Source organism: Lucilia sericata, unplaced genomic scaffold (assembly GCF_015586225.1).
Source record: "Lucilia sericata isolate MDLA Ls3-8-SP2 unplaced genomic scaffold, ASM1558622v1 Contig000014F_arrow, whole genome shotgun sequence".
Classification (NCBI taxonomy): Eukaryota; Metazoa; Arthropoda; class Insecta; order Diptera; family Calliphoridae; genus Lucilia; species Lucilia sericata.
The window spans coordinates 586,564-708,459 of NW_023994053.1; the positions used below are offsets into that span (position 1 = coordinate 586,564).

At 28.2% G+C, this 121,896-nt stretch overlaps 2 protein-coding genes across 2 annotated transcripts; one reads left to right on the forward strand and one right to left on the reverse strand.

The window, feature by feature from the left end:
* Positions 1 to 52,704: 52,704 nt before the first annotated feature.
* LOC119604727 lies at positions 52,705 to 111,397 on the reverse strand. Its single transcript, XM_037957535.1, has 2 exons — positions 111,215 to 111,397; positions 52,705 to 60,976 (listed from the first exon to the last, which is right to left on the reverse strand). Exon 2 carries the CDS (start codon positions 58,909 to 58,911, stop codon positions 56,326 to 56,328), a length of 2,586 nt encoding a protein of 861 aa, XP_037813463.1. The 5' UTR covers positions 58,912 to 60,976; positions 111,215 to 111,397; the 3' UTR covers positions 52,705 to 56,325.
* A 7,845-nt stretch (positions 111,398 to 119,242) lies between these two features.
* Positions 119,243 to 121,691, forward strand: LOC119605152 (protein HGH1 homolog). The gene is made up of 5 exons (XM_037958128.1): positions 119,243 to 119,466; positions 119,536 to 119,723; positions 119,791 to 120,294; positions 121,096 to 121,313; positions 121,385 to 121,691. The coding sequence occupies exons 1-5, from the start codon at positions 119,382 to 119,384 to the stop codon at positions 121,491 to 121,493; spliced, it is 1,104 nt and encodes a 367-aa protein (XP_037814056.1). The 5' UTR covers positions 119,243 to 119,381; the 3' UTR covers positions 121,494 to 121,691.
* The last annotated feature ends 205 nt before the right edge of the window (positions 121,692 to 121,896 follow it).

Here is a 121,896-nt window from a genome sequence, read left to right on the forward strand (position 1 = left end):
GGTTTAAACTTAAATTCGCGGGAAGAGGAAGTTGCGGTTAAAAGACTGATGCACGGTGAAATCTTTATTTCGGGATAAGTTCGGTGCTGTTGACGAATGACAACTGATACCCCACAGAGGAGTGACTGTGGAACTATGCGTTGGACATGAGTTGGTGTTAATTGTATATGATACAGGATAAATGTAGGGTTATACGGAACTCATCCGGCCGTATATCTGGAGTGAGTTTGTCGTGTGTTGTTCTCTTATGAGTGTGTCGGATAAATGAGAAATGTGCAGGGTGAATGGGGATGGATGAATGGTATATTATACAAGTGATACTATTGAATTTTCCTTCCTTGTCCAGGTATGTTGAGAGTAAACTCTTATTTGATTCATTCGTACTTTGGTCTACCGGTTACGTCTCTAGGTGCTGTTGTCGACTTAAAAGAGGTCATCCCATCGGCGTGATTGTAAACAGAAGTGATGTTTTTGCATCTCGGAAGTTAAGCAACGGGGCAGCAATGGTCAGAGATTAGATAGCTCTAGTATTTGAGCAAAGTGTGTGTATACTGGACCGGAAATTCCATATACGTAAATTGCTAGCTGGGTGTATGAAACACAATGGGGCAGTGGTGAGTCGTCACAAAAGCTCACCCAGTGGTTGGAAAAGACCACCGTGAAATAGGCCAACACGACACGTAAAGCACTCGACTTCAGCACCCTTCTCTCGAGGTGCTTCACTGTATTGAATAGTATAAAAATACTCTTCACTACACTCACTACGTTTGTATCTTGTATGAGTGGAAAGCTAATTTTTCCGTAAATCAAACTAAAGGGGTAAAATGGGTAAATATTTGAATTTGGGTACATTCTTGTATTTCTTAAATAATTATGAGGGCAAACCTAATACGCCTGCGTTATTTGCAAAATAGTTTAAATTCATAAAGCCACATTTTTGAAGTGGAATATTTATACTTTTTGATGTTGATGTAAATTTTATCAATAACTTATAAACTGAACAATCAGAAGTTCATAGTTGAAAACTAAAAAAATTAATAAAAATGCAGTTAATAATTTTGCCACTTAGGTTTAAATATATGCACATAAGTCTATGTTTGTATGCATTTTGATATAAATTCAATATATAAATATATTTTTAATTTAAAATTTATTTATTCGTTCATATGTAAGAAAGTTAAAAAATTAATTGTTTAAAACTTGTTACATTGATTTGTTATATAAGTTGTAAATTGTTATTGTTAATACTAAAATTTTATTTGTTATTTTAAGTACTATTGTTAACAAGTTTTGTAAAATGTTTGTTATAATATACAAAGTTTATCATTATATTTACAACATTCAACGATTAAGGTTTCAAAATAAATTAATTAAATAATGGTATTTATTTACCACAACATGATTAATTTGAGGCAAACAAATTTATTGATTTTTCAACACAAACTTTCAGACAAAATGAACACAATTGATAAATCTAATATGTAGCTTATCTAACAATTTGATGAGGTTAGTAACCTTTTAAAAATACTGAAAAAATAACATACATTATATATTGTATTAATTGAATATTTTATGTTTTTTTTTGCAAAAATTATATTGTATATATTTTTTTATAAAACTGAAGTCAGGCCTACCTACATGCGTGTTATTTGCTGTATAACTGGCAGTATTTTAATAACTACTTTTTTAAATTTATTTTTTTTTTTCAAACAAACAAAACAGTTTTTTGATATGACATCTACAATTATGGCAGTTTCGATGATTAATTAATTGCTTTCTCAACTATTGTCTGTTCAAATATGGCTTGAGTATAAATTGGCCATTAAGTTTAATTTTTGTTTGTTTGATACATAATACAATTAACTGATAAATACCAAAAAAATAACAATTTTGTAAACATTTTAAATAAACCAATCAAACAGACACTTAATGATTAATAACTATAGTACTTAATAAACATAAACAAATTAATGAATTATTTATTTGGTGTTTTATTTGATATCAATTGTCTTTTATTTAGCAACAGTTATTTAGCAATTTCATTAATTTTTTTTCAATTGTTGTGTATGTTTGAATGTTTAATAAGATGTTTTATAAGTTTTATGTTGAAAAGGTTCAATTTTATTTGGGAATTATTATTTATTAATCATACTGTCTGTAGTGTCACTTGAAATAATTGCATATTACTCATACGTTGACGGGTGAGATATGAATATCTTATATTGAGCTTGTTTTGTGTAGTTAGTTATTAGTTACTTCTAAGGCTTTTAATTATTATAAGATTTTCTTAACATATGTATATTCATAAGATGTTTGTACATAGAAACCAATAAATCTATAATTGTACTTATAAATTCTTATACATGTAATTTTGTTATTTTATTAATTAGAGTTTAGGTAAAGCTTACATCAAATAAATTCGACTGGATGTAATAATTTTCTCTATACGAATGTAAAACTAACAAGAACTACATAGATTATTGTCAATTTTGACAGTAGATTTATCAAGTTAGTTAGTTTGAAAGAAGGATATATATACAACAGGCCTCTACCCGACCTGTTGTGCACTCCTTCATCAGTGCCTCAGGTGGGAATCGAAAACACGACCATTCCCAATTTTGAGAAGGGTATGAAGTGGAGTGCTTTACGTGAAAACATGCCGTGTTGGACTATTTCACGGTGATCTTTTTCAACCACTAGGTGAGCTTTTGTGACAACTCACCACCCATTGTGTTTCTTACACGTAGGTATATGGAATTTGCTCAAGTACTTGAGCTATCTAATCTCTGACCATTACTTAACTTCCGAGATGCAAAAACATCACTTCCATTTACAACCACGCAGTTAGGATGGCCTCTGTTAAACTGTGGTAAATCTGATATGAACAGAGTTTACTCTGAACATACCTGGACAAGGAAGGAAAATTCAATAGTATCACCTGTATAAGATTTTAAGATTTATCCGACACACTCATAAGAGAACAACATACGACAGGCTCACTCTAAGTATACGGGCGGATGAGTTCCATATACCCCTACATTTATCCAGTATCATATACAATTAACACCAGCTCATTTCCAACGCTTAGTCCCACAGTCATTCCTCTGTGGGGTATCTGTTGTCATTAGGCAACAGCACCGAACTTATCCCGAAATATAGATTTCACCGTACATCAGTCTTTTAATCGCAGCTTACCCACGAATTTGGGTTTAAACCACAGCCACTACGTGGATTCCGAAGAAACCTCAGCCAACTGACCAGCCAGGACAAGTCCTGCGGGCAATTGGCCATCCGTAGTACCAGAATATGTGGTTCTCTGGTTCGACCCCATGTCAAATCATTCCAAGGACTAGACGAAGAGTGAAATGACATCACCAGTTTACAGTTCCGGCAGAATAGAAGTACTGGTAGCACCTCTTTACCCCGGGGTTGCAATACCCCAAGATCAGGGTCTTTCACCAAGGAAACATGCCCCGGGGGTGGTGAGTAGGGTATATATAAGCTTGTCTTTCCGTTTGTAATTTCAATAATATAATTTTCCGACCCTATAAACTATATAAATATATTCCCACACCTTATTGATAGCGGAGTCGATTAAGCTATGTTAATCTGTCTGTCCGTCTGTATGTTTGTTAAAAACAATTTTCTGAAGACATTCTGTCAAACATGCTTTCGAGAAGTTTCCTATTTAAAATCTGCAAAATCGGTAAATAAATAGCGTTGATATGAGCAAAAATCCGATACAACCTCTGAAAATTTCATCAAAAATTGAGAATTTTGGTGCAGGCTTAGACAAAAATAATTAACAAAGCGTCGTTTGAAAAATATTTGCAAAATATTTAAAAAACTAAAATTAAATTAACTTTCACTTTAGTTGGCAACATTGCCAATATTCATTAAAAGGCCTCCCTCTCATTACTAAAAATTCATCATTTACAAAAGAAAGATATAAAACTAGTAATAAAAATAAATACATTGTGTTTTTAAATTTATTTAGATTTAAACAAGCCAAAAAATATTAACCAATAAAATTTAATTGCCATCACACAAATTCTGCACATTAAAATAAGATCGTAAAGTTTTCCTTGAAAACGCTATATTGCCGCAAAAGTAGTGATTATTAATAACAGAATTCTTAGAATTCATTAAAGTAATTAAATAAAATATATAATCGATTTCAGATATTTTAATACAAAGTTTGCAAAGTTTAAAAACAAATATTTTACTTTTTCAAGCTAAAATTGGCCACAAAACAACAAATTGTTGCACTGACTTAATACTTAATTACCAAGAAAATCTTTATCTACCATTTACAATGGATAATGAATGAAATCAATTAATCTTTGAAATGTTATTCTGAGCTCATTTTTAAAACAATACCTTTAATTTTAATGACCTGTTAGATATTATTTTCATTGATTAAATTTGTTTGTATGTATATTTCGATGAATACCTACAAACACAATGCAGGTGTCATTTGATTGAGGGCGATACCAACAATTAAAGTATAAATTGTGCAAATAAACTCAACGAGCCGTGATATGCTATGATTTCATGTCGATAAATTTAAAGAAAATTTAAAAAGCTACTAAATCAACAATATTGAATCAACAACAACAAAATAATGAAATACAAATTAAACGAATTTTTGTCGTCTTAGCATTGGCCAGCCAGGTAGGTCACCTTCATTTTACAAGATAAATATTCATTTTAAAAGCTTTTCATGTAATTTTGCGCCAACACACAGCAGAATAGAGAAATAGAGCTTTGAACAGATGATCCTTGTTTGGCTGTAACAACCAGAAAATGCCGTTTACATTAAAAATTAAGTATAAATGTTTGTATAAAGATAGAATCATTTTAACAACCCAGGCAGGCAGCATTAATGATTTAAAATGCGTTGCTTTTCAATGTGGAAAAACATTGTAACAAAATCAGTGACACAGATATCCCTGAGCAAAAGGTTTTATTAAAATTAAACTCATACACTTAGTGGGTTATAAAAAACCCTGTCCGAAATGATTGAACTCGCCTTCGCTGCAATAATACCAGCAAACAACTTTATATATAAAAATAAAAAATCATTAGAAACACCAAGAAATTTATAGATAGACTAAAAGGACAACAACTTTATTCAAATGAAAATAAATTCATTTTTACATCACCAGCAAATGAAATGACAGCAACAACTTTTCACTTTTACTACCAAACGTACAAGCACACACACAATACACTAAATAATAATACGGAGCAAGGTTAACGATATTACGTTACGATAACCCAGCATAAGCAAGGAAAGAACATGTTAAACAATCATTTCTAAGAGCTAAAGGATGCCAACCTATCCCTTTCATACATACAACCCAACAATCGAGCAACGAACAACACTATCAACTAACAACCATCAGCAAAATAACCAACCAACCAGCCAACACCTACTCAAAGCATTTATGGTGTCACAAGTCTTAGGATATCATTTACAACCAAAGATGACAAGAACAACAGCAACAACAAAAACTAAAATGGCAACAAGTAAAAAAAATATCCACAAGATATTTTATTGACATTGTTTGTGGCGTGTGATTGTGTTACACCAACGTCACCACCACCATCTGTGTACAGGTTGGTATAAAAACATTTAATGTCAATTCAATCGATTCCTGGAAGTAACTGTCTTTTCTCTTCGGTTTTATTTCGGTAAATAGTTTTGTGTAAAACTTTGAATTCCCTACATACGAATACAAATACTTCAAACAAAAGAACCCATAAACACAGAGCAAGCAACACCTTCAATACTTTCTTGTTTAATTTTCTAACAATTTACTGACATCGCTCCCCACCATTCCACGCCACCAGGCAAATCTACTTGCTTTCTTAAAACTAACACGTCATCACCATCTTCAGCAAGCAACGAATAGCAAACAAATATCAATTGTTATAGCTTTATATTTCTTATCTTTAATTTTAAGAGGAAACAGTCACTCTTTTACACACATCCGTAGGAATTCATTTATTCATTCTTTCACATACAATGGAATATAAAGTAATTCCATAAATGCAATTGAAATAGTTGCACAGCAGGATATGTGTGAAATGAAAATTGTTTCTTATAAAATAACTAACTACTTAGAAACAACACAACTCGAACGCATAAACACTCGTACATAAAAACACCGACATACTGAAGAACAGACAGTGATTGTTTCTAGGCAGGAATTTCAAATGAACAAATATCCTTCCTAAAATATAAAAAGAACTCATGTATGCATGTTTATAACCACTTGAATAGTGAAATTGTGAAAATGTTACACTAAATTTTATAAATAGATCCAAGGACATATATAATTTTTCTTCTGAAATTAAACTGTTAAGAGGTGTCAAAATATGACCATTAGTGCCAATTAATAAAGAGTTCTCCTGTCGCACGCAGTACTACATAAGCATTTAAAACCATTGTAAAATATTTTCCAATTGGCCTTTGCAAACCAACAAAACCAACACATGTTTGTATGCCAAAGGCAATTATTGATGAACATTCTCAAAAAATGTACTTCAAGTTTCTGGTTGATTGAACACATGCCAGACTTATAAGGCAAAAGAAACTTTAAGACTGAACCCAAAATGATAAAAGATTTTTTTAATTAAAACCTAAGAAAGATTATATAGCAAAGACGAATTTGAAGCATGTTACTGGATGTTTTGAAACCAATATAAAATATGTAACATATGAAACAGAACAAGCTAGGGTATAGTCTAAAAAAATCTTTTTGAATTAGGTCTAAATGAGTCCAAACATTAAAAAAGTCTAGTCTATGACTATAGACTAGTCTATAGTCTAGTCTATAGTCTAGTCTATAGTCTAGTCTATAGTCTAGTCTATAGTCTAGTCTATAGTCTAGTCTATAGTCTAGTCTATAGTCTAGTCTATAGTCTAGTCTATAGTCTAGTCTATAGTCTAGTCTATAGTCTAGTCTATAGTCTAGTCTATAGTCTAGTCTATAGTCTAGTCTATAGTCTAGTCTATAGTCTAGTCTATAGTCTAGTCTATAGTCTAGTCTAGTCTAGTCTAGTCTATAGTCTAGTCTATAGTCTAGTCTATAGTCTAGTCTATAGTCTAGTCTATAGTCTAGTCTATAGTCTAGTCTATAGTCTAGTCTATAGTCTAGTCTATAGTCTAGTCTATAGTCTAGTCTATAGTCTAGTCTATAGTCTAGTCTATAGTCTAGTCTATAGTCTAGTCTATAGTCTAGTCTATAGTCTAGTCTATAGTCTAGTCTATAGTCTAGTCTATAGTCTAGTCTATAGTCTAGTCTATAGTCTAGTCTATAGTCTAGTCTATAGTCTAGTCTATAGTCTAGTCTATAGTCTAGTCTATAGTCTAGTCTATAGTCTAGTCTATAGTCTAGTCTATAGTCTAGTCTATAGTCTAGTCTATAGTCTAGTCTATAGTCTAGTCTATAGTCTAGTCTATAGTCTAGTCTATAGTCTAGTCTATAGTCTAGTCTATAGTCTAGTCTATAGTCTCTATAGTCTAGTCTATAGTCTAGTCTATAGTCTAGTCTATAGTCTAGTCTATAGTCTAGTCTATAGTCTAGTCTATAGTCTAGTCTATAGTCTAGTCTATAGTCTAGTCTATAGTCTAGTCTATAGTCTAGTCTATAGTCTAGTCTATAGTCTAGTCTATAGTCTAGTCTATAGTCTAGTCTATAGTCTAGTCTATAGTCTAGTCTATAGTCTAGTCTATAGTCTAGTCTATAGTCTAGTCTATAGTCTAGTCTATAGTCTAGTCTATAGTCTAGTCTATAGTCTAGTCTATAGTCTAGTCTATAGTCTAGTCTATAGTCTAGTCTATAGTCTAGTCTATAGTCTAGTCTATAGTCTAGTCTATAGTCTAGTCTATAGTCTAGTCTATAGTCTAGTCTATAGTCTAGTCTATAGTCTAGTCTATAGTCTAGTCTATAGTCTAGTCTATAGTCTAGTCTATAGTCTAGTCTATAGTCTAGTCTATAGTCTATAGTCTAGTCTATAGTCTAGTCTACAGTCCAGTCTATAGTCTAGTCTATAGTCTAGTCTAGTCTATAGTCTAGTCTAGTCTAGTCTAGTCTAGTCTAGTCTAGTCTAGTCTAGTCTAGTCTAGTCTAGTCTATAGTCTAGTCTAGTCTAGTCTAGTCTAGTCTAGTCTATAGTCTAGTCTAGTCTATAGTCTAGTCTAGTCTATAGTCTAGTCTAGTCTATAGTCTAGTCTATAGTCTAGTCTATAGTCTAGTCTATAGTCTAGTATAGTCTAGTCTATAGTCTAGTCTATAGTCTAGTCTATAGTCTAGTCTATAGTCTAGTCTATAGTCTAGTCTATAGTCTAGTCTATAGTCTAGTCTATAGTCTAGTCTATAGTCTAGTCTATAGTCTAGTCTATAGTCTAGTCTATAGTCTAGTCTATAGTCTAGTCTATAGTCTAGTCTATAGTCTAGTCTATAGTCTAGTCTATAGTCTAGTCTATAGTCTAGTCTATAGTCTAGTCTATAGTCTAGTCTATAGTCTAGTCTATAGTCTAGTCTATAGTCTAGTCTATAGTCTAGTCTATAGTCTAGTCTATAGTCTAGTTTATAGTCTAGTCTATAGTCTAGTCTATAGTCTAGTCTATAGTCTAGTCTATAGTCTAGTCTATAGTCTAGTCTATAGTCTAGTCTATAGTCTAGTCTATAGTCTAGTCTATAGTCTAGTCTATAGTCTAGTCTATAGTCTAGTCTATAGTCTAGTCTATAGTCTAGTCTATAGTCTAGTCTATAGTCTAGTCTATAGTCTAGTCTAGTCTATAGTCTAGTCTATAGTCTAGTCTATAGTCTAGTCTAGTCTATAGTCTAGTCTATAGTCTAGTCTAGTCTATAGTCTAGTCTATAGTCTAGTCTATAGTCTAGTCTATAGTCTAGTCTAGTCTATAGTCTAGTCTATAGTCTAGTCTAGTCTATAGTCTAGTCTATAGTCTAGTCTATAGTCTAGTCTATAGTCTAGTCTATAGTCTAGTCTATAGTCTAGTCTATAGTCTAGTCTATAGTCTAGTCTATAGTCTAGTCTATAGTCTAGTCTATAGTCTAGTCTATAGTCTAGTCTATAGTCTAGTCTATAGTCTAGTCTATAGTCTAGTCTATAGTCTAGTCTAGTCTATAGTCTAGTCTAGTCTATAGTCTAGTCTAGTCTATAGTCTAGTCTATAGTCTAGTCTAGTCTATAGTCTAGTCTATAGTCTAGTCTATAGTCTAGTCTATAGTCTAGTCTATAGTCTAGTCTATAGTCTAGTCTATAGTCTAGTCTATAGTCTAGTCTATAGTCTAGTCTATAGTCTAGTCTATAGTCTAGTCTATAGTCTAGTCTATAGTCTAGTCTATAGTCTAGTCTATAGTCTAGTCTATAGTCTAGTCTATAGTCTAGTCTATAGTCTAGTCTATAGTCTAGTCTATAGTCTAGTCTATAGTCTAGTCTATAGTCTAGTCTATAGTCTAGTCTATAGTCTAGTCTATAGTCTAGTCTATAGTCTAGTCTATAGTCTAGTCTATAGTCTAGTCTATAGTCTAGTCTATAGTCTAGTCTATAGTCTAGTCTATAGTCTAGTCTATAGTCTAGTCTATAGTCTAGTCTATAGTCTAGTCTATAGTCTAGTCTATAGTCTAGTCTATAGTCTAGTCTATAGTCTAGTCTATAGTCTAGTCTATAGTCTAGTCTATAGTCTAGTCTATAGTCTAGTCTATAGTCTAGTCTATAGTCTAGTCTATAGTCTAGTCTATAGTCTAGTCTATAGTCTAGTCTATAGTCTAGTCTATAGTCTAGTCTATAGTCTAGTCTATAGTCTAGTCTATAGTCTAGTCTATAGTCTAGTCTATAGTCTAGTCTATAGTCTAGTCTATAGTCTAGTCTATAGTCTAGTCTATAGTCTAGTCTATAGTCTAGTCTATAGTCTAGTCTATAGTCTAGTCTATAGTCTAGTCTATAGTCTAGTCTATAGTCTAGTCTATAGTCTAGTCTATAGTCTAGTCTATAGTCTAGTCTATAGTCTAGTCTATAGTCTAGTCTATAGTCTAGTCTATAGTCTAGTCTATAGTCTAGTCTATAGTCTAGTCTATAGTCTAGTCTATAGTCTAGTCTATAGTCTAGTCTATAGTCTAGTCTATAGTCTAGTCTATAGTCTAGTCTATAGTCTAGTCTATAGTCTAGTCTATAGTCTAGTCTATAGTCTAGTCTATAGTCTAGTCTATAGTCTAGTCTATAGTCTAGTCTATAGTCTAGTCTATAGTCTAGTCTATAGTCTAGTCTATAGTCTAGTCTACTAGTCTAGTCTATAGTCTAGTCTATAGTCTAGTCTATAGTCTAGTCTATACTCTAGTCTATAGTCTAGTCTATAGTCTAGTCTATAGTCTAGTCTATAGTCTAGTCTATAGTCTAGTCTATAGTCTAGTCTATAGTCTAGTCTATAGTCTAGTCTATAGTCTAGTCTATAGTCTAGTCTATAGTCTAGTCTATAGTCTAGTCTAGTATAGTCTATAGTCTAGTCTATAGTCTATAGTCTAGTCTATAGTCTAGTCTATAGTCTAGTCTATAGTCTAGTCTATAGTCTAGTCTATAATCTAGTCTATAGTCTAGTCTATAGTCTAGTCTATAGTCTAGTCTATAGTCTAGTCTATAGTCTAGTCTATAGTCTAGTCTATAGTCTAGTCTATAGTCTAGTCTATAGTCTAGTCTATAGTCTAGTCTATAGTCTAGTCTATAGTCTAGTCTATAGTCTAGTCTATAGTCTAGTCTATAGTCTAGTCTATAGTCTAGTCTATAGTCTAGTCTATAGTCTAGTCTATAGTCTAGTCTATAGTCTAGTCTATAGTCTAGTCTATAGTCTAGTCTATAGTCTAGTCTATAGTCTAGTCTATAGTCTAGTCTATAGTCTATAGTCTAGTCTAGTCTAGTCTTAGTCTAGTCTTAGTCTAGTCTTTCTTTGAACCAAGTATCTAGTAAATTTCACATAACCAAATGTAGCGCTCTGGCGTGTTTAAAAGATCTTGCTCAAACTATCCTTGTTTTTTCATTACCAAATTTTTTTTTCGTTTCTTTGAAAATATGAGTAATCTAAAATGTGAATACATTTTCTTATCACTTTTTTTAAATTCTCTATTAAAACATAACCTCACGTGCCCATTTACCTTAAGTCAAGTGCACATTATGAAAAGTAATTTTAAATGTGGCCACTTCTATTTGACACATGTTTGTGTCTATTTACGGATAACATACACTATCTCTGGCTCTTTTACCCTTTCTCTGTTTCTCTTAATTTCTGTATGCAAATTTACATGTATGGGATATGGGTGCATAATAAGGACCTTCCATATTTGCATCAAGATTGCAACAGCAACAAAGTCAACTACAACATCTATTAAGAAAAGCCTGTTGTTAGTGTGTACACAAATATACAACAAACACATAAAAAGATACAGGCTAAAGTAAAACAGAATAGACAGTGTAAATGACACGAATATTTAACAGCAGCAAACAACAACAAAACTATACTAAAGTGTCAAACTTTACGAGATGCATGTGAGGGTATGCAAATTTTATTTAAAACACGAAATGCCAGAAATGTGAGAAAAAAATAAATAAACAACAGAAACGAATAGTAAGAAGTGGCAGTGGCAAGCAGATGTTAACCCTTGTTATACCCACCATCAAAAAAGATGGGGGGTATATTGATTTTGTCATTCCGTTTGTAACACATCGAAATATTGGTCATAGACCCACAAAAGTATATATATTCTGGGTCCTCATTAAATTCTAAGACGATCTAGCCATGTCTGTCCGTTTGTCCGTCTGTCCGTCCGTCTGTCTGTCTGTCTGTTGAAAGCACGATAGAGTCCGAATGGAAAGATCTAGAGGGTTGAAATTTCACATAAATATTTCTTATATGTAAGGTTTGTTTGGTATTGAAAATGGGCAATATCGGTCCACGTTTTCGGATAGCCCCCATACAAGTGGCCCCTCGAAAAGCAGCTTTAACAGCCATAACTTGTTTAAAAATACGAATATAGCGATGAAATTCGACATAAGTAAGTTTCTTGTGATCCAAAATCACTATGCAAAATTTTATGAGGATCGGTCCATAATTGACCCTACCCCCCATATAAGGTCCCCTTCAGAAAATGACTTTAACGCTCATTACTGGCTTAAAAATACTAGTATATAGATGAAATTAGACATAAGTAAGTTTCATACGAGTCAAAATCTATCTAAAAAATTTTATGAGGATCGGTCCATGATTGACCCTACCCCCCATATAAGGTCCCCTTCAGAAAATGACTGCAACGCTCATTAATGGTTTAAAAATACGAGTGTAGCGATGAAATTCGACACAAATACATTTAATACGAACCAAATTCTGTCTACCAAATTTTATGAGGATCGACCCATAATTGACCCTACCCCCCTTTATAAGGTCCCCTTCAGAAAATTACTTTAACGCTTATAACTGACCTAAATATATGAGTATATAGATGAAATTCGACATAAGTAAGTTTCATTCGAGTCAAACGAGGTTTGATGGTGGGTATATAAGATTCGGCATAGCCGAATATAACTCTCTTACTTGTTTTATCTTTAAGATTTGTTTAAAGAAATTTTTAGACTATAGTTTTTAGAGACTTTAAACTATTGTTTTTGATTGGATTTGTTAAATAAAAAAAATTTCCTGCTAACAAATAAAATGTTTATTTTGTTTAACTTAATTTGTTGCAAATACAAATATTACTTTTGAAATAAGAGAATTTTTATTTCTGGGAAATGGATCGTGATTGAAATTTGAATATTAAATAAAGAAATAAAATTTTCAAATATCAATAACCCTAAAGGGTTAAAATGAAATTGAAAACAATGTGCAACAAAATGTCTTTCTATAATACATTATATTTAATTCAAAAATAAACTGACTGACAAACAACCAATGTTTCTTTGTAGTTATACAAACATTAAAGCTTTTAAAATAATATTTATAAATGATGTTTTTAGTCGGCTAAATTTAATAAACCTTGTCATTTAAATCTCTTTTTAATAGTCTAAATAAAACAAAAGCAACCAAACAGTTTTATTTTAAGAAAAAATGTTTTTATAAAAAAAAAATATTACATAACAATGAATAATATTTTTTTTTGTTACTTGAAATTAAAATTAATAATGTTTCATTTTTTTTGGGTACAATACATATCTTTTTTGTTTTTGTTCAAATTTGAAGCACTTGCGGGGAAAAACTACTTGACTTATTTTTAGAATAACCTTTGACATAAAAAAGACTTAAAACATTATATCTACATTTCGCCATTCATTCATTCATACATACTACATGTAAGAACAATTATTTTGTTCGTGGTTTTTTGGACATAAATTACATTAAGCTTGTTACAAGCTTTGGGAAATGTGTTGAGCACCTTTATCCTCTTCGCAATGGTAAATATTTAGTACAAGTTATTCGTTGTTCCAACTCATAACATTCCATTATAGCTTTATTCATATACATTATGGTTGTAAATTATCTTAAAGGGTTTTTCAACAAGAACCCTATTTTTCAATTGGTATGACTGTTAATCGTAAAAGTTTTGGCAATTGTTAAGATTAATTCTAATCTGTTCGGAAATCATTTTAAAATTATACAAATTCATCGCTTTTAACATATAAATGCATGTTCGCCAACATCGTTTAGGTGCATTCAGTTAGATAAAGTCTAAAGTTTCGAATTGATTACGAAAAAAACATAGTAAACCCACAAAATGGAATTAAAAATTTTGATCAAAATATTTTCATCTGTATATGATTTTTTCTTTTCCATTATAAAAATATATATATTTAATATAAATTTTATACAAAAATAAGTTCTTGTTAAAATACCCTTTTTAAAAATGTAACCAGGTATGAGTTTTGCGATGAAATATATAAAAAAGAAGCGGAAGAAAAAGAAATAAAGAAAAATAGTATAAAAAATATATAAAATATAAAACAAAAAACATTTTCAAATAAAAACACGGAAAAATGTAAGAAACCTCAACCACAAACAAGAACCACTAATATTACAAATGTATACAATGTCTTTAAATAAATACAGAGTGAGTAAAAATAATAAAAACAAATTTTATTTGGCAAGAAAAAACATGGTGTGATATGGTTATGACAACCATACTATATTCGTTCTGACAATATATTGTGTTATACCCACCATCAAAAAAGATGGGGGGTATATTGATTTTGTCATTCCGTTTGTAACACATCGAAATATTGGTCATAGACCCACAAAAGTATATATGTATATTCTGGGTCCTCATTAAATTCTAAGACGATCTAGCCATGTCTGTCCGTCCCTCTGTCTGTCTGTTGAAAGCACGATAGAGTCCGAATGAAAAGAGCTAGAGGGTTGAAATTTCACATAAATATTTCTTATAGGTAAGGTTTGTTTGGTATTGAAAATGGGCAATATCGGTCCACGTTTTCGGATAGCCCCCATACAAGTGGCCCCTCGAAAAGCAGCTTTAACAGTCATAACTTGTTTAAAAATACGAATATAGCGATGAAATTCGACTTAAGTAATTTTCGCCCATTAATGGCTTAAAAATACGAGTGTAGCGATGAAATTCGACACAAATAAATTTAATACGAACCAAATTTTGTCTAAAAAATTTTATGAGGATCGACCCATAATTAACCCTACCCCCCTACATAAGGTCCCCTTCAGAAATTTACTTTAACGCTTATAACTGGCCTAAAAAATACGAGTATATAGATGAAATTCGACATAAGTAAGTTTCATTCGAGTCAAACGAGGTTTGATGGTGGGTATAAAAGATTCGGCATAGCCGAATATAACACTCTTACTTGTTATAGATTGTTTGGGGTTATATTATGATTATCTTACATCTTATCTTACAGTTATATGATTGTAATATAAACTATTATGACTACAACCATAAATTTAATCATAATATCGGTCAAATATAGAACGACTTCAGATATTCGAAACTGAAATATATGTCTGATGAAAATACGATAGATTCTAAACAGGAGGAGCTAGAGGAAAGAAAATTAGCGAAATCGGTTCAGATTTAAGGCCGGCTTAATAGAATCTAACACTTTTATTTGTTTGTCCTCACCACAACCGATTCCACTGTTAACAGCTTATAACTTTAACGTAATAATAGTAAACCAAACATACCGGCAACTAAATCTAACATGAAAGAATTTTTTTTAGGGAAAACAAAAAAAAGGAAACAACAAAAATAAAACAAAAACCAACAAAATTCGGTAAAAAATCTCTTCAAGCAAAGTTTATTGTGTGTAAAAGAAAGTTTTTGCGGTCTGTGCACAAATAATCGATATCCGGTTTCACACATATACACACATACTTATATGTGCAAGTAAACAGAATACAATATGGCTAACAAAACCAATACCACCGAAATGACTGGAAAATAAACAAACAAAATTTAAGGTACAACAAAAAAAGAAAAAAATATCAAAATATGAACGTTGTTCTTATATGCCAACATCCATCCATACATGTGTGAATTTTTAAGTAAGTTTCACTCCCAAAGACACTGTATTTTGAGACTCTTAAGTTTATAACATGTCTACTGCAAAATAAAAGGAAAATAATACAATTCTACTTCTTTCTACTAGAGCTAAAGAATAGAAAAAATTGAAAATAATATAGAAGGAAAAAAAAGTAACAATATTTTTTCCGACAACTTTGCACTTTTCCCAAATTGTAGCTGCAGAGTGCAAGTTTATTGTTGGGTATGCTTTTATTTGTGTGAGATTGTATTTAACACATACATACATACATAGACACATATATACCCTGCAGTTCGACAAAGAGTCTATGCATCCGAAAAAGATAGCGATTTCCACTTACGTCTAACCACCTGGTTGGCTCTAATTCGCCTTTCGTCACGGATTTACTCTTTGTAAACGAGGGTGAAGATAATCGTCACTTTAGTGTACTCTTTAAGACGGGGGACAATTAAAAAACAAACTTAAGCCTTATGTCTGCCTCTTCGTAATCTATAGGGTGACGATTGACTTCCTCGTAGGACAAGCACATGTTAAAATAGCTAGCCACCTGAACAGTCTGTGGCTAGAAGTAACCCTAAGTGGTATGTTAACTAGGTAATTCGGGACTGTCCGACCGAACTGCTGGGTACATACAATACAAGTGTTATACCCGATATGTTCTTTCGTTCACTGCAAATACAACTACAGGAAAAATAATAAAAAAGGAAACTTTAAAAATGTTTATTGTACAACTCTCAGATGTCAAGGACACAGTGACTGCCTGCCTCTAAATCGATGCATTTGGAAGTTGAAAAAAGTGGGCAGCTGGGTGGCTTTGGTTTGGATGCGGTAAAAAGAAAATAACATTTAAGAGATCGAAATATTTATACACAAACAAACATACTTCTGGCATTCGCTTAAACATGTTCAACATTTATACATAAAATGTTCATTTTTCCTGTCATCCTTTTTTTATTTTCCCATTGCAAATAAAACGTTTGTGTTTTTTTCTTTAGCAAATGTTCTTAAACATAAAATAGTTTTGTTGCAGCCAGCTCAGTGACACATACATACATTTATACATACATAGGCACCGACACATGTGTTAAATATTGGACTATGTGAAAGTATGGATGGTTATATAATAGACTGATCCTGCTGCATGTTGTTATTGTTTTCATTGCATTTTGCAAATGACAAAAGTTCTAATTTTGACAACATTTTTATGCTGATTGGGAAATTTGCCATATATCCGTCTTTATAGACCAATTCCAATAGTAAACTTCTTCAAAGTATTCATATTGCAAATGACAATAGTTCCAATTTTTACAACATTTTTATCCTGATTCGGAATTTTGCCTATATCTCCGTTATTTATAAACCAATTCCAATAGTAAACATCTAGAAAGTATTCCTGATAGAATAATTAAAGATCTTCAAAAAATTGGTTTCAGCATACATATATGTATAAAGGGAGACAGACGGACGTCGCTAAATCGACTTCGCTATCTATAAGGATTCAGAATATATACATACTTATACATTGAAGTGCTACCCTTCAAATTAAATTGGATTACATCTGAATTACAAAATTATATATATATATATACTCATCTCACGAAGCTTAATGGTATAAAAATATCTAATCGATATAATTCATTAAATTTTTTTTGGTTCCGTTTACCGATATAATAACAAACCTTACTTAAAGTTATCATCATAGGGTCCAGCCTAATGGCATTAACTAAGAAATGGTCATATTTTTTATTAAATAAATAGACCACCATCTATTTACTAACACTATCTTAAGGGCTTCGAGTGTAGCATATATGTAGCAGTAATCCCCTGCAGTTCGGGATGGCTATCCCTAACAACGAATTGTATTTATCATTTTTATTATTAATTTTTTTTAATAATTATAGTCCTAGATGAAAGACTACAACAAAAGCAACCACTTTAAGAACGAACACAATGAAGAATTGACTCTATAATAGATTACATTTGAATGTATAAACAAATTTACTCTCAGCTTTACAGGGTTTATGTATGTACATATACGTGTCAAAATATATAAATTTGACCCAACCAACAAGCATTTAAATATTTTGGAATATTGGGTCTTCTTGCAAATGAGTAAATGTATGTATGTATATAGTTGTGTAGCATTTGTTTGTATTTGTAAGCCGCGTGGGAATTTAAAATTTTTCTGATGTTATTTTAGCCATCGCCACAATCGTTGTTTGACTTTCTGCCTGTCTTTTTTTCTTCTTTCGACTGTTTTATTTGTTGCCATTTCGCTGCATTGGACCAAGAGTAAACTATAAAAACACGTGCCAACTGCCACTAGTGCACATTGATATTTATGGCCACTGGGATTTAGTGATGAAATTTTAATGCAATTTTTATTTATTTATATTTTTCTTTCATTCTTTCATCGTTGCGCAGTATTTCGTTAGTAGTTGTTGTTGTTCTTCTTGATGTTTTTGTTAACAAATTACCAAATATTAGATTAGAATAATGGCAAATTGGAAAATGTAAATGTGTTTGATTCTGTTGTTTATGTTGCAAACTTTCAAATGCAATTTCTATTTTGTTGTTGATGATATAATTATAATTCAATTGATGATGATGTTGATGATAATTTAATGTGTTTATTTGATGTTTGTGTTGCTGTTGTTGCTTTAGATTTGAGATGGCAATTATTTTCTACAGTTCGGTTTGTTTAAAGAGCACATCAGAAAAGTGATACGAGTAGAATTAGAGAGGTATGTTTATACATACTACACACATAGGTATGCAATTTATTAAGGGCTATGATATCAGTCCAATTGGCAAAACTTAACAAGATATGATGAAAAATACAGCTATCACGATTTTTTGACATTTTATTTGTATACCCACCATCAAAAAAGATGGGGGGTATATTGATTTTGTCATTCCGTTTGTAACACATCGAAATATTGGTCATAGACCCACAAAAGTATATATATTCTGGGTCCTCATTAAATTCTAAGACGATCTAGCCATGTCTGTCCGTCTGTCCGTCCGTCTGTCTGTTGAAAGCATGATAGAGTCCCAATGGAAAGAGCTAGAGGGTTGAAATTTCACATAAATATTTCTTATAGGTAAGGTTTGTTTGGTATTGAAAAGTGGCCCCTCGAAAAGCAGCTTTAACAGCCATAACTTGTTTAAAAATACGAATATGGCGATGAAATTCGACATGAGTAAGTTCATTATGATACAAAATCACTATGCAAAATTTTATGAGGATCGGTCCATAATTGACCCTACCCCCCATATAAGGTCCCCTTCAGAAAATGACTTTGACGCTCATTACTGGCTTAAAAATACTAGTATATAGATGAAATTCGACATAAGTAAGTTTCATACGAGTCAAAATCTATCTAAAAAAAATTATCGGTCCATGATTGACCCTACCCCCCATATAAGGTCCCCTTCAGAAAATGACTGCAACGCTCATTAATGGTTTAAAAATACGAGTGTAGCGATGAAATTCGACACAAATAAGTTTAATACGAACCAAATTCTGTCTACCAAATTTATGAGGATCGACCCATAATTGATCCTACCCCCCTATATAAGGTCCCCTTCAAAAAGTTACTTTATATAAGATAAGGGTATATAAGATTCGGCATAGCCGAATATAACACTCTTACTTGTTTCTACTGTTTTTTTCATATTTTCAAATTATTATTTTTCTTCATTTTAATTGTTTTACATTTTATCTTACTTGACCCACAGTGCAAGCCTTGTTAACATTTTCCCAAGAAAATTATACAATATTTTTACGCCCAACAATTAAATATAAAAACATTTTGCTGCAACAAACGTGTTTAAAACTTGTTATTAGAAAACAATTATTGAGGTTAAGCACAACCGACCATATAGTACTCTACAAAAAGTACAATAATCCTCAAATCAAATAATCATAATAATTAAAGAGCTTTAAACAAGTTTAGATTTGTTCAAGATATTGAGTTTTGGGTTTAATTCTGTTCAGTTCGATTTAGTTATAAAAACCGGTTTCATTCGAACTCAATTACCGACTTTGCCTTCCTTGGAAGGTTTTGTGATCTTAGAAATGTTATAGTTTCAATGAGTAAAATACTATAAAAGACTTTTTTAATTTCTTATATACAAGCTTAACATGTAGAATGTTACCGATCGATCTTTTTTAGAACTTTGCCTAAACTATTTGTATTATACAAAATTTAACCGACAGTTCGACAGTATGATTACTGTTTTTAAAACAAACTTTTCTATTCAGTACGAATTATGTAATTTTTGTATTGATTATACCCTTCACCTTAGTGAGGAGAGTATACATAAGTTTGTCATTTCGTTTGTAATTTCATTAATACAATTTGTACATAAGTATACTCAGGATCCTTATAGATAGCGGAGATGATTACTTAAGCTATGTCCGTCCGTACATCATTTCGTCTGTCTGATTGATGAAATCAATTCTATTAGAAATGTTTTTAAAATCAGCTGGAGAAATGGGCAAAATTTCGAAACGACCTATGCAAATATTATCCAAAAATACGAGTTTTAATCATTATATAGCAAAACACAACATTCAAATTCAGTGGGTCATACATATGTTGTTTTTATATGTATTTAGTTCAGGTTAAAAAACAACATATTGCACATGTTTTTGTTGTTTATTATAGATAACGGTTAAAATCAAGGATGGAAAAAATTTATAAGTAAAATTTGGTCTTTTTTTTTTTTTGTATAATTAGAATTTAAAAAAATGACAAAATTTAAAATATAATTTGAGTTTTCAAATATTTTTTAAAAATACACTATGGTAAAGGGTGTATAATATTCGACACAGACATCGTGTATAATATTCGAATAGACTTGTTTCTATTTACTATTGTACATAGCTTTTATAATATTTTTCTAGCGTGTAGAGTACTCAATTACAATTGTGAGAAAATATTTTTTAAGGGAAATGGAATAATTTCGCAAACTTAAATTGTTTCAACAACTAAATGAAAATCAAATTTATTACATGTATACATGCATACATACTTATGTACATATATGGGCAATTTTGTTTCAAATGACCCAACTTTTAAAATCGTTGTCTTCCGATTTTGAATGAAATTTGCAGCAAGGTTAGTACTATTGGATAGTAGGCCAGATACAAACTTTCAGCTCGGTAAAGAACTGCCGGACGTAGAGGTAGACAAATTTGGACATTTTGGTCATACAGAGTTTTATTCCAGTGAGTGCAACTTTTCAACTATTGGTCCTAGCAAAAATTATCCTTAGGAGTTTGGATAGATATTTCTTCATTGTTTCCCAAAAAAATCAAATAATTTTTTTTAAATTTTTAAATTTTTTTAAAATTTTTAAATTTTTTTAAAATTTTTAAATTTTTTTAACAAAAATTAATTTTTTTTTGGAATTTGTGAATTGGATCACTTGACACGAAATCGCCCATATATGTACACATCGCTCATTTACTAATAATACTGTTATAAGTCAAAGAATTTTGTATCAAGGAATACTTTATAATATTTTACTATTTTTTTACAAAAAGCTTCTCAAAGTTTTCTTCTGAAATATGTATTTGTATCAGGCATGGGGGGTGTTGATTACACAAATTAATTCATTACATGGTCAATTACAATTACTTGTAATGTGTAATTGAGCAGTAGCCAATTACAATTACTTGTAATTGTAATGGAAATTTTTCCAATTACAATTACTTGTAATGTGTAATTGACCAATAACCAATTACAATTACTTGTAATTGTAATTGAAGTTTTGCCAATTACAATTACTTGTAATTGTAATTCAAATTTTCCAATTAAAATTACTTGTAATTATAATTGTAATTGAGGTATTACTAATTACAAATTACATGTAATTATAAGGAACAAAATTCACAATTACAAGTAATTGTAATTGGAAATTCTTCAATTACTATTACAAGTAATTGTAACTGGCAAAACTTCAATTACCATTACAAGTAATTGTAATTGTCAAAACTTCAATTACAATTACAAATAATTGTAATTGGCAAAACTTCAATTACAATTAAAAGTAATTGTAATTAGTAAAGCTTCTATTACAATTACTTCAAATGTAATTGTAATTGAAAATGTAGTCATTCCCCCCGAAGCCTGATTTGTATTTATATATAAATGGTTAATTTATCAAATGTATTCACTCCTTATAATAGTTAGTTTAAAGGCATGTTGTAGGCTCCTTCATCAGAGTTGCTAATGGGTATCGAACCCACGACCTCCGGACAGACAGACTAGAATACTACCAATTACTTAAAAAAATATCACAAATAATAAACACAAATTGGAGTTAATCGTTATAGCAAATGAGGCAGTGTTAGTATTTTAGTTTAATAATCATACTCGTGCGTTAGTTACATAATTATTTTAACAAAACAATTAGAAAGTAAAACTTAATGACAAATCTTGTATATACATATTTAGATATTTCTATTTTTTGCTGTATATTCGAAACTGTACACAAAACAAGCAAATTAAAAAAAAAGACAACAGACAAATATTTACCAATTTTTATTTTCGTCGTTGGAGCTTTAAACATATACATACTAAGTATGTAGCTGAAATTTAATAATGCTGGTACACGTAAGTATTTAGTATTACTATTAACTAATACAAAAATAAAAATACATTTGCGTTTATAAAAAAAATCGCAAACTAAATGACAGCTACTTAAATTAAAGAAACATTAAGACAAAACTATTTTTTTTTTGCTGGCAAAAATACACTAAAACAAAAATATTGATTTTACATGAAAAATCATTTTACCATTTTGTGTTCTATATAACCTTTTTAAAAAGAACTTAAAATGTATGCACAGAAATATTGTGATAAATTTTTATGTTGATTTTTGCAATGGCGTCATTCATATGTTGATTTTAGATAAAAATCTACCAAAACTGTTTTCGTTTGCCATGATTGACTTTATCTATGTTTTTATGCCAGTTTAATGGATTATGATTTACAAATGATGGTATACTGTTTTAAAAGAGACAAACAATTCTCGATTTTTTTACTTCTTATGGGTGCAGACAGTGTGTTAAACAGGTTGAATAGAAGCAACACAATATTTTTCACTTTAAAAACAAAACACAATTTGAGGTGAAACATATTTATTTATGACATTTGTGTGTGTGTGTGTGTCTGAGAGGAAAAGTAAATATTTTTTTCTTTGTAGAAAATATTTACAAAATTTTAACTGAAATGTTTGTTTAGAAAAAAACTAAGAAAACCTAATATAACTTTGATTTCTTTTCAGGCGAATTTAAATTTAGTAAGAACTTAGAGACTTTGAAGACTTTTTTATTGACTTTTTCCTCAGCGAAATTAAATGTTATTAAACTTTTAATAAATGTATGCAATTTTTTTTTTATAAAAGGTTATATTAGAAATTAAGAAAAAGGATTTTTTTTTTGAAGAAATAACGTAAACCAAAGACCATGTAAACCTTGTGCGTATGCTACAGGTCGCAATTTTCAAGATAATTTGATGAAATTTGGAACTTACTCTTCTTTTGGCCCAATGGTTGAAATCGTTCCATTATTTCGCCAAGCTCCCATACAACCGTACACCCCGAATAGGGCTTTTAAGCTAATAATAATGTTAAATATTGTACAATCTCTACAAAAATCGGCAAAATTTAGTTTTATTAAGTTGAAATGATACTGCCGATTTTTGTAATGATAGGGCCTCATTTGATATCCCCAATGACTTGAATCGTAAATCGGTCTACCAAAATTTATACGGATAGGACAATATTTACCTTTGCCCTCATATAATTCCTCTTTCAGAAAATCATTTTTTTTTTTGGTAACAAATTGTTAAAATATTTCGGAATTAAGTAAAAATGCTTTAACATATATTTAACATACTCACTGATGTAGGGTAACAATAGTCGGCCATGCCTGTGTATACATTCTTGTGATGAGTTACATACATACTTAGACTTAAAAGTAAGTACTTATATATTATATTATTTGTAAGTCATTACAAGACTCCTTAGAAAGTATAAGTTAGTACCATGTCTTTGCTGGGTAAGTAGCCACGAATCTTACTTTATATTACTAGTTACTAAATTGTCTTCAAATGGTTGGTTAAATTACTAGTTCAGGATAAAAGTCTAGTTGATATATATAATTTTAACTTAAAAATTATATAACATTACAAATTTATTTCTCTGAGTGTAACACTTCAATATTCAATTCTTATTATTTGATTTTTATTTAAATCATGATGACTGTGTGATGAATTTGCGTGCTGATTTTCTCGTGTTTTTTTTTTTCTATCTCATTTTTCTATTTAATTTCGTTCCCTACAAGTGAAAATTAATTTATGAATGAAATTGTTTCGAAAAGAGTTGCGTTTTTACGTCAGCATCTTTTTAAAATGCCTTCGAAATAAATTGATTGTTTTTGTACAAAATACTATGAAAAATACTAAAATATAATAATAGAATAGAAAATAAAATGTTTATTTACTATTTAAATAAAAAAATTAATACTTTTTACATAAACGTATTTAAACTAGCAATAATAAAAAGAATCATATAAATAGAACTTTGAATAGAAACGCATGCAAATGTTTATAAAAAAGAACAACAACAAATTAACAACATTAAAATAATTCTCAATGAATGTTTTACGGAAATAAGTATATTTCGTTTTCGACTGACTGACTAGTCTAGCGGTCTGCCCAGCCAATCCAACTACAATGTAGAATATGTACAAATAATGGGGTTTTTAAGTTGATGAAAATTAGATAGAAAGCAAAAACAAATAATAATAAAAACAAATCTTTTATATGGGAAAATTTTCTTTATGGATTCATAAATAAAACCATTTGTACGCGAGAGAATATTATTAAATAAATAATTTCATATTCGTGATGTACAAGTTAAAAGGAAAATTTTTTTCATTTTATTATTTTAATAACTGTGAGTGATTGGTTTTGCATTAAAAATTATTTAAAAAAATTTGACAGTTTTCAATGTAAATATGATATATAAGTGTCAAAATTTCTTAATTAATTTAAGATGTTTAAATGTTACAGCTAAATATTAAAATAATTATAATAATAATGGTAATGAGTGATGTAGACCATGATGATTGTCTTGTCATATTGTCATTAATAAGTTTTATTTTTGTAAATGCTTTAATTTTTTCTAATTATTGTTTTTGTTGTTTCACTAATTTCCTTATTTGTAAGAACAACAAAACGCCAACACCAAAATATACATATTTCTACTTTTTATGCAAAAGATTTCTAGAATTGAAATAAATAAATGATTCTTAAAGTTGATACTTTTGTTTTCTAAATATAACTTTTATTGTTAAGTAAACATTTTGTTTATATAAAATGTTTATATTGACAGAAAATGAGTAAATGATTTAATTTCTATAACACTTCAGACAGAAATTGCGTGATTTGTTTTGTTGGTAACATGACCTAGACAGTGTGTGTGTGTGTGTGCGTTAAAAAAAAGGTGTTTGACTTTTCATTTAAAAATAAAATAGAACAACTACAAGATTTATTTATTTATTTTTATCCATTGGATAAACTGTTATTAATTTAATTTTAATTAGTTGAGTTATCTTGTTCATGATTTGTTTTTTTAATATAAATCATTTTAATGATTTTTCATAATTTTCTTTAGAAATGTTTTTAGTTTCTTATCAAGGACTTACTGACTAATAATTTGCAGATAATATTTCTTTATATATATACTTCAGAAATTTTTATTGTCTCCTACACCTTAATTAAATGCTGGTGTGGTGGGTTTAATTCAGATAATCTGCTAAGAATCATAAATCATAATTAATTTTTAATAAAAAGACCGTTTGTTATTTAGGCAAAATGCTTCCTAATTGTTTTTGACAAATTCATGACAGCAAGACGTTTTCGAAAGTTCATTAAACGCCGAAGGACAGATCTGCCATTTTTATAGAACATTTCAAGCTTAAAATATGTACCTATGGTGTCGATAAAATAATATTTCGAACAATGGACCTTCTTTGAAATCTGCTTTCTAATAGAATACATAATCAATTCTGACCATTTTCACTCATTATTTTAACACGTTAATGGCATTGGAGGCAAGTACTTACCACGCTCGCTTACAAATAACTACTTAAATGAGTACTTATAAATAAGGCGTTTAAAAGTAGTTTTGTTTAAAAAACAAGAGAGTTGCTCACACAGAATATGAATCACAACTACACCAGTTAGTTAGTTAGTTAGTTAGTTAGTTAGTTAGTTAGTTAGTTAGTTAGTTAGTTAGTTAGTTAGTTAGTTAGTTAGTTAGTTAGTTAGTTAGTTAGTTAGTTAGTTAGTTAGTAGTTAGTTAGTTAGTTAGTTAGTTAGTTAGTTAGTTAGTAGTTAGTTAGTTAGTTAGTTGTTAGTTAGTTAGTTAGTTAGTTAGTTAGTTAGTTAGTTAGTTAGTTAGTTAGTTAGTTAGTTAGTTAGTTAGTAGTTAGTTAGTTAGTTAGTTAGTTAGTTAGTTAGTTAGTAGTTAGTTAGTTAGTTAGTTAGTTAGTAGTTAGTTAGTTAGTAGTAGTTAGTTAGTTAGTTAGTTAGTAGTAGTTAGTAGTTAGTTAGTAGTTAGTTAGTTAGTTAGTTAGTTAGTTAGTTAGTAGTTAGTTAGTTAGTTAGTTAGTTAGTTAGTTAGTAGTTAGTTAGTAGTAGTAGTAGTTAGTTAGTTAGTTAGTTAGTAGTTAGTTAGTTAGTAGTTAGTTAGTTAGTTAGTTAGTTAGTTAGTAGTAGTAGTTAGTTAGTTAGTTAGTTAGTTAGTTAGTTAGTTAGTAGTTAGTTAGTTAGTTAGTTAGTTAGTTAGTTAGTTAGTTAGTTAGTTAGTTAGTTAGTTAGTTAGTTAGTTAGTTAGTTAGTTAGTTAGTTAGTTAGTTAGTTAGTTAGTTAGTTAGTTAGTTAGTTAGTTAGTTAGTTAGTTAGTTAGTTAGTTAGTTAGTTAGTTAGTTAGTTAGTTAGTTAGTTAGTTAGTTAGTTAGTTAGTTAGTTAGTTAGTTAGTAGTTAGTTAGTTAGTTAGTTAGTTAGTTAGTTAGTTAGTTAGTTAGTTAGTTAGTTAGTTAGTTAGTTAGTTAGTTAGTTAGTTAGTTAGTTAGTTAGTTAGTTAGTTAGTTAGTAGTTAGTTAGTTAGTTAGTTAGTTAGTTAGTTAGTTAGTTAGTTAGTTAGTTAGTTAGTTAGTTAGTTAGTTAGTTAGTTAGTTAGTTAGTTAGTTAGTTAGTTAGTTAGTTAGTTGTTAGTTTTAGTTAGTAGTTAGTTAGTTAGTTAGTTAGTTAGTTCGTTAGTTAGTTAGTTAGTTAGTTAGTTAGTTAGTTAGTTAGTTAGTTAGTTAGTGCAGTTAGGTTAGTTAGTTAGTTAGTTAGTTATTGTTAGTTAGTTAGTTAGAGTTAGTTAGTTAGTTAGTTAGTTAGTTAGTGTTAGTTCGTTAGTTAGTAGTAGTAGTTAGTTAGTAGTTAGTTAGTTGTTAGTTAGTGCGTCAGTTAGTTAGTTAGTTAGTTAGTTAGGTGTAGTAGTTAGTTAGTTAGTTAGTTAGTGGTAGTTAGTTAGTTAGTTATTGTAGTTAGTTCGTTTAGTTAGTTAGTTAGTTAGTTAGTTAGTTCAAATAAATAGAAGCAAACACCCTCTACAGGCTTTCACTTCTGCACCTGATTTCAAAACCTTAACACAGCCAAATATTTACTACTATTAAAATTTATTTTACATATTTATTTCACATTTAATTGCCTTAAATATTTTTTCCACATGATTTATACACGTATATTCCGGGTTTTAACAAACTTCAACCCAAAGAACATTAAAAACGACACAGCAGCCCAACAACGAAAAATATCAATCACTTTTTTATACATTTATTTATATTTTTGTTTTTAGTATTTTTTAAAATTTTATTTTATTTATTTAGCACTTTTTGTTGTAGCGTTTAGGCAAGAACAAGAAACAAAAATCGTAAATTATATCACCTTTTTAACGACCAATTTCATTTTTGTAGAGGAGCAAATAAGTAAATAAAAGCAACATTAAATGTATTCCTTGAGTAGTTCTTTGTTGCCTGGCTGGCTGACATCTCCAACAGACAACACACAAAATATGTATGAGCCATTACCATTGGCTCCAGCGAGAAAAAAAAAAACGAGAAATATTATTAAACAGCTAATAACCCAGCAATATTATTTGTTTGACATACAAAAATTTCATCAAAAGCAATTAAAGTTCAATTTAATTAAATCAATTGCTTGAAACATTATAATAATAAACAAATAAAATAATTGAATTTAATTAACAAGTTTTTCTAACTATAAATTAAAAAAATATTCTAGAAATCTAACTTTTTATTCCCATCAGTATTTAGTATTAAAATTGAGAAAAATCTCGAAAGTTGGCAAAAACTGTTGCTGGTGTTTAAGTAGTCACTACAAAAAGGAAATTATTGTGAATATTGAACATAAAAGCCGGAATTTTATATTGAACTTTTCTTATATACATTTTTTTTACTCATTGAAAAGATTTCCATAATGCGTATTGTTGTTGTTTATTTGATTTAAATTTCTAAATAAAATATTTATTAGTAAATACATATTTTGTGTAAAGAAAAATGAAAAAAATAAGAAATTTAATTTCAAAACATTAAAACAACACCAATCTCAGAAAAAACATAAACAACATATAATTAAAGTCACAAAAGTAACATTATTGTGATAATTGCATAATAATACTGTTGTATTTGGATTCGTAATAACAAAAATTAAACAACATTTTTGAAAATAACAAAAATAATTCTCACTCACTTACGTGCTCCTCACCTGCCTTCATTTTTTTTACATTCTATATTTAACTTTACACGATGATTTTGAAAACAAAAATAATATCATTTGGTTCTTAATTTACAAAAAAATCATGTCTACTGGAAATGACAAAGTTGACACTGACTTTATTTTAGCTACTTGTTGCAAATTTGTTTTGTCAGGCGTTGATTTTTATAGAAATGAATTGTTATGGTCCTTCTATAAAATCATGAAATTCACTACAGAGTTCTTATAACACTTGTTTATTACGATTTTTTAAGATATTTTTCAAGGTTTGAAGTCTATGCCCAAGTGGAATTTTTACGGGGTCAGAGTCTAACATGACCCGGTGTTACAGTGTAATCTCGGCATACAGTGGAACGATATTTTCGATAATAAAATATATCAGTATAGAAGGGCGTCTCAGAATCTAATTAAATCTCTAGTAATATTTATGGAATACGATATGTATTTCACCATATAAGAAAGCCTCCGAAAATAATTCGAAATAATAACAATTTTAAAATAAGAAATTAGATAACTTTAATAATAATATATAACAAAAGTACAAGTGAAACCTGTAATGCAATTTTTCCATAGAAATCTATTAAGTTAAATATCTACCAAGAAATGTGTATAAAATTCGTCTTTATCCACAGTAGAATTTGCACTTATTATACATATTATTTTCATTTCTCCGCCCATGATCATCACCAACAGCAGCAGCAACATCATCCTCTGTGAGATCACGCTCGTAAATCACGTTTTAAACGGTGTGTTTTTTTAATGCAAACGGTTGGTTAAATAAATACTAAAGAAATGTATTTTAATATTTCATTTTTTTCACAATTCATTCAGTTATTCATTCATTGTACTTGTACTTTTTTTTTATATATAAAATCTGTTGGTTTTTTTAATATTGTTCAAAAAAATATAACACCGAGTCATAATGCTTCCATACCCACCCCTCAATTTAAGTGTAATAAAAATAATTATATTTAAGCTAAAATAAAGCGAGTTGTTCTAAGTTTGTTGTCTTAAATAAGTATTTATTTACACAAAAAAATAAGTTAAATAAAATAAATATGAGCAGGGTTGGGAGTATGGTTAGATTTAGTTATTTAAAATAATATCTTCTAAACAATAACATCTGGTACAAAGTTACAATTCGTTTAGATAAAGAAGTCGATTTAGGATCTCCATCTGTTGAAAGCAACTTCTTGAAGTTCTTAAAAATCTTACATATCAAAATCTTTAAACAAAATTTCGGAAATTTTTTTATTAAAAATTAGCAAAATGAGTTATATATATCTAATGTTTTATGATTAATTTGTTTATATAAAAACTAAATGTAAAATTTAATTTTCAAACATATTTTTTATCCCATTACTGAATATTTACATTGCACTAAAATGTAAATAATCACCTTAATAAAATAAACAGATAATAATTTTAGCAATGTACTAAAAAATATACAAAAAAATATTTTGTGCTACATTTTTAATGAAATGAATATTTATAAAAATTCACTCCCTTTAAGATTTCTCATTTCACTTTAAAAAATCGAGTTATGGCTAAAACTAATAGCCCTTCGTATTTGCACTTTCGATAAATTAAATCCCATTCACAATTTAAAACTTGCACAAAAAAAAAATTGCAAACATTTTGTTAAACATTTACTGAAGTATTTACATTTTAAACCACAGGTTGTTTAATTAATCAGAATAAAGCAGTGGAAAGGAAATTTTTTTTTTTAATAAATTAATAATTTATATGCAAATTAACTTTATTGTTTGCGCGAATACGGACAGTTTGTATTATCTAGTAATAATAATACAATTCATAATTTACAGTTGTTTTTGCATGTTTTTAATTTCTTGTTTGTTTTTTATTTAAAAAAGATAACATTATACGATTTTATGGAATTATTATTTGACAGCTACATGAATATTGTTGAGGATGGTTATAATTAATTTAATGAATATTATATAATAGTTTGTCGATTTTGGAAATATGTATTTTTGCTTGAAATTCCAAAGCATTGTATTTAAATGATACATTATTGAATAGAAATACGTATTGTGAAAAAGGTTTTAGGCAAAGGATCACGTATTTACTAAAGAGGCCTTTTAAAAACGAGTTTGTTCGGTAATCTAGTAACCAACTAACTAACTAACTAACTACTAACTAACTAACTAACTAACTAACGAACTAACCTAACTAACTAACTAACTAACTAACTAACTAACTACTAACTAACTACTAACTAACTAACTAACTAACTAACTAACTAACTAACTACTAACTAACTAACTAACTACTAACTAAAACTAACTAACTAACTACCTAACTAACTAACTAACTAACTAACTAACTAACTAACTAACTACTAACTAACTAACTAACTAACTAACTAACTAACTAACTAACTAACTAACTAACTAACTAACTAACTAACTACCTAACTAACTAACTACTAACTAACTACTAACTAACTAACTAACTAACTAACTAACTACTAACTACTAACAACTAACTAACTAACTAACTAACTAACTACTAACTAACTAAACTAACTACTAACTAACTAACTAACTACCTAACTAACTACTAACTAACTAACTAACTAACTAACTAACTACTAACTAACTAACTAACTAACTAACTACTAACTAACTAACTAACTAACTACTAACTACAACTAACTAACTAACTAACTAACTAACTAACTAACTAACTAACTAACTAACTAACTAACTACTAACTAACTAACTAACTAACTAAACTAACTAACTAACTAACTAACTAACTAACTAACTACTAACTACTAACTAACTAACTAACTACTAACTAACTACTAACTACTAACTAACTAACTAACTAACTAACTAACTAACTACTAACTAACTAACTAACTACTACTAACTAACTAGACTAACTACTAACTAACTAACTAACTACTAACTAACTAACTAACTAACTAACAACTAACTACTAACTAACTAACTAACTAATAACTAACTAACTAACTAACTAACTAACTAACTAACTACTAACTAACTAACTAACTAACTAACTAACTAACTAACTAACTAACTAACTAACGAACTAACTAACTAACTAACTAACTAACTAACTACTAACTAACTAACTAACTAACTAACTAACTAACTAACTAACTAACTAACTAACTAACTAACTAACTACTAACTACAACTAACTAACTAACTAACTAACTACTACTACTAACTAACTAACTAACTAACTAACTAACTAACTAACTAACTAACTACCTAACTAACTAACTAACTAACTACTAACTAACTAACTAACTAACTAACTAACTAACTAACTAACTAACTAAACTAACTACCTAACTAACTACTAACTAAACTAACTAAACTAACTAACTAACTAACTACTAACTAACTAACTAACTAACTAACTAACTAACTAACTAACTAACTAACTAACTAACTAACTAACTAACTAACTAACTTACTAACTTACTAACTAACTACCTAACGAACTGACTAACTTACCAACCCTTCCATTTGTAGTTTTAAAAATCTTTGTTATATCTAGTTTTCACTGTATTAAATTGTTCTAATGTTCACATCTACAATTAAAGTTTTTTATTATTTATTACTCATAATAAGTAAATAAAATAATTTAATTATTACTGTTCTTAATTTTATCGTGGTTTGTTGTGGTTTATTTCGATATTATTTATACCCAACAACATAAGAAAAACCTAGAAATTCAAACAGTTCTTATGACAAACTCTACTAGTAGGAAAAATTACTATATAAAATTAGAATAAGTATAAAATCCTCCTGAAAATAAAATGCTCTAAATATGTACGACAAACACCTTCTTTTCGTAAGTAGTCCTTAAAAGCAAAAATATGTTTCATTTGGTAATTATGTTCTTTTGAGCAGGAAAAAAATTTCATCAAAATTGCGACTTATTTGCACAAATATACGAAAGGTATTAACAATATCTTCCTACAATCATTAAATTCAGGACAAAAAAAAAAGATTTCTTTTATCTTTTGTTAAAAAAAAATAAATTCTAAAATATAAAATGTCAAATAGGACTTTAGAAGTTTTATTTATATTAATTGTAATGCCATTCCTAAAAAGATAATAATGTACATACATGATAGAGACGTAGATGGAAATCGAACTTAGTACATGTTTTCTGTGACATTGATATATTTCAATAATTATCATACTGTGATAAACCAATTGAGGGTTGCGAAGAAGTATTTTAGTGAAACTTAAAATCCTGTAAGTTTTGATTTGGACCAAACATTCTACTCTGTAAATCAGAAAACCTTATCCTATAAAAATTTAAAAATTGTTTGCTTTTAAGGCAAAAGTTTTTCTAAAACTTACATAAATACCCACACTAATATTCAATAACCAAATCGACCGGCCTTTAATACACACACATACATACATATAGTTTTAATTAGTTTTAATTTCAAATAGTATACTTGGCCATTTATTTCAATTATAACATATTTAAAGCTCTTGTGGCTTAATAATGTATTCCAGATACAAAGTTTTCCATTGTACAAGTATTTTGGTCATTATCATTGAAATAAAATATTTAAAACTATTTATTACAAAATATTGTCACATAAATTAAATTAAATAAATTATTAATTTTATATGTATGTTGGTGTGCAAGTATGTATGTGTGTTTGTAAATTTTCAGTGTAAATTTTGTATAAATAATAAAAGCAACAATAAAAATCTATGTGGTGGCAAATATTATTATTATAAATTTATATTTATTTTTTGGCCAATGTCCAATATTTTAAAAATCATTTTCAAATGCTCTAAAATACAACACAAGTATGTAGAATGTATTGCGATTTTTTTATTTATGTTTAAACATACATACATACATATGTATAAGTATACACATAAGTATATAAAATACCTGTCTTGTTTTGTTGTATATTAAAAATGTATAAAAATAATTTAAAATTCTGCTTTACAAGACCAAAATATTCGTGCGCCACAAAGCAGCCTCCCTCTCCTAATGTTTTAATACTTTTTAAATTTTTGTATGTAATGTCTTGAGGAAATAAATTATTATTTTTGTAAAACATTAAATAAAAATTATTATTTAGATCAAAGTAATTTTGGCATGATTTTTATTTCTTGCTCATTTCTTAAATAGGAAACACAATCAATAAATTGTGAGTAATAAATAGTAATTTAGGAAAAAAAAATATATATATATATATATATATATATATATATATATATAATATATATACTATATAAGATTATATAGATATATATAATATATATTATATATATAGATATAATATATATCTCTATATCTCATACTACGATATCTATATATATACTAGAGTCTATATATATATCATAGATATATATATATATATATCTTAATCTATATATCTATCTAGTCGGAGGATCTATATCTCTCTCTACATACATATGTATATAGGAAAATATTGAGCTTTATTTATATTTCTTTATTTATTTATGAATACCTTTAAAATTACACGGCACGTTTGTGTACAAAGAAAAAAACCAGGTTACACTGACAGTGAAAATTTCAAAATAAACATAACTAGAGCGGAACATTGGCATATTGATGTTGAGAAAATAAAATAAATAAGACAGGGGAAATTTTAGAATTTGTTCTAAATTAACTGGAGTGAACAGAATCACTGCAGATCTCTGAACAGTAAACCTTGGAACTAGTGATGTTGCCTTACTTTTGGAACCCGTTTTAAGAGACATTGATGTGATTCTAAAGATTTTTAAAAGAACTAGTTATTCAGTAGTACTACACATACTAGTTCCGAAACAACTTTTTGAATCCATTTGAAAAATGTTCAAAAAATTAATTAAATTTATTTTCATCGAAGTAGAAAGATGTATTAAAACATATATACTCACTAAGTAATTGAAGAACGAATTTACTGGAAGTTTTGAAAATTATAAATCGGCCGCTACATTCGTATATTTAAAAAATATTTTAGCAGAAAATAGTTGTCTCAGTCTTAAAAATTAAAAAAAAAAATCGCGTAAAAAGAACTAGTTCTTAAACTATTGCAAAGAAAGAAGTTTCCCTATTAATTCCAATAAATCAGAAAGGGTTTCAGAACCGTTCCAATGATTGTAAACTATCCATCTATCGATCTATCTATATATATATATATATATATATATATATATATCTATATATCTATCTATCTATATATATATATATATATATATATATATATATATATATCTATATATATCTATCTATCTATCTATATATATATATATATATATGCTTAATTTATATCGGAGGTACCGCGTCAATTTGAGAATCCATACGTCTATATGGTAATAGTTTCCTAGATATGCGAGTTTTTATTTAATTCACATGGAAAGTGCCAATCCCTCAATTGTTAATCCGCCTATTTTCTCTAATTTTCTGCTCGTACAACTAAATATTGTTGTCATTTATTTGTTGAAAAATCCGGTTCTGTTTTTAAATAAAGAGAAAGTCCTATTATTTCCCTCTTAAAGGGGGAAGAGATTTCCACTTGAACACAATTTTTTTATATTTTACATAATTTATAACTTTAATAGGCCGTTCATTCCCCTAGACAACAAAAGGGTTTTTTCTAAGAAATTAATTTCGATAAGGGGATTTAAATTTCATTTCAAAAGTTCTTCAATAGTTCTCCCTATCTATAAGAATTTCCCAATCAATTTAGATAAACTTGTGAAATTTTATAAATCATGTTGTATAATTTATATTTGAAACAGCAATTAAAAGTGCAAACGTTGTGCAAGTGTAAACGTTGTTTGATGAGTAATTTTGCTTTGTTATTTTTTTTGTTAATGTTAAAATTACAAACAGACACAGGTATTTGAAAAAAATATCTATATTGCATTATTATCTATCTGGTCAAACTCATAAAGTTTTTGTTCTCTTTCAAATGGTTGTTGTTTTAGTTTATATTTATTGTTTTCAATACATTTTCTTATTATTGTATTTATTTTCTTAAAATTGTTCTTCTACTTTCAAACAACTGAATAAAATACAAAACAGTTCATAAATATTGTTGACTAATTCACTGGTCAAAGAACTAGAAACAAACAAAAATAAAATGGAAACAAATGTTGAGTATTCCATCATTTTGAGTGGAATTAAGTTGAGTTGCCATTATAAATCATTATGAAAATTAGGAACAAATGCTTTAACAATACAACAACAACAAATTGAAACATCATTCATTTGTTAAATACCTCTGGGATTCTCCTTTGCACAGTCAGATAGACAATTCCCCGCATATCACAGTAAAAGAGCAAGAGTAGAACTTTTGTATTTTTGCCAACAAATTCTTTAGTATAATTCTTTAAACAGAGAAATTATTATTTCAAAAATATAAAAACAGTGTTTTACACAAAAAGAAAAAATTTTATAATAAATTATAAAAATAAAAACCAATTACCGATGCAAATTTTTATGGTGACAATATTAATTAACCGCGAATTTAAAATCTAAAGCAAATTTCTTTTGAAAATGTGACAAAAACTTTTATTAATATTTTCTTTAGAATATTAAATTTATAGATATGGAAAAATCACAGAAATAGTAATTTCTTATAATATTTATAGAATTTGAATATTTTTTGAAAAACTGATTTTAATATTGAACAAGAAATTTTGTTTAAATTTGCAATCTTTGAACTCGATTATTACTTTTTTTTTTTTTTTGTTATATTTTACAAAAACATCTTTTGTTATTGTCAAGCTTGCGAAAACCGTAAACAGCTAACAAAAACTTTATCATAGCAAATTGTTTGTCCAAAATTTCAAGATAATTTAATTTAAAAATGTTTAATATTTCATTTGTTAAGTCATCAGTAAAATTTCATTTACTTTTTTGAACGTGATTCTAATTTATAAAGACCTATAAATCGAAAAACAAATTCATTAGCTGTTGTCAACAATAGAGTAAATGAACAATTTTATGTTTTTAGGGAATGTATTTATTTGTTTAAAAGTGAATTGAAATCATTTAAAATTAATAGAAAGATCGGTTAAAGCAAACAATATTATTAGTATTTTTTTGGTAAGACACTACATATAAAGCAAGGATAAAAATATATATTAAAAGGAATATACGTTGCTTTATTTATAGAAATTTCTGTTAAAAATCATAAAAGATATTCTGATGAAATCTACTTCCTCTTCTGTTGTAGACATAATTAATTTTAAAAGCCACACGAAGTACATACATATATTTTTTAATGATCAAAAATTGCAATAATAAATGTTTTTTTGGAGGTTGTCAGTACAAGGCGTATGAGTAATATTGTTCTCTTTCTTTTATTTATACTCACATACAATGATCATACGCTTGAAGACTATGCGAAATGAAAAACAATCAAAATTTTCATTAATGTTATTAAATAGAAGGCTTATAAAAGACAAGAACAAAAAGAAAACATGAAATTATTAAACAAGTACATACGTTACGAGTACTTTGCATGCCAACTATGTCATGGAATATTCCAATGTGACTTTATAAAAATTACTGCAAAATAAAAGTATAATAAAAGTGCAAATATCTACATACATACATATGTTTTGTATAATATTATAAATTATATATAGTTACTAGACACTAAAATACACAAATGCATACAACACGTACACGTTCATATCTGAGAATGTATTTACTTAAAGTAGCAGTGGTATAATAAACTTTACTAGAAGCTAAAATTCCCTATGCCACCTGGTTACTTTCTTTTTCAGGTGAAATATTCTTTTTAGAGAAGATGATAATCAGGAGAAACACTATATGCAGTTTATTTGTTTTAGTTTCGAAAGTAGATTATGGATAATGATGATGTTTATAATGACAATTATGATGATGTTTTGATTATAGTTGCTCTTGAGTAAATACGCTCATTAGATGACTTTTATTTTATGATGTTATTTTCTATTTTTTGAAACAGAGTTTTTAAGGTATAAATAGCAGAGATTTATAAAATCTACTTTCAGGACTAAACGCTTTTAAGCTTACGATAAGTAATAAACTGATCCTAAATCAAAAGTCATTTTAAATTTGTGAAAATAATTAAATTTTGTGAAACATCAGAAAAATACCGAAAACTCATAAAATGTTGATGACTAGACTAAAGTTTAGTCTATAGTCTAGACTATAGGGCAGTCTATAGTCTAGACTATAGTGCAGTCTATAGTCTAGACTATAGTGCAGTCTATAGTCTAGACTATAGTGCAGTCTATAGTCTAGACTATAGTGCAGTCTATATAGACTAGTCTATAGTCTAGTCTAGTATATAGCAGTCTATAGTCTAGTCTATAGTAGTCTATCTATTCTAGTCTAATAGTCAAGTCTATAGTCTTGTCTGTAGTCTAGTCTATAGTCTAGTCTATAGTCTTGTCTATAGTCTAGGTCTATAGTCTAGTCTATAGTCTAGTCTATAGTCTAGTCTATAGTCTAGTCTATAGTCTAGTCTATAGTCTAGTCTATAGTCTAGTCTATAGTCTAGTCTATAGTCTAGTCTATAGTCTAGTCTATGTCTAGTCTATAGTCTAGTCTATAGTCTAGTCTATAGTCTAGTCTATAGTCTAGTCTATAGTCTAGTCTATAGTCTAGTCTATATCTAGTCTATAGTCTAGTCTATAGTCTAGTCTATATAGTCCTAGGTCTAGTCAGTTATAGTCTAGTCTAATTTCTAGTCTATATTTTAGTCTATAGTCTAGTCTATAGTCTTGTCTATAGTCTAGTCTATATAGTCTAGTCTATAGTCTTGTCTATAGTCTTGTCTATAGTCTAGTCTATAGTCTAGTCTATAGTCTAGTCTATAGTCTAGTCTATAGTCTAGTCTATAGTCTAGTCTATAGTCTAGTCCTATGTCTAGTCTATATTCTAGTCTATAGTTTAGTCTATAGTCTAGTCTATAGTCTAGTCTATAGTCTTGTCTAAGTCTTGTCTATAGTCTAGTCTATAGTCTAGTCTATAGTCTAGTCTATAGTCTTGTCTATAGTCGAGTCTATAGTCTAGTCTATATTCTAGTCTATAGTTTAGTCTATAGTCTTGTCTATAGTCTTGTCTATAGTCTTGTCTATAGTCTAGTCTATAGTCTAGTCTATAGTCTAGTCTATAGTCTAGTCTATAGTCTAGTCTATAGTCCTAGTATATAGTCTAGTCTATAGTCTAGTATATAGTCTAGTCTATAGTCTAGTATATAGTCTAGTCTATAGTCTAGTCATAGTCTAGTCTATAGCATAGTATATAGTCTACTCTATAGTCCTAGTCTATAGTCTATTCTATAGTCTAGTCTATAGTCTAGTCTATAGTCTAGTCTATAGTCTAGTCTATAGTCTAGTCTATAGTCTAGTCTATAGTCTAGTCTATAGTCTAGTATATAGTCTAGTCTATAGTCTAGTCTATAGTCTAGTCTATAGCATAGTATATAGTCTACTCTATAGTCTAGTCTATAGTCTATTCTATAGTCTAGTCTATAGTCTAGTCTATAGTATAGTCTATAGTCTAGTCTATAGTCTAGTCTATAGTCTAGTCTATAGTCTAGTCTATAGTCTAGTCTATAGTCTAGTCTATAGGTCTAGTCTATAGTCTAGTCTATAGCCTAGTCTATAGTCTAGTTTATAGTCTTGTCTATAGTCTAGTCTATAGTCTTGTCTATAGTCTAGTCTATAGTCTAGTCTATAGTCTAGTCTAGTCTAGTCTATAGCTAGTCTATAGTCTAGTCTATAGTCTAGTCTATAGTCGAGTATATAGTCTAGTCTATAGTCTAGTATATAGTCTAGTCTATAGTCTAGTATATAGTCTAGTCTATAGTCTAGTCTATAGTCTAGTCTATAGCATAGTATATAGTCTAGTCTATAGTCTAGTCTATAGTCTAGTATATAGTTCTAGTCTATAGTCTAGTATATGTTAGTCTAGTCTATAGTCTAGTATATAGTCTAGTCTATAGTCTAGTATATAGTCTAGTCTATAGTCTAGTCTGTAGTCTAGTCTATAGCATAGTAGTATATAGTCTAGTCTATAGTAGTTCTATGTCTAGTCTATAGCTAGTTATAGTCTAGTCTATAGTAGTCTATAGTCTAGTCTATAGTCTAGTCTATAGTCTAGTCTATAGTCTAGTCTATAGTCTAGTCTATAGTCTAGTCTATAGTCTAGTCTATGTCTAGTCTATAGGTCTAGTCTATAGTCTAGTCTATAGTTCTAGTCTATAGTCTAGTCTATAGTCTAGTCTATAAGTCTAGTCTATAGTCTAGTCTATAGTCTAGTCTATAGTTAGTCTATAGTCATTCTATAGTCTAGTCATTAGTCTAGTCTATAGTCTAGTCTATAGTTCTGTCTTTAGTCTTGTCTATATTCTAGTCTATGTCTTAGTCTCTAGTCTTAGTCTATAGTCTTGTCTATAGTCTTGTCTATAGTCTTGTCTATAGTCTTGTCTATAGTCTAGTCTATAGTCTTGTCTATAGTCTAGTCTATAGTCTAGTCTATAGTCTAGTCTATAGTCTAGTCTATAGTCTAGTCTATAGTCTAGTCTATAGTCTAGTCTATAGTCTAGTCTATAGTCTAGTCTATAGTCTAGTCTATAGTCTTGTCTATAGTCTTGTCTATAGTCTAGTCTATAGTCTAGTCTATAGTCTAGTCTATAGTATAGTCTATAGTCTAGTCTATAGTCTAGTCTATAGTCTAGTCTATAGTCTAGTCTATAGTCTAGTCTATAGTCTAGTCTATAGTCTAGTCTATAGTCTAGTCTATAGTCTAGTCTATAGTCTAGTCTATAGTCTTGTCTATAGTCTAGTCTATAGTCTAGTCTATAGTCTAGTCTATAGTCTAGTCTATAGTCTAGTCTATAGTCTAGTCTATAGTCTAGTCTATAGTCTAGTCTATAGTCTAGTCTATAGTCTAGTCTATAGTCTTGTCTATAGTCTAGTCTATAGTCTTGTCTATAGTCTAGTCTATAGTCTAGTCTATAGTCTAGTCTATAGTCTAGTCTATAGTCTAGTCTATAGTCTAGTCTATAGTCTAGTCTATAGTCTAGTCTATAGTCTAGTCTATAGTCTAGTATATAGTCTAGTCTATAGTCTAGTATATAGTCTAGTCTATAGTCTAGTATATAGTCTAGTCTATAGTCTAGTCTATAGTCTAGTCTATAGCATAGTATATAGTCTAGTCTATAGTCTAGTCTATAGTCTAGTCTATAGTCTAGTCTATAGTCTAGTCTATAGTCTAGTCTATAGTCTAGTCTATAGTCTAGTCTATAGTCTAGTCTATAGTCTAGTCTATAGTCTAGTCTATAGTCTAGTCTATAGTCTAGTCTATAGTCTAGTCTATAGTCTAGTCTATAGTCTAGTCTATAGTCTAGTCTATAGTCTAGTCTATAGTCTAGTCTATAGTCTAGTCTATAGTCTAGTCTATAGTCTAGTCTATAGTCTAGTCTATAGTCTAGTCTATAGTCTAGTCTATAGTCTAGTCTATAGCCTAGTCTATAGTCTAGACTATAGTGCAGTCTATAGTCTAGACTATAGTGCAGTCTATAGTCTAGACTATAGTGCAGTCTATATAGACTAGTCTATAGTCTAGTCTAGTATATAGCAGTCTATAGTCTAGTCTATAGTCTAGTCTATATTCTAGTCTATAGTCAAGTCTATAGTCTTGTCTGTAGTCTAGTCTATAGTCTAGTCTATAGTCTTGTCTATAGTCTAGTCTATAGTCTAGTCTATAGTCTAGTCTATAGTCTAGTCTATAGTCTAGTCTATAGTTCTAGTCTATAGTCTAGTCTATAGTCTAGTCTATAGTCTAGTCTATAGTCTAGTCTATAGTCTAGTCTATAGTCTAGTCTATAGTCTAGTCTATAGTCTAGTCTATAGTCTAGTCTATAGTCTAGTCTATAGTCTAGTCTATAGTCTAGTCTATAGTCCCTAGTCTATAGTCTAGTCTATATTCTAGTCTATAGTTTAGTCTATAGTCTAGTCTATAGTCTTGTCTATAGTCTAGTCTATAGTCTAGTCTATAGTCTTGTCTATAGTCTAGTCTATAGTCTAGTCTATAGTCTAGTCTATAGTCTAGTCTATAGTCTAGTCTATAGTCTAGTCTATAGTCTAGTCTATAGTCTAGTCTATAGTCTAGTATAGAGTCTAGAATATAGTCTAGTCTATAGTCTAGTCTATAGTCTAGTATATAGTCTAGTATATAGTCTAGTCTATAGTCTAGTCTATAGTCTACTCTATAGTCTACTCTATAGTCTAGTCTATAGTCTAGTCTATAGTCTAGTTTATAGTCTAGTCTATAGTCTAGTCTATAGTCTTGTCTATAGTCTAGTCTATAGTCTAGGTCTATAGTCTAGTCTATAGTCTAGTCTATAGTCTAGTCTATAGTCTAGTCTATAGTCTTGTCTATAGTCTAGTCTATAGTCTAGTCTATAGTCTAGTCTATAGTCTAGTCTATAGTCTAGTCTATAGTCTAGTCTATAGTCTATAGACTAGACTATAGACTAGACAATAGACTAGACTATAGACTAGACTATAGACTAGACTATAGACTAGACTATAGTCTAGTCTATAGTCTAGTCAATAGTCTAGTCTATAGTCTAGTCTATAGTCTAGTCTATAGTCTAGTCTGTAGTCTAGTCTATAGTCTAGTCTATAGTCTAGTCTATAGTCTAGTCTATAGTCTAGTCTATAGTCTAGTCTATAGTCTAGTCTATAGTCTAGTCTATAGTCTAGTCTATAGTCTAGTCTATAGTCTAGTCTATAGTCTAGTCTATAGTCTAGTCTATTGTCTAGTCTATAGTCTAGTCTATAGTCTAGTCTATAGTCTAGTCTATAGTCTAGTCTATTGTCTAGTCTATAGTCTAGTCTATAGTCTAGTCTATAGTCTAGTCTATAGTCTAGTCTATAGTCTAGTCTATGTCTAGTCTATAGTCTAGCTATAGTCTAGTCTATAGTCAGTTAAGTCTAGTCTTAGTCTATTCTAAAGTCTAGTTCTATAGTCTATCTATAGTCTAGTCTATAGTCTAGTCTATAGTCTAGTTCTATAGTCTAGTCTAATAGTCTAGTCACTATCGTCTAGTCTATAGTCTAGTCCTAATAGTCCTAGTCTATAGTCTAGTCTATAGTCTAGGTCTATAGTCTAGTCTATAGTCTAGTCACTAGTCTAGTCTATAGTCTAGTCTATAGTCGAGTCTATAGTCTAAGTCTATATTCTAGTCTATAGTCTAGTCCTATAGTCTAGCTATAGTCTAGTCCTATATCTAGTCTATAGTCTCGTCTATATTCTAGTCTATAGTCTATCTATAGTCTGTCTATAGTATAGTCTAGTCTAGTCTATAGTCTAGTCTATAGTCGAGTCTATAGTCTAGTCAATCTAGTCTAGTTCTAGTCTATATCTAGTCTATAGTCCTAGTCAGATCTAGTCTATAGTCTAGTCTATCGTCTAGTCTATAGTAGTCTATAGTCTATAGTCTAGTCTATAGTCTAGTCTATAGTCTAGTCTATAGTCTAGTCTATAGTCTAGTCTATAGTCTAGTCTATAGTCTAGTCTATAGTCTAGTCTATAGTCTAGTCTATAGTCTAGTCTATAGTCTAGTCTATAGTCTAGTCTATAGTCTAGTCTATAGTCTAGTCTATAGTCTAGTCTATAGTCTAGTCTATAGTCAAGTCTATAGTCTAGTCTATAGTCTAGTCTATAGTCAAGTCTATAGTCTAGTCTATAGTCTAGTCTATAGTCTAGTCTATAGTCTAGTCTATAGTCTAGTCTGTAGTCTAGTCTATAGTCTAGTCTATAGTATAGTCTATAGTATAGTCTATAGTCTAGTCTATAGTCTAGTCTATAGTCTAGTCTATAGTCTAGTCTATAGTCTAGTCTATAGTCTAGTCTATAGTCTAGTCTATAGTCTAGTCTATAGTCTAGTCTATAGTCTAGTCTATAGTCTAGTCTATAGTCTAGTCTATAGTCTAGTCTATAGTCTAGTCTATAGTCTAGTCTATAGTCTAGTCTATAGTCTAGTCTATAGTCTAGTCTATAGTCTAGTCTATAGTCTAGTCTATAGTCTAGTCCATAGTCTAGTCTATAGTCTAGTCTATAGTCTAGTCTATAGTCTAGTCCATAGTCTAGTCTATAGTCTAGTCCATAGTCTAGTCTATAGTCTAGTCTATAGTCTAGTCTATAGTCTAGTCCTGTGAGAACATTTTCAGGTTTTTGAAATTTGACTTAAATGAAGTTAGGTACTTTTTTATTAATGTAAAAATTGGTTTTATTTAATGCAGATTTCATTGTATCAGATAAAAGGGGAATTTTGTTTGTACATTATAGCACTGAAAATAGTTACTTTAAGTACTTTTCTTGTGGTACTTTTTTACTTTTCTATGAGAAAAATATACAAAGAAGCCCTTAAGGTGCTATTTCTTTATTCTAGTGATAATTTGAAAATTCCAGTTTAAATAGATTTTCTTTGCTTTAGTACTTTTTTTTTATTCCGAATGTACTTTTTCTTAATTCTTAAAACAGGAGATCAAAAATATAACATTTGGTGAAATGGAACAAAACAAACTTTAAAAGGCAAAGATTGACTCGGTTAAGTTAGAAACTTTAAACTGCAAAAGTGAATTCACTATCACAAAGGTCTGCCAGTCAGTAGTCGTCTGAATTATAAAGTACACGTAAATAGATGGAAACAGAACGAAAACAAGATATTGTAGATAGACATTCATACATGATGTACATAATACAAACATGAATAGAAGAGCACTTCGAGTATGACTATGTACTACTCATATATACAAGAAATAAACAAGTGTTTTTGCTTCTTTTTTTTATTTGACTCGACTCATATACCAAAACAATTTTGATGTGAACGCACAATGAATACAAATAATAAATAAGCGACAAGTTTAAAAATAATAAAAATAGCAAAATTATGCTGATAAAAAATACCAGTTAAGCAGCGTGAGAATAACAAGATTTTCAACAATTTATACAAGACATACTTAGTAGATTAGTACTTGTAGATAGAAAGATACTACAGCTAATTAAATACATCTTTATTTCATAAGTTAAAGATTTTATAATTTAAAATAATTTTGAGGGAAGTCTATTTCATTTAATTTAAATGAATATTAATACACACCTTTTAAAGACTACGATGAGCTATTTTTAAATCCCAAAAAATTTATTTAAATGTTAGTTAACTTTTTTGAAACCACTTACTAATGATTTCGTGATTTCTCTATATATTTGTGACACCAAATTTGAAATTTAAAAATAATACTCAAAATATAAGATAAAATTAATAAATTTGGGTTTTAAGCATTTCAACCCCCACATAATGAGTTTGCGTTTTTTTTCTGTCATTTTTCATTTATTAGTTTTTGCTGATGCTTGCTGTGTTAATAAATAAATCTCTGTTTTTTTTTTTTAATTTTTTGTTTTTATTTTTTCTTGCACATGTTGGTTCTTAAAACAAATAGAAATGAAATAAGAATAAAATCATTATAGAAAAACAAAGTGAGATTTATTTTCTTAGATATCACAAGTATGTGTCATTTGTCAGTAAAACAACTCAGCAAAAAAAATAAATAAATGAAAAAACTAATTTCGAAATAGAAATAAATTAAAAAAATTGTATAAATCTATATAGAAATCACTAAAGCTACTTAACCACGGAAATATTCAACTTTATTTGGTATGTTGTTTCAACCAAAAACAGCTAATGTGTGTGTTGCATTTAAAAGACAAACATTTCAAATTAAAAAAAAAAAACGTTAAACACATCTAACCAAAAAAACATTAAACAGTAAGAGAGTATTTTTTAGTCAATCTACACGATTTTTATGTACTCTACTCTGTTATGTTAATGTGTAGTATTAACAGAGTAGGATTTTTTGCTGCAAAAAAAATTTCTACAGAAAATAGCTTTTTTTGCTTAAACAGCTGAGTTTTTATTAAAAAACTGCATTTTTATTAAAAAATAGCTTTTGTAGTGAAAAAGAGTTTTTCTAAATTGGACTTTATGTAAAAAATAGATTTTTAGTGAATAAGAACTTTTTGGCGAAAAGACTTTTTGGTGAAAAGAGCTTTTTGGTGAACAAGGATTTTTTGGCAAAATAAAAAGCTTTTTTAATTAAAAAAATATTTCTCGAGACAAAAGGCATTTTAACTGAAAAGAAGTAAGAAAAATTAGTTTTTGGAGAAAAAATTTCAATACTGCTAGTTAGTTAGTTAGTTAGTTATTTAGTTAGTTAGTTAGTTAGTTAGTTAGTTAGTTAGTTAGTTAGTTAGTTAGTTAGTTAGTTAGTTAGTTAGTTAGTTAGTTAGTTAGTTAGTTAGTTAGTTAGTTAGTTAGTTAGTTAGTTAGTTAGTTAGTTAGTTAGTTAGTTAGTTAGTAGTTAGTTAGTTAGTTAGTTAGTTAGTTAGTTAGTTAGTTAGTTAGTTAGTTAGTTAGTTAGTTAGTTAGTTAGTTAGTTAGTTAGTTAGTTAGTTAGTTAGTTAGTTAGTTAGTTAGTTAGTTAGTTAGTTAGTTAGTTAGTTAGTTAGTTAGTTAGTTAGTTAGTTAGTTAGTTAGTTAGTTAGTTAGTAGTTAGTTAGTTAGTTAGTTAGTTAGTTAGTTAGTTAGTTAGTTAGTTAGTTAGTTAGTAGTTAGTTAGTTAGTTAGTTAGTTAGTTAGTTAGTTAGTTAGTTAGTTAGTAGTAGTTAGTTAGTTAGTTAGTTAGTTAGTTAGTTAGTTAGTTAGTTAGTTAGTTAGTTAGTTAGTTAGTTAGTTAGTTAGTTAGTTAGTTAGTTAGTTAGTTAGTAGTTAGTTAGTTAGTTAGTTAGTTAGTTAGTTAGTTAGTTAGTTAGTTAGTTAGTTAGTTAGTTAGTTAGTAGTTAGTAGTTAGTTAGTTAGTTAGTTAGTTAGTTAGTTAGTTAGTTAGTTAGTTAGTTAGTTAGTTAGTTAGTTAGTTAGTTAGTTAGTTAGTTAGTTAGTTAGTTAGTTAGTTAGTTAGTTAGTTAGTTAGTTAGTTAGTTAGTTAGTTAGTTAGTTAGTTAGTTAGTTAGTTAGTTAGTTAGTTAGTTAGTTAGTTAGTTAGTTAGTTAGTTAGTTAGTTAGTTAGTTAGTTAGTTAGTTAGTTAGTTAGTTAGTTAGTTAGTAGTTAGTTAGTTAGTTAGTTAGTTAGTTAGTTAGTTAGTTAGTTAGTTAGTTAGTTAGTTAGTTAGTTAGTTAGTTAGTTAGTTAGTAGTTAGTTAGTAGTTAGTTAGTTAGTTAGTTAGTTAGTTAGTTAGTTAGTTAGTTAGTAGTTAGTTAGTTAGTTAGTTAGTTAGTTAGTTAGTTAGTTAGTTAGTTAGTTAGTTAGTTAGTTAGTTAGTTAGTTAGTTAGTTAGTTAGTTAGTTAGTTAGTTAGTTAGTTAGTTAGTTAGTTAGTTAGTTAGTTAGTAGTTAGTTAGTTAGTTAGTTAGTTAGTTAGTTAGTTAGTTAGTTAGTAGTTAGTTAGTTAGTTAGTTAGTTAGTTAGTTAGTTAGTTAGTTAGTTAGTTAGTTAGTTAGTTAGTTAGTTAGTTAGTTAGTTAGTTAGTTAGTAGTTAGTTAGTTAGTTAGTTAGTTAGTTAGTTAGTTAGTTAGTTAGTTAGTTAGTTAGTTAGTTAGTTAGTTAGTTAGTTAGTTAGTTAGTTAGTTAGTTAGTTAGTTAGTTAGTTAGTTAGTTAGTTAGTTAGTTAGTTAGTTAGTTAGTTAGTTAGTTAGTTAGTTAGTTAGTTAGTTAGTTAGTTAGTTAGTAGTTAGTTAGTTAGTTAGTTAGTTAGTTAGTTAGTTAGTTAGTTAGTTAGTTAGTTAGTTAGTTAGTTAGTTAGTTAGTTAGTTAGTTAGTTAGTTAGTTAGTTAGTTAGTTAGTTAGTTAGTTAGTAGTTAGTTAGTTAGTTAGTTAGTTAGTTAGTTAGTTAGTTAGTTAGTTAGTTAGTTAGTTAGTTAGTTAGTTAGTTAGTTAGTTAGTTAGTTAGTTAGTTAGTTAGTTAGTAGTTAGTTAGTTAGTTAGTTAGTTAGTTAGTTAGTTAGTTAGTAGTTAGTTAGTTAGTTAGTTAGTTAGTTAGTTAGTTAGTAGTTAGTTAGTTAGTTAGTTAGTTAGTTAGTTAGTTAGTTAGTTAGTTAGTTAGTTAGTTAGTTAGTTAGTTAGTTAGTTAGTTAGTTAGTTAGTTAGTTAGTTAGTTAGTTAGTTAGTTAGTTAGTTAGTTAGTAGTTAGTTAGTTAGTTAGTTAGTTAGTTAGTTAGTTAGTTAGTAGTTAGTTAGTTAGTTAGTTAGTTAGTAGTTAGTTAGTTAGTTAGTTAGTTAGTTAGTTAGTTAGTTAGTTAGTTAGTTAGTTAGTTAGTTAGTTAGTTAGTTAGTTAGTTAGTTAGTTAGTTAGTTAGTTAGTTAGTTAGTTAGTTAGTTAGTTAGTTAGTTAGTTAGTTAGTTAGTTAGTTAGTTAGTTAGTTAGTTAGTTAGTTAGTTAGTTAGTTAGTTAGTTAGTTAGTTAGTTAGTTAGTAGTTAGTTAGTAGTTAGTTAGTTAGTTAGTTAGTTAGTTAGTTAGTTAGTTAGTTAGTTAGTTAGTTAGTTAGTTAGTTAGTTAGTTAGTTAGTTAGTTAGTTAGTTAGTTAGTTAGTTAGTTAGTTAGTTAGTTAGTTAGTTAGTTAGTTAGTTAGTTAGTTAGTTAGTTAGTTAGTTAGTTAGTTAGTTAGTTAGTTAGTAGTTAGTTAGTTAGTTAGTTAGTTAGTTAGTTAGTTAGTTAGTTAGTTAGTTAGTTAGTTAGTTAGTAGTTAGTTAGTTAGTTAGTTAGTTAGTAGTTAGTTAGTTAGTTAGTTAGTTAGTTAGTTAGTTAGTTAGTTAGTTAGTTAGTTAGTTAGTTAGTTAGTTAGTTAGTTAGTTAGTTAGTTAGTTAGTTAGTTAGTTAGTTAGTTAGTTAGTTAGTTAGTTAGTTAGTTAGTTAGTTAGTTAGTTAGTTAGTTAGTTAGTTAGTTAGTTAGTTAGTTAGTTAGTTAGTTAGTTAGTTAGTTAGTTAGTTAGTTAGTTAGTTAGTTAGTTAGTTAGTTAGTTAGTTAGTTAGTTAGTTAGTTAGTTAGTTAGTAGTTAGTTAGTTAGTTAGTTAGTAGTTAGTTAGTTAGTAGTTAGTTAGTTAGTTAGTTAGTTAGTTAGTTAGTTAGTTAGTTAGTTAGTTAGTTAGTTAGTTAGTTAGTTAGTTAGTTAGTTAGTTAGTTAGTTAGTTAGTTAGTTAGTTAGTTAGTTAGTTAGTTAGTTAGTTAGTTAGTTAGTTAGTTAGTTAGTTAGTTAGTTAGTTAGTTAGTTAGTTAGTTAATTTGAACGGAGGATGTATATATAGATCAAATCCGAAGAAATATAACTAGGCCTCTATCGGAACTGTTGCACTCTTCTTAACCAGTGTCTCACGTAGGAATCGAACGCAGCACCTCCGGTCTACCAGACTAGAACACTAACCACTAACCTACCGTTGAAACTCTTCAAACAATTCTTCAGCTGTCAAGAGTCAATTTTTTAGCATAAAACAAATATGCAACCACAAATCTCTGTAGGGTACTTTTTCACAACACAATTGTGTTGGTTGTTTAAAATTTTTCTTCATTTACCTAAAACTTTGGCATGTAGTTTGTCTCTTTAAGATTTCTTTAAACATTTCAATAATATAATTATAACTCTTTTTTAAAACTTTTAACTAAAATTTACTTTTTCCATTTTTAGTCAAATAAAACAAAGTATACAGAAAAATTAACAACATGGCGTGATTGAATAGTAAATATTTTGTGTTTTTGTAACTTTTAGTTAAACTGGTTTAAAATCGATCAGACGGACTTATTTCCTTTGCCAAAAGTCTACATAATTATTTTAGGCATTCAGTACCTTTGTTGTGTTAAAACTTTTTCTAAAACGACAATGTTTACGTATATGATTTTTGATTCTTTTTTTTTTTTTTTTTTTTTTTTTTTTTTTGTTTTGAATTAAATATTTAGGAATTAATTTTTTTTGCTAATAAAATTTCAAGTATTTTTAAGTTTTGCAAATTTATGCAGATGAGATTTTAAGACAGACTTTGGATTAACAATCAAAAAATATTCATATTTCAACAGTTAGCAAAAAGCAGTGTTATGTTTAAATACACTGGAGAACAAAGATTTTATAGAATGATAGATTTTTAAAATTGATTACTAACTTGTAAAAGTTGTTAAACACTGTAAATGCAATATATTATAGATGTATAATTAATTTTTATATTTTCAATTCTTTAATTACAATATTGAGAATTTTTAATTAGATAGACTGTAAAACAACCAGACATCTGAAATTGCGTGTTTATAGCAACATGACAACAAAAATTTTCAATTTGGTATTTTAAGCCAGAAGCTTAAGCTTCAACTTGTTTAAAGTGAACAACTTATACATATCAATCTTAAAACGTGAGATTTAGCCATGACATTTTAAAAGAATTTTTTTCGTCAATATAAACCTAAAAAAAGCAATCTATATTTGAAAGAAAAATTAAAAGTTTAACAAAAATTTTAACAAAATAATGAAATTTTTATAAAAAAACTGATTCTAGAATATATTTCTTAAAAGTTGATTTGATTGACAATAAAATCTAATATAAACTACTCTGAGTCAGTATATACTTGTTCAAAATTCTCTGATAAGAAATCTACTGATTATGAAAATTTTCATACATTGAAATAAGAAATTTTAGCTATATGGTGAAATTAAGTAAAACAAAGCTAGAAGTATAATATTTAACTTTAATATATTTAAATATATTCATATTGTACAATATATCAAACTAAAGCCTTCTGTACCTTAATTGGGATTTAAGACCATAAACGAAATTTTAGCAGATAAAAATATTCATATACATGTTTTTTTTTTGGTTGCTAAAATTAGCAAAATGAAATGGCTTTCACGTTTAAACTTGACACATTTAATAAATGTCTCCGAAATTAAACACAGATAAATAAAGGGGGCGGGTCTCTTATTAAACCCCTTTTGCATCATATAGAACATACTTATATTTTATGTTGAAAAGTTATGATTATATAATATATAATAAAACGTATAATTTGAAATATAATTGCTGTCACTAGTTTTATCTAAAAATAATGGTAGCACTACTATATTACGTTACCAAGCACAATCTGACACCTATTTACTGTACCCAATCATAAAGTTGGCAGGTGTGTTTTTGTTAGTCATACTATCAAAGAGGTTGCCTTGATTTTTATATTTCAAGCGATCAAGTTGCAAAATGTATATTAAAAGTTATAAAGTTACTTTGCGGGGAGTATGTTGTAATGTCCTATGTTATAATGTCCATGGACATTATGACTCGTCAAAAAATTTCACAGTTTCCATGGACGCTGTGAAATTTTTCGACGTTTCGTACAGTTTAGTTATCTATAGAAAATGAATTTTTAGGAAAATACTATTTCGAAGAGCTTTTTAGTAGAAAAATTAATAAAATAATTTCTGAACGACAAAAGTGAGTGTTTGCTTTTCAATGAAAAATAAGCTTTGAAATCAAAAAGAGCTTTTTGATGAATAGTAGCTTTTGGATGGAAAAAGACCTTTTTAATGGAGAACAGCTTTTTAAAGAAAGAAGCTTTTTAAAGAAATAATTAAAACTTTCCTGTGGAAATAAGCTTTTTAACAGGTTTTTGATATGTTTGGTTTTCAATGAAGAATAAGATATGAAATAAAAAAGAGCTTTTTGATGAATAGGAGAACAGCATTTTAAAGAAAAAGGCTTTTTAAAGAAAAATTGGCATGTTTGGTTTTCAATGAAAAATAAGCTTTTAAACAAAAAAAAAAGGTTTTTTATGAATAGGAGCTTTTGAATGGAGAAATACCTTTTTAATGGAAAACATCTTTTAAAGAAAAAACTTTTTAAAGGTTAATAAACTTTTGAACAAAAAAAACATGAAAACTTAGTTGTGGAAAAAAGCTTTTTAATAGCTTTTTGATATGCTTGGTTTTCAATGAAAAATAAGTTTTGAAATAAAAAGAGCTTAAATACCTTTTTAATAGAGAGCAGCATTTTAATGAAAACTGCTTTTTAAAGAAGAAAACTTTTTATAGATTAATAAACTTTTAAATAAAAAATTGAAAACTTTTCTTGTGGAAAAACAGCTTGTTAACATCTTTTTGATATGTTTGGTTTTCAATGAAAAGTAAGCTTTGAAGCAAAAAAGAGCTTTTTGATGAATAGGAACTTTTGAATGGAAAAAGACCTTTTTAATGGAGAACAGCATCTTAAAGAAAGAAGCTTTTTAAAGAAGAAAGCTTTTTATAGATTATTAAGCTTTTGCGTAAAAGAAATTGAAAACAAAACAGCTTGTTAATATCTTTTTGATATGTTTGGTTTTCAATGAAAAGTAAGCTTTGAAGCAAAAAAGAGCTTTTTGATGAAGAGGAACTTTTGAATGGAAAAAGACCTTTTTAATGGAGAACTGCATCTTAAAGAAAGAAGCTTTTTATAGATTATTAAGCTTTTGCATAAAAAATTAAAAGCTTTTTGTGGAAAAAAGCTTTTTAATAGCTTTTTGATGTGATTTATTGATAAAACTCTTTTTTTTAAGCATTTTGACAAAAAAAGGAGTTTTTTAATGAAACTTGTGACGAAAAGTTTGATTTTTCGCTAAACAATTTGTTGGTGCAAAATGAGCTTTTAAATTTGGTCTAAAATAAGCTTTAAGACGAAAAAAGCTTTTTGATGAAGATATAGCCTTTCGAAAAAAATAAAAATAGCTTTTTTGATGAATCAGAACTTCACCCCTCCATACTTACGAAATCACATTTTCTTATTGTCTCATTAAAAACAATTAATAGTTTTTAATTTAATTTTAAAGTTTATTATGTTTTTGTTTTAAGCCACATTTAATTGTTGTTCTAATTATTTAAGAATTTTTTAATATTTTTATTTATTTCTTGACTAAATTTACTAAAAAGTATTGTTATGAATTCCTTTGGGAATAAACTATTATCAAGTAGTTATAAAGTTTTATTTAATTTAATAAATAAAACATTTAAGGATTAATTGTTATTTATTTTATTCGCTAAATTAATTAAAACAAAAAAATTTTAAAAGTTTTTTTTTTTATAGAAAAATAATGAATTTTTATTTGTTTTCAGCAACATCACATATTTTTGGTAGGTTTACAGTGTATTTTATTTTTTGTAACTAATATTATTATTTATTTATTTTTAATTAATTAATTAGTTTTTATTAACTAGTGTATTTTTTAGTTGTTTCACATACTTAGAATGTTATTGAAAATGTACATATTGTAAATTAAATAAATTCGAGTTTTAGACAAAGATTTTTATTTGATTTTTGCATTTGCCAATTAAAGCAACTAATAACGTTTACAATTTTTTTTTTTCTAAATTTTTAAACTACTTGTGTTTTGTGGGTTTTTTTTTTTCATTAAAAATATTTAACATATTTGTCTTGTGGTACTTCTTGTACTTTTTGTCAATTTTATTTTTTTTATAATTGTTTTTTAAACAAAGCAAACTTAAAGTTTAGTTTTTTCTTTTAGGGTTTAGGTAAAAAAAGAACTTAAATAATTATAAAGCTTTTTGTGTTAATAATATTTCAGTTTTTTATTATTTGGTTTTAATGTTATAAATTAACAGCAAATTTTCTAGCATAAAAAATAACAGATTATAGATTTTGTTTTTTATGTTAAAATTTATAATTAAAATGTTTTTTATTTTTTGCTTTAAATGTCTAATGAAATACTGTTTTCTTATTTGTTGTTTGTAAATAAATAATTTTTTTTATTTATTTTTTTTGTTTGTTTTTTAGATATTTTTTCGGGTTAATTAAAACTAATGAGGTATTTCTCTTATTAATTTTATTTATTTTTTATTTTGTTGTTAACAATTAAATAAATAGATTTTTGTGTTATTTTATTTTATGTATTTTTTGCTGTTGTTTTTTGTTTAATTTTATAATTCTTTTAGCACGCAATCAATGAATTTAGTAAATTGACTTTAATTACTAGTAATTTTAGTTAAATTAAATTTGATTTTTTGTTGTTTTTATTTATTTTTTTATGTTAAAGTTTTCAATATGAAAACCGGGTTTGTTAGTAAACAAAATTATACTCATTTGGCTTGTTTAAGAAAAATTAAATTTTGTGCAAAATATTATAAAAAAAATTAAAAAAAAAACAAGACAAATAAATTTTGTTAAATTGAAAAGAATTTTAAATTATTTATAAATAGTTTGAAAGTGTTACAAAATTAGAAATTTTTAAAAACAAATTCTGTTTAGCACACGTTTCTAGTTACAATTACATTTTGGCTGGTAATCAGTTTATATTGTATTTTGTATGTTAAAAATGACTCAAGTAACTAAATTTTGTTTTTAATAAAATTACACAAAAATTATGTAAAAAGTTTTAATGATTTTTTAATTTTTAGTAAATTGAGAATGTTAATTAAAGCTTTTGATTTATTTCTTAAAAATTATTTAATCTTCAAAAAAATATAAACCACATTTTAAAATCATTTTAAGGTTTCAGATAGTTTAACTGAGTTTTATCAAATATAGGTTTTATGCAATTTAAAAAATGCTTTGTTTACACTTTTTTGTTGTTGGTGTCTATTTAAATAATAATATGGCTAGTGTAAACACTTTACTGTAGCTATTGATTTCAAATACTTCAAGTGTTTATTGTAAATTGTTTGAAAAAAATTTAAAGTTTTAAGGAATTAATTTTACAAGGTTTATGATTTTTATTTTACACTTTAGCAAATTAAATATTTGAAATAATTAAAACAAACAAAATTTTGTACACACACTCCCACAAGCAATTACAAAAAATCTAGTTTCCTTATAAAACAATCAGTATTGTTAATTTAAAAAAAATATATATATTAAACTAAATATTTACAAAATTGCCATAAAAAATGCCTTCAAGTTCTTGAACAGCCCCAAAATTCTATAAAAAATCTTAAGTGTTAAGAAAAATCTAAACTATAAAAATTTATTTTAAAAGGTATTTAATTTGTTTTCTTGTTAAGTTTACAACAAATTGGCCTTTAGTTTTACCTGACACTGTTAATAACTTGTACATGTTTAATTAAAAAAAAATCAAATTTAATAACAAAAAAAAAAAAAACTTTTAACATGATAAATATATGTACATAAGTGTAAGTATATTTTGTGTAAATTTGTGTAACAAAAAATTTCATTTAAAAAAAAATTACTAGTGGTCTGCTGGCACACATTTATATTGAAGAAATTAATATGTTTGAACAGCCAAATGGTTTAACTACAAAATTTTCATAAAAACTTTAATACAAACAATTTCTAGCTTTCTTTAAATCTTTAACAAGTTATAAAATAAAAAAAAAATTCTTATAAATCAAATCATTTAAAATAAAGTTAACCACTTTTGCCCCTCAATTACACCAAATAGTTCATATGTTGTATAAGTGTTTGTGTAAGAGTGTGTGTATTCAATATTATTATGTATTACAACAAGTGCTTAACATATGTTTTTTTGTTATTAATTTTTTCGTTATTATTCATCTTTTGTTTATATTTTCAATAATAAATTTATTCATTTATTTTGTTTAAAATGTTTTTTGTTTCAAGCTGAAAAAATCCCTTGAATTATTTTCATCTTTTTAGGTACTTGAGTTGTAAATTGAGAAAAAAATACACAAAATATTTATATGATGACTATAAATCTTTAAAAAATTTATGTTTTTTTGTTATTATTTATTTGGTTTAGATTTTTAAGTTGAAAATATGTATTTTATACACAAATTTCCATTTATTTAAATATCAATCAGCTCTATTCTAGAAAACCCCAATTAGCTTAATATTGATTTTAAATAGAATTCTAATATAAATATGTAACTATGTCATGGTTTAAAAAATACCTAAAATCCAATAACAAACAATTTGTTAAGTAAATAAGTTTAAACACTACCAGCCAAATAACTGAGTGTTAAAAAAGCATACTGGAGTTAAAATAAATAAAGAATTTATAATTAGGCATATTAACTTTTAATAAACAAAACAAAAGTTCAACATCTAATTGGAATGATGAGATTTTTTTTAAACCACAACAGTACAACTAATTCAAATAATTATTTTAGAATAGAGCTGATTAATTTTGTTCAGTTTAATATTTTTATGAAATTTAAAAAAAAATGTCTTTGTTCTCATTTCTTAATTATATAACTATTGGATTAATTTAACCTCAAATACTATTTCAATTATTTGCACAAAATTATAAACAATAAAAATGTTATACATAAATGTACATACAAATCTAAATAATAATCAATAATTAAAATAAACAAATTATCTGACTGACTGACTTGTTCAATCTTATCATTTTGAAAACTCTCTAGTCTACTAAGAGGACTTTTGAAATTAATCATGTCATTATAAAATATATATTTTTTTCTATTTCAAATCATTTGAGATTCCTATCACTTTTAATTCAATTATTTCAATATTTTATTTTAATTATTTCTTTCTTTTTTTTTTTGTTTGATTGATTCATTTAGAAAAATAAAATGAAAACCTTGACTTTCCTGCGCTTATCATCGTTTCTTTTCTCTCTGTTTGTAGTTTTTAAAACTGTCTTGTACTTTAACATTTCTTACAAATTGTTTCATTTTTCTAGTTTTTGTTTCTTTGTTTGATTTAGTTTGGTTTTAAGTTAAAAACTGACCTTTTAATACCTAAAAAATAGTTTTAAAAAACATATATATACATATACTAAGTATAAATATTTGAGAGAACTTACTTTATGAAACTTACTATTACTTAAGAAAAAGTAAAAAAAAAAAATAAAAAGAACTTAAATTTAAACTTCCGTTGGTTCAGCATCTAAAGTGCCCTGAGCACATGACTGTGCTGCTGCACAACTAAGATTCTTGGAACTTTTAAATAATAATTTATACAATTTATGTTTTACTGGTAACTTTGGAGTGTTGTTGTTAATGCTGCTGCTGTTGTGACAGCCAATGCTGCCACCGCCACAGATACTGCCACCATTGCCATTTAGCGGCACTTGTTCAATTATCGTAATGCCTCTTTGCAACACCGGACGTGGCTTTTTATTTGTAGGTTGGTTGCATTTCAGTTCGTCGGCCTCCACTAAAGTTTGCTGCTGCTTGTTGAGGCTGAAGTTGATGATGGTACTGCAACTGCTGTTCGGCCTCAGAGGCATTTGCGGGCAAGTGTTATTGTTGTTGTTGTTCATAAAGCAGGCGGGCACTGAATTGGTACCATTGCTGACCACCGAACTTTGCGGTGTTAGGTATTTGGCCGATGTGGTAGAGTAAGTAGAAACTCGACTGCTGTTTCTTTTGAGATTCGAGTTGCCATATTTGGAACCACTCATGCGACAGCTGGAACTGTTTTGTCTTTGTAGTTGCGAGTCTCGACAGAGAGCATCTAAGCCCACCAGTCTTTTCACTCCTCTCCTTACTCTTTTGTTGCGATAAGCAAAGATGAAGGGAGAACTAAGATTAGCCAACAGTATCATGAAAATGGCTAACTGACTGGATTCCTCGAAATTGGCTGCCGGTACACGACTCTGCAGTAATACTAAAAAGCCAAAAGGCAAGTAGGAAACCAGGAACATTATTACCACCAAAATGCTGATACGAGCCGCTCTGGACTCATCCCTATATTTAAAGAGAGACGATGCATTCGATAGTCGATGACGCAAAGAAGACATGTAGCTCAAGGCCTTGGGTGAGGCATGAATGGTGGGTATTTGCAGCGACTGATGATGATGCAGATGTTGATGATTTTGATGGGTGGTTCTGGTGTTATTAGGATTTTGTTGAAATGAATGTCTATTCAAATGAATACTGGGTAGATTTTGTGGCAGATGTCCTCCTAAGAGATGGGGTGAGCAAGTGTTCTCATTTAAGGGTTGTGGCAGAGTAACACTTCGTTGAAGATTTGGCGAAGAGTGGACTTGACGTATACCCTGCAGTCTAGTATTATCACACAGATCCTGCGAGGATGTAGCCAATAGTTCTAGTTGGCGGGTGGAATAGTTGCGTTTTATCTCACCACTGGCTGTTTGCAGGGTGAGTATAATGTTTTGTTGTTGCTGCTGTTGAGTATTAGCAGTTTCGGCTACCGGTATCACAATGAGCTGATCATTTGTACTGCAATTATCAGCCTCATCGGACATACCGTCATCCGAAATGGGCGGCAAAAGTACTTTTGCCGCCGAGTCCCGTCTCAGACAGGCGGGTGAGCCTCGTTTTTGATTATTATCGATTTGCATTTGTAAACCTCCACACTGGGAGGAGGTCGAAGAAATCGAATTCCTATGTACACATAAACTATTCGAATACTGTTGATTGGCCGCTGGTGGACCATGCGTTAGATTCAAAGCACTTTGTAGCAAAGGGGATGAACCGTTTTGACGCATTCTCAGACCATTTTCACGAGCCTCACTAAAAATACGCCAATACATGCCGCACACAAAGCCAAATGGCAGCAGGATGATGAGCAGGAAATACAGACAGGAAAACACCATGCTAAAGATGTTGTTCACCGAGTTGAGTGTGAAGAAGGTGGTGGAGGTGTCGGCAAAACGTTTCTGTTTGCTGATGATGGTCTCCGATTCGAAATCAATTTCCCGGAAGGCCGACAAAGCACCAAACAATATGCCCATAGCCCAGGTAATGGCTATTAGCACCCAAGACTTAACTCCTGATATGCGACTGTGATAACGCAAGGGGTCTGTTACGGCACACCAGGTATCACCCACTACCAAGAGCACACCCATGGCTCCCAATGCAGCAGCCATATCTATGGCCCAGGATCTCATTGTAAGCAAGGGTAATGCTAGACGTTTAACTTCATCTGTGTCCTCCTGTTGCATGCCAATTGGCAGCTGAATTTTGCCTTCCTCCTCAATTTCTGTGATGACCAAAGTTTCACTATTCTCATCGATGGTCAATTCGCGACAGTAGGTGGTATTACACTTGTAAATGGTCTCAATGGTACGTGGACCATTCTCACCATCGTGGGATACATTACGTCGCAGAATGATACCCTCTTGCTCCACCAATTTGCCATTGTGGCGAATTGTCATTTGGTGATTGCCAGCCTTTGAATAAAACTCAATGCTGTCATCGTTTGTGTTGGTTGTTAAAAAACTCAAACCAGACTGGCTGGAACCGGTTGTAAGACTGCTGTCGTTAGTACCGCTTTCGCTGTCGCCATCGCCAACAATGCCACCACTTAGAAACAAAGTGGGAGCTAAAATAAGACAACCAACCAAATTAATGATGAGCAGATTAATAGTAAAACGATTTGCTGTGGTTCGCAGACCGGGTGTCACCCAAAAAGCAGCCAAAGCCAAGAAATTTATTATAAACGATAGCAAAAGCACGGCAAATATCAAAAAGTCTATTGCCATTATTAAGCATAATACTTGTGGTGAGTTGAAAATCGACAGCGCGTGTTCACTTTAAGACTCATTTAAAAACACAATAAAAAAATCAATTTTTATTATTTTTTTTAATTCTATTAATACATTTATGTTAAGCTGGTTTATAGTTTTGTTTATAGTGTTTCGACTTGTTTTTAGCACAATTTCAACTTCACTTTGCAGTTTCTTTAGAATGTTTATACTTTAGACTTTTTTGGTTTGTTGGGTAGTTGGATGGAAGTTTGTTTTTATTATATTTTTTTCACAGTTTGTTTTGGTTTGAATTTTCTCTATTTATACTTGAGTTGTAAAGTTTCTTTTACAGATCTTTTTCTGTTTTTTGCTTTTTTTTTGTATTATGGTTGTGTGTATTTATGAAATTCTTTGTTAGAAAATTGGACACAGTATGTCTTTATTACTGTTTTCACTTGTTTGGTTTTGTTTTTATTTTTATTTTGAAAAAACTTTAATTAAACACTTTTCTGTTCAATTATTTATTTATATTTGTTAACAAAATATTTATTTTTTTTAACACATTTGTTTTATATCATCGTCATGAATCTCATTTAAACGCTTAATTCTTTTTTTCTGTTTCTTTTCGGATTTTTTGTTTTTAAATACGGAACGCGTATTCTGGTTTTTCAACTTGATTTGGTTTTTTTCAGATAAATTTCAATATTTTATGATATTTTTGTTTTTAAAATACAAAATATACATTTTTTTCTTTCTTTTTATTTTAGTAATATTGAATAATTTTTGTAAATCAATTTAAGAAAAATTAAATAACTAAAGTTTATATGTATTTTTCTTATTTATGATTTCAGATGTTGCACTTTGTTTTTAAATTTGTTTTCCATATTTTGTTATTGTATGAAGAAGGTGTTAATAATTTTTGGTTTTAAAAGCATTTACAACGCGCCAATTCGTTTGAATTTTTCTGAAAATACGTTCTATACTCTTAAGCGTTTCAAGCACAACTGATCGTTGAGCATTTGCAAATGGCTTTTTGAGTACACGACTCGTATATAAAGCCAATTTACAAAGCACGCGAATAACAACAACTATTTTAACGAGTATCTGTGAATGTGCGTTATGAGTGTGTGTATGTGTGAGATGATGTGGATATGTTTTCAGAAAAGCTCTCCTATTTAACGGCCTTTAGTTGTGGTATTGCGGACTGAGATTTTGTTTTGGTTTACGAACGATTTTGTTCGGTTGTTTGCTTGTTTGTTTCTTTTATGATTTTGCGGTTTTTTTTAATTATAATTCTGTTCATGAGCTAAAAGAGAGCGTTGAGGCCTTAAACAACCTCAATAATAACATACCAAATGAACAGTCGTCTCTTTTTGCAACAAATTCCCACGATCGTTCTAAGTGGAAACAACAATAAAAAAATAAAAGCGGCGACAGAACAAGAAGATGTCGATGAACAAACAACCAGACAATAAAAAACTGATTTTTTTTATAAAGCCATTAAATTCGATTAAGATGATATAATTCAATGTAAAAATTACACATTTAAAAATTCTCCCTCTCAATGCCTCTTTCTCTTGTGGTTTAAACTTAATTATGTTACTCTTTTGAATTTTTCCTACTCTTTAGACCAGTGATATTTAGAGTATGTAGCAACAATTTAAATTTTATTATTGTTGCGAGTTTTTTTTTGATTTTATATTTATCAGTGATTTTAAATAGATTTAGTTTAGTTGTTGTTGGTTTGCTGTTGATTTTTTTATGTGTAAATTTTGGTTCCGCTTTGTTTTTTGTTCATTCGTTTGTTTGTTTGTTTGGCAAGTTAAGCACAATTTAGTGGATTGTACTGTTCAGTGTGGCGTTTGATGCGTATGATATACAAGTAGTTTCCAACGTCATTATCATCATAATTATTATTATAAACATCATTATTATTAAGTTTATTTTGTATTTATTTCAATTTTGTTCTGTTGTCAGCTTTAGTTTATCATGTCTAGACATACATATGCATGCATTTGGCTCTTTCGGCTTTGTTTTTGAATTTTTTTCCCTCAATATTAAAAACAAAATATTTTTTTATCTGAAAATAGATATAAGAGTAAAGAAAAACAATTAGTTTACTTATAAATTCATAAATATAAAAACAATAAATATTTGTACTAATAAACATAAATATTAAGTGATTTAGTGAAAGCATATCATTTCAAAAATGACAGCTCTAAATTGAATAGGAATATTCTCAGCTTAAGTTGGTCTAATTCCATGAAATTGATTTTTAATAAATTATTTTACTTTTATGAAAATTTTTTTATTAAAAGTAGATATAGATATTAAATGAAAAGAAACTCAAAAACTTAAGATATTTAATGAGGGGTATTAAATATCTTAAGTTGGGGCAACTTTCAATTTTGCTCAACTATCCTTTCAATTTTATTATTTTAATTTCTTAAAATTTTCTGCAAAAATCTTTTCTTTCTATTAACAGTCCGTTAAAAAAAAATTACAATCATTTAAACAACCACATTAGCTACTCCACCTAAATTTACACTTGATTAACGATCTACGTTAAAGTAAAAAGTCATTTATTAATTTGCTTTGTTTCATTATCTCTCAACTAATAATAACAATTCTGTAATATACATACGATTAAATAAAATTTCCATTTAGTTGCCAACTACGTTAAGTTAACAATTGTTACAAATGTCTTTCTTTTGTATTAAGAAAACAATTGTTAACAATTAAAGGCCGAATCTTATATACCCTCGATCAATACGTTGTCATCAGGGTAATTGTCGTTAGAAGGCTTAGGTCAATTATGGACCGTAATCCGTAAAATTCAAAAAATGAATTCCCAAATCATGTTTAATCAACATGATTGTGGGGTGTAGAGTTATTTAAGATACGGCCCTTATAAAGTTTGGTAAAGACGTTTAGTTGTTTAAAAGTCGTTGATTTTTATCACTACTTCCTCTAAGGTCCCTATCAAGAACATGGCCAGAATCAAATAAGAAGACGACCAATATAATAATTCGAAGTGTAACAAACAGAATGACAAACTCAACATACCTCCCAAATTTTCTTGATGGTGCGTATAATTACCAATACAAATTATTTTATACTTTCAGAAACATTTCTTTTTCCGCCATGTCAAAATAACTCATTTCTAAAGTATGGAAATTTTTTTCTATATTCATGGAATTCTCATAAATAAATATTTTCTAGTTTAAAAATCATTTATCATTATTTTAAATTATGTACAATAATGTATACGTTATAATAATAGTAGTAAACAAGTACTTACTAAAGTATGAATCATTAGTTAAATACTTAAAAGATAATGGAAAAAATAACGGGAAATTTAAAAAATTCCCACAAACCTGACCCGTAGTTATCTACCGTTACATGTCTTTCAACACTTGTTATGATGCGCTTATCTTTACTTAACTGTTTGTTTTATACTTCTACTAAGACGGTAGAAAGAAGTAGAAAAAAAACTTCCACACTTCTAACTATTTTTTACATTGTTACAGATTTTCTTGGTAGAGGACATAGACACTTGAATACAAACAATTTCATACTAAAAACGGACGGACTATCGGCTGTGTTTATGATAACGACAAGGGTTAAATGTTTACCAAGTTTATGTCAATATTAATAAATTTTTAATGTATTTTAAGAAAAAAATTAAACACAATTTTATGTTTGCTTAATCCATTGTAGTAAAAATAGAAATTAATAAAAATAGATTAATTTCATTTTATATTTGTGCCAAAAAAAATTTCTAGAGAAATTCTAAGAAAAACTTTAAAGCATTGTTAATACATATATATATTTTTTTTTTCATTGTGTTCTGTTTATAAAACTGTGAATGTCCTTAATGTATTTGTAATATTTGTAACAGACATTAAAACTCATTATAAATGTTTAAGTTCTTTTAATATGACACTTTACGATTAAATGTCAGTAAGTATAATTTTCTTGAAAATAACTTGGTGTTAAAACAAAATTATGGAATAATATTAAGATAAAATTTAACAAACTTACAAATCCATATCGATTAAAGATACAATTATGATGAAGTGTTAAAAAATTTATGTAATTTCAAAGTGATTAACTTAATTTTCAAAGTTTATAAAAATTTTCTTCTGAATTATTCAATTTGTATCATTGGTTATCTACTGTAATGAATAACTTTAGATATAACCTTATTTAGCTCTAAAACTTGTGGTCAGTTTTTCTGTGTAAAATATGAATGCAAGCAGACAGACGATTGTTAGTAAGTTGACTTAGTTGACATTGACACTAAGTAACCCCGCTCCATAACTTACAAAACCTTTTGTTTTAACCTTCATTAGCATTTAATTTACACGATTTTAATTAAAGTTTTTTTTTTGTTTTACATTTAAATAATTACTAACTTTATCAATATTAAATATGTATTTTTTTTTGTAATAATAAATTTACATTTTGTAACAGAAACAAAAGCAGCAAGCAGCTACTTTGCTAAACAATATAAATAAAATAAAAGTAAATTTTTATAGAAAAATAAAAATCCATTATCACAACTTAAATGGGATAAAAAGTGATTAAAGCCACACAAAATGAGAAAAACAAATATATAAATAATAATAAATAAATGGTATCAAAAACATTTTACCACAAATACATACATATGTTACTACAGACAGATTTTCACGTCACAAACGAGGATTTACGAAAAGCGCACACACATGCACAAACATACGCACTGGTGTCATAAAACATAGATACTTTTTGCTATAAATACAAATAAAATATTTTATTTCACACTACCATTGAAATTGTTTACATTTAACAGTTGTTCCCATTTTTCTAAAATCAACAAATACATTAATGTAAACAACAACTAACTTACTGACTGTCTGACAATTGATTGTGTGGGAACTGACAGACGCAGTTACTGAATTAGCGTGACAGCAAAAGAGTACAAAGTTTAGTTTTAGGGTTTTCACCTGAAAAGTTAAATTTTGTTTAGAAGTTTGAGATAAAATAGGAGTAATAAAATCCCTTTCTGATATACATATACGGATTCCTAATAAGAAAGACTTATAGACTTACCCCCTTATTCACAAACAACATTTTTATTTTATAAAAGGTTTATAAAATAAAAATTTTGTTTGTGAAATTGTTTCAATGAATTAAGGAAAATTCAATTTTTAAAAAATATTTTCCTGAAGTCATCAAAACTATATAAAAAACTTTCATTACCATGTAAGGGGTTAAAATGCTAATCTTTACTCACATAATAACAATTTAAGTCAATATTTTAAGACCTTATTAGACGATATGTAGTAGTCACTGAAAAGTATGTTGTTAGGTAAGTAATAACAGTAGAAATCCATTACCTAGTTTTTGCTGGGAAATAATTATGGGTCACATGTTGACGAGGGGGCAATTATAATGGGTCCCCTACGTCGTTCTGTCTGTCTGTCTGTCTGTCTGTCCGTCTGTCTGTCTGTCTGTCCATGTGTTATATATTTGTAATCAACTTTCTGAAAACACCTGATGCCTTTTGGATCTATCTATATGACATACAACCCAGAATTTCACTTTTGAAAATATGTAAAATTTCGGATTAGTTTCATAAGCATGAAACAAATATGATTTCTATTTCAAATAGCTGTTAACCCTAATTAATACCACAAATACAAAACCTAAACCAGATGATGATAATGATAATGAAGTTACCTTCATAATGATAATAACCAATGATATTCATCATTATAAGGTTTATTTATTATAATTTAGTTCGGAAAACACACATCAATTTACATACAATTACAACTTCAATATTTATTATTTACTGATTTTGGAACAAACGTTAGAAAAGGGGTTCGGTGGAGACATGAAGGCGTATTATTATTATTATTGGAAGTGTAAATATTTATGACATGAATGACAATAACACTTGTCAAGCCATCGATCATACTTAAATGATACGGGCAACGAACGTACGGTTCTTTTTCATTCGTTTTGTTATTATAACATTTAAATACTCATTCATAACGATATTTAAATCAATAATATTTGGAAAAACAAAAGCAAAAAGCAACAACGAAAAAAAATAAACCAATTGTTAGAAAATAAAAGATTTATTTAAGGCACACGCTCTAGGAACGAGAAGACTCGGACAGTGTGAATTTTAAAAGTGTTAAAAAAAAATATATTGTTTTTCTAACAATTACTGCTCAACAGCTACAATGCACTCACTCAGCTAGCCAGCCAGACAGACTGTTGGGAAGTCAATGGAAATATGAATGTGTAGCTATGTATTTGAAATGAATTTGTTAAAACAAATATTGACACTCAAATGAGGGTTATCAGAAACAAACAATTTAAATGGTTTTATTGTTATTACAGGGAAAATTTTTCTATTTTTTTTTATAATAATTAATATTTAAATTTTTATGATATTTTTGTGTTCAGACGTTTGGGTTTGTATGTCAATAAATTTAAGACAAACAAATGAATGAATAAATGAATGTCTTTTCAACACATTGTGTGTGTGAGATGTGATAATGACAAGTAATTAAATTATGACATTTGAATTTATTTAAGTTTTATTTATCTCTGGCATGTTATTTTTATTATTATTTTATAATAATAAAGGGCGTTTTGTTTTTAAACAATTTAACCTGCTTTTGTTCTCTCTATTCCAGACAACTTACAAAAACTAGTAGTTAGTTGTAATAATAATTTCCATCACGAGTTTGGCACGCTTTATTTAAATTTACACAGGTAAATTTAAACAAAAGTTATAAAATAAACTAAAACACACTTTTCACTTTTTTCTATAAATTAATTAAGAAGAACCAAAGTTCAGCTAAATAAAAGTTGAAAAAACTTTAAAAACTAACAAACAAAAAAAAAAACTAGTTTTAGTCAGTTTATTTCAACAAAATACTCATCCATTCTGTCATATGTACTTGTTAAACTTATTATAAATGTCCGATTAAAATGTAATTAATCATTTTGTAGGGAAAATTATTATTTTTGCTTTATTTAATTATATTTATTACGATTTACTTTTGAAAAAAAAAAAAACTCCCCGAAAATGTAAGAAAAGCATTAAAAATACAATGAACTGATGAACATCATTATACTAGTACATAACTAAAGTTGCAAAACAAAAAACAATCATCAAATGTGATTTTCTTTTTTTTTTTTTTTTTTTTGCAAAAAGTTATATAAAAAGTTGCAAACAACTAAGATTTAATAGTAATTAAAAGTAATATTAAATGAAAAAAAAAGAACACTAAAAATATAATGTAATTAAAAGTATTCTAGCAGTGGAAATTAATGTATGTAATTGAATTACAAATGCACGCTACACTCTCGTGAAATTACACAAACAAGGGCGAGTAAATACGTTCTATTCAAGGCAGACAAGACAAGACAAGTCAATAACTTTACTTATGTAAACAAACACACATAACTTAGTACTCAAATCTATCTAAATTATCAATTAATGAAGGATAATTGCAAATAGTTAAGACAACTTTTTCTCTAAGTCATATAAAGAAAATCACCTAAACTTAAAATTGAATAACCAGACCTAGCAAATGGCTAAAGTATATACATAAGAATTAAATTAGAAATTAAATTAAAGTCCAACAAGCAACTTTACTTAAAAGAAAATTATAAAATTACTTTGTATTAAGTTGTTATGCATATTTAAAGTTTCTTGTTTAAGCACATTCTGCATGATTCATTTTTGACCAACTTATATTTAAATTTTAATACGATTTTTGTTTATTTGTGTGGCCAAATTAATTAAATAATAAATAAATATGTATTTATGCATATAATTATACTTATTTTTAACTTTAGTCTGAATTTAAAGCCACAAAAACAACAGTTAACATTAATTAATTCTAGCATTGTTTTGACCATTTCTACGCAAACAAATGAATGGAATTTTTTTAAAGATTTTTTAAAACAAATGCGCAAAATGAGAGTTTAAAGGTTAATTTTAAATCGAGTTTTAAAATAAAAAAAATATGTATTTTGTGATAGTATCACTTAAATATTTTATTTATAGTAATGAATCCAAGCTTTTAGGCGTTTATAAATAGATTATATAGAGATCAGAAAAATTTGTTATTTATCTAAATGGAAGGAAAGCAGCGAATTAAGTCTTAACTGAAAAAATAAAAGCTATTTTATATTTATAACTTAAAAACTTTTCACAAAAATAAGCTTTCTTATACTATAAGCTTATTTCAAAATAAGCTTTTTGAAACAACTAAATTTAAAACGTTTTCAGAAAGCTTTTTCCATAAAGTTTTTTCTTTTGCCATAAAATGATTTTTTAGACAGAAAGCTATTTTAGAAAGTTTTAAAAAAAGCTTTTTTCATTTTTCATAAAAAGACTCTTGAAGCAAGCTTTAATCCAAAAAAAAAGCTTTCATAAAGTGTAGCGTAAATAAATACACATTTAACAAAAAATATGTTTATAAACTTTTTTTAGAAAGTTTTTTTCTTAAAAAGTTATGTAGGAAAAGTCTTTTTTCCATAGAAAGTTTTTTTTCTTAAAAAGTTTTTAAGCAAAAGTTTTTTTTTTCGAGACAAATAAATGTTTAAAAAAAACTCTTTTCCCTTAAAAATCTTTTTGAAAAGAAGCTTTTTTAATTTTTCATAAAAATACGTTTAAAAAGTCTTTTAGAAGGAAGCTTTTATCCATAAAAAGTTTTCATAAAGTGGAGCCTAAAATATACTAATTTTACAAAATAGATTTTTAAAAAACTTTTTTAGAAAGTTTTTTTTTTCTTAAAAAGTTATTTAGGAAAAGCCTTTTAGAAGGCTGCTTTTGTCATAGAAAGCTTTTCTCTTAAAAAGTTTTTAGGCAAAAGCTTTTTTAAATAATTTTATTTTCTTAAAAAGCTTTTTCTTTGAAAATATACGCTTTCAATAATTTTATAGAAAACACCTAATCCAAAAAGGATATGAATAAATTGAAAACATCAGTCGAATAAAGAAAACGTAAATAACACCCATTAATTGAAGCCTCTTTTATATTATGACCTGATATTATTCAATTCTCCCTCAATGTCTATTGTTTTCATTTTATTCTATTTGTTAGTGATTTCTTAACCTAATAATTAATACTACAGTAGTTCACTGGAGTAGTACACACCATCGCCCAAGTTTCAAAGATCAACAAAACATCTTGTTGCTCTTAATCATTAAATATGTGGCTTGTAAGGGAATTCCCCCAAAATAACAAGTTTTTTAAAATAATAATAAAATTAAAAAATATTTTACTTAAAACCAGCGTGTTTACAAAACATTGACGTCTTTTTTAAAGTTTTTTTATTATTATTTAAACAACTACTTTGGTACTCTTAAAAACAAACATGTACGTAAAAATACAAATTAAAGTTTATGTTTTCTTAAAATTCATTAAAAACTTTATAAACTTGTTGCTACTTATTTGAATATTTATAATAATGGGGAAAGAATAAATATAAGTATGTAGTAGCGGTAGCTGTAGTAGACTGTAAAATGACCTTTGATTTTATAATTGGTTATGGGGATAGATACTAGTTAGAGCTTCTACGGCTAATGGTGATTGTTTTGTTTTCTTCCACTATTATATCTTGTCCCTCCTATCCATCCATCCATCTTAATGGGTTTAGTATTAAAAAAATAGCGTCATATGAGCATGAATTGTATTTTTGTTTATTTATAGTATTTGCTGTTTTAAATTAAGCTGGCTTTTTAAATGCTGAATGGAATGAATGAAAAAAATTATTTAGTCAACAGTTAAAGCTGTTTAACTGTTTTTAAAATGCCAACATTGTATGAGTCTTACTTTTATATCTCTTTTTTACATTCTTAAATTTTTTAGGTTTAAATTTAAATTGCATTTGTTTTTACGTCACTTTTTTTCTTCTTTTTGTTCTGAAACATGTAGCGCAACTGAGAGGATTCATTTCACCAAATTTAGACAGTATACATCAACAACAATAAAAGAAAAGGGTACAGAGAGCCGGGGTTTTTTTTTGGAACAAAATTCCAGACGTAATTGCTGTGTGCATGAAGAAACGTGTTAAGAGTTAATGATTGTTTTAGCAGACAGGATTAAAATATTAATAAATCAACAAAATTTTTTGACGCAATAATTGATTTCTAGTTTCAGTTATATGCGCCTTGAAGAAATTAGTAAAAAGAACATACACTTTTTGGGACTTTTTTATCCTTAATGCATTAAAAATTCATTAGTTAGAATTTTAAACTTTAATCGAAATTAACAAAAGTGTTAAGAAAATATAATTGGTTTTTAATGCTACAAAAATTTAAGGCATAAACTTAATGGGAGTATATTTCAAGCAAATATTGTAACCACTACTTTTATTTCATTTTACATGACTTTTGTCAGTACAAATTTTATGAAGATCGGCCAAATACAAGCAAAGCCTATTAAAAGGCCTTCGAAAATTAATTATACAAAATGATCGTTCTGTGAAATTCTGTACAAACACATCCATAACCGACACATATTGGACCCTCCTCTGATTTACTCTTATATATATAATATCGTATAAATTTTATGTTTATCGGTCTATATACATATAAGGAAAGTCCTTTAAACGGCCTTCTTGAAAAAATTTTTAAATAAGTCGTTATTGAGATAAATGCTTTGTTATACAAAATGATTATTCTGTGAAACTCTGTATAAAACTATCCATAACTGACCTGCCGACATATAGGAGACCCTGCTCCGATTTATTCCAACACATATAATTTCGTATTAATATCGATATTGTTATTAAAATCCGATAATAATATGTTTTATAATAACTCTAACCCCTATGGAACCTCCAATGTAGATATCATAATGCACTCCCCGATTACCTAACGTCTCGCTTTGATAATTTCGAAAAGATCGCATGTTATTAACGCTTTGGGGTTTTCGAAATTAACTAAAAGCTTTTAATCAACTAAGCTAGTTACCTTCATGAATGAACTTTATTTTTTACGGTGAACCAATGGGATACACAACAGATCTACAATTGGATCGCAGGGCTTTGTGTCCCTTCAATATGATCTAAACTTTAATTTAGTATCAATTCCGTCTTGAATACTTTTTTGTTCACTCTTTTCCTTCATTATTCCCTAATTCCCATATTTTTTTCTTTACAAAACTCGAGCCATTCTAATATTCTAACAGACCAATATAGAAGCAATTCCTCGAACAACTTTAATATTGCTTTAAAAATGAGTCATTAAATTTTTACAAATCATTCAGTAGACTAAAATTTAATCTGCATTAAAACAAGTGTTAAATTTTACCCCCATAACAAAATAATAAATTTATAATCCAAATGAAATTCTCCATAATGTAATGCCAACAAAGTATTATAAAAACTTTTTTTTTAAATATTTACACTTTATTTTCAAACAAAAATGTGGAAATTTTTGTTCAAAAATAATCACGCTTCTTAATAAATAATCCAGCGTCTTATGCAGTGTTTGTAGAAAATTAATTTTCATTAAAAATCAACTCAGACGCGACATTTCCTAGCGCCCGCAAAACTAAAGCAACTAATCTGGAAAAAACCATAAATTGAAAAGGAAAATTCTGTAAAATCAATTTCCTTCCATTCGTTTTATTTACTTTACAATGCATTTTAAAGTTCATTCACCCCATTATCATCATGAGGGAAAAATTTCCTAATGCTGTGCAACAAAGTAGGTATTTTGTAGTTTGCTCGGAATATGTGTACAAAAGTTCAATAAACCAAAAGTATTAAAACGAAAAAAAAAAACGATTTATATTACAAACTATGTGAAATATATACACATTACAATTTACTTAAATTACAAATCTACAATGACATAAAATATGCGATTTAATTTATTCAGGTTTTTTTTTCAAAAATGAAATCTTACACAAAAGATAAGTTTACTAGCAACATAAAAATAGAAGAAAAGAAAGCTCAAATCAATAGATAGATAAATTTAGCCCATTGGCCTTTTTTCTGGTACTTTCTTTTCAATGAAAATAGTAACAATAAGAAAAAGTGGGTATATTGTTAATGAAGCACATGTTAATTATGGTAATTAACAGAACACTTCATAAAACAACCCCACCAAAACAACACCCACATTTTATACGAACCCAAACGTGTCTCAATATAAATAATCCCCTGTTGATAGAAAAGTCTTATTCCCAGGTTGGTATGTCTGTTTACAAAATAAAAGCATGTACAACAAAAAATAAGGTCAAAGAACAATAAGTTTTTTTTGCTATTTTATAAAAAAATACACTAATTTCATAAAAGAAATTACTTACATATTCGAAATATTGTAAAAAAAGACATTTATCAATTAATCCCATTTGTTAACTACCATACCGACCGTAACACCCACCACAATTGAACAGATATGAAGTATTTATTTTTATTTGTTCGTTTAAAACAAAAAAAAAACGAAATTCAATCAAATTCAATTAGTTTTTCAAGTTTTGTTGATTTGTTTGAATATATTTTTTGCAAAATCATTATCACAAGTTGTATTTACCAAAAGATTTGTTAAGTAACTGCCACAAAACTAAATAAGCCTTTTTTCTACTTTATAAGTATTGAAGTTTTTTTATGCCACCACATCGATTGAAATCGATCAGACGCCTTTAAAAGTGTGTTTGTTTACTCTTTTATTCATTTTAACATTAAATACAATTTCAATTATTTATTTATTATTGTAGGTAAACATGCATGTTCTGTGCAAGTTACAGTGATTAACAAGATGTAAGTGAACTTGAATAAAACCATGTTTTGGCATTTGATAGAAAATAGTTAGATTCTTGATTAGTCCTATCTAGCTATCTATCTTCTATCTATCTAGCTATCTATTATCTATCTATCTATCTACTATCTATCTATCTATCTATCTATCTATCTATCTATCTATCTATCTATCTATCTATCTATCTATCTATCTATCTATCTCTCTATCTATCTATCTATCTATCTATCTATTCTATCTATCTATCTATCTATCTATCTATCTATCTATCTATCTATCTATCTATCTATCTATCTATCTATCTATCTATCTATCTATCTATCTATCTATCTATCTATCTATCTATCTATCTATCTATCTATCTATCTATCTATCTATCTATCTATCTATCTATCTATCTATCTATCTATCTATCTATCTATCTATCTATCTATCTATCTATCTATCTATCTATCTATCTATCTATCTATCTATCTATCTATCTATCTATCTATCTATCTATCTATCTATCTATCTATCTATCTATCTATCTATCTATCTATCTATCTATCTATCTATCTATCTATCTATCTATCTTCTATCTATCTATCTATCTATCTATCTATCTATCTATCTATCTATCTATCTATCTATCTATCTATCTATCTATCTATCTATCTATCTATCTATCTATCTATCTATCTATCTATCTATCTATCTATCTATCTATCTATCTATCTATCTATCTATCTATCTATCTATCTATCTATCTATCTATCTATCTATCTATCTATCTATCTATCTATCTATCTATCTATCTATCTATCTATCTATCTATCTATCTATCTATCTATCTATCTATCTATCTATCTATCTATCTCTATCTATCTATCTATCTATCTATCTATCTATCTATCTATCTATCTATCCATCTATCTCTATCTATCTATCTATCTATCTATCTATCTATCTATCTATCTATCTATCTATCTATCTATCTATCTATCTATCTATCTATCTATCTATCTATCTATCTATCTATCTATCTATCTATCTATCTATCTATCTCTATCTATCTATCTATCTATCTATCTATCTATCTATCTATCTATCTATCTATCTATCTATCTATCTATCTATCTATCTATCTATCTATCTATCTATCTATCTATCTATCTATCTATCTATCTATCTATCTATCTATCTATCTATCTATCTATCTATCTATCTATCTATCTATCTATCTATCTATCTATCTATCTATCTATCTATCTATCTATCTATCTATCTATCTATCTATCTACCTAAGAATAAGAATATATATCAATTATAAAGATATCAGCTATTATAAGTCGCCCAAACTGATTTGATTGTTGGTCACTCTTTTGGAACTATTTCTAATTTAAAAACCGTAGATAGTTTTATAAACAATATTGATTTTTTTATTGTCTATACTATATAATTTTTGTGTCGAATATAGTAGGAGAAAATGGAGGAGAATTTATTATTTATTACAATGGCCATCGTTAAATTACTTTTAATCATTTTTAAACACAAACACAGGAAATTGCAAAAATTATAAAAATGAAAGAGAATAAATTAAAACGGATGGTACAAAGGTAACAAAAAGGAAAAGATATGAATATTAAAAGAAAGACATTGTTGACCATTTTGTATAACTAAATCTTAAAATAAAATATAATTTCATTGCTGAAGTGATAGACATTCATTGCAAATACTTTTAAAGAATTTTATAAGAATTTTGTTTTAAATATTTTGTTGATATTAAACATTTCAATATGCAGTACTTAGTTGTAATTAGTTTAATTGTATCCATTGTTATCGGCAATGTGCTGGTTAAATCTCATAATAACTTACTTGTTGATTTTGCAATTATAGATACAAAGATAACAATATCTATAACATTCCTTTAATATCTACAGGTGATGGTAAATTTATTAAGAACAAGAAAACTTTAGAAATTGATTTAAGTTTGAAAATAAGTTTGGAAACCTTTAAAAGTTTTATATTTAAAATGAGGACACAAAGACTTATTTAAGAAGTATGATTTTGTCATACCATTATAAACTTTTATTAACTGTTAGTTAAAATTTCTAATTAATACTTTGGAATGTTCTTAATATTTTAACTCTTTACTGTAAGAAAATGCACGAGTGTTGTTGAAATTGTAATGCAATAATTATTTTATGTATTTGATAAAATATTTCAATAATTATACATATTTGCCAAATTAAACAAGATTAGGGTGTCTCCTAAAATTGTAATATATCACTTGTATATATTTGCCATGTAATAAAGTACATCCAGGACAGGTTAGTGGAACATTACAGTTCAATTACCCATTACATGTTTTAATTCAATTACTTTTGCGAGGGTTCTGATCACAGAAGGAATATTGATCTACAAATTTCTTTAGAAAAATCAACCTTTAAGATATGTACCAAAAAATCCAATCTTAGTCAGTTATAGACCGTTATGTTATAGACTTTTTTAAGTTTTAATAAACACAAATATTTTACTAAATAATTATTTATTGTAATGAACACCCTAATCTTTCATATAGACATTTCTAAACACAATAATAAGTATTCAATATTAATACCACATGATATACACACATGACTGTAATAAATTGTTATATTTTTACAAAATTTTCAAAACTTTTATTAACAACGTAGTTTGAACAAGAAATTTTTGTCTACAACATGTGTTTGTTTTTGCAAAATTTCAGACTCTAAGTTGCTATTAAGTTTCTACAATTTAGCATAAAATCTTAATAAAATACTTAACATTTTATTGTGATTTGAAGAAGATACACAAACACACACATTATGTTACAAGTGTTTTCCGTATACATACTAATTTTCACACACACACACACAGACACATAAACTGCTTCAAACTATAGCATATTTACTATATAGTATCGTAAATATCTACTGGTGGTTTGTATCATTTTGTATGTTGCTAATTGGCCACTATATATAATTTTTGTTGTATTTGAGTTTTGGTTTCTCATTGTTAAAGTTTTTGTTATTGTTTGAGTTTGTATTGCCAACTAATAATGTGGCTTACAAGGGGGTTTTGTATAAAAGTATGTTTTGCCCTAATGCCAGTAAAGTTAACAATATATATTTACATAGCTAGTGGGTAAACAAACAATAGTTATTTGTACAGATACATGACAGACAATAAGCCATCTTTATTAAATTGCAAGACCAAACTGCATATACAAGAATTTTAGGAACTGACTATATAAATAGCTGATTGTAATACTATACTTTTTAGATTGCAGTGATTAAAAAGGACTTAAAGATGATTTTTGTAATTAAATAAATAATGCTATAATATTAATGTTTGCAAATAGGTATTAAAGGAATTTTAATTATTATTATAATTCAAAAGGAATTTAGCTTTAATTATAAAAATTTTCATTTTCTGTTTATTAATTTAAAATTAAAATTTTTAAATTTATTAAATTTGGAAAATGCATTTCATTTATGTTTTAATTCCTTTAAATGACTGCTTCAGAAGCAATATATGTTTGCTATATGTGTGTATATATTTTTATGAAATAATTCCACAATTATTTTATTGTTAAGCTAACAAAATAGTTTTCTAGTTGGAATAACTACTTAGAAAAATAAAACAAAAAAAACGCATTAATAAATATAATTATTGCTATTAATTTATCCAAAGAAAAATGCACTATGGTCTAAAAAAGACGTCATTCAACTGCAAGATATTTCATTATTTCTATTTTTAATTAAAGCATTTTAAAAACCAATTAAAAAGTTAATTACATTTAAATGTACCGTTTAAGATGTCAAAACAATTAGTAACGACTGTTTTCGTATAGAGGTAGGTACTTTATGGTTCCAAGTTAAGGCTGACTTAAATATTTATTTGGTCTCCATCATTACAGACAGTTTTTTCAGTTCTAGTTCAGTTTTAGTTTAGTTCCAGTTCAGTTCTAGTTCAGCTCTAGTTCAGTTCTAGTTCAGTTCTAGTTCAGTTCTAGTTCAGTTCTAGTTCAGTTCTAGTTCAGTTCTAGTTCAGTTCTAGTTCAGTTCTAGTTCAGTTCTAGTTCAGTTCTAGTTCAGTTCTAGTTCAGTTCTAGTTCAGTTCTAGTTCAGTTCTAGTTCAGTTCTAGTTCAGTTCTAGTTCAGTTCTAGTTCAGTTCTAGTTCAGTTCTAGTTCAGTTCTAGTTCAGTTCTAGTTCAGTTCTAGTTCAGTTCTAGTTCAGTTCTAGTTCAGTTCTAGTTCAGTTCTAGTTCAGTTCTAGTTCAGTTCTAGTTCAGTTCTAGTTCAGTTCTAGTTCAGTTCTAGTTCAGTTCTAGTTCAGTTCTAGTTTAGTTCAGTTCTAGTTCAGTTCTAGTTCAGTTCTAGTTCAGTTCTAGTTCAGTTCTAGTTCAGTTCTAGTTCAGTTCTAGTTAAGTTCTAGTTCAGTTCTAGTTCAGTTCTAGTTCAGTTCTAGTTCAGTTCTAGTTCAGTTCTAGTTCAGTTCCAGTTCAATTCTAGTTTAGTTCTCTTATAACTGCGATGAAATAGTTATTCGTTAAAGGAAAGTAGTAAAGTGCTATTTAGGTTCAACACAGTCGAATATTTATTTTAACTAAAATCCTGTTGTATAAATTAATAAATTAATAAAGCGTACAAAGTTTAGAAACATTGTATGGTATAATAAAATATATTGGCAGATTAATTACATGAGAATGTGTTTACTAAATTTATAGAAACGTTAGAAACAACAACTAATATCGGCGTGCACACTGCACACTTTATTAAGTTTATTGACCTTTTGCTACTAAGCTAAAAAGTATTGTTATTTGAATAAAATAGGAAAAAAAAAAATAATACAAACCAAAATATAATAAAAAGTAATAAAACACGTTTAAATAATTAAATAATAAATTTTATGATTAATGTGAATAAAACACTAAAATGAAATTTACTCTATTCTATTCTATACCCGGACCAAATGACTGACGTTTACTAAAGGAACTTTGGACAGTGTTATATGTATAACAAAAATAGCAAATTTTTACACATACAATTTGTGAGTGTTGTGTAGTTTTGAACTGTTACTACTCCCGGTGTTGGTAAAAACGACAGGTGTCATTTGTTTATATTATATTCTTTTTTTATTTTGCAATCAAAGTGCATGAAAAGTTTTTTATTTGTTGTTACTTTTATGTCATATATATATTTTTATAGACTTAAACTTAGCAAGTGGCATGGTAAGTAAAATATCCATCCAATCATTTTTTTGTTGGCTGCCTGCAAGTGTGTCTTTCTGTCATGATAAATATCAATTCATGTACAATGTACATATGTATTTATTTTATTGTGGTGTTGTATATATTTTTCAATTTAAATGTATTGTTAAAGTATTGTATGCTATAGATTGTTGTATATCCGCCATAAAACCATCAATTATATGAAAACAACTAAATATATACATATATAAAAAAAAATATTGTTAGAAACCCTGACATTGTTGTTGCCTATGGTGGTTTTGTTACTACTACTATATGTATATCAATATGCAAGTCTGTATATATTTTGTATAACATGCTGTATGTAGCAAAGTTGCCAGTCATTACAAATCATTTCCAAGATTTTGCTGGGTTCTCCTCCCCTTTTTTCACAGTTTAAGCAAAATATATAAAAAATCCCCACCACAACTATTTAGTATTTCTAAGCAATAAAATATGCACAAGTACTTTTATTTGTGCATATCAAATTATACAATTGTAGTTATTTGCAATTGCATTTGCATTTTATAACGTCTTGTATTGTGTATTGTGTTGCAGTCAATGGTGTTGTGGTATTGTATCGTTTCGTAGTATTTATTATTATTATTATTGTATGATACATACTTTATGTCATTCTAAACTAGTTACCGGTTAGGTTACTGCTAGCTGTAGTACTACTGCTACTACTACAGCTATTTTATAATAATTCTTTTGTTATTTTATATTCATATTAAATCATAATAATTTACCACTTTTTATACATTTTATATATAGACTTTAAGTCTTGTCTTGCTGGTAAAAAATAAACCAAGTGTTTCTTTATTATTATTTTTTTCAGTGAATTATTTTAATTATGCCACTAAACGACCTTCAATATTATTTTCATCATTTAATTTTATTACAAATTATTAGACCTTTTTTTAGAATAAAACGAGTAAATAAACCAACAAGTATCATGTTGTAAAAGATTCAGTCTATGGATAATAAATAATCAATTTCCTCGAAGGAAATTGTATAAGCTTTCTTTTAAGCAAAAAAAGGGCCCATTTTGAAAAAAAAAAAAAAAATAAAAATTAAAAAAATATTTTTCGAAAGCATGAAGAAATAGCTATCTGAACTCCTTTGGACAATTTTTTTTTTTTTTTGTTAGTTAGTTAGTTAGTTTGTTAGTTAGTTAGTTAGTTAGTAGTTAGTTGTTAGTTAGTTAGTTAGTTAGTTAGTTAGTTAGTTAGTTAGTTAGTTTTTTAGTTCGTTAGTTAGTTAGTTAGTTAGTTCTTAGTTAGTTTTAGTTCGTTAGTTAGTTAGTTGTTAGTTCGTTCGTTAGTTCGTTCGTTCGTTCGTGTTAGTTAGTTTTAGTTCGTTCGTTCGTTCGTTCTTTCGTTCGTTTTCGTTCGTTCGTTAGTTAGTTAGTTCGTTGTTAGTTAGTTAGTTCGTTCGTTCGTTCGTTTGTTCGTTTCGTTCGTTCGTTCGTTCGTTCGTTCGTTCGTTTCGTTCGTTCGTTTCGTTCGTTCGTTCGTTCGTTCGTTCGTTCGTTCGTTCGTTCGTTCGTTCGTTTCGTTCGTTCGTTCGTTCGTTCGTTCGTTCGTTCGTTCGTTAGTTCGTTCAGTTCGTTCGTTCGTTCGTTCGTTCGTTCGTTTTCGTTCGTTCGTTCGTTCGTTCGTTCGTTCGTTCGTTCGTTCGTTCGTTCGTTCGTTCGTTCGTTCGTTCGTTCGTTCGTTCGTTCGTTCGTTCGTTCGTTCGTTCGTTCGTTCGTTCGTTCGTTCGTTCGTTCGTTCGTTCGTTCGTTCGTTCGTTTCGTTCGTTCGTTCGTTCGTCGTTCGTTCGTTCGTTCGTTCGTTCGTTCGTTCGTTCGTTCGTTGCTTTCGTTCGTTCGTTCGTTCGTTCGTTCGTTCGTTCGTTCGTTCGTTCGTTCGTTCGTTCGTTCGTTCGTTCTTCGTTCGTTCGTTTCGTTAGTTCGTTCGTTCGTTCGTTCGTTCGTTCGTCTTCGTTCGTTCGTTCGTTCGTTCGTTCGTTCGTTCGTTCGTTCGTTCGTTCGTTCGTTCGTTCGTTCGTTCGTTCGTTCGTTCGTTCGTTCGTTCGTTCGTTCGTTCGTTCGTTCGTTCGTTCGTTTCGTTCGTTCGTTCGTTCGTTCGTTCGTTCGTTCGTTTCGTTTTCGTTCTTTTTCGTTCGTTCTTTTTCGTTCGTTCGTTCGTTCGTTCGTTCGTTCGTTCGTTCGTTCGTTCGTTCGTTCGTTCGTTCGTTCGTTCGTTCGTTCGTTCGTTCGTCGTTCGTTCGTTTCGTTCGTTCGTTCGTCGTTCGTTCGTTCGTTCGTTCGTTCGTTCGTTTCGTTCGTTCGTTCGTTCGTTCGTTCGTTCGTTCGTTCGTTTCCCCGGCGGTTGTCCCTCTCTTCTCCTTCACTCCAAGCCCTCCCCTAGGCCTCTATCGGGCTATTGTACGCTCCTTGACCAGTGCTTCAGGTGGGAATCGAACCCACCCCCTCCGGTCTACGAGACTAGACTCTAACCACCCTACCGGAGCCAAATAAGAGTTACTTTTCAATAATATTTTCATAACGCTTTATATTGCTTAAATAGCTATAAACCATTTATGAATTCTTCGCCAACAAGTAAAACTTTAAAATTTTGTATTGAAAACGCATGCAATAAATTCAATCAAATTTTATAATTCTTAAAATTAATTAAAAATTATGATTACAAAGTTATTTTAAATGAAAAATCCCCAAAAATTTTAAGATACAGTTTAATACGTATGTATTTATAACATTTTAAAATTTCTAAGTATTTTAAATACGACTTAACTTTGATCACGTTTAGTTCGTGTGTTTATTTTCAACATTTTATTTTTTTTTAATATTCATTCGAATTAATCATTTTTTTACACAGTGAAAATTTTTAAAAACTACTACTAAATAAGTAATTGATAATCGCCTAAATGATTTAAAATTATGCAATTGTACGAGTACAAGTAACACAGAAAAAAAGTAAATAATTACAATTGATAAGAAAAATCTAATAAGTGTAAAGCAAAAAGAAAAAAAACAGAACAAATTAAAATAAATAGTTTAATAAAAAAAAATTGATATTATTAAGTGAAATAAACTTATTTAAGAATATTTAATAAAGTCTTAATCAGGTTTAAATAATTGAATTAATCAGACAAATTATTATTAAAGCGTCATAACGTCACATGGATATAAATGTGATTTGTTTTTTTTTCTTTTTTTTTTTGCTGTTGTCTCTCCATAAAATTGTTTAACACGTATACATACATACATATATTTATACAAATGTGTAAATTTTAATCAAACACACATAACATATCATTTCATTTCATTTATTTACACGTTACGCATACCGGTATTAAATGTATTTTAAGTAACTGACCCAAAAATACTCGTCAAAGTAAAAGTGTAATCAATTGAGGTAAATAAAATAAATATTTACCGTAAGAAAGTGTATTTATAGCATAAATAATGCCTAAAAATAACACTATTTGTTATAAAATTCACATATTTTCCGTTACTTTCCATACGACAATGACCTCAATTGGAAATTTTATGAAAACAGGAACAGGATTTCCTGTTTTATTAACATAATAAACGTAAACACTTTCAGATTAACAAATACAATCGACTAAAAATTAAAGGGGAATAACACATTTGTCAAGAAATGTATGCATATAGTTAAATATCTTAAATCAACTTTTAGACACTTCTAGACCAGCGTCAGACAGCTCAATAGCAATTTTATTGGGTCAGTGTAATATTCAAAATTAACACAAATATTTATTAGAAATGCATATTATAATATACATATTTCTCTACCTAAAAATATTTAGTCAATATTTATGTAGTATGTATGTACTTTGTTTTATTTACAAAATTTCCATTATAAACAAAAATGTGTGTTTAGTTTGTGCATGGAAAAGTTTTTCTTTTGGCTTAGAAATAAACAAAAAGCCTCAAAACGAAAATCAACCAAACAAAATTATTTATTTTATTTGTTTTTAAAAATAATACGAGGGTTCTACGAAATGATTTATGTTTCAACAATTTAATGCCATTGTATTTGTTTAATATTTAAATACTAATTAATAAGTACGAGTAACAAGTTTAATAAATAAAAATAAAAATACTCGTATATTTGCCGACAGTGCGGTGCAGTGCAGCACAGTGTTTGAAAAAGAAAAAGTATTGATGATGGGCATGTGACGTGTTGTTTAATGCGTGATTTTAAACAAACAAAATCGAAATAAATGAAATGTTTGTTATTTCGCTGTTGCCTTTATCTTTTGTATTTATTTATTTAAAGACAAAAAATGTTATAATATTTAATTATAAATCTGTTGTGTTTATTTATATTTGAGTTAAGTTTAAATGGTTTAAAGCAAATATTTAAAGAAATTATTGATGGCCCGTCTATATGTTTTCAGACTTTTGAAACTAATGCCCATGTTGGTGATATTCACATTTATTAATGAAAATGGAAAGTTTTTTTTTTTGCAATCGTAGAAATTTTTGATAATACAATGTATATGTAGATGGCAACTGATTTGGAAAATTTAAAACGAAAAGGACTTTGTATTAGTCTAATGTGTTTTATAGTAATGAAAGCCAATTTAACATTTAACCGTAAGTTTTCTGACAAAATTTGGTTGAAAAATCTTAAATTTATAGACAAGACTATAGACTAGAGTGTAGACTAGACTATAGACTAGACTATAGACTAGACTATAGACTAGACAATAGACTAGACTATAGACTAGACTATAGACTAGACTATAGACTAGACTATAGACTAGACTATAGACTAGACTATAGACTAGACTATAGACTAGACTATAGACTAGACTATAGACTAGACTATAGACTAGACTATAGACTAGACTATAGACTAGACTATAGACTAGACTATAGACTAGACTATAGACTAGACTATAGACTAGACTATAGACTAGACTATAGACTAGACTATAGACTAGACTATAGACTAGACTATAGACTAGACTATAGACTAGACTATAGACTAGACTATAGACTAGACTATAGACTAGACTATAGACTAGACTATAGACTAGACTATAGACTAGACTATAGACTAGACTATAGACTAGACTATAGACTAGACTATAGACTAGACTATAGACTAGACTATAGACTAGACTATAGACTAGACTATAGACTAGACTATAGACTAGACTATAGACTAGACTATAGACTAGACTATAGACTAGACTATAGACTAGACTAAAGACTAGACTATAGACTAGACTATAGACTAGACTATAGACTAGACTATAGACTAGACTATAGACTAGACTATAGACTAGACTATAGACTAGACTATAGACTAGACTATAGACTAGACTATAGACTAGACTATAGACTAGACTATAGACTAGACTATAGACTAGACTATAGACTGGACTATAGACTAGACTATAGACTAGACTATAGACTAGACTATAGACTAGACTATAGACTAGACTATAGACTAGACTATAGACTAGACTATAGACTGGACTATAGACTAGACTATAGACTAGACTATAGACTGGACTATAGACTAGACTATAGACTAGACTATAGACTAGACTATAGACTAGACTATAGACTAGACTATAGACTAGACTATAGACTAGACTATAGACTAGACTATAGACTAGACTATGGACTAGACTATAGACTAGACTATAGACTAGACTATAGACTAGACTATAGACTAGACTATAGACTAGACTATAGACTAGACTATAGACTAGACTATAGACTAGACTATAGACTAGACTATAGACTAGACTATAGACTAGACTATAGACTAGACTATAGACTAGACTATAGACTAGACTATAGACTAGACTATAGACTAGACTATAGACTAGACTATAGACTAGACTATAGACTAGACTATAAACTAGACTATAGACTAGACTATAGACTAGACTATAGACTAGACTATAGACTAGACTATAGACTAGACTATAGACTAGACTATAGACTACACTATAGACTAGACTATAGACTAGACTATAGACTACACTATAGACAAGACTATAGACTAGACTATAGACTAGACTATAGACTAGACTATAGACTAGACTATAGACTAGCCTATAGACTAGACTATAGACTAGACTATAGACTAGCCTATAGACTAGACTATAGACTAGACTATAGACTAGACTATAGACTAGACTATAGACTAGACTATAGACTAGACTATAGACTAGACTATAGACTAGACTATAGACTAGACTATAGACTAGACTATAGACTAGACTATAGACTAGACTATAGACTAGACTATAGACTAGACTATAGACTAGACTATAGACTAGACTATAGACTAGACTATAGACTAGACTATAGACTAGACTATAGACTAGACTATAGACTAGACTATAGACTAGACTATAGACTAGACTATAGACTAGACTATAGACTAGACTATAGACTAGACTATAGACTAGACTATAGACTAGGCTATAGACTAGACTATAGACTAGACTATAGACTAGACTATACTAGACTATAGACTAGACTATAGACTAGGCTATAGACTAGACTATAGACTAGACTATAGACTAGACTATAGAATAGACATAGACTATAGACTAGACTATAGACTAGACTATAGACTAGACTATAGACTAGACTATAGACTGGACTATAGACTGGACTATAGACTAGACTATAACTGAAAGCTTGTTTTGCTGCAATTTTATTGTTTTTTCAATAAAAATCAAGTATATTCCTTTCCATTAACTGTAAAACCAAGCCCTTACTTAGCTGGCTCATAATTTTCTACACCTTATATTAAAAAAGTCCTTATTAGGTTAAGAAATTATATAAACTTTCTTACAGCTTTACAAAAGGTTTTTTTAAGTAACAACACAAAAAATTTTCAAATATTAATATTGAATTTACACCTTGTAAAGTGTTTTCCACACCTTAAACTATATTCAATTACCAAGACAAACAGTTTTTAATTTCCTGTATTTTAAAAGTTCACTGGCCTTCACTTAGCAACAGCTTGTCCCTAGCAAAGGTGAATTCTCTACAATACAGGTAAATATTTACATAAGTATTAAAATTTTGTAATTGCTTTTCCTGTCTGTTCTTTTCTTTTTATTGGATTTGTTTGTGATATTTTGTCAATTTCTTTTGCTGTGTCTGACATTTAGTCTTTAATTAGGAAAGAAATAACAAATGATATTGACACATTTTGCCATATTTTACATTTCTTCAAAGTGAAATTTATGGAAGAATTTGGAAACGTACGGACAGACAGTTTGTTTGTTTTTCCACAACAACAATCACTTGAAACATTTCGTTCTTCGTTCGTTCTTTTCAGAGACAATCGCAATGTTTCCATGTCAAATGCCAGTTTAAACAGAAGGCAATAACATGAAATAAAGATTATGACATTGGAATTTTTTTCAATTTTCTTTTTTGGGATTTTATTTTTAGCAAAAATTCATTAAGCAAAAAGTTTTATCAATAAAAAATAAACAGAAATATGCAAAATTAAATATGAATTAATGTGATAATAAAATAAATATATATTTTTTTTTTTTTTTTGCTACGAAATTTTGAAAGTTCTCACATTTTTTTATATAGGAATATTTGTATATTTCAGCAGTTTTCAATTTGAATTTTATTAAATTCATAAGAATTTTTAATAGGAACTTTTTTATTTTATAAAGTTCATTGTCGGATATTTCATTTTATTATGTTAAAAATGTTAGGGTTTCGTATTTAATAAAATTTAATTTTTTTAATTTTATTCAATTTACAAATGTTTTCTTAAGAAATGCATGTTGTTTATTTAATTGCGTTTCAGTAATACGATCGTTATTAAAAGCGCCACTAAATGTTAAAAGATTTGTTAAATAAAAATGCAGTTTTTATTTTAAATACAAGTGAGGTAAGTATATTATGTTTAATATTAAAATAATTGCCAGATTAAGCTTTTAAAAGAAATTGTGTCCAAAGTTTTTCGGACAAAAAATATTAACAAAATGTTTTCAGTTTAATAATATTTTCATCATAAATTTCTTAATTTTTTTAAGGTAAATTTTTAAACAGTATTCTTAAATGGTTTCCACCAAAACTTATTTGTATGGAATGTTGTATTGAAAAATTTTATACTAATTTTTTCAGATGAATTATTTTCTGATGACTTATCAATATGCCTTCATACCTGCAATCCTCTATAACTCAACATATAAAAATGTAATTCACATTTGTGAAATATTTCAAAAAGAGCTAAAACTGAATAATACTTAATACTTGCATACATTTAGTAACTCGTACTTAATTCATGGAAAATGTAAAATATGCAATTGAATTTCATGTTCATATGTTGTACATGTGCAAAATTATCACAGATATGAAATGGCAAAACAGCAAAATAAAATATAAATTTGCAATATAATGCATTTTAATGTATTTCGTTAGAAGCTGTTGCCAATCATCAACAACAACAAAAACTAAAACAAGTAAGAAAGTATAGTCGGGCGTGGCCGACCTTATGATACCCTACACCAGTTATGAATATTAAATGTGATTTATTTTTCATAATAAAGCATTTATCTTCAATATTCCCTTGTTCCGATACATTTAAGCAATTTATGGATGAAAAACTAATTTTCTGAAAGAGGCTTTATATGGGGGCTAGGGGCAAATATGTACTGAATTTCATCGCGATATTTGTGTTTATAAGTTAATTTGGGACATTCAAGTAATTTTCTGAAGGGGACTTTGTATGGGAGCTAGGGTCAGATGGGGCCCGATCTTTATGAAATTTGGCACGGTCATCAAGACTTCTATAAAACTTAGTTGTGCCGTATTTTATCGATATATTTGTATATTTAACATAATTATGAGCTCAGAAGCCCTTTTCGGGGGGACCTGTTCTATGGGGGCTAGGTGAAATAATGGACCGATTTTAACCATTTTCAATAGGCTTCGTCCTTGGGTCAAATCATCTTATCTTGAAAATTGCGACCTGTACCTTGCGCACAAAGTTTACATGGACAGCCAGCCAGCCAGACGGACGGACGGACATAGCTAAATCGACTCAGAAAACGATTCTAAGCCGATTGGTATACTTTAAGGTGGGTCTAGGACGAATATTTTTGTATGTTACAAACATCAGCACAAATCCAATATACCCTCCCCACTAAAGTGGTGTAGGGTATAAAAAAAATAGAAACCACATTGCTATTTGCTGTCTGTACAGAGAAAAGCATAAAACATTCTTAAGATATTTTATAAATTACTCAGAATTTAATGTGGCACGAAGAAGTAGCTTTAACAAAAATCCCCCACAATAGATTCTTGATAAAAGCGAAACATAAAATAAAAAAATTATCAACAAGTATCTTATTTGAAAAAAAAAAAAAAAATGATTGAATAGTGAGCAGTTTTTTTTATCAATAAAAAAACATAGGGAAAATACAACAGTATGTAAGTTAGTGGGATTATAGAATGCGGTCATTCGAGTGAAAGTTGTTCTTTTCAACATTTTGTTCATTGATTGTGTGATTTTTAGGAACGTGAATGCTATTATCACATGTTTTCACATAAACACGTGTGATTTCCGAATTGTTTTTGCTAGAGTCACATTAAACAATTATTTGGATTTTACTGTTACATGAACGAACCATTTTTTCCATATAAATCTATAAACAAATACATTTATACACTTATGTATGTATTCCAAATATTTACATCATTATTTGATTTTCAATTTTATTTAAAGATTTATAAAATGTTATTTTTCTTTAAAGACGTTCTCAAATATGTGTTGATGTATCTATCAAATCCGTTTAAGTATCAACGATTTTATATCCTTTCTCTCTTAGTATTTCATTTGAAATGTGTATGTTTATGTGTCCTTGTGCTTGTATATCATGTGGCAACAGTAACAGTTGCCACTTCACTGGTTTTGGTTACAGTTTGAAGAAGGAAAAGACATTAAAAACAGAATTTTAAAACCAAAAAATCTCTTGAAAATGTTTTATTTCTTTGGAAGTTGTAAGCGAGTTTGAAAGGAGATGTAAACATTCCTGGATTTAACTGTAACAAATTTTAATTTCCCAAGAATTTAAAACATGTAAATAATACATCAATCAACAATACATTAAACTTTTTATTCTTGTAAAACATCTTTTCAGCAGGTTTAACAGCTTTTTCATTATAAGGTATTAAATATATTTTAACTTGTAATGAAAAAGCTTTTGGGTGAAATAAAACTGTTGAAAAGATGTTTTACAAGAATAAAAAAGTTAAAAAAGGTATTTCCACAAAAATGTGTTTTTTCCCCAAAGAAATAAAGAAAGAAAGATTTTCGTTCCCAAAACTTTTGAAAATCTTAACTTTTTCGAAAAGAAGCTTTGTAGTAAAAAAAAAACAGTTTGGTAAAAAAAGGCTGTGTTTCTCTAAATAAAATAGGCGTTTTATTCCAAAGCTTTTGAAAATCTATGTTTTTCTGAGTGGAAGCTTTTGTACTGAAAAAGCTTTTAGTAAAATAAACCTTTCGAAAAGAAAAGGATGAGTAAAAAAAAAAAACTTGTTGAATCCAGTTGGGATCTAGTTTTTTTCTAAAATGTTTTATTCCAAAAGCTTAAAATAAGCTTTTTCAGAGGAGCAGCTTTTACCGGAAAAAAAAACATTTTAATAAAATAAAGCTTTTCTTTTTTGAAAAAAGCTTATTAAAATCTTTGCTTTTTGTGAAATTTTGTTATTTCAAAATAGTGTGATTTTTTTAAAAGATTTAGTTCTGTTGAAAAGTTTTAAGTTAAGAAAGTCTTTCGTATGTTACGTGAGTTGCTCGCTAGTAAGCGAGTTCACTCGGAGGCCTTGTGGCCCATTGTGATAGCCTTAGAATTGAAATTCCCTAATATTGAGAGAATGGTTTCCCTGCCTAATTTCGTATAGTAAGTATTAAAAAAGCTTTTAGTAATATAGCTTAAAAAATAATTTGTCGAAAAAGCTCTGAATTAAAAAGTTGTTAAATAAATAAATTTTTTTTTTTATTAAAAAGCTTTAGATTTTTAAAAGCAATTTTTCGAAAACATATGTGTTTTTTACAAAATCTTCTTCCAAATTTAGAAATATTCAATTTGAAGATTCATTTAAATTAATTTAAATATTCTATTCTTTTACATAAATCTTCCTATTGAAAAAATCAGATTGAACAAAATCATAAGTTACAAACATACAGAAAGCTCACAATGATTCAAGAAGACTCTTGGACACAGTACAACAGCTACTCATTTAGAATGAAAAAGAAATTTCCTCCATAATAGATATGTTATGAATCACATTGTAACATTGACAAATCACTCCAAGAAATAATAACCACCAACAACAACAAATGCTTACAGTAAAAACTAATAGTGACCATAGAAGAATGTGCTGGTTTGTTTCGAGCTTAAATGTGTTTTAAAACTTCCACTTGTCTGCATAAAGACAAATTGAAATGAATGGAAAATGTAGTTTATTTTCATTTCTATCCTCAAGCAATAAACATCCAGATAAATAATATAAAAAAAAGAACAACAAAAAATTATATAAAAAAAATATAAAAGATATTTTATTGTAAAACGTTATGAGAAAAAGCAAAGAAATACCGACAATGCAAACAAGCAAGAAAGCAACAAAACTGACGCAATCCAAATAAATGTGACAAATGTGTCATTCAACCAAGAGATTGTGTGAACTAAATATATTAATGCTACTCCTCCTACTTTGCCTCTTCTTAGGAATGCAATTGAATTAAATTTTATTAAAAATATTTTCGTACTTTTTCCTTAATTCCATACAATAAATAAATGTATTTATAAATGTCCAAACTATAAATTATTTAACAATTAAAGGAAAATTGTATTTTCGACCAACATTATAAGAAAATGGAAAATTTTTGTTTAAACTAATTTATGGCTATTGTTGAAAAGAGTAATTAAAAATTTTGTTTTTTTGCCTTTAATTTAATTGCATGATTTAAGTTTAAAAATAAAACAAAAAATGTTTTTTCCAAACTATTTTTATTTTTCAGCATTTTGGTTGAAAATTTATTTTAAAAAACATTATCGTACAAGTTCATACCGAGAGAACGGGGGGACTGGTACTTAAAAAGACGTTTGCTGTTTGGTGGGGCTGTTGCTATTTGAATATTTATCGGTTTCGAATGCATGATGTTTTTTTGCGGGTTTGGGGTAAAAGTTATTTCGTGATGTATTTTAATATAAAGTCATTGCAAAAAATAATAATAATGATTGATGACTATATTTATTTAATTTTTATTTATGACAAATTGAAATATAGGAACAAGTTTAAACTTATTTATTAGGGATATCAAATGAGCTTAAATGCTGCAATCTGTAGTATGGAAATTTTATTATTCTTCTGCTAAAAGGAATTATTATAACAACAATATATTGAAGTTATTAAATGTATACATATCGCTGTCAATTGCTTTAAAAGTTACTAAGATTACAAATCTCTATTGGACAACAATTTGAAATAATGCTTACTAATCTTTAGCAGGGGAATAACCGATAGCCCAAACCCAATTTACGACAAGTGCTATTAAAATACAACTTAAAGGTTTGTGCATATGAACATTCAAGTACATAATGTAGATGCATATAAGAACAAATATGTATCGATATGCATATTTTATATGTATGTATTTGTGTATGCATGGCATCTTAAAGCAGTGTATACATGTATTCGGTTGTGTTCTATTGACCCAGTTTACTGTAGAACAAGTTAAACTACAAGTATGTATTGACAAGATATTGGCAAGAAGGGTTAAAAACCGGCAGGACATTAACCCACTTACAAAGTCATCTCAAAAAAGCAACAACAGTTGATAAGCAAATAAAAGGTTAAATTAAATTAAATATTTGCTAAACTTATAAGTAATATGTACTCCCAAAGGTTTATAAATAAAATTAAGATAAAAATCTTATTTAAACATTTAAGGAAGATATAAACTACAAAATCAAATAAAAAGTATACAGTGTCAAAAAAAACAGCAACAACTGCAGCATCCCCTTGTTTTTTTTTTTTTTTTTTTTCTTAAAAAAATATGTAAAATAAATTTAGTTGCAACAAGACAAGAAGAGTAAATAGCAACAGTAAATTGAAAGAAAAAAAGAAACAAGTACAAGTAAGTATATAGTGATTACCCAGTAACCATGAACAGAAATACATACTTACAAACACAAACAATTTTATATGTATTTCTAAAGTACTTGCGTACTCACTCATTCACTCAATACTTATGTATATGAACGTATTGAGTTCTTTCTACACACAGAATGACCTAGATTTTAAAAATCTTTGTTCACTTTGAAAAGCACAAAATAAAACACAACAATTGCAAAAACATTATTAATTTTAAAACTATTTATAACAATAAACTAAAATAAAAAAGTAGGAAAATAAACAACAAAATTTTATATTTTAAACTAAGTATAAGAAAAAACATTTTAATGAAAAAAGTATCTTAAATTTCAAAACACAAAAATCTCAAAGTTTGTTTTTTCTTATGGAGCATCTTAAATATCACTTTCAAACAAATTCTTAATACTTTGTTTTAGTAAAAAGCCAAGTTAAACTCATTATAATAATAAAAATAATGATGTTGATGATGACGTTGTTGTTGCTGATCATAATGATCCTGTCATGTGATCTTATTTGCTTAAATTACGTTCCATTCTGTTTTTTCTTATAGCCACGCGCCACAGCTTTCAGTATTTATCTTAAGTTCAATAATTTTTTGTTTAAAGACAAAAGAATGCAGCAAAAAAAATTATTAAAAAAAGGTTCATTATTTTTTTAAATACATTTTTTATGCATAGTTTGGCCTCTAAAAAGACTTTCTTTGCCTAAAAAATTTACAATATATTGTGATTTTGCTACTTCTCTTTTTCTCGTTTTTTTATCGAAAAAATTGGTTTCAGTTTTCAGTTTTTTATTAAATCTTCAATCAATCATACTTAAAAGCTTATTTAATTATTTGTTTATTTAATTTGCAATGATTTTGCACCTTTATTATTTAAGTTTTTTTAAAGCTTGTCTGTCTGTTCGATTTACTTACAGTTAAAAGTTTGGTTGTAAGTTTTTTTCTTCGATTATTTTTTTCACCAGCTATTTAACACTTATTGACAAACTGTACAAAAATATTTTACTAATGATTTGCATGTGAATCCATAATAACTGGCAAACAAAAAAAAAAATGTGAGATTAAAAATAGATTTTCACATGTGTTTTCTTTCTTTAATATTCGTTTACCCACAAACTGATTAAAGTCAGTCGGTCATGAAGTCATACTCAAAAAATAGTTATCATTCATCCATATTAATGTGTAAATATTAGGGATATTCCTACAATATTGGTTATATTTAAAACAATAATATTTGTTGTTAATTTTTAGCATAAATATGAGAATACTATGGAGTATTTCATTATTCAAAGTAGTAATTAGTTGTCTTATATAATCAATTATAAAAAGTTTCACTATGTCAAAGAGCTTTACGTAAACACTTGTCTTGAATGCCTAATTTCACAGTGTTTTTTTTTTTTTCATTCACAGGGTGAGCACCTCCCCTTTGCGTATCTTACACGACGGTGGCAATTTTTGTACATGGTTCTGCCGGTCCATGTGGAAGCAGTCTGCTCAAGTACTCGAGCTATCTAATCTCTGCTTAACCATTGCTGCCCCGTTGCAACAAAATCACTTCTATTTGCAACCACACAGATGGGATGGCCTTTTTTGAGTCGACAACAGCACCTAGAAACGTAATCGGTAGACCGAAAGACGAATCCATCAAATAAGCCGAGGCTTGTTCTTACTCACAGAGAACACACAGTGGTAAATCTGGTATGAATATAGTAAACCCTGAAGCATACTCGGACAAGGAAGGAAAATTCATTTCACTTGTATAAGATACATCCATCACTATTCAAACCAGCACACTTTTCATTCATTCGGCACACTCACTCTATGTATACGAATATGTGAGGCCTATATATTCCCTATATTCATCTTGTATACTTGATACTAACTCATTTCCAACGCATAGTCCCACAGTCACTATTCTCAGGGGTATCTGTTGTCTCGGCAACAGCACAGAACTTATCCCGAATTATAGGCTTTACCGTGCATCAGTCTTTTAAACAACATTCTCTTCCCCGTACACCCCGAAGGGACAAAGTTCGAAGCTTTTCCCTGTGGGCTACCGGTTTTCGTGGTACCATATTATATTGTTCTCTGGTTCAACCACATGCCAAATCATTCCAAGGAAGGTCAGAGGATACATTTGATCATCACCAGTTTATAGTCCTCGCAGACTAGAGGTACTGGTAACACCACTTTTCCGCAGGATTGCAATATCAGCAAGATGAGGGTCTTTTATCGAGCTAACATGCTCCCGGGGGTAAAATAGTGTCATTTAACTATCCCCTGCCCGAAACAACAAAATAGATTAACATCAACAAACAGTTATTCAAAGTATTGAAGTTTAAGCTTTTTTTCGCTGTTAAGGGTCTATTGGACTAGTCCATAAATTTGAGTGCCGAGTAAATTTTACCGTTTATAGACTCAGCAAGACATTGAAACTTTTTAATACCCAGCAGTTCGACAAAAAGTTAATGAATCTGAAAAATACAGCTACTGTGGAGAGACAAATGACTTACTCGTAGGACCAGCACATTTTAGATATCTTGTCACTGGGCATTCGCTGGCTAGGAGTAACCCCATGTGGTAGGTTAAATAAAATGCAGGTTGGAACTGTCCCACCGAACTGCTGGATACTTAATTTTACCCAAAAGAGTACTTTTTATTAAAATTACTTATCCGATATTTAGACAAGTCTACTAGTCTATTGACTAGCCTTTTAACTAATTTATGGACTAGTCGATTACATAAACCAGTCAATAGACTAGTCTAAAATACTAGTCAATGGACTACGCAATAGTCTATGGATTAGTTTAGTTGTCAATAGACTAGTCCGAATACTACTCAATAATGAATAGCCACAGACTTATGTTTACTGAGACATTTTTAGATGCGAAAGAAGGTTTATCATTATTATCAATAAAAGTTCGCAAACAATTTTTGATTCAATATACAGTTATTAGCCAATATTTGAGAGAATATTCAAAAAATTATATTTTTACTAAAATTTTGAACTTTTTGGAGAATTTTCTATTTTTGTACAATTTTAACCTGCTGAGTTCAACGCTATATATATTTATAGACATGTCTTTCTATATAAACATATTTCTTTATAAACAAATATCAGAGCAACAGGGCATTTTTTTATTTCTCTACGTATTTAAACAAATATTTTAATAATTTCCTGTGGCGCTATTACTTGATGCTGATCATAGCACGGAAATGTTAGCACGTGAGAGTATTTTGAATCCCCAGTAAAACCTGTTCTCACACATGTAAAATAAGATATAGAATGAAATATTTTATGACTATAAAACCCATTATCTCAATGTCTGGTTATATTTAATCGTAAGGTTAAATTGACAGTTTTCATACTAAATATATTTTAACCGGCAATTACCGGAGGTGGAGTTAACGGGACTAAGAAAAATTCTATTTCGAGATAAAAAAATAACCAAATTTCAAATGAATATAAAGTTAAATGGGAGCTCATGAATACCCTTAATATAATTTGTCCATATAAATAATAAATAATAATAAAAAACAAAACAGCTGCTGATAAGTCATAAAATAAAGAGCCAATAAACATTATTAAAACAATACATTATTAAACAATAACATTTAAGTGTTCTACTAAAATAAAAACCAAAAAATAATTGTCCAAAAAACAATGACCCTGTCAAAAAATTCATACATAATTTTAACCCTAAAATAATGAACCACATATTCAGATGATAAAAAAAAATTACAAAAAAGTAATTAATACATTTATTTACACTAAATACCCAAAACGATAATTAAATCATTTTTATTTAAAATTTTAATTAAATTAGCAATTTTTGTTTATTATTGAACAACGGATCCGAGAAAACAAACAAAAAAAATTGAAAATTATAGAAACAAAAAAATATATACATTTTAATTGAATTATTACATCTTTCATTAAAACAATTCATTTGGCAACGTGTTAATAATTTCAAATTTATTATATGGAAACATGCATGAATTTTCAAATTAAATAAAAGCACAACTCGGATGGATATTCATTGAGTTCGTATGAATATGTCGATTGACAATTGGCGTATATATCCGTTTTATTCTTTTATTTCACAGAAAAGAATTAAAAACAATTATTGTCAATGAACAATAATTTATACAGCATTGAATAATTATATTTACTGGTATATTGAACTATATTAAAAACAAATTATGAACAAAAATAAATCTGAAATTTAAATAAATACAAAATAACATTATGGCAATAAGCTAATTTATAGATACATTTTAATTTATTTAAACATATACTTAACAAAAACAGAGAAATACATCTTAAATTTATACAAATTATTGATTGTGCGATTTTTTAAAGATACAGACAAAAACAACAAAACAACCTCAACAAAAACAGCAACAAATTTAAAACGGGTTCATTCAACTCATATTTTTAGTCATTGTAAAAAAAAAGAAAACAAATAAGAATTTTTATTACGAAATTTTATTTAAAAAAAATTCAAGGAAATGTATTATCTATAAAGGAATTATATTATTAAAGTATTCTTAAAGCAGTAATTAAAATAGAAACAATTGTTATGCACAATGGTAGAGGTATTATTTATTCTGTATATCGAGATTTTACTGTTTTTGTGGTAAATTTTATTATTTATGGAATGTTGTTTATTTTTTGTAATAGATTATGTAATTTTGCTTCGTTTAAATAAACCTTGAATTTCAATTTTCATGAAATATTTTATTTATGTTTGAAGATTTTTTTTGCAATGATTTATACACTCAGAAAAATTATTAAAATATTTATTACTTGATATAATAAATTAATCGAAAATTTGGAAATCTAATAAGGATTATCCCAGCAAAAAGTTACATTAAGAAAAGTAAGGTTAAAGTGCTAAAATTTGCTCAGTACTTTACGGGCTCGCTTAAAAGTAGGGAGTTAGGTAAGTAGTTACTATGATCGCCTGCAAATAAAAAACAAGTAAGAAATTATAGTCGGGCGAGGCCGACCATATAATACCCTACACCTGTTACAAAAATAAAATGTGATTTAGTTTTCATGATAAAGCATTGAAGTTGAATTGTACCTTGCCTTGAATTATACTTAAGCCATTTATTGTTGAACAAAATTGTGGACATTTAAGTCAAATTTTGAAGGGGATTTGTATAGGGGCTATGGTCAAATGAGACCCTATAATTATAAAATTAATGAAAGTCATCAAGGCTAGTATAGAATATGGTTTTGCAGCTTTTTGTCGAGATACGAGTATATTAAAGAAATGGACCGATGTTAACCATTTTCAATAAATAGGCTTTGTCTCCGATACCATCGATTATCATGTGCCAAATTTCATTGAATTATCTTCAAAATTGCGACCTGTAGTTTGATTACAAGGTTTACATGGACGGACTCAGAAAATGATTCTAAGCCGATTGGTATACTTTAAGGTGTGTATAGGACCAATATTATTGTGCGTTACAAACATCAGCACAAACCCAATATACCCTCCCCACTAAAATGGTGTAGGGTATAATTAAGAAAGTAGTTTTGATTTTAGCATACGAGGATCCATTGCGTCTATTATTAGTTTTGACAAAAAAATTTTTAATTTTTAACAAAAACAAACATTTAAGAAGTAAGAAGGTATAGTCGGCGTGGCCGACCATATGATAACCTACACCAGTTATGAATATTAAATGGGATTTTTCATAATAAAGTATTTATCTTCAATATAACATTGTTTCCGTTACATTTAAGCAATTTATGGATGAAAAACTCATTTTCTGAAAGAGGGTTTATATGAGGGCTAGGAGCAAATATGGACTGATGCCGATAAAATTTTGTGATTAGATTTATATTTATGTAATTTATTTATTTGTGCTGAATTTCATCGCGATATTAGTGTTTATATGTGAATTTTGGACATTCAACTCAATTTCTGAAGGAGATTTTGGATGCGGATAGGATTAAATTAGGCCCGATCTCTATAAAATTTTAAACTTATTTGTGCCGCTTTTTTCGAGATATAGGTATATTTAACATAATTATGAGCTAAAAGGCCCTTTTCAGAGGGGAGTCTGGTGTATAGGCCGATTTTAACCATTTTCAATAGACTTCGTCCTTGGGTCTAAAAAGCGCGTGTACCAAATTCCATCCAATTATATTGAAAATTGTGACCTGTACCTTGCGCATAGGGTTAACATGGACAGCCAGCCAGACGGACAGACGGACATAGCTCAATCGACTCAGAAAATGAATCTAAACTTATTGGTTAAGTAGGTATAGAACGAATATTTTTGTGTGTTACAAACATCAGCACAAACCCACTAAAGTGGTGTATGGTATAACAACAAAATTTTAATGCTATAAAGTAAGTACCTTATGTATATAGTTATTTGTAAGTCATTATTAGACTTCTTCTAAGTAATACAGGTGGTATGTAGTAGTCATTGGAATATAAGTTCTTGAGTAAGTACAAGTCATTAACATGTCTTTGCTAGTATGTATTTGGTTTCGAATGTTTTGTTCGGAAATATTATAAAATTTATAACCATAGTGAAGATTCTATAAGATTTCTGGTAAAAAGAAAATTTCTTCGTCTTCAATATCACTGCCAAGCCAGTAATATTGAGAACATATAAGGATTGTGAACCCTGTAGTACTTATGAAAATTTAAAGTCTTTTTCTTAGAAATACAAATACAGAGAGATGACTAATGTTGCTAAGTAACGCAAACAGGAAGCAATTAAAAAAAAGACATAAACCAAATTTATTATCTAGTAAGTAAACTGTAAGACCTTTAGTTTATCAAATAGTAAATTAAATTTAATCTTCTATTCCAACAAGTGAAATATGATCTACTTTTAACAACTAAAAGAAACATCTCAAGTGATTTTTAATGAAGAAGAAAAGGGAAAAGTAACAATATGTTTTTTTCTCGCTATAAAAAAATTTAAAAAAAATTATTATAAAAATTGTTCCTGACACACAAAATAAATATGGCAGCAATTTAAAAATGATTATTAAATTTTTATTATTATTTTTAACTTATTACAAAATCCTGTTAAAACGCAATTTTTTAACAGATTTAAACCATTCCCCTCTTTAACGCCTCATAAATTTTCATTACAGTGATGTAAGTAATTAATGTAAATTTTTTACATTAAATTTTAGCAAAAGAAAAAAAATTGAAAATTTTCTCCAGTGTAAAATACATAATAACCGGCATTTTTAATCATCAACATTTTCAACACCATGTTTCATAAAAATTTCAAACAAACAAACAGCCATAATATAATAAACAATTTATTATTCAATTAAATAAAGGATACTGTTATTGGGGAGTGTATGTATGTGTTAGTTAGTTTTTTATTTGTATCTTTTTTTGTTCTGCAGCTTTTTTCTTGTTGTTAAGCAGACATACCAAAAGTATCAAAAATTATATGTACTAAAAAAAAGACCCGACACAGTTTGCATGTTTTGTTTAACTCCCTCCCTTCCCTCTACTCCATCTATGTATGTCATTTACTAGATAGACCGGCTCATTAGCCAACCAACCATAAGTCGGCGGCGCCACGGTGTCTGTCATTTATTTATTTTTTTATTTATTTCTTTTTATATTTTATTGTATAGTATGTTTAAGAAATTTTACTAGAGTTGGAATGAACGACTATATTATTTATCTGTAATAACTACTAGTATGAACCCAAAAATATGTATAAAAAGTGACATAAATATCAACTTAAAGATATAGATAGGACGGACCAACACCAACACTAACAAACACAGATACTCAAACATAAATAACAACCGTAAAGAAGGAAACAACAAAAGTTGTCAGTAGTTGTTTGAAATTTACGATTCATTTGTTTGTGAGAGTGTTTAAAAGCCAAAGAGCAGCAGCATATGAGTATATAAGTCACAAACTGTCTGTCAGACTGTCATAATATTATATTAGTATGTGTTTATATGTATGTGTGTGTGTTCGGGTATCTGTGTGTTTCTTTAATTATTTACATAAATATTTAAATTTTTATTTACAAGATTTCAGTTTTCAGTTCATTTTACATTGCTTTTGTAGCAAATTTGAATATTGTATTTGAAACATTTTTTTTCTTGTAAATGTCTTTTTCAGTTTCTTTTGTTTTTTGTCGAGAAACCAGCCGCAGTTTCAACAACTAACATTGAATTGAAGTTTTTTTTTTGTTTTTGTTTTGAACTACACGTGCCATTTTTAAACTTACACACTAAATATCCGTCACACATTCAGTGAGACAGATAGACAGACCGACCGACAAACAACATTTATGAAAAGACGACACACACGCTTAAATCTGTTTACTTTTGATGTTTGTTGTAGATCTTTTGCACAATAAATTTCGGTGTTGAACCCACAATTAATGATACCGAAGAAAAACATTTGTTTAACATAAAAACTTTAAACTTGATTGACTTAAATGCGACTGCGAACTGTATAACAAAAAAAAATTGTAGGGTTCTTGTGTAATGTAATAACTTAACAATTAAAATTAAATATCTACTTAAATATACTTAAACTAAATATAGCAAAATAATGGTGATTTAAAAGTAATTGAAATTCTTAAGTTTATATTACTTTGTATTTAGAGTAAAGTTCAGTTTTAGAAATATGTTGCTTATATAACAGCAATTAAGAAGCAGTTAAGTAAGTTAAACAATTCTTAATTGATTATCAATTCAAGTTAATCAAGAAAAGAAATTCTTGAAATAAGAACTAAGCGTGATTAAAACATGATTAAAAAGTTACAATACATATCAGGGATGGATAATTTAGTGCTAAGTATATTTTATATTATAAAAAAAACTTTTGCTAAGTAGTCCTTATACATATTTATACAAGTTATAGACTGATCCAAAAACTAGTCAATGGATAAGGTTATTGACTAGTCCATAGAATGATCTAAAAGCCCGGTTCCTAGATAATTCATAACTAGTTGGTAGCCTAGACAATAGATAATAAAGTCGAGAAGTAATTTAGGACTTTTTAACAAGTACCATTTCACGTCTTTACTGTTTGTAATGAAAAGATGGTCATTCATCACTTTAGTGACACCAAATAATTCAAAATTGAAAATTGAAGTGTTGCTGACTAAACTTTAAAGAAATCCGAAGTCCATACCATAAATATAGTTCTTTTAAATCAACAGAAGTAATCTACTGCAAAGACAATTGTCCAACAATAATATTTGACATAAAAAAAGTATACATTTCGAGCTAAAAACTATTAAATCTTAATGAAATATAAAAAAAAGTTTATCAATTAATTTAATAAATGTTTTATTTAAACCAGTTAAATTCGTGCAATGTAAAAGTTTATTATTTTCTCTTCTTAAATAGCTGCAATTAAAAGTGCAACAAAAACTGAAATTTATTTTAAACGAGCACTTGCCACACCACTTAAAACTAATAAAAAAGCAAATATTTTAATTATAAGTTTTAATTATGCAAAATCACAATTACACTATTTGTCTCGGAAAAATATGCAGATTCATTTTATTTCTTTATCCTTTTTCTAGCAACAACTTGCAATTTCGCCATGGTCTAATTCGAAATGCAAACAAACATCCTTTTACATTTAAATAGTTGAGTTTTATGAGGTATATCTTATCTTTTTTATATGCAATAATTTGCATGCAAAAAGGGGGATGGTATGCTTTGTACAAAAATTTAACTTTCTAGTTTATGTTATAAAAAAAGTAGTTTTTTTTTATCCCTAATTTTACCTTTGCTGCTTAGGTTGGCAATTGTTTTAATGTGTTTTTGTTTTTTCTTATTTTCAGGCCAATAAACTTTACTTTCCTAGCAGCGCTTTTTTATCCTTATCTTCCTGTTTCAGTCCTTGTGCAACGAGCGCTTTTAACTTTAAATCCTGGTAATAAAACTTTATATATACATTTGTATTTAGTTTATTTTGCTATGTTTTTTTTCTATTTGTTGTTAAAAACTAATTTTCTATTTCTTTCGTAAATGCAACACAACACTGTGGAAAAAGGGATCATTAGTTTGTTGCTAAAACATCTGATGTTGTTGCTCGTGTTCTATTGTCCGTGTTGGTGGTTTATGGGTGACAATGAATTTATGATAGTTCATTGTTCTTTCTTATACAAACACGAGCAACTGTTGTCATCATTTTTATTGTATTTACGTTTACAATACAAACTTACAATTGTAGTTATAGCCGTTGTTGGTTTGCTATTTTATCTATGTTAAATTGATTTTTTAGTTTAAGTTTAATAATTGTTTATTTTCCATGCTTTTAACAGAAGAGTTAGTTTTCCAGGAAAATATTTTTTGTGTTAAATAAACTTTGAGTGAATAGTATATAAGTTTGCTATTCGTTTTGTACTTTCCACAATTTTCATTTACCCCATAAAGTATTCCGAAAACTCAGTCTAGATTTATTAGGCATAAGTTTAGCTAAATCTGACCAGACTTGGACAATATGTCGAAAGAGAGCTTATTTAAAGCTTAATTAAAAAGCTTATTGAAATCTTATTTTAAAAGCTTATTGAAATCTTATTTTAAAAGCTTATTGAAATCTTATTTTTAAAGCTTATTAAAATCTTGTTTCAAAAGCTTTTTCAGATTAATATAAAGCTTATATTGAAAGCTTCAGCTTAATTTGAATTGTTATTGAAAGCTTATTGATCTTATTTTAAAAGCTTATCAAAAATTTAATTTTAAGATTATTAAACGCTTAATTTGAGAGCTTTATATGAGGCTTATATTCGAAAACTTGATCAAATAAAAAGTTGACCAAATAATATTTACCTATGTATGTCTATCTAAAGGGTTCAAGTTTTAGGTCAATCTGGGTTATCAGACATAAGAAACATTCCCGAAAGCTTACTCAGAAGCTTATTAAAAGCTTCAGCTTAATTTGAATTATTATTGAAAGCTTATTAAGCATAATTTAAAACTTATTCTGATGTCAGAGTGGGCGCTACAAGCGATGCGAAGCTTTGCGCTACAAACCTTTCCTTGTGTTTCAATATAATTTTTAAAATTATGGTTAAACAATCCCAACAAAAAGACTGATGAACTGTTCTGATTACATTTGTAATAACAAAATATGAAAACGTACTTAATATATTTAGCATATTTTGAAATAGTGTTATGCCATAACTAAAATATAATTTTATTACAAAACACTGTATGCCCAGCTAAACCTTTTTTTATGTCCCTAAAAGGTTAAAGTTCTTTAGTCTATACAATAAAAATAAAAAACTTCCACTAGAAATTTCATTTATTACATCATCTCCATAATAAAATAATAACACTCATCTTATGATTTTTGGTTTATAACAGAAGTAGCAAAGAAAAAGGATAATAAAAAAAGAAAACCATTCTTCAAAAAACAAATAAGAAGAAAAATAACTACAATAAACAAATTGACAAAATACAATTTGTAGTATAGAATTGAGGGATTCTTATGAAATAAAAAGATTGAATGGGAGAAAAAAAAAAAAACAAATTATATTTTGATAGATTCCTATCTATTAGTTGTTGTTAGCAAAAGAAGTAGAGCAGTATATTTCATAGTGTTATAACTAAATGGCCCTTTAATATTTCCTTTTTGGACGGAATATTTTATTAACAAAAGAAAGTTAAATGCTTTCAACGAAACACTTAAAAGGATTTTGTAATATAAAGGGCAGAATAAATAGAAATAATATTTGAATATATCATGTGTCTGGTTATTACTCATCTGTAAACATTGATTAGAAATGTTCTTACTTTTAAATAGATAAATAAATACATATGACATAAAGCAAGCCTATTTCAATCATACTACTCATGACTTTGAGTCATTTGCCTTAGTGACTTATATTTAAAATTCATACATTTGTGTTATATACAGCATTAATATTAAACATTAAACTTGCCTTTCCAAAAAATTAAAATTTCAGATAAGCATTATTGTTAATTTTCCAAAAAAAAATATATTCACACTTTTAATCTAAACTACAATTAACACTTTAAATCAAGCCTAAGATTTTAATAGAATTAAAGTGTGAATAACACATTTTTCAAAATTGATCATTTCCTATAGTTTTAACTTCATTTTCAATTCACTCTACGCCCATGATTTTCATTAGTATGGGTGTAAAAATTCGATTAAATTTGTTTGCTTTTCACATAGACACATTTGCATACATACAAATATTCATGAATAAAAACACACACAGCACATAGATACTCACATATGTATGTAGTTTGTTTGTGTTAGTATAGAAATAAAAAATCAATAACAATGAAATTGTTGAGTTATAAAATATTTAAACGAAAAAAATCAAAAAAGAAGAAAGAAGCAACAAAAGTCATATCTTTATAAAACACAGTTTTCATATACATATATATACATATGTATATATCTACAATGTTACCCACTACCAAGTCATAGATACTCACATACAAATAAACCCAGAGTTATAAAAAGTAAGATAAACTTAGCTCTATTCCGCCTGAATAATAACGAACAACAAAAAGTCAAACCGGATATTAAACTCAATTCATTTAAAAAATGAAGCAATAGATTTGCGAATTTATTCATTTGTATACACACTCCCATGCAACATATACTAGGACACATGACCCAGCAGTTTCAAATCGTATGTACGAATTTATTTCAAATGTCTTAATATCACTTATAGAATTAATCTATTGCAGAGTCATATGCCTTCTCGAAAATTCCATCCAGGACATTGTTAAATAGCTAATTACTAGTTCGGTACCTTCACATCGAAATGCAGGGACTGAACTTTGAAAAGTATATTATGGAATTCTATTGTTGTTGTTCATATTGTTACTTATAGTAGCCAATATAATAGATGTTTTTTAAAACCTCATTGAATTCGTTGTCTACGGTCTGGTCTACATATGAATACTTAGGATAGTGTGGCATGTCGTTACAATTTTATGACGGCATTTAAATCATAAAAGGAAGAAGTATAAAAGAGCTTAATTTAAATATGTTTAGAAATTTTCCTAAAAAATTTAATAAGATTTTTAATAATAAAAAATTTTTATAGTAATAATAAAATCTATTTAATAATTGACCCATTCACAATCGGCGACGTAGCGTTGTATCGTTGTATGTCAAATACGGCATTACCAAATATTTTCCTAGACAATATGCCTTTCAAATAAGATGGCTCTGAAAATTTTTTCTCTTGATATACACTTGTACATTAGAGTCTCCAGAGGAAGGACCTCAGTTTCCTGTCAGCGATTGAAAATATTGTGCAATATGTAAAAGAAAATCTGAAATCTTTCCAAAATGGGTCTCAAAAGTTCCGCAATTTTCAGCTGATTACGGGAAAAATAATTCTAAAAAACCCACTAAAAACAAAATGGTTTTTAGTGGGTTTAAGAGGCATATTATTTTCGCTTTTTATCGAAATAAGTGTCAAAATTGTCGTCATTTTAGTTTTACAGAAAACTATTTAATAAATTGAGAGGTATTAGGTTTGGTCCATTTCAGAATTGATGTACATCTTATCTACCTGACGTATATATTGTTTTTTTTTCTCGGAAATTCCTATATTCGGATATTCCTGATATTATATTAATCCTGATAATATAATATCAGAATCAGTTGTGTTTACATATTTAGCTGATTTGATTAAATCTCAGATAAATATTTGTATTTATTACAAACGGAAACAGAAGGAAGGCTAAAAAAAATATAAAGATATGTAGATTTTTTTTACTCACATTTCTTCACATATTTGTATAAAACATAAGGGAATGTCTTAAAAAAAAACTTTCAAGTGGAGTATTTCTAGCACTCAGAAAAAGGTCATAAAATAAACATATTTTCAGTTTAAGAAAAATAAAATAGGTCATGCCGAAATCTGATCAAATGTTTGTATAACATACAAATGTAAATGTCAAAAACAATATTTCTAGTAGAATATATTCAACACTTCAATTGAAGGTCATAAAACCTATTGTTAATTTAAGAACAGGAAATAGCACAACAATGATTTAAGACTAAGTAAATACTAAACTATATCCCTAACACTTGTTTCATTCGCCTAAAAACAGCTCAAGTTATATTTGGGTTAAAGCCATCAATCTTCAGTTATGTAATATTCAAACAAACCGTTATGAAGATATACATTTTACTTAGTATAGACTTACACAAGCACGTGCTATTACATTTAGTTACATATACTATTTATTTAGATATAAATGTTACGTTTAAATATCTGAATTTATGGTTCTGTGTGTTAATTTACTTCTTATATTGAAAAGTCACGCAATAAATTTTGTTTGAAATTGTTTTCATCCTAAGAATAATACTAAAACATATAAAATATTACCCATACATATACAAAACATAGATTGTTGCTAACGGTTTGGTTTTAAACGTTATATGGTTTATAGCAGAAAATGTTTATTTAATAAGCCCTTAATTTGTTAAACTAGGTTATAAAAGTAATTAATTACCGGTATCTTGGTCATAGTTGTTTTGTTCATGTTTTTATTTTATTAATAAGGAAGTAGACTAAAAAGATTTAATAAAATTCTTCATGTACGAGCAGCTAGAAGATATAAACTAAAATCCATATAAACTTATATATGAGCATTTAAATGTTATTAAGTTCATTGTCAAAACAATTCCTTAAAGATATTTTCTATGTGTGTTAAGAGAACTTACATAACAATGATGTGTAAACTTTTAGTACAAACCCTGTTGTACATGAAATTTGTTATATTTTAAGGGAGTAACACTTTAGAAAAGTTTTGGCTTAGCAAAGGACTAGATGCAGCAAATAATTGAGACCATCTGCACTAATCTGTGTTAGTTGTATCACTAGTAAATGAAAATGCAAAATAAACAACTCATTTTGAGTTGTATTGAACGTAAACACTTTCAGCCCTGCAGGGTATTTAGGAGATTGAAGTATCTTTGCTTTTATAACCATTCGTGTTTATGTCTATTGACAATCACGGTCAATAACATTGTTTTGTGTTGAGTTTCTGTAAGAATCTCCTGTTTTGTATTATATTGATGTTATAGTTGTAGTTGTTCTTGTTGGCAAAACATTTTAACTTGTATCTAAGTTTGTAAGTATATGAAGGTCTACATAAAACTTAATTAAGCTGTACTTCTTTTGTAGCCAAGAAAAAAAACTAAATCCAAGTAATTTATTAAGCTCTGCGACTACATTAATTAACCGTGAATACAAGATTGTTCTGTATTTGTTTATTTTTCTAAGTGCTATTGGTTTAAACATTAAGTGACACTAGAAAACACTTTAAGAGTTTAAGCTATTTTTTCAATTACAAATGCAATTTAACATTTTCAATGACTGAAAATCATTAAAAAATAAAAGTTTTTTTAATCAATCTAAATTTTGGTATTTAGGTAGAAAGACACATTTGATGTTGACCACTACAATATTTGATATTTTTTGATAAATATCCAAAAAAAGTTTAAAATGAAAATATTTATTTTATGTACATTAGACTGGCTTACAATATAAATTAAAATATACCCAGCAAAAACGTATATTAAAAATGTAATGAGTTAAAACGCTTTTCACTAATTTACATTGCTATTTAATATATTATTATTTTAATATGGAGGCAAATAACATGCATGCTGACAAATTAGTACTTAAGTAAGTACTTACAAATAAGGAGTTGATAAGTTGTTCTGTTTTACATGCTTAAAAAAAGTGCCACTCGGAGGTTCCGTTTGTGTGGGCGCTAAGTGAAATATTTCATTGTGACAAATTTCATTAAATGCGACATGTACTTTGATAACAATGTTAACATGACACGCAGACTGGCGGACAGACGGACATGGCTATTTCTCTGCGTTGCAAACATCAGCACAAAAGCATAATACAATCTCTAGTGGTTAAAATTATATTCGTCTATTAATGTCTAACAAATTATTTTGAGACTAGTGAAGTCATTACTAAAATCAAATAATTTTAGGAATCATTAAAAATAAAACAAAGCAAGACAAATTTTGTAACTGCAGAGTTCATTGCTTGATTTAGTAAAATTTTTAGGTGCTAAATATGTATAGACAATTTCCATAAATTGATTTGAGTTTAGAGAATTTAAAATATACCAAAATACTTTTTTGGCTTGAATTGATAATAATGTCTACGAAAAGATTTAGAAATTTCAACTTTTGAAAAAGTAAATAAAACCTTCCTATTCTAATACAAAATAAATAAATAGCCGCTATTGTTGTTCTCTTAATAGAAAATTGCACTGTAAAACTCTTACAAATAAAGACAATCGACCTTGAAACTACACCTTAATCATTTTTCAATCGATTTAATTATAAACTACTATTACACACTAAGCACCCACAACTTAAACTTACTAAATAAGACCTTTGGTTTTCAAACTTATTTTATATGTGTTGCTCGTGCCTTTTCTATTTAACAGCAAAACAAAACTAACTAATATAACTAAACTAACTAAATAAGCAAGTAAAACTAGTAGTGGAAAAAAGTCAATTAACTAGACTTGAGCGGTTAGGGAGTACCTTGGCCACCTAAATAATGCGTCATCGACATGACGACATTAATATGTAGTAAAAAAAATAAAATTAAAGGAAAAGAAAATGAAAATTGTTTTTTTTTTTTTTTTTTATTAGACAAAAGGTGGTAAAATTTATTATGACAAAGAAAACAAAACAAAAAAAAAACAACAATTACAAAAAAGAATAAAATAATATAAAAAACTGAATTTTATAGTTGAATTTAAAGACAAAAGTAGAGAGAGAAAAAACGAAAGAAAAAAGTTTTATAAATGCAAAAAAAATGTATAAAACATAAAGAAAAGTGGGAGAAAATTATCATTAAATTTTATTATTCAAATGGAAAAAAATATATAAACGATTACGGATAAATTCAGTCAGTTTAACTTTTTTTCATCTGTCTTTCACACTTGAAAAAATAATGGAAATGAAATTGAATAAGTGTACGTATAGCTATATTATATAGACAATTATAGTTGTAATACATATATTTTATACATACATATGTATGTATTTGTGTTTAACCAACATATGAATACAACACACACACAATCCTGTTAGATCCGGTTTGTGTACAGGAAACAGTAAATGACATGAAAAGTTAGATTTCACATCAGCCAACATACATATAGGTTTGTTGGTGTGTGTGTGAAAGATACAGAGATTTTTAATGACATTGATTCATTTATTAAATATTTATATGTATTGACTTGTCATGTCATAGAAATTCTTTTTACATTTGTACATATAAACTTAACATTTTTCTTTGAAATCTTCCACAAACTGTCAATAAAATATCGACATTATCATTATTATATAGAAAACTTTACTATATAATTCTTATTTTATAAAAAAAAACATGTTTTCCTTTAAAAAAAAAAGCACACACATTTATAAACAGTAAAAATCACCTGCTGTGTTGCGGTATGTAGTAGAAAATAAGATAGAAAAAGTTTAAAATTAAACGCACCATTTATTTATGCAACTTTACAAGGTCTTGTATTAACATGAGGCCAATGAAAACTACTAATGTGGGAGTACAATTTTAAATAAATGATCTAAGACTCACGTTTTTTTTCAAACTTTTTATATTTATTTAGAATTTAAATATACATACAAGTATCTTACTTAAGTCTAACTGACAAAGGGAAAAGAACTTTAAATGTTATACCAAAAAAGTGTTAGAAAGTTCAGGGATTTTGAGATTTTTTCTACTGTTTTACCGTCAATTAAATTTCCTAATTAAAATAAATTACACGCGAATATTTGTATTTTGCAGACTAAACTACTTGGTATGTTGTTAACACATGTACTTGTACTTTTATATTCTTTACTTTTTTTTTGTTTTTTTTTTTTTTTTTTTTTTTGTTTCAACATTTGGCAATGACATTCACCCTCATAGTTGCACGCACAGATACGAGTAGGATTTTGAAATTCTTTCATGCAAGAGAATTAATTTTGTTGAGTACATATTTTTTTGCAGAAAAATAAAAGAAATAACTGGGTTTCTTTCTAAAAGACATGGTTAAGTATCTGTATCTTTTACAATATTTTGATTTTATCAGTTAAAGTTTTAGAACATTTCTAAAATAATAGCTTCTAAACTAGTAAAAAAAAAACCAACAACAACATTTAATTGAAAAAGGTTTTTGTTAGCCACCAGCATTAGAACATCAATCCCATATCTGATGAAACATTACAAATTTATAACAATACCAAACGATTAATAGGGTGTAGATTTGATAATTTGTTTAGAATAACTTTTGCGCCACTTTGATTTATGGTTTATTATCTTTTTTTAAAAAATTCAATAACAAAACAATAGAAAAACTTTTGGGAAATTATGATTTATATTTAGTCTGTTTTTGATCATAACAAAAAGTAAATAAAGAAAAAGAGTTTACAAAAGAACTCTTATCGAGGTCAAGATACAAATTAATTTAATAAAAGTTGCAAAAAAAAAGTTCGAAAATATGAAAATACCACAAAAACTAAATAAAACAAAATTTTTTAATTAACTAAATTTAAGGGAAATCGCAAAAAGGAGGTATAAATGCAAGAATTGTTGAAAAATATTTTCTATATACAGAATTTCAACATTGTAGTTGCACTTGCAAACCATTTAAATTTTCCATGTACATATATATACTTGCAACCAAATACATAAATAAACAAACATAATATGAGTGCAACAGAATATTATTAATTTTAGCAACATTTTAATAGTAATTTTTATAGATTTTAATTATTCTAGTTAATAAGGGAAAAAGAGTGAAGTAGTGAAGGTGGAAACAACAATCACTAATTATTATACATAGTATATGCAAATGAGCAAAACCTTTTAAAAAAGGCAACCTTTCAAAATAAGTATGTAGGACCAGCAGCGCGGATCGAGTTCAGATTATTTAAAATGTATATTGCGTAAAGGTTCTATGTGCTAGAAATATTTTAAAACCACATCTCGGTTCAAAATTGCCTAAGCTATCTATATTGTTTAATAAATAACTATCAAAATCTTTTCTAAAAATTTTCAAGAATATTCCAAGAACTAATTTATTTTGTTTACATCTTGCATACTTAAAGGCATCTGTAATAATTTATTACTACGAATTGTTGCAAATTTATACTTTGTATTTCAAATTAAATATATTTTTATTTTAAAGCTATAATATTTTAACACAAACAAAAATATATAATAATATATTCTCAGTATAACCCTCATTTGAGCATATATTAAAAAAGACACCTACTTTTTCACATAAAACAGTTGCAATTTATGCCACCCTTAAGATTTTATATTAATCTAACCATTCATCCATTTAGCAATTTAAATGCATTGCGCCTGGTGTTTTCATTATGTTGTTAAGAATCAATTGTTGTTGCCTTAAGGTATCGAAACATATTGCTTTTCTTAATATTACCATAATTAGGTTGAGATATTGTCAAAGATTCCATCGCTCATGTACGTGTCATATAAGAAAGAGAACAAAATAAAACATTTTTTTTCTAAAGGACACTAATGTGTGTTTTATAGTAGCTACTTTACGAAATGTGCTGCAATTATACTAAATGTTATAGAGATAAATGAAATATTTGCACTGCAAACGTAAGCTGTTATTGCTTAACGGTTTAGCTTAATATCCTTTTCTTCCCACAACACGCATACATACATACTTTAACAAAAAACTTGAAAGGAATTTGTATTTTTAACATACACGAATACGATTTCTTTTTCATCTTAAAAATGTATATTTAATACATACTAATGGTATTGTTGCCTTGAAATGACTTAGTATTTAAATTAACACCTAAAACTTAAATACACACACAAATAGAAACCGTAACAGAGGAAAAGCCAACCAAAGGTGTCTTAGAATGACAGTTTTAATGCCATATAGGATATACATTAAATATAGTAAAATACTAAATGTAGAGGTGACATGATTGTTTTTGTATGTACTTTATATAGAATATATGTATTTGTGTAAGAGTTTATATCTAACGTTTATCTGCATGTATGTATGTATTGTATGCAAGAGTGTTTATGAAAATAAATTGTATATAATTTGTTTACATTTTGGAAAATAAACAAATATAAAATGAAAACAACAACTATATCATAGGGTTTGTTTCTTAAAGACAACGCAATTATTATCATTATAGAACAACAACGTCAACAAATTTTCTATTTCTTAGGACTCTAACAGCAACAACTACTACAATTACTACTAATTGCAAAATACACAATATTAAGGCAAACCCTACAATATGTATATTCAAATACTACGTCGACATATACATATGTATGTATATGAATACCATCACTGACTTGTACTGTATGTAGACTAAAAGGAAGAAATCCTGTGGCCTTAATGTTTCTTAAGAATATCGAGGAAAGTGTTAGCAGTCTGAGTCTTAGAATTTGAAATGATTGCAGGAAATTTATAACAATAATTTTGTTGTAAAACAAACACTAAACAAACACAATTTAAGGATACAAGGAAAACAACAACTACAGATTCGACCCTCAACGCCAACACCTACGCCAGCGCCATTACCACCAACCGTCAAATATCTGCTGTCTGCTGCTAAATATAAGTAATTTGTATTTCAGTTGAAAAATCAACATGAATTCATTGTAATAATAAACATTAATTAAATACCAAATGAAAACAAAACAACTAGAAATGAAACATTTTAACCAATACCAGTTGTTAACAATATTAAAAGTTAGAAACACCAGTACACAGTATAAGTGCAATTAGAGTACACAATGCAACACTACATGGATTCATTTGTGCAACTTTAATTACACAAAAATCCCAAATGCACTCACTACACGACACTGCACACACCAATACACATAGAGACACATTCATATAAACACAATCCAATTTAAAAGTTTGCAACTAAACAACAACAAAAACACTTTCAATATCGATTTTATGAGGCACTATATGAATATTGAATTTTTGTATTACAAATTTCTTAATTAAGTTAATTAACTAATTAATACCTTTTAGTTTTTTATTTCAGACGTTCACACACGTAAAATAGTCCTTAATTGTTTTTATTTTTTTTAATGTTTTTAATTCCAATTGTCAAATAATGTTAATTTGAATTTTAATATTTAACCGTTTATTTATGTTATTCATAACTTCTAACTTTGACTTTGTATTGGATACTGACTTAATGATATTTTTCAAAAATTTAATGTCCTGTTAAAAGTCAGAATATAGTATTTATTTAAATGACACAAAACTCCGCAACAATTTACAGTTTGTTGTCCAAAATGCGTTTAACAACTAACAATCGAACTCATTGAAGTTGCCCTCATATATAAGAAATAAATACAACATGAAACGATAATGAAAGGAAAATTGTGTTAGCCCATTCGGTGGTAGTTGTGTTTTTTTGTCGGTTTTATTGCATGCCTTCGCTTCGAACAATGTCCTTTTTGGTATGACATAAACACAATTTTCTTTATTGCAACAAGTTCGACGAAAGACTTCAAACATAAACACAACAACAGTGCAACCATTATAAGGGTCTTCTTCGTCATTAGCAACTTACAACTATAAAGTAATGGAATAATATTATTGTCACTATGGGAAGTTTTAAAGAATTAAATCAAAATAAACATGAAAAGTAAATTACTAGTATAGTCATAGTCTAGTCATAGTCTAGTCATAGTCTAGTCATAGTATAGTCATAGTCAAGTCATAGTCTAGTCATAGTCTAGTCATAGTCTAGTCATAGTCTAGTCATAGTCTAGTCATAGTCTAGTCATAGTCTAGTCATAGTCTAGTCATAGTCTAGTCATAGTCTAGTCATAGTCTAGTCATAGTCTAGTCATAGTCTAGTCATAGTCTAGTCATAGTCTAGTCATAGTCTAGTCATAGTCTAGTCATAGTCTAGTCATAGTCTAGTCATAGTCTAGTCATAGTCTAGTCATAGTCTAGTCATAGTCTAGTCATAGTCTAGTCTAGTCATAGTCTAGTCATAGTCTAGTCATAGTCTAGTCATAGTCTAGTCATAGTCTAGTCATAGTCTAGTCATAGTCTAGTCATAGTCTAGTCATAGTCTAGTCATAGTCTAGTCATAGTCTAGTCATAGTCTAGTCATAGTCTAGTCATAGTCTAGTCATAGTCTAGTCATGTCTAGTCATAGTCTAGTCATAGTCTAGTCATAGTCTAGTCATAGTCTAGTCATAGTCTAGTCATAGTCTAGTATAGTCTAGTCATAGTCTAGTCATAGTCTAGTCATAGTCTAGTCATAGTCTAGTCATAGTCTAGTCATAGTCTAGTCATAGTCTAGTCATAGTCTAGTCATAGTCTAGTCATAGTCTAGTCATAGTCTAGTCATAGTCTAGTCATAGTCTAGTCATAGTCTAGTCATAGTCTAGTCTAGTCATAGTCTAGTCATAGTCTAGTCATAGTCTAGTCATAGTCTAGTCATAGTCTAGTCATTCTAGTCATAGTCTAGTCATAGTCTAGTCATAGTCTAGTCATAGTCTAGTCATAGTCTAGTCATAGTCTAGTCATAGTCTAGTCATAGTCTAGTCATAGTCTAGTCATAGTCTAGTCATAGTTAGTCATCGTCTAGTCATAGTCTAGTCATAGTCTCGTCATAGTCTAGGTCATAGTCTAGGTCCTAGTCTAGTCATAGTCTAGAATTTAATTGAAAAGTCTTCTGCAGTATATTATTTTCAGTTTCTACCCATTGGCATATTTCATGTTCATTATTACACGAGCATATTTTAAGAAGAAATCAGTCACGTGTTTCAAATATTCCTTAAACATTTCTGTCTACTGTTTGAATATTTATATTAATTTTTCATAACAAACATGTAGGAGTTGCAACAAACTTTAAGCTTGAACTAACAACAACAACTGAATTATGAACATTGTTTCAACCGGCTTATAGTGTTGGTATTCTTTCGTTCGTTCTTCTTTTTCTTCCTTAACTTCCGTTTTTCTTCTTGATAGGATGTTTGTTTTTTTGGTAAAACAGCATTATATATTTTTATTTTTGGCCCGGTTTTTTATTAGGTAACCAGGTTAGTCCTCTGTGCATTTTAGTTTTTAGGTAAAAAGGTTTGTATGTAACCAGCTAACAATTACAGACACATATTTTTTTTTTTTTTGCATAAATTATTTCTTTGTTCGTTTATCTTTCTTTTTTGAGTTTCAGATACAAGTGCAAGTATGAATGTTCCGCTTGTAAATTGGTCTTGTTGGATTCAAGGATTCTTTCTTTCATTCTTTTTGACCATAAATAAATTTAGTTTGTCACCAGCAGTGTCTTCGTGTTAATAAACAGTAGTGTAAATTATGCAAGTTGAGACACACCTCTTGGGGAATAAAATATTAAATTATAGTTTTAGTATTTCTCTTTGTATCATTAAATGTTTATGGTTTATGTCGTATATTAAAGTCGTGTATTAATAAATAAATTATATATAGCACCAATAATAATTTCCAGTACTAAAAGTATTTTTTTTTAATGATAAAATTGTAATATGAAATTAGATTTTTGTTACGTACATATGTATGTGTTTGTGTTATTGAGATTTTCATAATTAAATAAAATTAAATTAAGTGAAAAAAAAAAAAAATAATTTTTTAAAAAAATGAAAAAAAATTTCGATAATTGTTTGAAAGCTGTGTCAATTTTGTGGGTATAACAATTATGAAACTATGGTAGAACATGCCCTCCGGTGTGTACCATCATATGGTATACCATACAGCTAAACTAACTTAGTTTTCATTGCGAAAAAATCATAAGTTTATTACATATTAATGAAATTTATTTATTTAGTTGTACAAAGCTAGAAGACAGTGAACTTATAGTCTGAATAATACATTAAAATAGACAATATTATAAACAATCAATCTATAAACTTTTACAGTAATAAAGTTTGATGACGAAATTTATGGAATTTTTAAACAAAATTTAACAGTTTGAATTGAAAGTGCATTTAAAAGGGTAACGAGGAGACTATTACAAGACAAAATGAATAGCATTCAGGGGTCATTAAAGCTACTCACTCACTTATTACCCTGCGCCACGCCACACATCATCATCGACATCAGTCAAGCCGTACGATAAAAGAATCAGCTGTTTTTGGAAGAAGAAAAAAAAACAGAGATGGAAACGGTCGTCTACCTTCTGACTATATCAAATTACAGTTGTATGTTAATAACCTCAATTCTTCATCATTATTATCATAATCAACATCATGATATTGTTTAAAATTAAAAAAAAAACGTACGTTTCTTTTATTGGGTATGGTCAGTCAGAAAGTTTGGTACAAAAGGTAATTTTGTCCAGACATAAAGTGTTAAATGAAGATGAAGGTTTTTTATACTTTTTTGTCCAGTTTATACTACATATGAGATGAATGCACTGTGTGTGTTTTTTCGTCTCTTCTGTTCAATATTGGAAGATAAAAGAGATCAATTACCACAAATGTGAAATATATATTTTTTTTTATTTTTAACAGAAGTTCAATGTTTCTTCAAAGATTGAATGAGTTTTGGAGAAATAGAATTAAGAAATCCCAATTAAAATATATTCTTCATATATTTTCCTAGAAATTTTAAAATAAATAAAGTACTTGTAATTTGTTTAAGAATCCAACTTAATAGAAATTAATGTTAGCCACCTGAGCGGATGTTTTTAAAATTATTTTTTTTTTCTCTGTTCACAAGAATTGCTAAAATTTTCATTTGAATTTAACTGCTCCTATGTGTTAATTACAGTTTATTTTATGACAAAACCATTAATTTGTATCCGTTTTATGACCTCCTATGTGGTGGCCAACAACAAAGAGATAAAATTTTATCCACAAAAACTCGGAAGATAATTTCACTGATCACTGAGCATATTCAACAACTTTTTGAATTAAGAGCAATTGTTCGTTGCTTGCTGGGTCTGTGTGTGTTACTATCGGACATGACAAACTATATTTTTGTCGGCAAAAAACGGAAATAATTATATCTTAAGATCTTAACAGATGTTCATTTTGTCTTGGACATGATACTTCTTCCTTAAGATCAATATCTTGTTACATTTTAGCACTTTTTTATCTTAATTTTTTCTGGCAGACTTTTTTAAATTTTTTCCACAAAAAAAAAATTATAAAGATTTTTTTAACACATGACAACAATGATGAGAACTTAAGATGCAAGAAAAAATAATAAAAGTATCGATTTTAAGAGAATGATCTATATCATTTATAAAATTAAGAAGTATGTATTATAAAAAAGTTGTTGTAAATATTTGAAGTGTTTTTAAAAAAAACTTTTGATTAAATTTTATTTAAAATTTATTAGTTTTCTTAGTAATTCTAACTTTTCAATTTGGTACCTTGTTATCTGGTAAATACTAACTCCAAGGAGGTCTAGTTTCGGTTCTGGTGAAATTCACAGTCAAAATTAAAGTCCAATTTATCTGAAAGTATTGATTTCCACAAACATATTATGTTTGTATATGCAACCAATATGTTAAGTACATATGTACGTTATATTTTGTCCATACAACTTAACAGTACATCTTATATAATAAAAATCCTAATTTAGATATAAAACTCACAAATTCATATGAAATCTTTTAAAATTATCCATGTTCAACATTAAAAATCAGCGAGTGAACAAAGCAAACAATAAAACAATCACACGTACAATCGTTCTAAATGTAAATTTTATGCAATTCAAATAAGCTCAATGTGAGAAAAATCCCCCAAAAAGTTGTTTACGTTATTATCCTCTACATAATTCCTAGAAACAGAAACCGCAATTTTGCGTGTTCCTCATAGAGGAGTGTTTAGATTTTGGGTTTTCCCTCTTGACATACTACAAAATACATCCCGTTTAACTTTCTATAAAAAATATAGTTATTAAAAACCTGACCACCGATAAATACATGTTCCTGGCAAAAAAACACGCATTTTGTCCACAAATAAACTAAAACAAAAACAATAAACGCGCGCGTAAACTTATTTAATATTCTGGGCAGACTTGAACGAGCGTAAACGAATACGAGGAGTTAAATGCAAATGACGTGTTTCACTGATCAAACAACGTACAAATATGAAACATTAAACGATTATTTAATAACGTCTTCGATCGTGTGCCAGTTGAATTTTAAATTTTTAGATTTTTGTTGTATTTAATTTTTTTATGATTTTAGAACAAACGAAATTATGATTATTGTCGATTCATCGCATGAAAACCTGACTGGATTGGCAAATTATATGCGAACATGTTGGAACAAGTGTTAGAAACTATAATCGACTTGGGTGGACGTGCTTCGAGTCAGCCAGTGCTTTATATGGAAGTCCAGTCCAGAAGTTTACATTTTTGTTTTTGGTTTTAATTTTGGCAGTTATTCTTATGTAAATCAAAGGGAATAGTTTGGAAACTTTAGCTGAGGAATTCCCGGAAGAACATTGAAGTTATATTACATATTACATCACTACCGCACACACAACTGCGTGTTTAAAACAAACATATATAAACACATACAGTACGCACGTATGTATGTATGTAAGTATGTTTGAAAGGCGTATTAGGAAGGGGAATCCAACACGTATCGTTATGATTTAATATTTCCTATTTTACACGTTGCCAATATATAAATAATGGAATTTTTTTGTAAGTTTAGTTTATCAAAATCATAAGAAGTTCCTATGGAAGATACTTTGAAAAGAGAAGAGTTCAACCACCCATTTGAATGCCATTCATGCACCCAGCCACAGCAGTACTCATACATTAGACAAGTGTAGTGTTACGTGTTCAATCATGAAATTGTAATCGGGAAGTAGGCAGGCTGTTTGGCTTTAATCATTTAACATATAACGTTAACAATTATACATCAAATTAACATGTTTGTAAAACCACAATACATTTATTCAATTTACACAGAATTTACTCATATACCCCTTTTTTAATAATTGAAAATCACCGGCCAATTCCTCTATATTAAGTAAAATCGCTCGATTTATTTTTATACATAATTATTTATTTTACTCCTTATTAAGAGCCAAAAATTTAAATAAATAAATATGTACATAATTATAACACTAACACGTTACCTTAAAAACCTCAATAAGATATTTTTAAACTATAAACCGTTATACATAATTCGTTTTAAATACATTTCTCAACAAAAAAAAAAACATCTCTCGTCAATGCACCAAAGAAATAAAATTTAGTAAAACACATTCACAGAAATACTTATTGTTTTCCAGATTTGGTAAAATAATGACGTAACTAACATTTTTGAAATATACGAACGTACTTAACCATGTCGTACGTACGACTACAGACCATATTTAAATAATTCGTAAATGCAATTAATAACGGTTTTTTATTTAACTTGTTTTTTGTACTTATTTTAACTGTTTTAATGGAGAAAACAACACCATCACCTCTTCACCTTACCCCAGCTGGCAAGGGAGTGAGAGAAAGGGGCAGAGATTTCATTTGGATTTGATGATGATGATCATTTCCATATAAATGAAATATTGAATATGGAAAATTTCCTTAATAAAGAATTAAAAACATACAAGTTAAAAATCAATATTACTCATCAGTTAAACTGGTCTTTGGGTTTTAATTGGTTTATATGTAATTTTTCTTCTTTACATTACATATACATATGTATGTACGTTCATTGTACAATAATTAACTCGATAAATGTATTTAATTAGCACATTATAATTAACGTTCAACGTTAAAAATCAAATTCGTAAAACAACTCTGTACAATTGCTTTATAACTGTATTATTGTCAAAGACATCTCTGTTTTCTTATTTTAAATAATAACGGTTTATTTCAAAATATAACAAGAAACATTTAGAATGGAACAATATTTTTTAATCAAGTGCAGACACAAACCCAATGTTTATTTTTTGTTGTGGACAATTTTCACTAGATACAGTCAGTATACATTTCATGTTTTTTAATATCTTCTGAGAAATACCACAAGTGAGTTTATATGTAGTATCAGAAATCCCCAATTTAACTGTGGCTTATAGATTATAAAATAGATCCGTAGATTTGTAATTTAATGCATTTAGCAAAAATCGGTAAGAATATATAATGAAAAACCTAAAATCGCCAATAGATCCTTAATGCGTTATCACTTTTTTCATATAAAAATGTTTATGTAAAACTTCACTGCAATTTTCCATCTTTTAATAACTTTGAGATTGAGACAATATTTCTATTAAAAATCTACTTTATATAAAAAACTTAACTCTCCATTTGAGAATATAGTAAAAATCTGCGATCAGTTATTACTTTTACATCAAACAAATTTATTTTTATAGAAAATAATGAACGTTCGAGGACCAACAACATTTTATAAGGTAACAAAAACACAAAATACCCGGACAATGCTGGGTAGAAACAGCTATAAATATACACTTACAAACCTTTACGTTTGAAGTGATTGCATAATTCAAATATACACTTTCTATTAACAAAAAATTTTAAAATTACATTTTATAATGAAAGAAATCAACATTTAAAAAGGCTTAATAAATGGTTTATAACAAAAATTTTGTCGGGAAAAGATCTTAAAAAACTTAATTAAACCATTATTAAATTTATTATACGATAAACACCATACATATTTAAGACCTGGTCCACACTAGGAAACTTTTGTTGAGAAACATTTTCATAATTCTCTTTTGAAGTTTCCTTAATGTCCACACATAGAAACTTTTCAGAAACTACATATTAATTGCATTGATTTGTTGTTGTACGAACGAGAAGAATAACAAAACACGTTTCCGAGTACGAGAAACTCCGTACCGCGAGAGAGATGAATGATATTCTTTCTCTTTCTTTCTAACGCAAAATCAAAAGTTTCCCAAAAAAAGTTTCCTAGTGTGGACCGGGAGTAATTTACATTTTAAATACCTATTCACAACTTAACCTTGTATGTGTGTTGGGCTATGCTATTAGTTTTTTCAACACTTTGAAACAAAACGGAATGAAACAAATTAACAAAAATAGCAGTCTGGCATCTCATGTATCTATAGCACGTGTAGAAATAAAACAGCTGTTCCACATATTTTTTTGTAGAAGTAAACAAAAAGCACTACGCTAAATTAATATTATTTTAATTGATATTATTTCCTAAATTATTGAACAAAAGAAAGAAAAGACAACATGGAAAGTTTGGCAGAATTTGTACAATTTATGCAACCAACACAAAGATTGGATTTAAAGGCGGTGGCTCTAACACATGTCTTGGGTAGGCTGATTGCAAAAAGCAAATCCAGTATGTAAATATTTCCGAGACTAAAATTATATATATTCACAGGTCTTACTGGCTCACCAGAAGGAAAAGCAGCTATATTATCATTGGATGATATGTTAATAGCTTTATTTAACTTAACCACCGATGCTACTTTGGCCATTTCAAAAGATTCCGTATTGTGTTTGATTAATCTTACAGCCGATGAGGATGGTGCTGTTAAAATTTTCCAAACTGCTAAACAAGTGCATCCGGTACTACTTAAAGTTTATACTTTTACAGTAAAAAAGATTTATAATCAATTTGTTTTCTTTTTTTTAGAAATTTGAAATAGTGGCTGCTGCCGTTAAACATATAACAGACGAAAACTCTGAATTGGCTGATCCCTGGACTATGGTTTTGAGTAATCTTACACGCGTAGAGTCTTTGGCTCATGAAATTCTAGATGAATTGGAAAAAGATCCCAAAACTTTATTGAATTTAGCTAAAGCTTTTGCCAAACTAGACTATAATAAAAAGAAGGCTAAACTGCACTATTTGGCACCCATCTTCTGCAATTTGACACAAACTACTAGAGGTCGTGAATTGTTTTGCCACAACAAATACAATCTGCTGGATAAGATTTTACCTTTTGCTTCCTACGAGGAATCTATTGTAAGACGCGGTGGCACAATTGGCATCCTCAAGAATATTTGCTTTGATCCCGTGTACCATGATATTATTCTAAGAGAAACCGATGACATTCTTTATGCCATTTTGTATCCACTGTGTGGCCCCGAAGAGTTTTCAGATGAGGAAAATGAAATGTTGCCATTGGAGTTGCAAGTAAGTGGACTATTAAATATTTTTTGATTTACTTACCTTACCTGTTGATGCTCCAACAAGCTGCCGTTAGCTTTTTTCGTCTGCTGTTGAGTATTCACAAAATTATTGCACTTTTGCCCTATATTTCTATTTAAACAGTTTGGTTTCATTTTAAACTTTAATTAATTGCACTTTTTAAACAGAAACTTTAATTATTTATAAAGAAATTTAGTTATTTTTCTCAAATTCCAATTTGCACTACTTTGCGGTTTTAATGCGCGTCATTGACTTAACAAGAAGAAGAAAATCAACAAATGTCATTAAAAAAGAAGAAGAACAATGCAATCGACAGCGTTGCCATCTTGAAGTTTTTATGAAAAAAGACGTTAGGAATATTTTTTGATTTTAAATAAAGGAAATAAAGTGGCAGCATTGAAACAGGAAAAGGGAAGTAACAAATTGTTATTAAAAAAAGGTAATGAGATGGCAGCATTAGCACAGGAAAAGGAAACTCAAAGTCAAAAATAGAGTAGCCATATGTAGTAATTAGGCAAAATTTCGTTAGTATTAATTATTTTGATCCATTCTCAAAGAATTTTACTTTATTTTTTTAATTCATTCTTAATTTTTTTTTAAATTTTATTATAAACTACATAATTTATTTAGCACAAAACTTTGTGCCAAATAACAGGATTCCAGAAGTAATAGGGACTAGTTCTAAGGCTGCTATTTAAGAATCTACACCGTACTAAAACTAGTTAAATTTCAAATTCTATTTTTGGCCTATTTTTATTTACTATTTTCTTTTATATCTAATTTTAGTACTTACCGGAAACCAAGACCCGTGAAGAAGATCCTGATTTGCGTAAAATGCTTTTAGAATCTTTGCTACAATTATGTTCAACAAAAAAATCGCGTGAACAACTAAGACAAAAGGGTGTCTATGAAATTCTACGTGAACTGCACAAATGGGAGGCTAAGGAAGGCAAAGACAAGGAATGTCTATTGGCCTGCGAAAATGTTGTGGATATTTTAATAAAGTAATTAATTTCTTAATATCATATTTTACTTTATTTACTAATAAATTATTTTCTTCCTAAAACTTTTGCAGAAGAGAAGACGAAATTGGTTTGGACAACTACAAACAGGTGTCTGTACCCGAAGATGTCGCCGAAAAGTTCGTTAAAGAAGATCAGGAATATTTGAAGGATCTGCTGTAGATATTTTAAATAAAACCAACAACGTTCCAAGATTTCTGATTCTTTTTTTTATATAATAGATTTCATTTTAGTGATAATTTATTTTGTAATGCATTTTATTTTTGTTTATCAATTTTTGATTTTATTTCTTTTTTTTAAATATTTCTTTTATAAGCAAATGCTTTTAAATGCAAACAATAAATATACATGTACAATAAATGTATTTTTTTTAAATATATATTTAATGTAATTTCTTTTAGCAAATCTATTTTTTATGATTTTTTTATTTGTTTTGCATTTTAGCTTAAATTTTATAAACTTTTATGAAATAGAAAAATTGCTATTTTATGATTTTTGGTCAGTTTTTTTTTAATAATATATTTATTAAACTTTTTTTTAAAAAGAAAACATAAGCAGTTTTAAT

What these genes read in the sequence shown, in the direction of transcription:
- LOC119604727 (XM_037957535.1), bottom strand. Translation starts at nt 58,911, where the DNA reads ATGGCAATAGACTTTTTGATATTTGCCGTGCTTTTGCTATCGTTTATA.
- LOC119605152 (XM_037958128.1), top strand. Translation starts at nt 119,382, where the DNA reads ATGGAAAGTTTGGCAGAATTTGTACAATTTATGCAACCAACACAAAGA. An exon ending in GGCTCTAACACATGTCTTGG is followed by an intron (nt 119,467 to 119,535) that starts GTAGGCTGATTG and finishes ATATATTCACAG; the next exon opens with GTCTTACTGGCTCACCAGAA. An exon ending in TGTTGCCATTGGAGTTGCAA is followed by an intron (nt 120,295 to 121,095) that starts GTAAGTGGACTA and finishes ATCTAATTTTAG; the next exon opens with TACTTACCGGAAACCAAGAC.